At 27.8% G+C, this 144,179-nt stretch overlaps 7 protein-coding genes and 2 long non-coding RNA genes across 9 annotated transcripts; 4 read left to right on the top strand and 5 right to left on the bottom strand.

Annotated features, from left to right (window-relative positions):
• Nucleotides 1–7,740: 7,740 nt before the first annotated feature.
• Nucleotides 7,741–12,583, top strand: LOC124810360 (uncharacterized). Its single transcript, XM_065787765.1, has 2 exons — nt 7,741–7,817; nt 11,359–12,583. Exon 2 carries the CDS (start codon nt 11,402–11,404, stop codon nt 12,446–12,448), a length of 1,047 nt encoding a protein of 348 aa, XP_065643837.1. The 5' UTR covers nt 7,741–7,817; nt 11,359–11,401; the 3' UTR covers nt 12,449–12,583.
• A 10,680-nt stretch (nt 12,584–23,263) lies between these two features.
• On the top strand, nt 23,264–24,410 carry LOC136074286 (uncharacterized). The gene is made up of 2 exons (XM_065786590.1): nt 23,264–23,709; nt 23,885–24,410. The coding sequence occupies exons 1-2, from the start codon at nt 23,264–23,266 to the stop codon at nt 24,408–24,410; spliced, it is 972 nt and encodes a 323-aa protein (XP_065642662.1).
• A 10,988-nt stretch (nt 24,411–35,398) lies between these two features.
• LOC100215183 (uncharacterized) lies at nt 35,399–41,868 on the bottom strand. Its single transcript, XM_065787764.1, has 3 exons — nt 41,451–41,868; nt 40,270–40,539; nt 35,399–35,764 (listed from the first exon to the last, which is right to left on the bottom strand). The coding sequence occupies exons 1-3, from the start codon at nt 41,584–41,586 to the stop codon at nt 35,496–35,498; spliced, it is 675 nt and encodes a 224-aa protein (XP_065643836.1). The 5' UTR covers nt 41,587–41,868; the 3' UTR covers nt 35,399–35,495.
• Nucleotides 41,869–48,848: 6,980 nt separating this feature from the next.
• Nucleotides 48,849–53,353, bottom strand: LOC136075238 (uncharacterized). The gene is made up of 2 exons (XR_010635761.1): nt 53,285–53,353; nt 48,849–49,143 (listed from the first exon to the last, which is right to left on the bottom strand). It is a non-coding gene; the product is annotated as an uncharacterized LOC136075238 (long non-coding RNA).
• A 19,206-nt stretch (nt 53,354–72,559) lies between these two features.
• LOC136075237 (uncharacterized) lies at nt 72,560–75,141 on the bottom strand. The gene is made up of 2 exons (XR_010635760.1): nt 75,101–75,141; nt 72,560–74,933 (listed from the first exon to the last, which is right to left on the bottom strand). It is a non-coding gene; the product is annotated as an uncharacterized LOC136075237 (long non-coding RNA).
• Nucleotides 75,142–76,757: 1,616 nt separating this feature from the next.
• On the bottom strand, nt 76,758–96,648 carry LOC100211596 (uncharacterized). Its single transcript, XM_065787763.1, has 3 exons — nt 96,219–96,648; nt 82,020–82,289; nt 76,758–77,126 (listed from the first exon to the last, which is right to left on the bottom strand). Exons 1-3 carry the CDS (start codon nt 96,376–96,378, stop codon nt 76,819–76,821), a joined length of 738 nt encoding a protein of 245 aa, XP_065643835.1. The 5' UTR covers nt 96,379–96,648; the 3' UTR covers nt 76,758–76,818.
• Nucleotides 96,649–109,451: 12,803 nt separating this feature from the next.
• On the top strand, nt 109,452–136,408 carry LOC100208071 (dnaJ homolog subfamily C member 3). The gene is made up of 16 exons (XM_065787761.1): nt 109,452–109,663; nt 113,279–113,389; nt 113,560–113,684; nt 122,888–122,962; nt 123,359–123,397; nt 123,546–123,650; nt 123,858–123,946; nt 125,106–125,198; nt 125,323–125,383; nt 125,508–125,566; nt 125,896–126,001; nt 127,879–127,999; nt 129,307–129,356; nt 131,260–131,342; nt 135,824–135,969; nt 136,080–136,408. Exons 1-16 carry the CDS (start codon nt 109,579–109,581, stop codon nt 136,211–136,213), a joined length of 1,482 nt encoding a protein of 493 aa, XP_065643833.1. The 5' UTR covers nt 109,452–109,578; the 3' UTR covers nt 136,214–136,408.
• LOC136075236 (uncharacterized) lies at nt 119,795–120,618 on the top strand. The gene is made up of 2 exons (XM_065787762.1): nt 119,795–120,063; nt 120,327–120,618. The coding sequence occupies exons 1-2, from the start codon at nt 119,860–119,862 to the stop codon at nt 120,480–120,482; spliced, it is 360 nt and encodes a 119-aa protein (XP_065643834.1). The 5' UTR covers nt 119,795–119,859; the 3' UTR covers nt 120,483–120,618.
• Nucleotides 136,409–140,317: 3,909 nt separating the features above from the next.
• LOC136075235 (tetracenomycin polyketide synthesis 8-O-methyl transferase TcmO-like) lies at nt 140,318–141,703 on the bottom strand. Its single transcript, XM_065787760.1, has one exon. It carries the CDS (start codon nt 141,541–141,543, stop codon nt 140,503–140,505), a length of 1,041 nt encoding a protein of 346 aa, XP_065643832.1. The 5' UTR covers nt 141,544–141,703; the 3' UTR covers nt 140,318–140,502.
• Nucleotides 141,704–144,179: the final 2,476 nt, after the last annotated feature.

Raw genomic sequence — 144,179 nt, 5'->3', positions numbered from 1 at the left:
CGCTTTCGAAAAGATTCTCTTTCAGCTGCATTTAAGCTCATTTTAAATAATTGTGTTTCAAATCATAAAGTTTATATTTTATAGAACGTTTATGTCTACGCATAAAACCACAAAAACTAACTATTATGCTCAAATAATGAAATTAGGATTTGTCCGATAACTTCCGCATCACCCGTTAAAACGGGTATAATTAAGACTAAACTGATCATTTTTCTATATTCCTTATTACTGATAGCGTAACTCCTAATAATACTACCCTCAAATCAACAGTATTCATGAGACAAATCAATGAAAGTTCCAGAAGCCAATTTAAAAATTTATTACATAAATCCGTCGATTGAAATCTTATTTTACAATCTCAGATGTAGTAAATGCTTATGATTTATTTCTGAATTAATTTTGTAAAATGTATAATAACATGTAATGTATGATAATGTATGATAATGTATGATAAGATATATCCTTTAAGAGTTTTAGTCATTTTTATCTCCATGGAAGACCAAAGGACTAATAAAATCATCAAGGAGAAAAACAAAAGTTCTGTGAAAAATATTTAAAACTTAAAACTTACAAAAATTAAATTAAATACAAAAACTAAAAAATTTATTTGAAAAGTTTCTTTGTTAATTTCAAACTACATTGTTTGAAATTAACAAAGAAAACACTCAGAATTAACTGGGAAGGAAAAAATTGCAAAAAACAACTTACCTCAAAAAGTTTCTATTGAGAAACTGAACAGTTTTTTCGTTGATGTTAGTCCAAGCTTAGCAGTGAAAATTCCATTTAGTCAAAAAGAATTTGATTCATATCTTATAACAGCTGATATAATTATAGACGAACCAATTTTGAAAAAAAGTTATTGCATAGTGCAATTTTGTAAAAAAGGAATCAGGTCACAATCCTGACAAATTAAAAATTGCAAATATAATACCTATTTACAAATCTGGCGACGAGACTAATATTTCAAACTACAGACCTATTTCAGTCTTGCCCTACATCTCTAAACTAATTAAACGCATTATGAATAACAGACTTTATAAATATTCAACCGAAATAAAATTTTATACTATAATCAATATGGTTTACAAAAAGATCATTCCACTGACTCGTAATACTGAAACTGGTTAAACATATACCAAATGGATTTAATAGTGTTTTAAATGCTTCTAGTGATTTAATGAATGTACTAGATCTTTAACACTATCTTATTTGCAGATGACACTATATTATTTTATTATCAAAAAGATATTATTGTTCTTTTTAAGATTTTTAACGAAGAATTAAATAAGATTAACGAGTGGTTTAAAAGTAACCGACTTTCATTAAACGTTGATAAAACAAAGTTCATCCTATTCCATAAACCGAGTAAAAGCGATAACTTTCTCTTAAGAGATCTCTTAAATTACCCGAGCTTTTAATTAATTACATAATAATTAAAAGGGAGTTAACTATAAAATTTCTAGGACTGCTTTTAGATGAAAAATTGTCATGGAAACCATATTAAATATATAGAAAATAAGATTTAAAAAAGCATTTCCATGTTATATCAGAAAAAACCGTTTCATAATAGTCAATTTGAAAAAACTTAAATTTTTTGTCCATACATAGCTATATTTCTTACTGTAACGTTCTCTGGGGTAGCACTAATCACACTAAATCAATCACACTAAACTCAAAAAAATTTATAGCAAAAAAAAACATGCTTGCAGGATAATATTTGGGGCAAATAAGAATGCACATTGCGAACCTGTCTTAGGTCAGCTTGGAGCTTTAAATATTTTTGAAATTATTATTTATCAAGTAATGTTATTAATGTTTAAATCAAAGTGCTGTTTATCTCCAGTAACATTTCACTCTAACTTTAACAAAATCTCTCATAAATATACTACCAAATTTTCAGTGAACAACTTTGTCATTCCTTTAAACCATCTTAAATGAGGCTCGTACCAAATTCAATATTGGGGACCTTTTGTTTGGAAAAATTTTCTTCACATTTTTAATAAAAAACAAGACTTTGTTTTTGCACTTTGAAAAGTTTTAAGGTTGATTTAAAACGGCATTTACTAAACATGGACTTCGATATACAAGATTTCAAATATCTTTTTTAAAAACAATATCAAAGTTTTAAATCACAAATCATCTAATTTTTTTTGTCATCTAATTTAGGTTTTCTTTTTTACTAACTGTTGTCTTTTTTTGTTTAAAAACTTTGTTAATAATTATTAATCAGCCCTAATTACTTATTTATATTGGATTATTTTTAATAAGATTTAACGCAATTTTTAGTGATTAATAACTTTCACGACTCTGTTTTATTTTATTTTTAATGTATTACTTTCATCTCACTTTTGTATTATTTTATTTTTTATTTTTAAATTATTCCGATGGAAGATCGTTAGCAAAAATTTATTTTTTTGCTGAAGTGTTGTAGGTTCTTATACTGTTTTATTTTATCACTTATTCCTAATGTAATTACGTTTGAAAGCAATATTGTAACGAGGCTTGGCGATTAGACAAGTCTGTCTTTATATTGTTTTGGCCAGGGTTTTCTATTATTGTAATTTCTTTTTTCCAATTTTTAACAAACGGAAAATAAAAAAATAAAAAAATTAAAACTCAAGAAATTCCCTAGGTGCCTTTGGCGGTAATAAAAACGCTTGAATTTTAAATAGAAAAAATGCTTGATTTTCGAGCGTGTTTAATTAACCGAACAAATTTGACAAATTTCAAACAGCTAAATAACAATTTTTTTCAAAAACTATTTTCGGCTATTTAAAATGCACTAAGGTATAAGGTAATAAGGTAAAAGTTATTTAAATCATAATATATACTTTTTTGTTTATTCATGATTTGAATTTTCTTTAAAAACACTCGTGTCACCAGTTAAACAAAATTTAGATACAGCCTTTTTAGTGTAAAAGTTACCTTGATACTTTCTCTTTCTTTTTCTGTTTTTTTTTTTATAATTAGTCATTTTTAATATTAAACTATAAAAATAATTATCTTGACATTTAGGAAAAACTTGGAAGTTTATTACCAAGAACGATTATTAACATGCTTGTAAATCTAACTAAAAGAGTAAATCACATTAAAAGGTTGTTTCAGTTTATGACTTATAAAAGTGTGTTTAAGTTTATGACTTATCTCTTCGTAGAAACAAAGAGCATCACAGAATAAGTCATTTACAAGACTTTTTTTTTTTTCTTTTCTTAAACATTTTAGTAAATCGTTGTACAATAAAATCGTTAACATTTAGAGAAGAAAATCATACTATAAGAACTTAGTAAAAGATGATATGGTTATACAGGTATATAGTGTTATAAAAAGAACGTGGAGACTCGCAGAAGACAGTCAGGTCTTGTCATCGAGAACCGCTCTTAATTTACAATCTCAATAAATCATAATCAAATATAGCTGTAAATCTCTATAATAACTTGACAGCATAAATACATCAAATAATACATGAAACTATTTAACGTTGTTTAACAAGACAAAAATATTTCTTAAAGTTTTTTTAAATGAAAGGTAACTCTATTCCAAAGAACAACCAAAATATTTTAAAACTATTTTATTTCAAAGACAAAAACTGCTTTAGAGACCAGCAGTAATCACCTATTATAATACTGTTATATTGTCCTTGGTAACTTTTATAATTTTAATATTTTGATGAAAATGCTCACAGTGCTTCTTGTTTACAAATTTAAAATCTTCTGGAAAAAAGTAAAGGTGACTGTGAATAAGGTGAATGTGAATAACTTTAATATTCATGTAGTAGCGAAGTTTTCAATAACTGAAAAGCAGCTTTTTAATCTTATCTTCATATTTTTCAGATTTAGACACAATCCAAAGGAACTATATGGGTCAAACTAATCAGGTTTCAAGCAGAAAAAAAAGGTTTTTTGATTTCCTCGAAATTCAAGCAGAAAAAAAGCCTTTTTTACAATCACAAAATTCCAGGACTGTCTTAGTAAATAGTTTCAATACTTTCTTAATATCAATTCCGAGATTTCTTATAAGATCGAACGCAATAAGATGCGTATTGAGGAAATATATAAAAATAACAGATTTCTTATAAGATCGATTATAATAAGATTGAAGCGTATTGAGGAAATAAATAAAAATAACAATTTATACGTATTAATAAAAGAATTTTTATTTACTATAAAATTGCAGAAAATAATTGTATTTTCAGTTGTACTATAAAAATGTTATCAAAAAATATCTGAATCACGAGTACCATACTTTTCTTCTTTAAAGATTATGTCCTTAAACTAGTATTGAAAAGCAAAAAAGCAATTTTAGATTCCATAGCAACGGCCTTAGCAACCGTGTTTATTTTTTTATGTTTTAGCTCTAATTTAAAGCCTAGTTCCATAAATATAAGTTCAAAAATGACTTATTCTGTGATGCTCTTTGTTTCTACGAAGAGATAAGTTATGTAGTTTTTGTTCTTCGGAATAGAGTTACCTTTCATTTAAAAAAACTTTAAGAAATATTTTTGTCTCGTTAAACAACGTTAAATAGTTTCATGTATTATTTGATGTATTTATGCTGTCAAGTTATTATAGAGATTTACAGCTATATTTGATTATGATTTATTGAGATTGTAAATTAAGAGCGGTTCTCGATGACAAGACCTGACTGTCTTCTGCGAGTCTCCACGTTCTTTTTATAACATTAAATACCTGTATAACCATATCATCTTTTACTAAGTTCTTATAGTATGATTTTCTTCTCTAAATGTTAACGATTTTATTGTACAACGATTTACTAAAATGTTTAAGAAAAGAAAAAAAAAAAAGTCTTGTAAATGACTTATTCTGTGATGCTCTTTGTTTCTACGAAGAGATAAGTCATAAACTTAAACACACTTTTATAAGTCATAAACTGAAACAACCTTTTAATGTGATTTACTCTTTTAGTTAGATTTACAAGCATGTTAATAATCGTTCTTGGTAATAAACTTTCAAGTTTTTCCTAAATGTCAAGATAATTATTTTTATAGTTTAATAATAATAATGACTAATTATAAAAAAAAAAACAGAAAAAGAAAGAGAAAGTATCAAGGTAACTTTTACACTAAAAAGGCTGTATCTAAATTTTGTTTAACTGGTGACACGAGTGTTTTAAAGAAAATTCAAATCATGAATAAATAAAAAAATATATATTATGATTTAAATAACTTTTACCTTATTACCTTATACCTTAGTGCATTTTAAACAGCCGAAAATAGTTTTTGAAAAAAATTGTTATTTAGCTGTTCAAAATTCTTTTGTCAAATTTGTACAAGCTGAAAATATCACATAATATGTTGCTGCGTAAAAGATTTTCTTTGACTTTAAAAGTTAAATGTACTCATTGTGATAACATTGATAATTCTTATACATCTCCTGAAGTAAACAATAAAAAGTGTGGAAATAAACGTCATGAAGTCATCATTCGCAGTCTAATGGAATAGGATGTGGCAGAGAGTCAATGATAGGCTTTGCATTATGATAGACTTTGCATTATTATGAACATGCCACCCCCTATGACCTATAAAAATATTAACAGAGATAATGACGAGTTACATATCGCATATCAGAAAGCTGCAAGTTGTACTTTGATAAAATTCTGCTATGAAAGTAAGACAAAGTCTTGTAAAACCATATGACGATACATCAAATCTTGATGATTGTTCTGTTTCTGTTGATAGTACCTGGCAGAAAAGGGTATATTTTTCCCTTAATGGCGTTGTTGCTATGGTAGCGCACAAAAACAAAAAAGTTATTAAAACTTTGTGATGTCTTTACATAATGTTATGACAAAGAGCATTGATTGTGGTCAACCGTATTGCAATGGCCAGTTTTGATGTTTTTAATGATTAATTTTTTTAGTTTACAACTTTTTTTATTTTATAAAAATTGTTTTCCTCAGTTTTCTACTTTTTGAATATTTCTAAATATTAGAACACGAATATCTCAAAAACTATTAACTCTTTTTATTTGAAGTTTTCACAGTTTATTTATTGATATTGTAGAAAAGGCTGGTAGTAGAATAAATAAAAAATATTTTTTATTTTAGTCACAATCTGCTATTTTACAAACCCTGTGGACCATTTCTTTTGTCCGTTGCAGCCCTATATCTGCTATTTTAGTTTGGCCTAATATTTTTTTAAATTTTACTAAGGGCCTAAATATGCTTAGAAAATTTGAATCTTAAAGCTCAAATACTACTCAAGTTATTTATGTTTTTGTTAGTGCTTGTTTTTTGCCTTTTAATTTTAAGAAAAATATCAAATTTTTAAAAATAAAAAGTGTAAGGTAGTACTTTCTTAAATCATATCATATTGGTTAGCATATACACAATTTTAAAAATTTAAAACACTATTTTCTTTAATAAATGTAATACAATATCTTCTTTAAAAATTTATACACTATCTTCTTTAAAAATTTAAAACACTATCTTCTTTAAAAAATGTAATACAATATTTTTTTTTTTATTTATACACTATCTTCTTTGAAAATTTAATTCTCTATCTTCTTTAAAATTTCAATACACTATCTTTTTTAAAAATTTAATACACTATTTTTTTTTAAATTCAATTCACTATCTTCTTTAAAAATTTTATTCACTATCTTCTTTAAAAAATTTGATATCCTAAAAAAATTGAAAAGTTCTTTCTTTTTTAATTTTTCTTATGTATGTGTATGTGTGTATGTGTTTATGTGTATATGTTTATTTGAATACGTAGTTTTGTATGAGTTTTTATTCTTCACGTTGTATTTTTTCAGAAAAAATATTTTATTGTAAATTTACTAAAGCCATGAGGGCTTTAAATGTAATTTGAGGGCTTTAAATGTAAGGGGTCGTCCGTAAAGTGCGAACGCTTTTTTTCGCCCACCCCTTCCTACCCTCCCCCGCATTTTGTCATACGCTTTTTTGAGTACCCTCCACCTCCCTAAAAGTATTTACGCTTTTAACCTACCAACCCAACATTTTGTAATATTTTTTTAATTTAGTGTTTTCATATTATTATATTGACCTACTGCCCGCCCCCCCCCATCTCATATACGCCGTTTGCAGACAACCTCTTCCTCTCCGAGCGTACATACTTTATGGATAATCCCAAAAGGGGCTCCATAAAAAGATTGTGGTGACACCAGTCATCCGTATCATCTTTGAGCCCCAGTCTGTTTCATATACATTATTTGTGTAAAGTAAAAGTTTCATTGTAATTTTTTTATTTTATTTTCATATTAACAGGGTATACATATATATAAATTGTATATATATATAATATATATAATATATATATATATATATATATATATATATATATATATATATATATATATATATATATATATATATATATATATATATATATATATATATAAATAAGTGCATATATATATATATATATATATATATATAAACTCCACACTTTGTTTCATTATATGATTTGATTTATATTTTTATTATAATAACTTGTTATATAATACGAACTTATTCGAACTATATTTTAAACACTTCATATATACTCCTAAAATAACTTTTGTAAAAAAATATTTATTAAATGGACAAGTATCATATTTTTTAAAAAAACAATTTTTTGAAGTTTACAATACATTAGGATAATAATATATAATATTTAGTTAAATATAATACTAAAATATTGAACAAATTTAGTTATTTCCTGTTGAGTCATTTTTTTGAATATAATGTTTAAATATTGATACAAAAAATGACTTTCATAATCGCAAAAGTAATAATTTAGAAGAGATTCTATAATTTATTTTTAAAAAGTTTTTGTTCAAACAATGAAGGAAGCTCAGGTATTTTTTATTTTTATGCCGTATTTGCCATTTCCTTTTTTTTTTTTTTTTTTGATTACTGCATTTGCCACAAAAAAAAAAAAAGTAAAAACATAACTTTAAATTTGTTATACTAGTCTTTCTAAACTTAAAGATTCTTAAGTAAGGTTCTTTCTGCTAATTCTGCACACCAGTAAAGTGGCAGTAGAAGATAAAAAAGTTTAGTAAACTGAAGAACAATCGTAAAGTAAACTGAAGATGGTAAAAAATTCTCTCCGTTCGACCTTGAGCCAAGATTGCGTTACTGACCTCTTAGTTGTTTTGATTGAAGAACACTTGGTTGAAAAGGTGAGCTACGTTGATGATATCGATAATTAGGCTGCCAGGAAAGCTCAAAAAATTTATTTTTAAACCCGAATTAACCTTTCTCGAAGATTTTGTTGATCGACTTTTTGTTTATTGGTTTTAAAACTAATATTTTAATTTGAATGTCAGTTTTGATTAGTTTATACAGAGAATTGGTCGTTACAAAAAAATAAAATGTGCTGTATCAAAAATTGATAATTGATGGATTCGAAAAACCTAAAGTGTTTTAACCTCTTGGTTTGAAATAATGGCGCCGTACTATATTTTTGACCCAGGCGACTTTGGCGCTCTCAAAGACCCTGCTAGTTTGCACTTACTCCCAGTTAGCAATTATGTAAGTTTTTGCAACTGTATAGCACTTATACCAGTTTGCTCTTATGAAGTTCAAAAAACACTTATTCAGCCTCCCGGGTTAAAAATACCCGTTTTCAAAAAACCTTTTTGTATATCGTTATTAAGAACATCTGATGTAATAATATTATTAATAAGAGTAGCTGTATTAATTGCTTCTTTTGTCGGATGATTTATTAAAAGAACCGCTCCTAATTCAAAGATTAAGTCGTTTTTGTTTGGGCTTTGCTCAGCAGTAGTGTAAAGTCAAAGAAAACCGTGGTCAGGCAAGGTAAACCTAGGATCCTATGACCTATTGCCAATGAGGTCATGAGCCGAACTGTGGCGACGCAACAGATATTAAACTGATAAAAATAGATACTTCATCAATACTTCATTTGATGGCTCCGCAAATTTAATACATTTCCTTTGATTCTTTTGCAAAGTCTTCATTAATAAAAATACCCGCTTCTTGTAGATTTTGACAGTTGAAAAAAATTTATTTTAACGTTATAAAATAATAATTTTATTTGTAATGTTCCTCTTTTTTCGAGCCTGATCTACGTGCACGTTCAATAATTATTTTGATTTTAATTTTTAGTTTCTTTGAAAATGTTTATTTCACTATCCTTTCAATCGTTTCAAATTTTACCATGCAACTAGTTTTCACCTTTGATTCTCAGATTAAAAATCGATTTTTGAGGTCAACCAACTTCTAATTTATACTTTAGATGGTATATATCGGTGACAATTTCAAAGCGTTTTTGTTTATTGTGATTTTTATTTCATTTTCTGTTCGTTTGTTTATTTCTGACACATTTTTCTTCATCATCTCTACTTTGAGTTTTAAACTTGGATTTAAACTTTTCTGTTTAAAAAGCCTTCTTAATCTTTAACAATATTGTATATTTTATTCTATTGGTGGTTAAAACAAATTTCAGTTATAATTTTGATATTTACGCTTGTAATCTTTGCAAAAATTATTTCCAGCTCTTCTTGAAGTCTTTATTTTAAGATAATGTGTTTCTATTGACATTTTTAAAAATATTTTTTTGTTATTTTTATTTACTACATCCGTAGTAATTTTTATTTTTATTTTATATGAAATTTAAAAATATTTTCAATGTTTATAGAGCTGTACGTGTACTACAATCCCCCATCCTTCCTCCTACGCCTAATTCTACAATAACGAGACTTGAGAAGGAACGAGGGTCCCTCCTCAATTTCATAATTTGGGGCTATCTAGGAGGTTTTTTTGCAAATTTAAAGAGCATTTTTTTTGTAATACCTAATAGAATTTTTTTTTGATATTTGGACTTAATAGACAGTTTTATTTTTGGGGGAGGGAGGGGGAGGTTGACTTTACACTAGCCACGGCACTGTGTAAACATGGGTGTATATATATATATATATATATATATATATATATATATATATATATATATATATATATATATATATATATATATATATATATATATATATATATATATATATATATATATAAATTATGTTAGTGTATTCTACAAACAGAGTGCTCAATGTTCTTATAGAACAGAGCAATAATAAATATAATATAATCACTTATCTAATTTTTTCTTTCTTCTGCACAGTGTTTCTACATCAGTAGGTTCATCATGAAGTATGTCTAAACATTAAAAAATTTAACCCTCCGTACAGCAAAATGTTTCAACAATCATTGGAAAAGCGTTTTTAAAATTAGTTAACAAACATATTAAACAAAATTTTTAACAGTTATAAAAGGCCATAATTTTGCATTGATTAATAAAAATGAATTTTTCAACGGAAAAAATACTGAAAATTGTAACTGCAAGCAAAAACTTGATTGCCCTATAAATGGCAAATGCTTATCAAAAAATATTATTTAAAAATGCATCGTTTCCTCGCAAAACAACCCTGATAAACAATATATTAGCTTAACCAAGGGCAAATGGAAAAAACGCTATGCCAACAACAAACAATCTTTTAAACATAAAAAATATTCAAAAAAGACTATGCTGTCTAAATATATTTGGCAACTAAAAAAAAAAAGTATTAATTTTAAATTAAACTGGTCTATCCTAAAAACTGCGCCTGCCTATAATAACATTTCCAAAAATTGTATACTATGTTTACAAGAAAAATTTGAAATTATTACTCATTTGGACCAAGAAAATTTAGTAAATAAAAAATCAGAATTAATTTCTAAATGCAGACATGAATATAAGTTTCTTTTAAAAAACTATAAAAATAAATGACCAGTCCAAATTTATCCAAACTCTAAAGAATTCTTTTCATGAATTTTTAATTATCTAATGTAGTTAATGCAACTTCCTGGTTGCAAAATACTACAGCTATTACATGATTAATTATAACAATTCCCAAACTTTCCTGGAACCTACTGATAGAGAAACACTGTGTAGAAGAAAGAAAAAATTAAATAAGTGTTTATACTAATTTATATATATATATATATATATATATATATATATATATATATATATATATATATATATATATATATATTTATTTATTTATTTATTTATTTACACAATGACTAAATTATATTATAATTAACAATGTAATATAATTAAGTCAGATATGCAACTCAGCATATATAACCAAATTATTCGGTAAAAAGTGAATCATAAACGGAAAAAATTAAAGGGGTAAGGGATGGTGCAGTGAAAAGTATTTAAATTGATTAAGGGTTTAGTTGGAGTAGCCTATTTCATATGTATATTCTTAAAATAACCAATTAAGCTATTACATCATAATCAATTATAGAAATAAGGTTTGCTAAAAGATTCACATTTTATCTAATACTAAATTGATAAAATGTTTTAAAACAAACTTATACATTTAGAAACATACAGAAAAAAAAAGATGAATGAGAAGAAGATAAGACAATGACTAAAGTTAGAAAAAAGTCTTTTAGCGAGCATAAAAAAATAAAAAGCGATAGAAAAAAAGCTTTAGGCGGAACTCTTTTTTGGGATATTCCACAACAAGAAGAAAGAAAAATTATTACACAATGGTCACAAAAGAGAAAACTCAAACTCTTAAGTAACCGCAGTTTTTATTATAAAGGAGTGCTGCAGTACACTTTCACTTTAGAAACACTAATTAGTTTTGCTAAAAATTTCAACTTTATGGTAATTATCCAGATTATTATTGCTATAGTTTCGGTGTATTTATCAAACCTTTTTGATTTATCTGTTGACGTCGATGTTAACTTGTTTGTAACTCCAATTGTGTTTCCATTGGCATTTTCAATCAATGCTGATTTTCAAAGAAGAGAAAAAGTTTTAGATGATATTGCAAACTTTAAATCTGCAGGTATGTCTTGGTTTATTAGCTTGCGAGATTGGAGAGTCGATTCAAACTTAGACATGAAATGGTTTCATCATGTTCATCAAAAATTGCAAAGTATGCTCTTTAACATGAGAGAATATCTTTTAACTAAAAAACTTTGTCGGCGCAGCGTTATATTAGAAGCAATTTATGAAGACTTTAGCGATGCCAACCAGTTAGTTGAATGCGTTAGAAAAAGCAAACTTCAGTTAAATTCTCCTCTTGTGGCTAGAGTTTACTTGGCATTGTTGTCAATATTTACTTCGTTCGAGCGTTTACGAATTATTCGCGAATACCGTTCACCGCGTTCAATTCGTTCGTTTAACAAAGTTCTCATTTTTTTTCTTCCAATGATTTTATCTCCTTACTTTCATCATGTAGGTGTTATGAATAAAAGCAAATGGGCGCCATATGTGTTTTCAGTATTATTAACCTTTTTTTTCTCTGCTTTACAAGGAGTACACGATATATTAGATGATCCTTTTAATGGATTAAGTGAGGATGATATCAAACTATCTTCTGTAGATGAATGGTTGCTTCATTCACTTGAAGTAGTTAAACATAGATCTTTTTCAATTAGGCAAAACACTCCAAGAAGTTAAAAATATTTGAAGTCATATTTTTAAAACTTTTAACAGCTTTATGTTTGTTATATTTAACCTTAAAATAAATATTTTAAAAAGGATACACCAGTAAATGTAGTAGTAGTAGTAGTAGTAGTAGTAGTAGTAGTAGTAGTAGTAGTAGTAGTAGTAGTAGTAGTAGTAGTAGTAGTAGTAGTAGTAGTAGTAGTAGTAGTAGTAGTAGTAGTAGTAGTAGTAGTAGTAGTAGTAGTAGTAGTAGTAGTAGTAGTAGTAGTAGTAGTAGTAGTAGTAGTAGTAGTAGTAGTAGTACTAATACTACTACTACTTCAGCATTGAGAAATAGCAACTTCATGGTTCATCTAACCAATCTGCAATTTAACACATGACTAACTGTATATGTTTCAAAGCAGAAAAGTTCACACAACACTTAATACAGGACATAATATTAACATAAAACATACTTTTCTAAAATACATCAAAGTGTATGTAAACATTATCAAAAGCTTAAAACCTCATTAAAATAAACTAGACTACCAGGCTCCAATCATTTCAAATTTTTGAAAAGCATCCTTATTTAACATAAAGATAAACATATAAAAATTTGGACTATGCCCCATGTCTAGAAATCCGCTATCTCAAACACCAAAATAGATGCATCCGCTCCTGTTTTGCTCACTGAGACTGGTTTTTTAACGCTGATATTAGTCATCACTTCCAAATACACGTTAAAATATGTCTTTAAAGCAAAATCTGAAGAACATCTAGCATAGAAGCTCTAACGACCTAATGTTATACGTCTAAAAAACTATTCACAAACTATTCAAAATTTATACAGAAGTTTTTCTAAAATATTTATTGTAATAATAATTAAACAAATAATTATATTTTAGAGATATGGAGTCAGATTTTCAAAAGTATGGCCATTCAAATAAAGTCTTTGATGTTTTCTTAAATATATTTTCATGATATTTACGACAAAGCATGTTTATAAGAATTAACCATAACTAAAATAAAAACATGACTCAATTCACGTATGGATAAAAAACATATAAAATCTTCAAAAAATAAACAAAATTTTAAAGAATTTATAAAAAACCAGACTTGCAGATAATGAAAAAAGATAAAAAATAATAATTTTGCAAAAATCTGAAGAAACCTAAAAAAGGGAACAAGTTTGACGGTGAATAAATCGTGATCCCTTATTAAAAATATAATTAACGTTATGATTAAAGATATAACTAACGATACAATTAACGATACCATTAACGATATAATTAAAGATACAATTAACACAATGGCTAATGTCTACCTCGATGAATAAACATTAAAAATTTTGAAATTTATTTTCCTATACAAATTTCCAAAGTGTTGAATGTTTTAAAAAAACTGGTCCAAATCTTGCTAAAAAAGATCATGACCACGTCAAGTTCATTTCGAATATATCTTAAGTTTTGAATCATGCTATACTGCACGATAGCAACATTACCATACACAGAATAAAACATTTTTTTTTGTTGTTTTTTTTTAAAAAAAAACAACAAAAAAATCACAAAAAAAGATTTTTATCTTACAAAGATTGTTGAAGTAGGTCACATGAATAAATAAATAATAAATAATTATTAAATAATAATATTAAATTAAATAAATAATAATACATCAATAAAACAATCACCTAGTTTTGATGACGTTTCTTGTAATTTAGTTATTTTAAACAAAAATGACATTTGTCGATCTCTGTCTCATAATAAAACTTACAATAAAATAAGGATACTATCTTTAAAGCACTAAACGTTGCAAAGGTATACCCAATTTTTGAATGAACGATCAATAAGATATTGTTAACTACAGTTCTTTATCAGTACTTTCTGTATTCTCGAAAATTCATGAACGCGTAATTTATAAAACCTAAATTATATAACCTATAACCAATTTACAACACGAAACTGTTTTTTACACAAAACAATTTAGTCCTTAAGAAAACAATTGAACTAAGCATGCAATTACTAAAATTGTTAACTTAATTAACTAATTGTTTTGATAATAATAACTTCACTCTTGATTTTTTTATTAATTTATCAAAAGCGGTTTATGATCACCTCAATCTTTTAGAAAAAACAAAACGCTACTGAGTAATACTTGAAACTTACGTTTGGATAAAATGTTACCTCGCTGAAAGAAAACAATATGTTATTATTAACAATTTTGATGAACTAAATATTATGTGAGGACTTCTGCAAAGGTCATTACTTTTTCACTTTTTTTAAAAGTTTCGTTAATGTTGAACTAACATAATACTCGATCTACAGGTAGATTTAGAAAAATTTTTTTTAAATCAAAATTTAATTTTTAAAAAGATTCTTTATTTCCTTTCAAGGTTCGATGGTGATCAGTGGAACCATTTCATAAGCCTCAGTTTTAAACTTGGAGAAGCCAATACAGCTCAAATATTCAAATCCAACATAATTACAGTTATTGTTAAGGTTACTGATAACAAGATTCTTACTCAGATTTACCCGGTGGGAAATGAGCTTGCGACTAGCCAGCAAATAGCTGGCTATAGATTGTCGCTACCTTTGGATAAAAGACGCATTTAAGACGTAAGAAATACGTAGTAATATGTTTTTCTTAAGTTTTAGATGTTTTAAACACGTCTTTAGTAATTTAGCTACCATTTTCTAACTAGGTTATTTGCCTCGTAATTAATATTTTATTCTGAAGTCTATATTTTCACAGTTTTTTTTACGTATTTTGTTAATAATCTTTATGTTGGAAATTAATTGTGCATTAATTAATTAATCAAATTACATAAATATAAATAAAGATAAAAAATCTTTCCTTTCCAAAAAGAAATTGCGGTCTGAATCTTTTCATAAACAATTTTTTCTTCAAAATTTAAACTTATTTTTAATTAAACTTTGCATAAATGCTACAACCCATTCAACTATGTCATGTTTTACTTGACAAAAAATTGTTTGACAACTGTATGAATCTGCAACCCTTTATGTATAAATAGCGAAATTTATATCGTAAATTGTTTTAAATAAATTCTATATTTGTGCTAAAATGTTTTTCCTCGTATTTCTTTCAGTTTGTTTGTCAACTTCTTTGTTGTGCATACCCGATTGGTATAAGTTTACTTAATTTTATCGCAACCGTGACTGAAAATACTACGCTAGTAAGTTGAACAATAACAAAACTCTAGTAAATTGAGCAACATGTTCGTTGTTCGTTTATACTAAAAATAGTTTAAGTATTAAACTCATACACTTTGTAAATAACAAGCTTTGTTATTATTGTAATATTATGTATAAGGAAGATAGAATTGCAAAAGTGTACCACTTTTTTTATTCGTGAAAATATGGTGTTTACTGACAAACAAGGAAATCAGGTGCCATATGTTTTAAGTGTCGTTGTTTTTAACAACAACTTCGTGATATCATATAATTGATTTATAAACAATAAATAATTTTAAACTACAATAAAAAAAACGTTTAACAAAACAGTTTAAAGCGAAACGTACAATTAAAAATTATTTATTGTTTTATTGTACAGCCAGTTTAATAATAATCTTTTAATTTTTTAAACAAGTTTTCTTTTAAAAATTAACCTGTGTCAATTCTAATCCGCGTACACCCCTCATCTTTATCCTTTGTGGGGATCAGCCGGTGACACATGCACGCAATAAGCCTTTTAAAGTTTATTTTCGGTAAGTGCAAACCGTTGAACTCGGCATCGTCAAAGATTACGCATTTATTTTTTTTAATTTTTTTTCGTAGAATTATTTTTTGTAATTAATGTTCTATCAAATTCTTTTTATTATAATATTATTTTAATAAACAATAAAGTTCTTCATTATATTTTGTTTTTGTTTGTTTTTCTTAAAAAAGAACTAAAACTTCTTTTAATTTTTAAATTTGTTAATAAAACCTTATTATATATTTACCTATAAATTAAAATAAGAATAAAAAAAATATTTAAACTTAACCGACAAGAAATACTTCGGCTCAATAAGATTTCTTTTACATAAAGAAGACATCGTTGGTTAATTTTTTAATAGCAACATTAGTTTTTTACGGATGAAGAAATATTTTGTATTAATTATTCTTTACATTTTTTCATTAACATATCTTGTTTATTGAAACTTATATATTTGCAAATAGGTTGTGTTTAGTTTAACTTTTTAACTTTACCTGCGTGTATGAACTTTGTGTTGTTATGATAGTAGTATAAAAAGCGGGTTCTGGCTCATTTTTTTCAACCATATCCCTATCCATATTCTCATATCATATTTCAACTATCTCAACTATAATATATTAATATATTATGGTTACATCAATTTCATAGCTGAAATCTAACTTAAGCGTAAATGAAATCTACTTTGCATTAGGTCTTTTAGACCCATAAGAAGTAGTTCTTCGAACTTAGCTACGCATAATAGTAAATTACTCCTTTAAATAAAGAAAGCATTTCTATTACATCAGACTTATCAATTCTTTATTATCAACCCATGAGTTGAACGAATCAGGATACCCATACCACTTTACTAATGATTTGTTTTTAAGTTTGCGAATAACTTTTTCAATCCTAAATATGCTTTGATCCGTTTTTTGCATTTCTTGTTCATAAAAAGTACCTTGTATTTCTTCACTATTACAGTCAGTTAATTTATAACTTGGTGGATCTGTGAACTGAACTTATGACACTGTAAAAACTTCTTCAGTCCATCTCGGCGTGTATCCTTTTTCAAACGTTACTTTCTTTTTAGTTATCCTAACTCTATCACCAATTGAAAATTTTGGTCTTACAGACTTTGATCGTACATTTCTATTTAGATTGAACCAAACAATATTTTTATTATTTTTATCGCTAGCTTCAACTGGTGTCATTTTAATTGAAGTATGCTTTGTGTTGTTGTATTTATTTACTATTTCATCTAAGACGTCAATATATTTTCCAGTAGAATTAGCTGAAAAGTACTTAAACATTTTATCTTTCATTGTTCTATTCCATCGTTCAACTACACAACTTTTTTCTTCATTTTCAGTTGAGTATAAATCAACAGCTAAATTTCTTTTTGCTGTGTCATTGAAGTATTTATAAGCAAGATCGTGATGGTAAGCTGCATTATCAACTCTATTTATAGGTTTACTCCATTCTTTATATGCGTCAGTAGAAGTTAATCGTTCATCTAAATTAGTACCAGGACCTGCAAAGTTCATTCCAGGTAAATGCATTTCACCAGGGAACTTTGCCCATGGTAATTTTGTTTTTTTAGTTATTAAATTAATTGAACTAACTAAATCACCTCCGTGCAAAGCTGACACAAATTGAGTTTTTAACCTTCCACAAATTTCCATAATCAAGCGCAATTTCCAAGTTGCATATTTCTATTGTTTTTACTCACAACATTTTGCAAGTTTAGTGTATTTGTTTTTTTTTCTACATTTAACGCAGTACATTTTATATATAAAAAAATTTTTTTTTATATAAAAAATCTTGATATATAAAAAATGGATAATATAAATTTGTCATAGAATGCGAATAGCAATAAGAGAAATAATAATTAGTTGTTTCCTAAGAGTATAAGAGGAATTATTGTTGGAAAGTCGGGTTGTGGAAAAACTACTTTATTATTGAATTTACTTTTGAGACCTGGTTGGTTAGACTATAATAATTTACAAGTTTTTGTAAAATCTTTTTTTCAACCAGAATACAAAATATTAAAGCAATCTTTTGAACAAAAATTACCAAAAGAAGTTATTCTTGAACTATTTAGGTTTAAAGACGATATAAAAAAATCAAATGAAAATCCAGATTTTGTAATTAAAGAAGTTTCAAAAAATTTGAAAGATAAAGCAGATATGGAGTGTAAGTTTTTTGAAATAGATGAAGATGTACCAAATCCTGAGGATCTTGATATTAACAAGAATAATTTGATGATATTTGATGATTTGCAATTAACAAAACAAAATAAGTGTGAAAAATGTTATACAAGAGGAAGACATAGTAATGTAGATTGTTTCTATCTTGCACAAAATTATTTTATGTTACCTTGACAAACTATTAGAGAAAATGCCAATTTTGTTTGCTTATTTCCTCAAGATTCAAAGAATTTAGGTCATATCTATAGAGATCATGTTTGTAGTGATATGAACGAAGATGAGTTTAAAAGATTTTGTAAGCATGCTTGGTCAGAACCTCATGAATTTGTTGTTATAGATTTATCTTCTAAAATAGATAATGGAAAATATAGAAGTAGATTAGATAATTTTTATTTTCCATCTAAAGTTTAAAATAATTTTTTCGTATATAAAAAATGTATATAATATTGAATGATAAAAGTAGTCATATAAAAGAGAAGTTTGCTCCTATTATACAACTAAGTGAAGATAAAGATTATTAAATGGCATTAGTTGGTCTTGATACATTTAACAGTTTTCCAAATGTTGATTCTTCAAATAACAATTTTAGATATAGTTCAGATAACGGAGCAACTTGGATAGATATAAACATTCTAGAAGGTAGTGATGAGATTGATGATATAAATAAGTATATTGTGGAAAAATTATTGAAAATAGTAAAACTATTAATGGAATTGAAACTAGTATTATATTTTCAGCAGATAATAATACATTGAAAACAACTTTAAATATTGAAGCTGGTTATAAAGTTGATCTTACACCTATAAATTCAATTAGATCTATTCTTGGTTTTAACAGTCAAGTATATTCAACTGGATCTCATGAATCAGATAATATAGTAAACATTTTAAGTATTAATAGTATAAGTGTAACAAATGATATAATACCATCATCCTATGTAAATAAAACAACAGAAAACGTTATATATTCATTTTCAATTTTTCAAGAAAATTTTTCAAGAGCCATTAAACTTAATTTACTTACCAATAACACTAAAAACAATTTCAAAGATGGAGACTAAATTGGATGATCAAGATGGAAATCTGATAAATTTACGAGGAGAAAAATTAGCTATTAGATTTCATATAAGAGAAAAAAAAAATCTATTTTTTTTATAATGCATATAAAAACAAAATGAGTAAATATACTAATATTAAAGTAAATCTTTCACAAAACCAAATAGAAAAAATTAAAAATGCAATTGAATGTGGTATTGAAGCTAGTATTAAGTTATCACATTCAGATTTAAATGGTGAGCATGTATTAGCTGTAACAACAACACAATTTAATAGAATTAGAAAAGCATGTGAAAAAGGTACTGGTGTATCGATTATTTTAAGTAAAACTTAACTGTTGCACAATTCTAAAATAGAGGGTGGATTTATTAGTGCACTTTTACTCTTTCTTGGTACTTAAGCATCAAGAGTTATACCACCACTTGCAACAGGACTGCTTTCAGGAGTAGGTTTAGCAGCTGGATCAACTATGATTAATAAAATTGCTGGAAATGGTATTGTGTACATGAAAAAGAATGGACAAGGAGTTAAATTAACATGTGCAGGAACTGGTTTATATTTGAGACCATGGAGTAAAGGAAGTTCTGTAGGTGATGGATTGTACTTACGTGCTGGAAATGGTTATACATCAACAGGATCAGGTTTATTATTAGGACCAAATTCTCCATTTGCCAATATTCCATTTTTAAATATGATTCTTTGATTTTCAAATTATATATAATAAAATTTATATATAATAAAATGTCAAATAGCATGCCAGTGCATAAATTTATAAACAAATATAAACAACCGGAACCATTTCCTATAGTTTTTAAACCACATAAAAATTTACAGCATCCTGCAATATTAATAAATGGAAGATATGATGTATTTGCACAACACGACATTACAATAAAATCTCTATCACATCAATATATTCTTTTAAAGTTTGGTGTAGTAGTTAATAAAGGTGTTGCTTTAGTTTCATTAAAACATGAACTTAGATTAAAAATGTTAAGTTTACAAGATTGTATAATAGCAGAGTCTGTTGATGACATTGTAGTAATTATTAATAATAATTCGGTTGATGATGTAATAATTAAAAAAGGAGATTTTTTTTGTTCTGTTAATCCATTGTGTTAATTTTTTGATTTTTTTATTAAAAATGGAATACAATAATAAAATATACAATAACATTTATTCAGCTATACCTACTGAGAATAACAATATTTACCCTGTTCTTCCTAATTCACCTGAAGAAAAATCGTATCGGTTACAAAAAATTGGCGAGATTCAAAAAGAAATAGAGCGTGAGAAAGAAAAGAGAATAACGCTAAGTAAAAAATATCATAGAGCTGTAAAAATAATTTCTGCAATTGATAATGCATTACTAGCAAGCACTATGGCACTTTGAACTATTGGAATTGGTTTTTTATCAACAATCATTGCAGCACCAGTAGTTATTGCATGTGAAGGTGCAGCATTAGGAGCAGGTGTGTTATCAATAATAGGAGGACAAATTAATAAAAAAATGAATTTAAAAGCAGAAAAGCATGAAAAGATTAAAGTGCTTGCTGATTCAAAACTAAATACAATAAGCAATTTTATTTCTAAAGCTTTAGTAGATGGGCATATAGATGATAAGGAATTTGAGTTAATACTTGGTGAACTTGAAAATTTTCAGACAATGATGGAGCAAATTAGAATAAAAGTTAAAAATGAAATTGATGAACAAACAAAGTTGTCACCAATCGACCAAGGGAGAGAAGAAGCTATTAAAGTAATTCATAGTAGGTTCAATAAAAAAATAGTCACTTAATATTTTATTGACAAATAATAAGACATGCAACATTTATATCCGTTCTTTTTAGAATGTAGTAAACGTGAAAGAGATTTGAATAAAAAAAAATATTTGGAACTTCTTGGATTTGGAAAAGGAGGTTTTATTGTTGATTCAGGAAGTCACTCTATATTTATCACTGATTGTGGAAACTTTCAGATACCATCAACTTATGGTGATGATGAGAGAAATAAACTTTATAAACTTATCTGGAATGAAGATAGTGATTTTTATTGTGTAGAAAGAGACATTAAAGAATCACTTAAACAATGGAATAATGTTAAAAACAGGATAAATTAAGAATTATAGATAAATATGTACTTCAATTAGAGTGTGATTTCAAAGAAAAAAAACTAATAAAAAGTATTTTATCAATGGCACTTATATTAAGATTATTAGAAACAAATGATATCATTTATAAAGACTTTGAGATTAAAAATAATTGTGGAACGTTTAATATTGATTATTTAAATAGTTTGCTAAAACGTAAAACGTAACGTAAAACGTAAATCCTAAAACACAACATAAACTTTTATGTTGTGTTTTTAATCTTTTTTATATAAAAACAAAATGTTATTTTTAAAAATTACAGACACTGAAAAGAGATATCAAATTGTAAAAGAATTATCAGAGAGTAAAAAAAGAATACAGCAGAATGATCTTAGTGAAAAGATTGGAGATTCTAATTTGCCGATAGACTTGTCAAAATTGTACAAGCCATTAATTGATAGTCAAATAAAGGAGGATATATCTAAGTTGCAAGATCAAACTAATCAATTTGCTCTTACGTTTTCAAATGCATATCCTGAAATACTTACTTATGGATCTAAAGAAATAATGCCTTCTGATGAATTTTTAAAGTTGGGAAAAATTGCAACAGACTATCTTAGGATGTATACTTATAGTAAAAAGTCTACAGACACTACATTTGGAATACATTCTAAAGAGGGTAAATTTTTTATAGGAAAAGTTCCAATATTAATTAATAATGATGATATAGATATAAATGGAATAAAATACATAGGTACTCCTGGTCTTTGGGAATTACTAACAAAGTCTAATCCTAACAAAGAAATATATAATATAGATGATCTTCACAATTATCGAGATGTAATAATACAAACAGATGCAATTACTTCTGAAAACCCATACAAACCAAAGTCTTCTCGTAGTGTAAAATACAGAGAAACAATATCACCTATTTGGAAGGACATAAAAGAAAATAGGAAGCGTGAATCAAGAGGAAAAGGAATTGGAGGTAGAGTACAAACTATAATTTTTCCTAGTGACCCTGATGCATTAGTTGATCGGCTTTATTTGTGTATAGCTGCATGGAAAGCAGGTAACACTGGAGCAAGAAATGAAGGTGTGATGAAATATTAAGACAAGGTGAAATAAATAGTTCACAGTATAAAGTAATACAAAATCTTTTATAATTATATAAAAAAATATATAGTACATAAAAAAATGCTAACTGTTAATAATAGGAGATATATAAAGAAACATGTTGTTGGAGAAAGTGGTATATTCGAAACTATAAGAGATTTATTTAAACGAATAAAAGCGTCAAATGTAACAAGAGTGTCATCAGCTATGTTGAAGAAGATGGCTGCTACGGAAAAAATGCAATAACTGCTGCTAAATCAGCAGGAAAAGAACTTTCAAAGTCAGCGATAGAAGCTGCTAAAAATGCTACAGTTGAAAAAGGAAAACAATTAATTGATAAAGCGTCATCAAAAATAGCGTCACAACCTGTTAATAATAAAATTGATGAATTAATTTCAAGTTTTGGAGTATCTAAAAGACCTACTTTGCATGGAAAAAATAATGAAGAAGAGGTAATAACAAATATAAATAAAGTGATGATTGGGTCTGCAATAAGATCAGTAAAAAAAGCTCCATGCAAAGGTCGCCCATGCAAAGTATCAAATAAAAATGCTGTAAGAATAGAAGATCTAGTTAAAATGGGTCGCGGCCTTCGACTTGCTTAAATTTAGCTTTCGTAAATTTTTTTATATCGTTTTTAAGAATTGTCAATCAAAAAAAAATTTTTTTATATTGTATATAAAAAAATAAAATGACAACTTCTGAAGTATTTAATTTTACAGAACCGATGGAGATAGATAATGGAATTGAAAGATATGAAGAACATATATATGAACCTACTAATGGCACAAATCTAAATAGTCCTGGAGAAATAAAAATCAACATTAATGAACAAGATTTGTTAACACTTCCATCTAAAGCGTATCTCTTATTTGAAGGGCAATTTGTTAAAGCTGATGGAACAGCTTATGCTAATGCAGATGCAGTTGCTCTTACAAATAATGGCATTATGCATTTATTTAATCGAATAACATACCAATTATCAAACAAAGAGATAGAAGCTGTTAATAATATAGGTCAAGCAACTACAATGTTAGGAATGCTTAATTATGCAAATGACTTTCAATTAGCACAAGGATTAAATCGATTGTGGTATAAAGATAGTACATCAACAGCAGTACTTGCTGATAACACAGGGTTTGCAACAAGACAAGCATACCTAATTCAGAAACCAACTAAAAAAAGGGACATTTTCATTTTGCATAGCTTTAAGACACATTTTTGGATTCTGTGATGATTACGACAAAGTTATTTATGGTCTTAAACATACAATAACTCTTGTAAGACAAAGTGATGACAATGCAATTTTTAGGCTTGCTGGTGTAGCTGCAGAAAAAGTTATTCTTAATAAAATACAACTTCTTATGCCAAATTTGATACCATCAGGTGAAGAAAAAAAAAGACTTATTGATGAAATTAAAAATAAAGTGACCATTCCAGTAAGTTTTAGAAAGGGTCAATGTAATACTACAACTGTTCAACAAGCTACTTCATTTAATTGGGAATTGCCCTCACAGACATCTCCTGAAAATCCGAGATACGTTATTGTCGGATTTCAAACAAATAGAGCTAACGGTGACCAAACTGTCAATGCTTCAATATTTGATCATTGTGACTTGAAAAATATGTTCATTATGCTTAATAATAATCTCAGATATCCTGCTGAAGATGATAATTTGTCATTGCCAAATCAGCAAATTTCAAGAATTTATAGAGAAGTATCTATGTTTAAAGAAAGATATTATGGAATGAACGAATTGATCGCAAAAAGCAATATAAGTCCTTCTGACTATAGAGATTTATACCCAATCTTTGTTTTTGATATTAGTAAACAATAGGGTGGTGCGATTTTGAAAATTTTTGAACTTTGATTTGCCTGAGCAGCAAATCAATATCTTTTGGTGAAAAAAGAACCTTACTCTTTTTTTTTTTAGTTTAGATGAGTTCTTGAGGTTCCTCTTTGGATTCTAAATTTTTGATGGGTCCTAATATTGTTTAAATTTTTTTTTTCTAAACTATATCAACTTGATACTTAAAAGAAGCAAAATAATATGCTGATTTTGAAAATAATATTTGTTTTTATTAAAAAATTAAAATTAAAAAAGTAGAGTTGTTTTTTTCATTAAAAACCCCCGTCCTCAACAAAACGGGGGTTTTAAGGTATATTTTTGCAAGTATTTTTTACTAAAAAAATTTTTCAATAAAATTATTATTTATGAAACAAGCATTTTTTTCTGCTTTTTTTGAGTCCAAGGTTGATATGGTTTAGAAAAAAAAAAATTCACAAATATTAGGACCTGTCAAGAAATTAAATTCCAAAGAGAACCCTCAAGATCTCATCAAAATCAAAAAATATTTTTTTACTTTTATCTTATAATTAATAGACATTGATTCGTGTCTCAGTAATATTGGTTTTTAAACTCTTTTTTTTTTTTGCTATGAAAATCGCTCCACCCTAGTAAACAATCAGAAACATTAAAATCATCAACTATACAAGTACAAATTAGAGCAACATTTAATACAGCTGTACCAGCAAATACTCAAGCATATGCTCTTGTATTATCTGATAATATAACGGAACTTAAAGCAGATGGTAATAGAATTAATTTTGAAAAGTAAATTCTTTTGAAAATTACTTATTATTAAAGAAAAGTTTAAAAAGTTTATTAGAAGAAAATAACATTTCAAAAACATCTGACAATACCGCTACATTGATAATGATTGCAATGGAAAATGGGTTAGTAGATAAAGAATCTATTATGGCTGAAGCGAAAGAAGTAACTGAGAAAAGATCAGTTGGAAGACCTAGAATACATCCAGTAAAAGATGTTGATGAGAAAAGATCAGTTGGAAGACCTAGAATACATCCAGTAAAAGAAGAGAAAAAAGAAATAGATCCAAAATATGAAAGATTAAAAATAATTAAGAAAAAACCAGTCACTATTAAATTAACAAACATCGATACAGAAGAAGAAACAGTATATAAATTCTTATATAGTGCAATGCGTAGAACTGGTCATGGATATAGATATCTTGAAATGCGTGATGGTAAGATTGATAATGGTTATAAGATTGAAATATCAAATTCTGAAAAATTAAAAAAAAATTAAAATATATTAAAAAAAAATCTTTATGTATAAAAATGGGATCTGATAATTTATTTGAAAATCTAAATGCGATTGAATTGTTAAGAAATAATTTAGATAAAGTAAATTGGCATATGTTATCTAAAAATCCAAATGCAATATATTTATTAAAAAATAATTTAGATAGTATATTGTAAGTATATTGGGAATGGTTATCTGAAAATCCAAATGAGATTGAATTAATAAAAGCTAATTTAGATAAAGTAAATTGGAGAAATTTATCTCGAAATCCAAATGCGATTGAGATATTAAAAAATAATCTAAATAAAGTAGATTGGGAAATGTTATCTGCAAATCCAAATGCAATTGAGATATTAAAAAAGAATTTAAATAAAGTAGATTGGTCTTATTTATCTAAAAACCCAAATGCCATTGAAATATTAAAAAATAATTTAGATAAAGTATGTTGGATATTTTTATCTTTAAATCCAAATGCAATTGAGATATTAAAAGATAATTTAGATAAAGTAGATTGGGAAATTTTATCTTTAAATCCAAATGCAATTGAACTATTTAGAGATAATTTAGATAAGGTAAATTGGGATAACTTATCTGAAAATCCAAATGCAACAGAACTATTAAAAGATAATTTAGATAAAGTCAATTGGAGTTTATTATCTGCAAATCCAAATTCTATAGAACTATTAAAAAATAATTTAGATAAAGTAGATTGGAGTTATTTATCAAAGAATCCAAATGCAATTGAATTTTTAAAAAATAATTTAGATAAAGTAGATTGGAAAAATTTATCTAAAAATCCAAACTCAATTGAACTATGAAAAGATAATTTAGATAAAGTAGATTGGAATTGGTTATCTTCAATTCCAAATATCTTCACATATGATTATTTTAAAATTTAATAAAATTAATAAAATCTTGCCATATAGAAATATAGAAGCATTTAAATTTCATATTAAACTTTACACATGAAATATTGACAGGAAAAAAATATTTTGAAAAATGATATAAAGAAAATGAAAATTAAAAAAAATTATCTTGCTATAAAAAAATGGAAAATAAAAAAGTATTATTAAAAGATTTTAAAAAAATCGCTAAAGAGCGAGGAATTAAAGGTTATTCTAGGATGAGTAAAGATGTTCTCAAAAGAGCGTTATCGAACACACAGATGCAATCAGTCGAACAGATGGATACGAAGTATTTACTTGATGAGCCTGTTCCAGATATATCATCAACAATTTTAGCTCCGCACCTTTTCAGCCTATTACACAAATTAGAAAAGAAATAAATAAAAAGATCAATTCTCTTGCAGATTGGATTTTATCATATGTTCCCGATAAAATTAAAAAAACAGCTAATGAAAAGATTGATGAATTAAAATCTACAGTTTCAAATTTGTATCAAAAATATGGAATTAGAAATCCGATAGAATTTATATTATAGAAATCATCTGCTAAAAATGTGACAAAACAATTTACAGCTAATGGGATAAAAGGTTACGATGCTTTATCCTTCATAAATGCTGCTAAAAATAACGCTATTAAAGTACTAAACGAAAATAGAAATTCAATGGTATATATAGTTATCTATTGTGAAATGGAGCGTACTGATATTAAAACAGGAGAAACTATAATCACATCTGCTCAATTTAGAACGAGTAATCAAGTTGTATTAGAAACAACAGATTTACACAACTTTTATGAAACATCAAAGCAGAAAATTTTAGAATCATTATCATTATATCAACAGGCAGGATCAGGTTGGAGATTTGTTTCTGCTGAAAATATGGATATAAATATTATTGAGTATAATCCTATTAAAGCTAAATCATACATTCCACTGGATAAACATTTAGAAACTAAAAAAGCAATAATTAATATAAAGAATGAAGATAATCTATGTTTTAAGTGGTGCATTGCAAGAGCATTAAATCCAACAGATAATCATCCTGAAAGAGTAGATAAAGATCTTAAAGATCAAGCTGAAAAAATAAACTGGGAAAAAATAGATTTTCCAGTATCTTTAAATCAAATTACACAATTTGAGAAGAACAATACAGGTATCAGTGTCAATGTATATGGTTATGAAAATTCAGAAGTTCATATTTTGCACGTATCAAAGAATAATAATCGCAAACATTTAATAGATTTACTATTAATCTCAAATGGCGAAACCAATCATTACTGTTTAATAAAAAAAATTTAAGCAGATTACTTTCATCACAAACATCAAATAAACGTTGCAAAAAACACTATTGTAGAAATTGTTTGTAAGGATTTAATTCTGAAGAATCTTTATCTAATCATAAATCGTATTGTGAAACACTTGATTCAGTACGTATTGAACTTCCACCACCAAATTCAACAATGCAATTTACTAATCACAATAAATCAATGAGAGTTCCATTTGTAGTATATGCCGACTTTGAAAGTTTTATAAAACAAATTGACACTTGTGAACCCAATCCGAATGAATCTTATACTAAACAATATCAAAAACATATTCCAAGTTCATTCTGTTATTATATTAAATGTTTTGATAAAAGTTTTTATCAAAGCAGTCCAGTCACATTTACTGCAAGTAGTGAAACAGATGATGTTGCACAGATTTTTGTTGATAGTTTACAAGAAGATATTAAGAAAATTTGTGATATGATTAAATTTCCAAAAAAAATGATATTTACTTTTGAAAACAAGCATGATTTAATGCAGCAACTGAATGTCACATTTGCGGAAAAGATTTGGATAATGATAAAGTACGTGACCACTGCCATATTACGGGAAAATATAGAGGTGCTGCTCATCAAAGTTGTAATTTAAATTATAAAATTCCAAAATTCTTTCCAGTACTATTTCACAATTTATCTGGTTATGATTCTCACTTATTTATAAAAAAATTATCAGGAGGGAAATTGAGTTGCATACCAAACAATGAAGAAAAGTATATTAGCTTTTCTAGAGAAATTAAAGTCGATGAGTATATTAAAGAAGGTAAGAAATTTGAAGTTAAACGTGAGCTTCGTTTCTTAGATAGTTATAGATTTATGCCTTCTAGTTTAGATGCTTTATCAAAGAATTTAGCAAGAGACCAGTGTAAAAATTTTGGAAAATTATATTCAAAGAAAAAATTAGATTTATTACAAAAAAAAGGCGTATATCCCTATGATTGGGTAGACTCTGTTGATAAATTTAATGAAACCCAATTACCACCAAAAGAATTATTCTTTTCAAAATTGAACGATGAAGATATAAGTGATGAAGATTACTCACATGCACAAACTGTATGGAATGAGTTTCATTGCAAAACATTTAGAGATTATCATGGCTTGTACAACATTTCAGATGCGCTTTTACTAGCTGACGTCTTTGAAAATTTTAGAGATGTTTGTATGAATTGTTATAAATTAGATCCTGCTTGGTATTATACATCACCAGGATTAGCTTGGGATGCAGCATTGAAGAAAACAAAAGTAAAATTAGAACTGTTGAGCGATTACGATATGATCCTAATGATAAAGAAAGGAATAAGAGGTGGAATCAGTATTATATCCAATAGGTTAGGAGCTTCTAATAATAAGTACATGGGTGATGAGTATGACAAAAGCAAAGAATCAACATTCATACAATATCTAGATGAGGCTGTTGTTCTAGATGAGGAGTTTAAAGATGAGGCTGGAGGAGCACAAATTGAAGAATTTGTAGGACTCAGATCAAAGTTGTATTCTTACAAAGCACACGGAAAAGATAACAAAAAATGTAAAGGAGTAAAGAAAAATGTTGTTAAAAAGTATATAACACATGAAGATTACAAAGATTGTTTATTAAATAAAAGAGATCATATTAGGAAAATGAATGTAATAAGATCATATTCACATGAAATTTACACAGAAGAGATCAATAAAATAGCATTAAGCGCAGAAGACGATAAAAGAACTATTTTAGAAGATGGAATACACACATTAGCATATGGACACTACAAACTAAAAGAAAATAAGACAATAGGACAATAAGACAATAGGACAATTAGGCAAAGAGGTCAAGGAGCTCAAGGGGTAGGTGGTAGGGGATACCAAAAATTATTTTTTGAGAAAAAAATAATTTATAAATAAAAATGGAAAATATTTATAAACTTGTCAATGTTGAAGGAATAATTCTACCTAATGAACCACTAACAAATTTTCAATTGATCAAAGCAGCAAAAGTATTAAAAATAAAAAATTTTAAAGGTGTATTTGTAAGAGATCAGTTACCAAAAAATGCACAAAGAAAAGAATGTTGAATATTAAATACAGGAGATTCAAGTACGCAAGGATTTCACTGGATTTGCTGGTACAAAGATAGAGATAAAAAACTAAGTTTTGACTCTTATGGGCTGCCACCTCCTGTTGAAATTGTTAATTATTTAAAAAGTCCTGTTTATTATAACAGTGAAAGAGTTCAGTTTGGAAATGCTTCATTCTGTGGACATTTGTGTCTCTATGTTTTAAAAAAACTAGATGAAGGATATGATTTTCAGAATATTATTAATAATCTATGGTAATTTTTTTTCTTTATATATAAAATGCCTGTTGATAAATTCGGACGTACAACAATTTATTCAACTACAAGTCGAGTAGTTTCAAATGGATTAACAGCATCTCAAGCTGATAGTATGTTTATTAGAAGAGATGGGCAAAATAATGCAACTAATGATATTGACATGAATACAAAAAAATTAATAAATGTAGCAGAACCTACAAATCCAAATGATGCTGCTACAAAGTACTATGTTGACACAATAATACCTAACCCTAGTAGTTTAGAAATAATACCAAATTCAAGTTTAACATGCATGGGAATAAAATCCCAGACTCATGAACCAAATACAGATGGAACAGCAGTTTTTATTCAAAATAGTGGTCCTTGTATTCTCAGAAAACTATGGTTTGAATTTAAAGGAACAAATCCTAATGGAAATGTATCAAGTAAATTCAGATCTCAAACTATACTCATCCACATTTAGATATTTGAACACAACTTATGGTAATGAATATATATTATTGAACACAGCAAGTAATAGAAATGGTGTTTATTTAAAATATATTAAAATGCATGTTATCGGTAAATCTGGAAATTGGTGGGAATCAAGAGTACGCATGTATGACGGAACCGATTCTCCTAAAAACAATGACTCAGTTATTCAACCTTGGACACCGTTTAACTATAGTAATTTAATATTTCCTGGATATGAAAATAATAGCAGATGTATATACTGCTCATCTGGTTTAGTAGATTTTTATCTTTATTTGCAGAATAGCTCTCCTATTACCTCATTTGCTAATAGATCATCTGGACATCAAAATATCAAATTAAAATCAATATCAATCAAAACCAAAAATTGATTCTACAACTACTATCTCTTTTTACAGAAATTTTGGTAAAAATGACTCCATGCCTAGCGTTACTAATAGTAGAAGATTACTAGTGACAATAAACTCTGGTGATGAACAAGTTGGGAAATCTGGAAGTTTTTCTGAGTTAAAAGGAGTAATTTACTATTATGCGTAGATTTCACTTGTGAAATCAATGAGCTTAGATTTCATTTATGCGTAGAACCTCAATGAGATTTCATTTATGAAATTGATGTAAACATAATATATTAATATATTATAGTTGAGATAGTTGAAATATGATATGAGAATATGGATAGGGATATGGTTGAAAAAAATGAGCCAGAACCCGCTTTTTATACTACTGAGAGCATTTAACAAGAATGGCGTCGAACATCGGACCTCTGGGTTCTGAGCCAGAATTCTAACCACTGCGCCACAACTGCTGTAACTGGTATCTTTAAAATTGTGAATAGAGATTCCTGTCAGTTCTTGTAAAATCTTCCACCAAGCAGGACTGCAGCTAAAGAATGCGTAAAGAGTTTTGATGTTACAGGAAAAAGTCTTGATCTCAGGGTAAGATTAAACTGTATGTAGTCATGCATTTTTTTCCATACTTTCAACACAAAGAAAACGTTCTTTTACCTCCCAGCTTTTTTGTTGAAATTGAAGTGCACAAAGCAAAGAATAAAAGTGATTTGTTCTGTGTGTGACACATCCGGCGTTCCATTGGTAATAACCTAAAAGTATCCTGCTTCTCTAACTTCCTTTAAAAGCGCACATTGCAGTGGATGCACACTTGTGTATAAACTCATTCTTGGATTCCCATGAGAGGTTATGGACCTGCATCTCAATTCCTTCTTTTTGGCGACAAGCTATGTTTTCTAGTTTTTTTCTTACTGCTTTGTTATGACTTAAAATCGTTTCCAAAGCTTTAAGAAAATTGGAGTTCACTTATTCTCCTAAAGTGGAAGCTTGACCTGTAGCAATAATAATACAAGAAGCGGTAAAAAAATGCATCGTTGATACAATGCATTTTTTTACCGTTTGGAATCATCCATAAACTATGCAACGCTAAATTTATTCAAAAAACAGAAGTTGGAGATCTTTTGCTCTTTTAAGATGCATTAAACTTTAGGGAAAATTTTTGATCTTTTTTGTTTTGTTTCTTAGTAAAATTTAGCGTTGCGTAAATTATGAATAATTCCTTTTCATTGCCAAATAAAAAATGTAGTTAACTTCTAAAAGCTATGTTTTGTGGTTAAAAAAACAATGCTGCAGCTAGAATCCAGCCACCATGACTCCTTAGGCCCTTAGGCTTGTTTGTTTGTCAAACCAATCTTACTATCATTGTTAACAGTTGTGAACAAAGTCTTCCAGACTTTGGTTGGCAAGGCTGTTTTGATGTGTTTGATTCGATCACTAAGTTTTCTCCAGCCGTCTTTGATTCCACCATTTCAGCGGAAAAAAACATCGATCTCCGGCTAGTCCATGACTTTTTCACCCAAGTAGCTAATTGATATAGTATTCAAGACATAGCATATGTATTTTTACAAATTATACATTATATGCTCTGGCTCAATATGTCGTCACTTTCTCTTACATAAATTGTGCTTGCACTTTAATATTTATTCTTTAAACTGGTATAAGATTAAAATCAATATATTTTAATTTTATATGGTAGATTAGGGTAACATGAGGACCTTAAGCGAAAATTGGAGTATTTTTAAAAATAATTATTTTGGATCCAAAATTTTTGCGAATAAACAATTTTTAGGGATCACTACTCACGATCCACATAGATATTTTGGCACTCAAAATTTTTTCTTAAAAACGCAGAGGTTTTAAAAAAGTAGCAAAAGTGCTCATTTTACCACAACCACTTGGTAATATGAGCACTTTAAATTAGTTCAAAAAATAACATTAATTATGTAAAAATATACCAATTCGACAATTAGAACTAATTTTTGGAATATAATGATTCGTTATTAATAAAACTTATCATCAAAAGATCAAACTTTGAACCACTTTTTGTGGAAGCAATACTGCTATGTTTTCCTCAATAAATAAATAAAAAAAAAAACTAGTCCGTTATTTTTTTTATTTTATTAACTCAAACCTTTGAACGATAACAATTCAAATTTTTTGAATTTAAATCACATAAAAGTATTTAGTATTGTTGAAATATAAATTATTTTACTATGTTTTGTTTTTATTCAAAAAGAAATTAAAACCATTGCTATTTTAGGACTTTAAACTAGGTAATTTCGATGAAAAACACCGGGTATTTTGAGCATGCTCATATTACACAAAAATGGCATCTTTTAATAAAGTCAAAACTAAATATTTCTATGCATTGTTTTTCAAACAAAAATCGATTGGATTTTAAGATAACATATTTTTCTTTATGAAAAAATTAATTTCATTATTTTCGCACCAAAATTTCGTGCCACAGATTTATTTATGCGTGATGATATTATTTTAACAACGCAAAAAATTTAACAGTGTTTTAATTAGATGATAGCCGCTAATTACTGCATATAAATTTACGTTAATTGTACTGATTTCTGTCATCACCACATAGTCGATAAAAAGAAAAAAAACAAAAACTTTAACTTAACTGCTTACATCTAAATAAACTTGAAATATGATCATATTACTCTAATCTACCCTATATATAAAGATAAACACAATATTTATGAGTCTGATGGCAAGTTAAAGGTATAGTCATACGTTTTTGCAGTAGTATGTTTTCAACATTTTTTTTATAAGTAAATAATCAATATTATCAAAAAATGCACAATTAAAAAATTACTTTATAACATGTAATTTTAAAATTGTGTCAAAACATCAAAAAAAAAATTTTTAACACAATTAAGAGACACTGTTGCCAAATGAAAACAAATAAGTTATTAATTTAATTTATTTATTAAACGGATAATTAATTAACTTAACGAATAATTAATTAATTAAACGAGTAATTAATTAATTAAACGAATAATTAATTTTTTTTATTTTTTTTTATTTACACTTTGCCGATAAAAAAAAAATTTACAGTCGTAACTTATAAAAAAATAATTACATGACCGGGGTTAGAAGAAGACAAATTTAGTCTTATCATTAAGCCCCAAATTAATTAAACGAATTTTAATTAATTAAACGAATAGCGCGTTTTTGAAGATAGCAAAGACGTTATAATTTACTTTTTCCTGTGCTTCCATAGGTAGTTGTTGCATAATCTATATAACTGTGAAAGAATGAGTAAAGTTGTGTTAAACTTTTTTTTATTTAAATATATTCTGGTCTTGTATAAGATTTCAATTCTTTTGGAAACTTTGGCGCAAATTTAGTTAATACGGTTTTTTTTCCGTTAAGAAAAACTCCTAAAAGTTTTGTCAGCCATTTTTTATTAATTTCAACTTGATCAATAAAAATTCGTGATAGATTTGCGGATAAGGAACGTTTTTTAGAGAGTTAAAGAAAAAGAGTCCATTTCGCTTTTTTTTATACTTTAGGATTAATTTGTTACACTTTTATTAACCAATATGATACTTTTTGCATTCATAGTCGAAAAGAGCTGTTCAATATCACAATGAGAGAGAAATTGGTGTCATCTACAAACATGATACTTTAAAGATTTGAAGCTTTATACAAATCATTTACATAGATTTAGAACAAAGTGGCTGTGTGTAAATTTAGAACAAAGTGGAACACCACATAATAAGGGAAAGTTGCCAAAATTGGAACAGCGCCTTTATTGAAACACTAGCATTTATTTGGAAAATAAAATGTCTCTTGGCTATATATTGCATTTTTCTAGTAAAACATCTTATTTTTTACATTTTGAGAGATTTTAAAAGTGATTTTTCAAAACATGCAGGGGCACCATCAGTTTTCAATTAAGTATTTTTGCTCCTAAATGAACATTATTATAGTTTTTGAACAATTTGTTTGCTAAACTTCATTTTCCGCAGACAATTTTTTTTAATCACTGTTTTTAATCAGGTGATCGATAACTATAGCTTAGTAAAATGTTTCTTGTACAAATTGAGTTACGTAATCGGAGCAAAATACTAGGCGTTATTTTTAGTCCCCAAACTAGTTAGACTTATCAACTACTTTACTTAAAATATTGCATAATACCCAGCCGTGGCTTGCCTCGGAAACAAAGAATCCCTGGTTCGGACCCCATCTATGGGCAAGTTTTGCGACGTCGCTAATTCTAAAAATTAACAGACGTTGCTATTGTTTAAAAAAATAAGAATACTTCATTATTCTTTAAATATTGAGAACGTTTCGGCCATACTAAGGATATAAAAAGCACTAAGGATATAAAATTAGATAACTGTTTAAATCGTTAAAAAAAACTCTTTTTCTATTTGAAATTTGTGAACAAAAACAAGAATAATGTAACTCAAAGCAAAATGTGACTAAAATTAGAAATTGTTAAATCAATTTTTTTTCTTTTTTCCATTCTCAACATCTTTTGGAGTTACTTCATAGCCCCAATGCAACAACGCTTGTCTGATTACTGGTGAGATAGTATAATCGTTATACTTTGTATTTGCACGATTTATTTTATTCACAAGGTTAGTTTTAAATCTTCCTAGAAAATTTTTCCAACGACCAATTTGCCGAATATCATCCTCTGTTCGACGACCAAGATAAAATCTACAATACCATTGAAACCATCCAAAAGGATCTTGATGTTTTATCCAACCTAGCATAAATAAAAACAAATATTATTATGCTCATATCTTTTATTTCAACTTTGAGCGTCCTCTATAGACATCTTTACAGTAAAGTCCGAAAGAAGACAAATGGGTCTAAAAACAATACGTACGAAACAATGAAAAAATACTGTTTCAATAAAAATCCGATACGAAACAAAATAAGACTTTATTTTTGTTTGTAGTACAAAACGTTAGTTATCGTTTTGTACGGTGTCAAATCGAATTTCCGAGAGGATAAACAGTTTTTTTGTTATATTTTCTCATAAATGATAAACAATTTTTTTGTAATATTTTAACATATTATTAAGTTAACTTTTTTTAATAAAATTTCTTTTAGTTATGTAAACTTATATTATATTACAATTACAAAAAAAAAAAAAAAAAAAAAAAAAAAAAAATCGATAGTTATTACACAAAATTTTATTAAAATAATGGAAATGATAGCCTTAAAGGTAATTGGACAAACTAAATACGTTCTTTAATAAACAATTTTGTCTCAACAAATAACACACTTTTAGCATTTTTTATTGATTTCTGTTACATAATGTATATGTTACATTCTGTTACATCATGTATGTATCTGCAAATAATGCTAATACGTAATTGGAAAATTACATAATTGGAAAACCTTTTGCCCCAACGACAGGATTTGAATCTACATAGTAATAAAGCAATGTCATCATTTGCATCTGCGGAGTATTGAACTAACGACAAATTGCATCTACGAAGTATTGAACCAACCAAATTAATTGAATCAACCAAATTAATTAATCATCAATTAGCAATTCAACCTAGTTTTTCTCTCAATGTGGTAAAAAAATCCCATGATTAGCTTGGATGTGTGCTTTTTATCGTGTTGGAATATCCAATAAAGAATGTCAACTTTTGCATTGGACTTACTGTCCACCCAGACAGCTAGAGTTTTTTAGACTAATAAAGAACTATTTAAACTTTTTTACCAACATATGGAGACATTTATAAATACTTTATTTTGTGCAATCCGAATTTAAAACAAATCTGACGTTGATGTTAATGAAACTCAAATTTTTAGAGTTTTTCGAGTAAAAAGTGTAAAATACCCAGCAAGCACAAACACGTCTTTTAGACGTCTTTTCAGAATCTAAAATGTTAACACTTTTTAGACGTCTGAATTCAGATAACTATAAAACATCTAATAGTCAACATCTTTGAAATAAATAATATAAGCTCATGTTTGTCGTCACTCAAATATTCGCCGTCTCAAAGATGACTACTATTAGATGTCTTACAGTTATTTGAAATTAGACATCTAAAATGTGTTAAAATTTTTGATGTTAAAAAGACGTCTAAAAGAGGTGTTTATGCCGTCTGGGTATAGTTAAAAAATCAAATTGGTGTTTTGGAATTTAGATTTTGGCCTGCTTTAATTTACTATGTTACTTAATGTGTTTATATAAAAATAAGATTTTTTTTAGATTTTAACTTTTAGATATAACATATTAAGTGAAGCTGCAGAAGCTCTTTGTAACGGACTTTTAAAAAGTCTTGCCATAAATTATTAAAACTGACAAAACTGATGTTTTGTATAAAAATAAAATGGATAGAGCTAAAAAAGGGTTTAAAAACTTTCTTTTATCCCTACTTGTAGATGATTAGCTAATGAACTAGAGCAGTTAGGCTGATATTAAAATGTTAAGACAATCCTCCAGCTTCCCCAGTTGATAAAATCTATGGTAGCATTAGAGTTAATTAAATTTAGCATTAAGTAAATGCGGTAGTGGTGTAGTGGCAAAGTGCTCCCTTCATAAGCGAGAGGTTCTGAGTTCAATCCCCACCACGTCCTAGGTAGTACCGCGCTCAACTGGTTTCACCACGCAGCGGCCTTGTTCGTCAAGGTTTGTGTTTCAGAGTTATAGAGTTGAGAGAGGGTTATAACCACTATTAAGTAGCCTCCTCATCAATAGTGGCTGTAGTAAAAAAAAAAAAAAGAGTTAACAAAATTCTAAACATAGAAAATTTGAATATCGATTGTGTTACATGGAAAGAGCTAGTTTTTGATTATCAACTAATCTACGAGCCTTCTGCTACTAAGAGCATATTTTGTCAGGAACTTTGTAATAGGATTGAATGCAAACCAAATCCAAGTGAGTTTGGCTGGAACTTTCCATTACATAGTCTGTTGACCATAATGTAAAGCTTGTTTCTGAAGTTTCAAAAAAAGCTCATTCTTTAGAGAATAGGCATGGCTCAGCATTAAGAAAACAAAAATTTATAAAGAGAAAGTTTGATTCTAAAAAAGGTTATGATGCAAGTAAAATAAATTTACTGTTTATATCTTAAAATAAATTTACTGAAAAAAACTAAAATAAATTTACTGTTTATAACTTTCTCAACATCCCTTATTTTATAATGCATAGTATTATAAAATATTGTAATACTACTAATAATAAAAGTACAAACAAGTTATATTAAGTTTTAAGTCTTTTATTTTACTCAAAACAAAGGTAAATTAATGTTAAAATTTATTATTTTATTTGGTTAAATTTGACACTATTGCTGAATCATATTTAGGAGGATATCTGAATCATATCTAATCATTTGCAAAAATTTTAAATTAAGTAGAAGAAAAAAGGACAATGGTTTTAATTTTCTGACACAATTTCCTAACTGAGGGCACAGTAAGACTTGCTGTGCCAGGGTTAGGGTTAGAGTAACCCTTTTTTTTTAAATTTCACTTGCTGAGCAAGTGAAATTTTTAAAAAAGTGAAAAATTGACCTCTTTGATATCTAACTTCCAGGGCCAATGACTAAGGGGGATAGGGGGCGGAAAAAAAAGTATGTTAAATATATTATTAAACTTATGGTTTTTTTACAAAACTGATGGTGATGATATATAATATACAATATGGGAAAGGTTTAGATTCCAATCCTAATGGATTAACCATGTGACATAAATAATGAAATCGCTAATCACTTGATAAAAAATGACCTAATTTAAATAGTCAAGACAAGATATAGTTAACTTGGATAATCAAGACTAGGTGTGGTAATTGACTCATTGAAGTATTAATTCAATTTTTGATAAGATAATTTAAAAAGAGGATTTAATAAAAGGATTCAGTTTTTGATAAAAGGAATAATAATGCTGAGGGTTGTAAAAAGAGAAGTTTAAATGTGAGTCATGAAGGTATCTACTCTTATGATTATGAAAACATATTTATTTTTTAAAGAAATACTAGAATGAGCCAGTAGAAAACTGGTTTGTAGAGTGGATTTTAAAAAATGGGGGTAAAGAATTTTAAAAAAGCACTGAAACAAACCAATAAGGCGGTTATTATAAAAATCCTAGAATGACCCAATAGAAATTAATCAACCACGGGTAATTTTTAGTTGAACAATAGAGTACTGGAATGAATAAATATGAATCTTTAAGGGGATTATAGTAAAGATAAATAGTAATAAGGATTTGAGGTGGAGGATTAATCTGTAAATTGACCTAGCACAGAGTTCATCATTCACACCACAGAATAAAATATAACACAGAATAAAAAACTTTTATTCAAAAATTTGAACCGATTAATAATTAGCAGCAGTATAAGGTTTTTTTTATTGTTTTTGTTAACTATTGAAAAAATGTAATTTATTAGACCTTATTGTGACCTTTTTTACTTTTGACTCTTAAAACGATGTAATAAAGAAAGCAATTTTTTTATTACCATTTTACTCAACTTCAAACAATGTATGAAGTTGAGAAATAAACCTTATTCAAAACAAAAAAATCAAAACAAACTATACAGCATACAGTCTTTTGCAAAAAAGTTGTGTTTTTTATCAAACGTTTCTGTTTTAAAAACAATTGAGCTAAAAAAAATAGTTGTTCAACTTATTAACAAAATGTTTACAAAAACATAAAATGTATAATTTTACAAAAGAGGGTGAACTCTTCGCACTATGTGGATCAGAGCAAAATGTTTTGCTAATTAATCAAATAAAAATAAGTAACAATAATTAATAATAATCTTAAAAAATAATTATCAGAAAGATGTTGTTAAATGGAACAAAGTAATATTTAAAATATAAATGTCTTTAGTTAAAACTTTGCTATTTTATTATATGTTAAAGAAATGTTTTTAACCTGAATAGCATAAAAGAATAATTGTTTAAATTAACCTATTAACTTCTTTACATCTCTTTGTCAGTATATACATACCAATAATTTTATTGTTCCAATAATCTTAAGAGGCTAAAATTTTTAAACTAGTAAATAGATGTAGAAAAGCTATTTACATTTATTAAAAAAAAGTTTAAAAAGTAAAAAATAACAAAAAAAAAAAAAAAAACTATTGTTACATTTCTATTTTGAACTTCACTTCAAACAAGTGCTTTTACAACTTATCACTAACAAAATTCTGCAGAACCACAAAATAATGTTAGTTGCTTCAATAATAATAAATTAAAGTATGCAATAAAAATTAAGGTAATTAAAGTAATATATATATCATGAAAAACATACCATATGACTCCCATTCCTCCAGAGATAAACCACATTTAACTTTATATTTGTTTACTGATTTGTCATATGTTGGATTTGCAACATGTAAACTAGGTTTTAAACTATCAAACCAATCTTCTGGAAACTCTTTCCATGCATCAGGGTGCCATTCATTAGTGACACCAGATTTTATTTTTCTGAAATATCCACCACCAAAAGCACCTGCTTGCAAAACCTCTTTTGGAGAACGATTTGGCAAGAAATCAGGATGATCAGGAAATATCAATTCCTCTGAAAAAGATAATAACTAAGCTATTAAGAGGCATTTTAATCCACAAATGATATATAGTGAGAGGTTTTGTTTGGGAGTTGCAGAAGGAGGGGGGGGGGGGAAGGGGTATGCAATATCTCTATATAAAGGATATTTATAACAAAATTCTATTTCTTCTCTTTTTTAATCTTTTTTTGAAAAAGCGTTTAAAGTAAAATCTGAAGTTCTTTACTTAAAAAAAAATTTTGGTTAAAGGTAAGATTTTTTAGCCATGTTATAAGCAACTTATCTAGGAGAAAAAAAACTCTGATATACAATCTTTTATTTAATACTGGATTAGCAAACATCTCTATTTACAATTTACAGCAAGCACACAAAAAGCACCTAGCAAAGACTCACTATTGGACAGACATAAGCAATTACAAAAATTAATATCCATTTGCATTTTCAGTTTGTCATCCCTAGGAAGACTGCTTCACATGATTTTATTATACTATCTGCTGATATGCCAGTGGTAGGAACTAAGTGATGAAGTCAATCCTAACTATTGTACCAATCTATATCATTACAGACAAGTTTTAATGATATATTTACAGATGATTTTGATTGCAAAACATTTATATGACCTTATGGGATCTCAAACAAAAACAAATACAATTTTTTGTCTTATACGGGTTTTCTTTTTAAAAAAATAGTTAAACTTTGGAACAATATTAATCTGAATCTGAATAAATAAACTTTTAATTGTCTTGGCTATTCAAATTATAGAAAAAAAAGAGAGATTTTAACAAAAGAAAACAATTAAAAGTAATCTTAAACAATTTAATGCATTTTTAAAATGCATTTAATTTAATTTTAAGTAAAAGTTTTCCTAACAACATTAGGTTGATAAATAAAATAAATAAATAAGTAGGTGGTTTCGAGTACTTACCATTCTGATTTCGTTGTATGTTTTCTATTTTTTCCTTCTTAGAGTTTTTTTGTGTTTTTGAATCGTTACATTTATTATCAATTTCTTCAAAATCTTGCTTTTCTGATTTTCTTTTCGCAGATCTTGATTTACTCATCGCAATATAAATAAAACTTCTGATATTAGTTTTTTTTGATATATACAAAAGTTGGCTGAAATTAGCCACTCTGCATGCTTTTTAGTTAACAGGTATTATTTTTCTGTCATATCCTTACTCCTAATAATTAGCTACTATTTAAACATAAAAAGGCTTTAAAATTAAAAACCTAAGAATCATTCAACCAAAAAATAAGTAAACAGAATGGGTTTTAGTGAATCCGCGAAAATCACACTGCTACAAATATCTCGCGGGGATGTCGGGAAGCTTCTCGAAGTGAAATAACTTTTGCCTTTTACGGGTATTTATATATAAACTAATATTGTAAAGATTTAAAATGAATACATCAAAACCATTTCTGAAATTAATCACAATCTAGACGTGTTAAATGAAAGATTATTGTAAAAACCCGGTTCGCCTTTCAATGCTTTTTTATTAAAAATAAGATCTACTAACTTCAAGTAATAATTTTCGATTTCTTCCGTCAAAAGTGTTTACACCTATTAAATTTTGTAAAGGTATTGTTAATGTAACTGTGTATACTTAAATATTTTAGTGTTGCTATAGACGTTGCTAAAAGGCGGAGAATAAATAAATGTAAATAAATCGCAAACCTTAGAGACTCCTAAAATAATGAAAATGACTGCAAACTATTTTTGATTATTCCTAACTGTATTTCTGATATGGTCCCCAAAAAAACTAACCACTTTTCATTTGCACACTACGGTTAAATTATATATATACAGTATCGGACAAAACGAGTGCAACAAAATAATGCTGATTTAGTTTCTTTATATAAAAGTGCTGCATTTTTTCAATTTAGAGAAATAACTATGTAACTGTTTAGAGACAAAGTTCTTCAAGTTTCATTCATCACAAAGCTCATTATTTGTACACGAAAATTAATAAAGTATTAAAAAAAGTTGATTTTCGTCTGGACAAAACAAGTGCAACTCGACAAAATGTTGACCAAGCTGTATTTCGCTATCAATACTTCGTGGCGAATCCTTTGTTGTCGATCACAGCCTTGCATCTTCGAGGCATAGATTCGATCAGGTGATCAATGAAACTTTGTGGAATCGCTGCCCAGGCCTTTTGGATTTGTTCAAACAGTTGATCCTTATTACGAACACCTTCACGATTAATTTTGCGGTTGACGATCTCCCACAGGTTCTCGATAGGGTTGACATCTGGAGATTGAGGCGGCCAATCCATCACCGATAGGTGGTTGTCTTGAAACCACTGCTTGACTACTTTTGGTGTGTGTTTCGGATCGTTGTCTTGCTGAAAAACCCATTTTATTGGTATATTCCATTCAGCATGAGGTAACATAACATCTTTCAGGATATTTTTATGCATGAAACTGTCCATTATTCGATCGTTTCGATGTATTGGACCTAGACCGTTAGCAGAAAAACACCCCCAGATCATTACATTGCCTTCACCATGCTTCACGGTCTTACGGCAGTAACGTAAATCGAGGCGTTTTCCGGCCGGTCGACGTACACGGCAAATGCCATCGCTCCCAATGAGGTTGAACTTCGATTCATCACTGAACAGGACAGTTCGCCATTTCTGCACATTCCAGTCAATATGAGATGTAGCAAACAGGAGTCATTTCTTCTGGTTTTTTAGTGAAATCAGCGGTTTCTTTGCAGGGCGTCGAGAAAACAATCCGGCTTCAACAGCACGTCGTCTGATTGTTCGGTCCAATACAGGCAGCTCTAATTGCTTTTGTATCTCGACTGATGATATCCAGGTATCCTTCTTGACGGATCTGACGATCATAGAATCCTCTCTAGAAGTGGTAGAACGCGGTCTTCCACCTTTGTTATCTGCTGCCAACTTCCCCGTAGAACGATATTTGGAACATAGTCTTGATACGGTCCATTTTTTCACGCGATATTTATCACAAATACTTTTTTGTGACATTCCACTTACGTAATCGCCAATAATTTTCTTTCTTAGTTCCAATCCAAGACTGTTGGGAGCCATTTTTGCACTTGAAGTCATAAAAATAATAAAAATAAATAATCACGCTTCTCAAGGCTTACCGAGTTACATTTACATTGTGATGATACAACAATGCTCTGTGGAACACAACGTCTTGGTTGGATGTGGACTCTATTGATGTAATAAAACACTTGTTGTATTTCACTTCTTCTATTGATGTTCTTCGATAAAACACTTAGATAAAACTCACTTCGATAAACTGTCTTGATAATACTGACTGATTGACTTCCATATACTGACTGAATTACATGTCGATTTACATGTCTCTTATATAGTAAAATAAACCTGTGGAACCTGTTCTGGAAAATTCTAGATGCTTCTTTTCGATGCTTCTGGAAGCTTCTGGATGCGTCTGGACGCCTCTGAATGTTTCTGGATATTTCTGGATGCTTCTTCGGGAAACTTCTGGAAGTTTCTGCATGCTTCTGGAAACTTCTGGATACTTCCTTTAATTATTAAAAAACTTCGGTGACGTTGACACGGACCAGACTTAAGAAAATGAAACAAACCAAAAAAGTTGCACGTGTTTTGTCCGCTGCAAAATGGCACTTGTCAACGAAATTCTGCCTGTGTGCTGTCACTTGTCAGCTGATTGCTCATGTCATGGCATGCTATGACTCCAGACTCCTGAACTGTTTGCTGTGGTAGTATAGTTCGTTTCGTTTTTAAGACATGTAAAATTAGGAACACTTTTTAGCATTGTTCGATGTTGGTTGCAAATGTTTTGTCCAATACTGTATATATATATATATATATATATATATATATATATATATATATATATATATATATATATATATATATATATATATATATATATATATACATACATATATATATATATATATACATACATATATATACACACATGTGTGTGTGTGTGTGTGTGTGTGTGTGTGTGTGTGTGTGTGTGTGTGTGTGTGTGTGTGTGTGTATGTATATATATATATATATATATATATATATATATATATACATACATATATATATATATATATATATATATATATATATATATATATATAAATATATATATATATATATATGTATAGAGACACACACACACACACACACACACACACACACACACACACACACACACACACACACACACACACACACACACACACATATATATATTTATACCTTGCGATATCAAACCTTGTAAAACTTATAATAATAATTTTACCATATCAATCTATTTAAGTATTCTATTTAATCAAAAATCTTCTTCATTTCGGTTTATGTAAAAGGGGCTGTTTAAATAATACATGACACTTTTTAGGCACTTGTAGTTACCCCCTATCCTATGTAATATTTTTAAGAGCCCCACCCCCACCCTTTTGTGACGTGACAAATACAAAATTTTAGAATTTTCATAAGTGTTTATTTAATGTAACAGTTCATGTTTAAAGAAAAAAATTAGAATTTAGATATTTCTGTTTAAGACCTTAATTTGTTCCCAAATTGGACTTTGACCTTCAAGTATTGGAGTTCCATGTTCTTCAATAATTATTGAAGGCCAGTTGAGGTCAGAGGTATCAACATCGTCCTGATCATGCCACCCAATTCTTTCTTTTTCTGAATTAAAAAAGACGCACACGAATTCAAATAGACCTTGAGCAACTAGGCGATGCACAGTGGGCCAGTAGGTGGACAAAATGGGAAAAATTTTAGTTGTCTAATCTTGAAAATCTATTTAATTTTAGTATCTACATATATTAGGAGAAATCTATTGATAATTTATTTATATTAAATCCCTTAGTTACCAGGACTCTAAGCATTTGAATATTGAGATAAAATAAAAAAATAAAAAAATTATAAATAAGTAATTAACGGTGACATCAACGTTGTGTTATATTTCAATTACATCTACGTTTTTGAAACAAAAAATTAGTGCATGTTATTCTAGAGTATTTAGAGATAAGAAAAACCAATGTGTGAAATAAATTTGTCATAGCATGTTATCTCAGTTATACTTTGAAAATCACAGATTAAAAAAAAAAATTTCTTAAGAAACTTATTTTTTGCCGCACAATAACTAATAATTACCACAATTTGCCATGTGTTGTTTTATATTTATTTGAGCTATATGATGCTTCAATCGAGTTTTAATTGATTGCTCGTCCCCTTAAATCCCCGTTCAGATTTTATGTATGTTTTAACTTGGTTGCTATGGTACTAAATTTTGCATAGCAACAACTCATTTTTACATTAACGTTGTTTTAACAGTATTTTACTTGCGCTAAATACACAATATTGGGGGTATGTATTAAAATGAGATTCAGAATTCTTATGAGGTTAACTTTTTTTGGTTACTATGGATACCTTACTTTGCATAACATAGCAACAACATATTTTCGGTAGTTGTTAGTAATTTAATTACTAACACTGACAGTAATTTAATTACTTTTAATTTTAATTACTAACACTTGTAGTAACTTAATTACTAACAAGTATTAGTAGTCCAGGCGGCATATATATTATAACATTTTACTTTTAAATACAAAATACTTGTTACAATAATTATTTAGATATGGTTTTGTTAAACTTAGACATTCATAATTTTCTCCAAAAAAACAATCTTAGTATTTCAAAACAAAATATTACTGAAGATATATTAAAATTTATTCAGCCAAAATTTGCTGATTTTAAAGACGTTGATTTTAGACATGCTGTTCAACGATTTGTTTACTTGTATAAAAAAAAGTGGAAATCTGCAAACTATACTGTGAAAAATTTTGAAAAGAAGCTTGTGAACTGGCTTAATGAATATTTAATTGTCAGAAAAAAAAAAAATGAACCAACTGCAAGTAGACGTGGTCGAAAACCAGTTGCATTTGATAATAGTTCTAATAAAACTAAAAAACGGCGTGTATCTTGTTTATTTGAATCTCATTCATCCAATGAATTATTTTTTGCTGCTAATAAAAAATTTAGAGACGAATCTGTTGTTATTGCTGCCAAGAATGTTTTAAATATATCAAATACAGATAAAGCAACTAAATATTCAGCAGACGAAGCACTGGCTTTAATAATTGATGCAAGTCTGACAAAAGCTTCCTATCAATTGATTAGAAGCGGAGCCTTGGAGAAAGAATATAACATCTACCCCGCTTACAATGATGTCAGAGATGCAAAATTGAAATGTTATCCTGCAAACATAACAGTGGAGGACTATTCAGCTTCAGTTCCTTTAAAAGATTTAATGACTCATACTTTGCAAAGAATCTGTGCAGTTCAGGAACCTGTGCTAAGGCACTTGGTATTGAACGACAAAGCAATAAAAGCGTGAAGAATCATTATTTATTACTTGTCTTGTCCCATTGGATTTGACTGGATTTAACAACAGCAACGAAAAGGTGCCTATTTAGAGAAATCAAAAGTCGTCCTCCACAGTCTATTGTAGACCCATAAGATTTGCATACAAAATGGAATCCAAGGAATCTGTGATTGAAGAAGATCAGTACATTAAAAGTGAGATAGAAAGCTTGGGTATGATTTTATTAGAGGTTTGCGGATCTTCTATTGAAGTGAATTGTATTATTGAACTTACAATGATTGATGGGAAGGTTCAAACAATATTATCTGAAAAAAATAACTCATACCAATGCTGTTCAGTGTGTGATGTCTCTCCAAAAAATATGAATAGTCTTGATATCCTTAATATAGATTATACTAACAGAGAGTTCAAATATGGTCTTTCCAGTCTTCATGCATGGATTCGATTTTTTGAGATGTTATTGCACATTGCATATAAAAAAGAAACAAGCAAGTGGCAAGCAAGATCTAAAGAACACAAAGAAAAGGCATCTGTAGCTAAACAAAAGATTCAGACTGATTTTATGAACAAAATGGGACTTGTTGTTGATTTCCCTAAAAGTGGTGGTTCTGGAACAAGTAATGATGGCAATACCTCAAGACGTGCTTTTGCAGCATATGAACAAACAGCTGAAATTCTGGGTATTGACCAAAACCTTATATTCAGATTTTACATTATCTTGGTAACGCTCTCTTCAGGATATGAAATAGACTGCTTAAAGTTCAAGGATTATTGTTTTGACACTTTTAGACTATATGTGTCCCTTTATCCATGGTATTACATGGCTCAATCAGTTCACAAAGTATTGATACATGGACATGACATAATTAAAAGCCTTACATTACCCATCGGACTTATGTCAGAGGAAGCTCAAGAGGCTAGAAATAAAGACTTTAAATCTTATCGCGAAAATTTTAGCCGAAAAACATCCAGAAAAGCAACAAATACTGATCTTATCAATAGACTCCTAGTTTCCAGTGATCCTGTTATTTCATCAAATCAACATCACACCAAACAAATCATAAAGCATTTCCTTCAGATGTTTTACAATTACTTAAACAATCTTCAAACGATATTGTTGTTTTATAATTTTTTGATGTAATTTAAAATTGATAACGTTTTTTTGCACTATTTTTTGCTTTTATTATTCCTAAAACATTATTTACCTAAATACTCAATTTTTATTCAATATAGGTGGGTCAAAAATCCGATAAGATATTCAAATATCAATTTACCACTTTGTAACTAAGGAAAGTATCCGGTAACTAAGCAATATAAGTATCCATAACAACTAAATTTAAAAAATTATCACTTTTGTAAGAAGTGTGATCTCATATTGGTACTCATGCCAAATTTAGTGAATATAGCACTTATAAAATATTTGCAGATAACAAAAGTAGGTTGTTGCTAAGCAAAATAAAGGTATCCATAGCAACGAAATAAAAAAATATTACCTTCATAAAAAGCGCAGACATCATATTAGTACTCATACTAATTTTAGTGAATATAGCTCTAATATTAAATTAGTTATGAATTTTGTCCAGTAAAAGTGCATTCTGGCCCACTGTGCGATGAGGTTTAACTTTCCAATACTACCCCCTCCCCTTAAGACTGTCATAATGATAATTAGGAACATATTATTTGAACAGCCCAAAACACTAAACAATATGTAAAAAAAGGACAAAAAAGCATTTTAGTAAAATGTTATCGTATTTGTCATTGTTTTATATTTTGACTAAAAAATATTTCAAGAATGCTTAGGGCAAACCAAGACATAATAAATATATAGGTAAATAATATAGGCACAACAACTTATAGATAAAAAACTCAGAAAACAGTATAAAGAAACTTTTTTTTTTAAATTTGTTTTACCCATAAATTTGTGAACAAAAAGAAGAATATAACTCAAAGTGAAAAATGACTAAAATTAGAAGTTGTTGAATCAGATTTTATAACTTTTATGACTTTTATAACATTTTAAACATCTTTTAGAGTTACTTCATAGCCCCAATGCAACAACGCTTGTCTGATTACTGGTGAGATAGTATAATCGTTATACTTTGTATTTGCGCGATTTATTTTATTTACAAGGTTAGTTTTAAATCTTCCTAGAAAATTTTTCCAACGACCAATTTGCTGTATATCATCCTCTGTTCGTCGACCAAGATAAAATCTACAACACCATTGAAATCATCCAAAAGGATCTTGATGTTTTATCCAAGCTAGCATAAATAAAAACAACTATTACTATGCACATATCAAATATTTAATATATACAAATACTTTATAATACTTAATACACAAATACGCACGCACACACGTGAGTGTGTGCGTGCGTATGTATAGTTTAAGGCGGCCTGAAAATCAACTTTTGAAAAAAAATTAGGCTAAGAATTTAGTAATTCAGTCAATACAAATTTCATTTGTATTGACTGAATTACAACAAATTAAGTACAAAAAAACCTTATTTTGTAATATACTTGAGGTATTCAGCCAATTTTATGAGACAGTGATGTTAAAATATACTTTGACGCAGTTATACCAACTTTTGCTTGAAATTGTCTTTATTATTATTGTTATTAATAATTAATAATTATAAAAATTAGAGTAATAATTATAATAATTATTTATATATTATTATTACTTCAAAAAATAACTAGAGAAAAATAAAAAAATGCAAAAATATGTGCATCAAAGGACTAGACCGAGCTATCAAGCCCAAGTAAAATAAGGAAAATATATATATTAGGGTGTTTCTTATTTCATCAATTTTTTAAATTGAACTCGCGAATCGATTTATAAATTTTTTTAAATACCTGGCCTTAAAATCTATTATAAAATTTTTTATTCTTTTGAATAGTTATGTTAAAAAAGTTAAGATACGCCTCCGAGTTATAAAATACGCCACCGAGTTATAAAATAGGTTTTTTGTAGAAAATTTTGGATTTTTCACCAATTTCAGAAGATTCTGTAGAATAATTTCTTAATTTTTTCAACATGCTACTTGTATGTAATTAATATTTAATCCATCATATATTATTTTAAAGAATAAAAAATTTTATAGGATAAATCTTAAGGTTACCGCCAGACGTTTAAAACACCCAACATTTTTGCCCAAAATCGAACTGACGGGGACCCTAAAAATTATATATATATATATATATTTTTTGCTCCAACTTATTTTCATATAAATGGTCAATTTATAAATCGATTTACGAGTTTAATTTCAAACATTGATAAAATATGAAACACCCTAATATTGATCAGATATTCAGAACAAAACAAAAACACTATAATAAAGCATGTAGTAAAAAATGATAATTTAGACACCGCGCATGTAATAGAAATGTATAAAAACAAAACAAATACACAACCATAAATCTACAGTAAATACAAAAGTTAAATAAATATAAAATGATAGGAGGTATAAGATAAAGAAAAAAAATTATTGCTTTTGTGTAATCATAATATATGTAGTGGTGGTAATAAACTTCTCCTCAGAATCGCGTTTAATATTACCGATGTAGCGTTTTTAATTTACTACCGTTTAAATCTTACTGTTATCGTTATTATTTTACTGACTTTTTTAATATACAGTTTTGGCATTTATTTTTTTGGCGTTTTCAAGATGTACAAAAATATTAACTTTCATATTATCAGGAAATATTTGAATGACAAAAAGTTCCCTGAAGATGTAAACGAGAGAGGAAAAAAGGCAAACTTTAAAAGGCAATGTAAAAACTTAGACAACAATTATAGACAACAAATTGATGTATTGCAAAAAAATATTGGCATGGTGAGAAAAACTTTTTAACTAATTAAAAATTTCAAAAAAATTTTTTAACATTTAAAACATTTTTTTCATTGTTATTTTTATTTAAATGTCTACAAACAAACTTTTGTTTCTCGTAGGTGATTGTGGTAATTGATCGAGAAAAGCAACTAAACATAGTTAAAGAAGCTCATGAAGGTCTAGGAACTTCAGAGAAAGCTGCTGCATCAGCCAGTCACCTTGGCATTAATGCTGTTAGAAAGCTTCAAGATTTTTTTTGGCATTCAATAGTGGGGGAGCATCACAAAGCATATAAATCAATGTGAGCGATGTCAGAAAACCTCCAACAGAAATCCTAAAGCCTCTCCTGCTTTAAAACCTGTTAAAGTGGAACAACAAGTAATGAAGCTGGATGTGGATTTAATTCAATTACCTGAATCAAATGGATTCAAATTTGTGATTGTTCTTATTGATTATTTTTTAAAATGGACTGAAGCTGAACCTCTAAGGCTCTAAGCAATAAAACAGCAGTATCAGTAGCATCCTTTCTCTATAAGGTTATATGAAAACATGGTTGTTTTAAAATACAAATCAATGACCAAGGTCGGGAGATAGTAAACTCTGTATCCATTGCATTACATTACATGACAGGTAATCAGCAGCATGTTACCTCGGCTTACCATCCATAAGCTAATGGCCGTAGAGAGACAGAACCAAACAATTAAGAAAGCAATCATTAAGGTCTTAAATGAAAACATTCAAAATTGGGTGTTAGTTTTAGATGGAAACCTTTTTGCTCTACGTGTTAAAGTGCATGATTCAATGGGGTACTCACCACTTTTCCTTATGTATAACCGACAGCCCTGCTTTCCAATCGATGTAAAATACATAGATAGACTCAATGATGATGAATATAACCCTGTATATGATAAAGAGGTTTTAAAAAAAGCTTCAGAAATGAAAAGAGGGAACAAAGAAAAAGCCATGAACAACATTGTTTGTTCACAAAAGAAGCAAAAAATTGACTATGACAGAAAGCATGCAACAGCATCAAAGTATTGTGTTGGTCAGAAAGTACTTTTAAGAAATCTTAAGAGATGATAGGAAAGGTGCAAAAATAACTTTCTGATGGCTGGGTCCATATGAGATTCTTGATATTTTATCAAATTCTACATGCTTGTTAAGTAACAGTAAAGGGAATAACACATTGCAAAAAAAATACTCTCTACATCATTTTAAACCATTTATTGAAAAGGAAAGTAATTCAAGAATGTCTGAATTATCTTCAGAATCTGGTGATAAAGATGAATTTCAACCCCACCTCAACCTAATAAAACATCCCTCCAAAGATATTCGCCAGAAAATTGCTGAAAAACTTGCTCTCAAAATACTTGTTATGCCAGATCTTATTAATGGAAAAGGAAATGATGTAACTTTGAAAATGTATGCATGCAAAGCTGATGGAAATTGTTTTTTTTCGAGCAATTTAGTTTTTCTTGTCAGGTTCTGAATGTCAACATGTATGTGTTTGCGATCTGGTTGAGAAACACATGACAACAGAACCTTGCTCCAGTCTCTTATCAGGATTTTTAGGTGATTATGTGAAAAGTTATCTCACCAAAAGTGGTATGGCTGCAGATGGTATATGGGCTACAGATGTAGAGATTCTTGGTACTGCAAATCTTATTAGAATTGATATAGCGGTGTGGTCATTCACAGGACAAAAACTAACATGGCTAAAATATCCAGCTTCCACTAAACTTGACCAACTAACATCTCATACTATTCTTTTAGAAAATAAAAACAATCATTTTAATTTTGTTTTGTCACTAAAAACTTTAAAGTGAGAAAAATTTGTACTGAAATAAAATGTTGTTGGTTCCACTTGTTTTTCATATTATTTTAGAAGTATTCACAGTCCTTTTGGAAGCATATTTAAATCTCTGAATCCATTAATCAGATATATGCGTCAATAGTTTATGGCCTTCAGTTATTGGTAAACTTATTTGATATATGTTCCTAAATGTAAAATCTTCAAATGCTAAGAATAAGGGAAAATGCATAATTTTACATAAAAAAGTTAATCAAAATCTAGACTGGAAAGTAAACTATCATTTAATGTATGCATTAAATAATAAAAGTTTCATAGGACGATAAATTGAAGTACCCTTAATTATGTAAAACATGTATATTTTTACCCGCTATATGATAAGAATTCAATACCAAATAATATAACAAAATTAAAAATAAAATAATATATATATATATATATATATATATATTTATATATATATATATATATATTTATATATATATTTATTTATTTATATATATATATATATATATATATATATATATATATATATATATATATATATATGTATATATATATATATATATATATATATATATATATATATATATATATATATATATATATATATGTAAAAACTAAGATAAGTATATAAAATAAAATATAAATAAAATTTTTTAACAAAAAAGACAAAAAACGATAGACTAAAATGTAAATGATAATATAAAATAATAAAAATTATTCTAATAGAAAATCACAAAATACTCAACTACACTACCAATGTAATAAATGCTGTTAAAATTGGTTGATAAACCCTCTGAAATGGGAGCAAATGGCATTATTAGTTTTTTTTTTTTTTTTTTTTTATTACAAAATAATAAATATTTACAATTTTTTAATAACATTAACTAAGTTTTTATGGTTTTACAATATATGGTATTACAATCTTGCGTAAATATATACATTTTTTGTTTTTTAAATTTTATTACATAATTTTTGTATTTTTAATTTTTTAATTTTTTGTGTTTTTTGATTTTATATTTTTTTGTGTTTTTTAGTTTTATATTTTTTTGTTTTTAATTTTTTTTTGCCGTTGTGCGGAAAGAAATCAAGAGTTTAGATTAAGTTAAAAAAAGAAGAAATTTCAAAATAGGTTAAGGAAAGGTTCATAAGGTAAAAAGAATGATTTATATGCAAAAAATTAAAAAAACGGAATTACAGGACTTTTACATAAACATTACGTTACGAACATTATAGATAAAGAAATTTATGTATTAGAATAATATATCATAAAACAAAGGCTGGCAGTGATTTGCTTGTTTTTTATAATAATAAGTTTGTTGTATAACATAAAAAAATTGCAAGAGGGAAGGAAATCTTTACTAAACATACAACGAGTATTTACATTATTAGTACTTCGCTATCTTCCAAAACAAATCGAGCATGTTCATAGATCTATAGGACATTATGGCGTGAAGAAAACATTGTACTTCGTTCGTAAAAACGACCCGTCAGTGAGCAAGGAAGAAAAACAAGTGGTTGAGAAATGTATAGCCTGTCAATCAATTGATCCAAGTCCAATAAAATGGCTGAAAGGGGAAATAGAAGTAAAGAGAACGTGGCAACAACTTGGCATGGACATAACGCATTATGAGGGGCAGCACCATCTTACTTTAATCGACAGTGGATCTACACGGTATGCAATATGGAGATATCTTAAAGATCAAACCAGCACATGTGTTATTCAAGAATTAAACGCAATAGTTCTCGAACGAGGAGGTCCAAATGAAATACTGACGGACAATGATACTGCATTTTGAAGCACATTATTTTCGCATTTTGTAAATAAAAGGAACGTTAAACTTCGATTCAGGTGCGCTTATGCATCTTCTGGAAATGGAATTGCAGAACGATATCACCGAACTGTCGGCGAAGAGAGTTCCGTGCAGCATACTGGAGGCAGTTTATTGGTATAACGTTGGCCCAAAAGATGGTTGTAAGTCTTTCACTGCACCTGCAAATAAGTTATATCAGTACGAAATTAAAGTAATAGGAATTGATAACAACAAGAACGCACATGATTCCTATAAGAAGATAACCAATCAATTCAAACTTGGCGATAAAGTATGGGTTAAACTCCCAGATAATCGATGCGACTCTCAATATAAGATCAGAATAGTTACAGGAATAATCTTGGAGCAAACGGTAGAAGTGGATAAAATGTGTCGAGATGTAAGAAACCTAAGATAAGTATGAGTTGACAACGATTGGAATGAAGATCTTGGACAAGTAAAAGGTGACAATGATTTAAATGAGAATCCAAAAGATGATGAAAAATTATATGTTGTGCTGCCTTGAGAAAAAACAAACAAGACACTAGTGTTACGAAAAAACACACAGGAAAGAGGGTTCCTGAGCGTTTTAGTCCTTGAGACAAGATGGTCGTTATGACCAAGGGAAGTGTAAAGTGTAATTATATTTAATGATTGTTTTAAAGCTAACGATTGATTTGCGTTACTTGTAAATAATTGCATATGTATATAGACGTATTTGTATATAATATAAAGACATAATTGTAAATATCAAGAAAATTAGTTTGTATATAAATTATATAGAGTTGTATTAAGATACATGAGGCGTTTTAGGCTCAACTTAAAAAATTCCTTTTTGATGTGATACAACATTCTCTAACTTTGATAACATTATTTATAAAAATTAAAGTGAAAAGAAAAACGTTTTTATTTAAAACTTCCTAATTAAAGTCTTAAAATTTGAATATTTCTTTCGGACAAAATTAAAAGATTTTAATATTTTCCCTTGTTAATCTAATATATGAGGATAATCACCTCTCCAAAGGGTTTCCTTGGGAACCGCAGAAAGCATTAAACCTATAATATGAATTTATTTAAAACAAATTCAATTTAATAAATATAAAGAATTTATTATTAAATCAAGAAATATTAAAACAGTTATTTTAATTAAGTTACAGCTAACTTTATTTTTCAATAAACTTATTTTTTGAACTGATAACAGTCATTGAATGAGAATAAAGTAAAAACTTTTAAAAATACTGTGCTTAAAAACAAAACAATTATTTGTTATGACAAAATTTTCATGTCCATTTAAGTATAACTCACTTTTAAAATTGATAGCTATTTAAAACTTTAGCGTTAAATATATCTTGTTTGTAATATAATTTGGTATAAAAAAATCATATTAACTTTATTTTTCTTTTAAAAAAAAAAAAATTCTTTTAAAAAAAAAACAACCTTTTTTAATATTGCCTTTCTACACTGTTGTTAAGTATTGTTTACTGTTAATTGAATGAAAACAACTGTATATTCAAATTGATTTAATTATAAGTATACAATAAAGATCAAGGTAAATAAAGTAATATCATAAAAAACATAACACGTGACTCCCATTTTTCAAGAGATAAATCACATTTAATTTATATTTATTTACTGATTTGTCATATGTTGGATTTGCAATATGTAATTTAAGCTCTAAACCGTCAAACCAATCTTTCGGAAACTCTTTCCATGCACCAGTGTGCAATTTATTAGTAACACCAGATTTTATTTTTCTGAAGTAGCTACCACCAAAGGAACCTGCTTGTAAAACCTCTTTCGGAGAACGATTTGGCTTGAAATCAGGATGATCAGGAAATATCAATTCCTCTGAAAAAGATAATAACTAAGCTATTTAGAAGGATTTTAAGTTACAGATGCAGGGTCTATTCTAGGAAAAAAATTTGGACGGTGGTACGTCCCCATCCAGGCAAAATTTAGCAGAAAATAAGTGTTTTATGCACACAAAAAAAACAGTATTTGCCGTAAAAAACAAAAAAAGGACTCAAATTTTAATTTGGCAGTGCCCAAATACGGTCGACGCTGCCAAAAACGGTCTAGAATAGCCCCTGAGATGATACTTAGAGTTTAACTTTTTTAAATTATTTAAATCTTAAATTTTAAATTTTAAAAGTTTTTAGAACCAGCCTACTTTCAATAAACATTCAAGTCTATCAATTTGCGCAATTGTGGTTTTTTAAAAAACTATAAATTTAATTAGTTTCCTTAATTAAATTTAATGGTTTTGACATAAAGCGTATTTAATTTTATCTTCATTAAACACAAAGAGTAGTTAGGAGCCATTTTTTACCACAAACGGTAAGTTTAGATACCAAACTATTTTCAAGTTCTTCAACTTGCTTTTCTATAAACTCAACCTCTTGTATAGTTTCAATACTTTTTCTTTTTAATCTATTCCTTTCATAACATAACTCAGGTCTTTTTTTCTCAGCAAGTTATACTATACACTCTGTAACCTCATTTTTCATCATTAAAATAGCTTTTTTTTGCAATCTTGACATTTTAATTTGATTTTTCAATGTTTGCTGTAATATGCATCACTTTTTGTTCTCGCTCTGTTTTCAATTTCTCTTTTTTAGCGTTATCCAACTCAATTATATATTTTTGATGGGCTGATCAAAAAGCATTGACCAATGGTGCTGTGATTTAGACTGTGTGCGGTTTTAAATCATTGGCAATTAGATGGTTTTTTACAATTCTCCGGGAGATAATACTTGATGGTGTCATGTTTGTTTTAACAGAAGAGTTGTTTATGCTAAAACCATGCTCAACAGCAGCCCAGCCATGACTAAGTGTTAAAATTAATTTAATGTTAAAATTAATTTTATAAATTAATTTAAAGTGTTAAAATTAATCCATTAAGACATTAGGGTCAAAGATACTGGATGGTTTTATCACTGAAAAATGGAGATTTGTCACAAAAGCTTTTAACCATTGAAACAACAAATTTCTTGACCACCTTAAAGAACTCTTTGCTTAGAGACAATGTTATCAAATTATTTTTTTTCAGATGATTTTTCCAAAATCCTGCATAAAGCTTTTCACCAGGTAACAGATTATTAGTCAAAGTAAGATCCAGATCTTTCAACATTTTCTTCTGCATTTTTCAAGGACATCTGATTTTGCAATAACTTCAAGCAGAGCTGTTAACAAGGTCAAAAGTAGCAAGACCAAGGCCACACATTACAAGGCCAAGACCAAGGCCAAAAGTTACAAGGCCAAGGACAAGGCCAAGAGTTTTAAGGTCAATGCCAAGATTAAGAGTTTCAAGGCCAAAGCCTACGCAAACATTTTCAAGACTAAAAACTTCAATTTTTGCCTTACATCAAGGCCAATTATTAACAAAACTGTGACAAGTGCTATGACAATAAAACCATATTTAATATAAATCGACCAAGGTTATGCGCAGAATTCAACATAATCAATAAGAAAATTTGTATTTTTTTTTAAGGCCAAGACCAACAGTATCAAGACCAAGACCAAACTTAAGGCCTCAATTTTCGACCTTAAGGCAAAGGAATAACAACTCTTACTTCAAGCATATCGTATAAAAATGGAACCTTTGGTCAGTCTGTATTTGTTCAGAAAAGGTTCAACTATATTTGCAATATAGGCAAAGAAATGTAACTTGGGAATCATTAAGTGATCTTAAAGTGCCTTTTTTAATATCTTATAGCTTTTACATTTTGGTTGTTTGGATGATGGTAAAGCATTCCATAGAGATAATGAAATTTTCAAACTTTTTCACAATAAGCCAATATAACCATTAGCCAACAAGCCTTGGTGTGTTGCATGGCCTAAGAAACTTGATTCAAAATAACAGACATTTACATAATTTCTATTAACATCCCAGAATCTAATATAAATATCCATATCAGAAGTTTGAATGACCTCGTTTAAACTCTCATCAAAAGAATAGACATAGATGTCTGACAGTTCAAAATTTCTATAAAAATTGATTTAAAATAAGAAGCTTAACTATGATTTAACTTGTATAAAGTTTTGCTTCGACCCATCTGGAATTGTGAAGCTATGATACTGTCCGGAAACATAGCTGTATAAACATGGCTTTGGTCATCATCTAAACATAATGAAAAACCACTATCCACATTAAGCTGCCAAATAATTTAAGTTTTAATAACATCTAGTTTTTCGACACACAAGTCTAATGTCTTGTTTTTCTGTTGTTGAGTCATTAGAGTCAAAAAAGACAAATAGTAAAGAAATTTTCTCTTTTAGTTTTTAAAAGTATTCTTTTACTTTTCTGAATTCTATATTGTGCTTTGCTCCTTGCACGTGATCTGTCAAGGCAGAGCGCCCACTTGAGGAGAGTTCTATTAACATTTGGCAAACCATACATCTTGCTTAAGTATCATTTTTAAGATCTTTCTTTAAAATTTATTTAAATCTAATCTTTAAAGTTATCATCACTCAACCAGTTATTCTCTTCTTGATCTTCTTTGATACTTCACTTTTTTAACTAATTCCATATTTACACTAACTAAAATAACAATATTCATCAATATTCATATATTTTAATTAGAAATATAAAACTTTAAAAGCAATAAATATTGTTATTAAGATTTAAAATGTACTTCAAAAATTAATAGCTACACACATATTAGGCTGTTGCTTCCCTTTCTCTTTTCTATAAATGCAATAATGACACCTCTCTAAAGAGCTAACATCTCTTGTGGCGACAACAAAAATTCATTCTTGTGTTACTCATCATTTAATTTATTCTCATCCTTTTACTTTGACTGTTCCCAAGTGCTCCAAAAATTATTTTTTGCAAAGAAGATGATATTCAAGGAAAAAAACTAAAGGGTTAAGAGTTTTTGGAACAGCATTTATGAACGGTCACAAAAAAAGGATGAGACTTAATTGAATGACGATTAACACGAGAATGAATTTTAGCAGATGGCACAAGAGACGCTAGCTCTTTAGAGCAGTGCCCATTATAGTATTTGTAAAAAAGGGAAAGAGAAGCAACATTACGACAATGTGATAATGGTTGGAGGTTGGCTGCAAGAGCAGGTTCAACTATGTGTACAATGCGTTTTTGCACTTTGTCTAAAAGAGAAAGAGCATCATTAGAAGATCCGCCTCAGATATGGCAACAGTATTCCATACAAGGCCGGATTTGAGACTTATAGAGATAGAGAATAGAATCCGAAGTAAGAAAGTGATGAGCTTGATAAAGAGATGCAAATTTAGCAGATGCTAATTTTGCAATGGATTTGATATACGGTTTCCAAGAAAGATCGGAAGAGTTAATCCTAGAAGATGAAGAGTGGATGATTCATCGAGTACATTACCATTCATAAATATAGGAAGATCTAAATTATTGCCGTAACAATTGGTTGAAAAAAATTGAGTTTTATCTGAATTGAAGTTCACCAGCCACTGTGAACCCCATGTTGTAGCAGTAGTGAGATCCTTTTCAAGCTCAAATGCCCCCTCCATACACTCAGAGAGTGTTGGTTAATTATTATGACAAGAATAAATGGTAGTATCATCAGCGAACAATCCCACCTTAAATATGAGAATATCTGGAAGACCGTTAATTTAAATTAAAAAGAGTAAAGGGCCAAGAATTGAACATTGAGGAACCCCTTAAGTTACAGGATATGAAGAAGTGTGCAGTCCATCGAGGACAACTTTTATACTTCGATTGGAAAGGAAGGATTCAATAATCTAAAAGATGTTACCAGATACACTGTAAGAAGAAAGCTTATGGAAAAGACGAGCATGCCATACTTTATCAAAAGCTTTAAAAATGTCAATAGTGATACCCTTAACCTCTCCACTTTTACTAAAACCTATCGGCTATTACTGTTAGCAAATCAGCTGTAGAAAGAGAAGATCGAAGTTCATATTGATGATCAGAAAGTAAGTTATTAGATTCAAGATGAGAAATTAATTTACTCATGGCAATACAAAAAAAAAATTGGGGTATTTGTTTATCTTGATATATTCCAAAGTTCGCATGCTTTTTTTGACCGAAATTCGGTTCCGGTTACGGGGATAAATCTTGCCGGTAGTGTTTTACCGGCCTGAATTCCGGTTTAAACTGATACCAAAAATATTATATAGCTTTATTTCGCATTATATCATTAAAAAAAAAAGAATTTTAAAACATATTTTTTAAATTAAATGATAACTGAGATTAATGAAAATAAGATTGGTTTTAAAAACTAAAGAATTTTCTTGTTTAAATTAATATTCATATCTTCTTATCTTATTTTATCTCATATTTTTCATCGATACTATTTGAAAGATAATGCTAATGTTATGTGTATAACTTAATAGATATATATTAAATATTGTAATTATTACAAAAAATTCCTTCAATTAATTCTTTTTAAGTTTAGTGCAACAGTTTTTAGTTGTATTCATGCAAGAATTTTCCTGTTCGAGAACATTGTCCAATTGCACAACTACTTCAATTGGATAAAAATTTCAGCACAATAATTCCCTTAGGGGAAGTGCAGTATTAAAATCAATTATATTTTTCCAAAGAGAAAATTGCTAATGATTGTTTAGATTATAACTAATTTTAAAAAGCCTTATATTTTTTTACTGGCTTTTGGTTCGGGTTTCGGTTGCTGCTCCGGTTTGAGTTTATTTTCGGTTCCCGTTATGAATAATTAAAATATATTTCCCATTCGGTTCCAGTTTCGGCAAAATGTCATTTTTGGTTGGTTTTTACTTTTTTGATATATATACAAAAGTTTGCTGATATTAGACACTAGGCATTCTTTTTTGTTAATACGTATCAAATTGTTGTCATATCCTAACTCTTCTAACTAAAGATATCTATCTACTATTTAAATATAAGATGTTTTTTTTAAAACTAAGAAGCATTCAACCAAAGACCAAGTGAACTGTAATAGAATATCATATGCGCTATACTAAACCCTCACCAGAAACTGTTGGCATTTTCTAAACCACAACACCTCGTATAATTGTAATCTAAGTTTTAAAGAATTATCTAAATTTTGAAAAATATAGAGCGGCGATGTATTGTAAAACGATGAATCAGTTAAACGTGTTCAATGCATCGAACTCCGTTAATCAAACAAAAATGTACATTAAGTATTAAAGATATGGTATATAAAAAATAATATATAAATGGTATAAAATTACGTTCCTTACAATGCCTTTACTTTTCACCTAAGAAAAAGTAAATAAATTGTCTGAACGTATTGATAATCGTAAAATCAAATAGATTGTCTAATATATTATTATTCGTAAGTCGTTAAATGATATAGATCGTTTAATAATTGTTAATTATAAATTCATAACTTAAATGCCTTAATAAGACATATTAACACAGCACTTATTGATAAGGAGTAATTGGCTTTTTCAATTATTCTCAAGTCAAAGGATTTACTAATTGTCAATGCATTAAAAATTCCAGATATTGCTATTAAAAAACTAAACAAAAGTTGCTCAACCAGATGAAACAGTGAGCTCTATCAATTGCAATCAATAAGCTACTGCTTGTCATCAAAATTGTGGCAGAAAAAGTTGTTTCACAACGTAGAAAGTTCAGAGAACGAGGTCTCAATACGTCCATGCCATTCCAAATCTCTTTGATCTAGAAGATAATTTGTATATCATATGATCCACCCAACACCATAATGAAAGAGGTTGGTGATCATTACTTATTGAAAATGAATGACAGGTTTCCCGAATGTTTTAGAAATATGCAAACATGTTAGATCCACGTTACAAAGGATCAACATTGCATTGCATTGGGCAAAGGTACAACATGACCAATATGTGGAAGGCCAAACTTTGGAACACCCTCTCATCCAACTCATCACAACCCCTATTTGATGACATGTAACGAAGTATATATTCTCATGGATATATACTTTTTTACTTGAAGAACCAATCATTTAAGTATCCCAAACTTACTCACTGGAATTACCTAAATTCTCGCCAGGAGAATATAGGCGATTCCAGTAGCTCTGAACGAGTGTTATAGGCTTCATCTAGGTCTGAAGGAGTGCTTTGCACAGCTGGAAATATCTGTTGTGACAGAAGAACAAATCTTTCATCATTTAAAGTTGAAAAACTTGTTTATGGAATAGAAAATTTAACACAGATAAAGAAAATGCATGTTAAAACGTGAACAATATGCAACTTTTTGTTCTGTAACTTTTCTTTTCCAATATTATAGCACATAACTTAGCAAATAACAATAACCAAATATAGTTTTAGTTTTGATTATAGCTGTTTTATAAATTTTATTTTTATTATTTCGCTGCATTATTTAACAACCCAGTTTTTCGATGCATTGTTTAACGACCCAGTCTTTCGATGCATTGTTTAATAAGGATGGTTATTCAATACATTGTTTAACGATGAGTGTTTCAATGTATCGAACACGATGCTTTAAACACGATGCATCAACGTATTTAACAATGTTAAGCGATACTTGGCCGCTTCCTAAAAAAGTTAAATGGGCAGATTGTGAATTTTTAATGTGCAAGATAAGTAACTGTTTTTTTTCGTTTTTTTTTTGGTTTAAATTTGTTAATCATTGTACAGCATTAAATAACTAAAAATAAAAATAGTAATATAAACTTACAATGGTAGAAAATACAACAAATATAAACATGGTATCTGAAAAAAGATCGCAAAGATCTTGACGTCAGAACCTTAAATAAGCATTTAACAAAGAAAAGATAAAAAAAAAAAACCTTTTAAAAAAAAACTTTTTAAAGATAAGATAAAAAAATAGACTTTTGCAAAATTGCAAGATAAACAACCTGTGTTTGAAGAAAGATTAAGAGGATCTTCTCATAAGAATTTTATACGAGGGTCACTATTTATATATCGGGAATTGGCAACACTGATGTCATGTGAGTCCATCTGACGGTTCCATCGTTAAGTTTGACATTTTCGACTATATACGTACTCAGAACATTTTTTCATATGAACGCTATTTGTTTATTTTAAACTTAGTTGAAAGTTTCGTCTCGGCAAAAAATGGAACTGAATTGTAAACATTTTTGTGTGATAATTTTTTACGACTTTTGACCTGGATTATCACAACAAGAGTGCGTCAATCAACTTAATTTGACTTTTGGCAATGAAGCAACATCAAAAACCACTGTGTATTGCTGGTATAGTGAATTTAGTCGTGGTCGTAGTTCGCTGTCCCACAAGTTTCGTGAAGGTTGTCCAAAATCGACTGTGGTGCCAGAAAACATCGATGCTGTGCACGAAACGATTATGCAAGATCGTCATGTAACCTATTGTGAGATTGAGGCATCCCAAAGGATTAGTTCCACCAGCATATATGTGATTTTACATGAACACTTAGCTGTGCGAAAGTTATGTTCGCGTTGGATCCCACGTAATTTGAAAGTCGCTCAAAAAAAGGCTCGTGTCGATTGGTGCAAAGAAACGCTTAAGCAATACAATCGCGGTGCTTCGAAAGACGTTTATAAAATTGTGACAGATGACGAATCATGTATATATTCGTATGAGCCCGAAAGTAAGCAGCAGTCGACTGTATGGATGTTCCAAGATGAACCGAATCCAACAAAAGTTGTTCATGCACGAAGTACCCAATAGGCACAGCGACGTGACAAAAACGTGAACTTCACGTTATTTTGGCACGTGACATTTAGGTGACTTTTTGGTCCCCATGAAATGACCAATTCACGTGATTTATGGACGTGTTTTTCACGCTACTTTTGGCACGTGATATTTAGGTAACTTTTTGGTCCCCATGAACTGTCTAAAAGACGTGCTTTTTACGTTAATTTTGGCACGTAATATTTAAGTCATAATTATGCTTTATAAAAACGAAGTGTTTGGATTCGTGTAAAGATAAAAAACTCATCGTCGAGGAAATATGTAATACGTATTAAATTACATGGTTTTATTAGTCAGTACATTAGTTCTTGACATAAACATTTTGAATTTGTAATAAAAGCTGCACTTTTGTTAAAATATCCTCCTTATATCCAATAAGTAATAAGTACAAAGTCATAGATCTGCAACTTACGAAGAGCACGCTTTCGATCGCACTTCAAACATAATCTAACGAATCAGTCGATATTTTCTCCTATAAGAGTACGCATCAAACTTTATCTAATGAATTAGATTTAGCTGAAAAGAAACGAATAAAATCTTAAATAATAATATGATTATTTAATAATTATCTTAAATCACAAACTTTTAAAACAAATCTTACTTGGTAAGTTACCAACCATTTTGGCAACAAAATGAAATAATTTTAAGAAAACAATACTACATACAATGTAGAAAAATAAGAAAAGTCATTTGCCTTTTCATTTTATACTCTTATTGCTAAAAAATAAATAAGGATTTAATAAAAAAAGACATAACAAAAAAGTCGAAAGATAAATAAAAAAAAGAAGTACAAAATAAAAAATACAAGTCTAAATAAATATTGTTTATCTATATATATCATATCTAAATCTGTCTATAGATAAATATGCGCGTGATTAGAAAAAGACCTGTACTCACCTTATGTGATAACATCTGATTAAATAATTTGTTTTCTTTGTTTTACATCTTCTTAGATGCTCACTAGATGCAAAGGTGACAGTCCACGAAGTTGCCTTAAATGAGTAATCTACAAAGTTTTGAACATTAAATATTATTTTGGAATGCACACAGAAAAATTATAACAATTTTTAAAAATGTAATAGTTACCACATAACCACACAACATTATAGTGGGGATTTTATATCATGATTTTTCTACCCATGGTGAGATCATCACCTTGAGGCTCCTTTTGCTGTGGAAACATTCACCACGGCTAAGGAGCCTCATCTACCCCTAATTATATAAAATATATTAAGTATAAAACGAAAAGTATGTATAATAAAGTATTGTCAAATTAGGTCACCAATAAATACCGAGTGCTAAAAATTCAACTCAGAATCAAGTTGCATTCTCCAACAAGATATGAAGTAAATTAAATTCTTGCTACAGGGTGCGATCACAAAAGAAGATGAAGAGAGGGAAAAGTGAATTTTCTCAAACTTTAAAAGTTAAAAGGTTATTGTGTCTTACTACAGAATGACATTCCTAGGCAATAACATAACAATACCATTGGATCTTCCTTGTCAATAATATTTTATACAGAACTTATCATTTGTCATGTAGCTTAATATATTTAATATTAAATAAGTTATAATAACTTATTTATTATTAATTAATTAGATCAACAAATTTGACAGTCTAAAATATTATATAATAGGGTAGAAAAAAAAGTATACCTTGTATTAGGGTTTGATCTTTTGCATGTTGCAATATGAGAATTATACGATTTTGAACTAAGCTTTGTAATATATTTATTAAACCTAAATTGATAAAACTTAGATATAAATAGATAAAACTTAGATAAAATATTATATATATGACATTTTGTTTTTGTCAAAAATGCATTGCGATGTTATAAGATATATATCTTATACCTTGATGCCAAGTTGTTTCTCAATTTTTTAAAAACTTTTCTTAATTTTTGTATGAATAATGACTAAAACAACATAAAAACAAATAGATGACAATAATATATACTTTAACTTGCATGTATGGAAAACTTTTCGGATATTTGGAAAAAGATAAATTTCAGAAAAATATCCGGTATTCCGGGAATATCCCAAAAAAAATAATCCCTGAAACTAAATTATAAAAAAATAGTAAATAAAATAAAGAATATCTTTCCAAGTTTCTAATCATAGGTTTTTATTGAGAATAAAAAAAGTTCCAAAATACATAATATTTTGGCAACGTAACTTTCATGCTTCAATCAAGTAAAATTGTAACCTGGACGAGGTCACCTAAAATATACATGATTGAAACATGAAGAAGGAAACTGGGTAAGAGCATGCATCAAACTTTATCTAATGAATAAGTTGATATTTTCTCCAATAATAGCTAGCAACACCAAATTTAGCTAAAAAGAAACAAATAAAAACCTAAATAATAATATGATTATCAAATAATTATCTTAAATCACATACTTTTAACACAAGTCTCACACGGTAAGTCGCCAACTGTTTTGGCAACATAATTTTCTGGTGTTGCTATTTCTTTGATCTAAATCATGAAACAATTTTTAAAAAAGCAATGCTATATTTGAGAGAAACTTGCTTTACATATTGGAAGGTTGTCAACATTGAAATATAAGTATAATGCAGTTTCAAATACAATAGCATCATAATCATCTTTTCGCGGGGAAAACATTTAACAAATCCGCGTTAATAACCTGTTTTATATTGTACATAATAACAATAGTAATAAAAGTCATATAATATATACAATAATAATTTCATAAATACAATTCAAATATATATATTAATCATATAATATTTAAATAATATAAAAAAATGAAATAAATAAGTATTAACCTTTTTTAACAAGTAAAGCACAAGATCAAGATGTCATATATTACAAAAAGATAAAGTATATAATAATAATATATACATATATCAATAATAAATAACATAACACATTTGTTTATTGATATTATCTTGGATAAATTCTTTAACCTTGTTGATAAAAACCAAATAATAGAAGAAAATCTATTTTTGGTTTTTATCTAATCGATTCTTGAGCAATAATGTATGCAGAAGTTCTACAGACATTATTATTGCTCAAGAATCAAGAATAAGTTCTGCTAGAACTTATAATTTGTCCTTGTAGCTTACTTAACTTGATATTAAATTCGTTATAACATAACTTACTTTGTACTAAATTAAGTAAGCAAAATGGACAAACCTTGTATTTGAGTTTAATCTTATTTGTGTTGCAAGTAGGGTCACTTGGTACTAATTTATTTAACTTAGTTTGATGCAATTTGGATATTAGATATTACAACTTAAAATATATTGGACTATTTAGTTCTGTTTTAAATGCATTGCGTTATAAGATATTATATAGACCAATTTTTTTTTTAGTTATGATTAAACTACAATAAAAATTAATTATATCATCATAACAGTAAAATAATTATAGGTAATATAATGAATACAAAACTATACTATAAAAAAACAAAATAATATAATAAAAAATATTATTTCATTTTTCTTATCACAGGTTTTTATTAAGAATAAAAAAAGTTGCGTTTGACACGATATTTTGGCACGTAACTTTCACGTAACTTTCACGTAAAATAGTAACCTGGACGAAGTCACCTAAAATACACGTGATTAAAACGTGAATAAAACGTTGCGTGCCTACTGGGTACTTTAAAGAAAATGGCGGCCTGTTTCTTCGGAAAAACTGGTCATATTGCAACAGTGCCTCTAGAGGATCGTAGAACAGTATATTCTGAGTGGTACACAACCATCTGTTTGCCAGAAATCTTCGGTAAAATAAGGAAAACAAACAAGAGACGTCGGATTGTTCTTCATTATGACAATGCAATCTCTCACATCGGCTCAAACAAGAGACTATTTGAGCACTCAAAACATCGAACTGATGGGTCATCCGCTGTATAGCCCTGATTTGGTACTCAATGATTTCTTTTTTTTCTCATCCGTGAAGAATAAACTGCGTGGTCAACAATTTTCATTGCCCGAAGAAGCTATTAAAGCGTTCAAAAATCATTTTTTGGAGATACCTTATTCGGAATGGAACAAATGCTTTGAAAATTGGTTTAAGCGCATGAAAAAATGTATCAATCATCGTGGCGAGTACTTCGAAAAGCAATAAAAATACATTCGCAGTTTAACTAATTGTTTTTGGTCCCGAAATATAAATAGTGACCCTCGTACTAGAGTAAATCAACATATAAATTAAAAAGTAAAAATTACAAGAACAATAAATAAAATGAGTAGGAATAAACTTCTATAACGTAAACATGTATATAAACAATAAAAGTAGACCAAAATACATTTTCAACTTTTACTACTAATAATAACTCAATATATTAACTAATGAAAGAATGAGGCTTTTCAGATTTTTTTTTTAAAATGGCAAAAAGTAATAGGTACATCAAAACTAAAATTCGGCAAAACAATTTTATTCCAAAGGTATGGCGCTCGATAGGTAATACAAAATTGATTAAAAGTTGTTTGATAAAAAGGTTCATTTAAAAAGTTATTATTTCTCAAAATATAATTACTGATTGGTTTAAAAGAGAAAAGATCTTTGAAGACAGCTAGAGATAAGTTATTTATCCACACATATACAAAACATAAAATATTAAATACATTTAAATCGTACATATTCAGAACTCTCATTTCAATAAAATAATGCTTTAAATGAGAGAATCGATTTGCAAAATCGATTATCAAGATTGCGCGTTTCTGACGGAGATAAAGACGTTGCAACTTGTTTCTGTTACAACTTACTTTTTTCTGTACTTCCCCAAGCAAAATAAACATAGTTTAAATAACTATGTATCAATGAGTAATAAATTTGGATTAAGACTTCGTTATTGAGATATATTCGTGATTTATATATGATCCCCATGTTTTTGGAAATTTTTGTACTTATATAATCAATATGGTGATTCCAAGTAATGTTTTCATCAAGATAAACACCTAAAAATTTTGTAAAAAAATCTCTTTTTATTTCATTTTGATCGATAAAGATTTGAGGTAATTTTGATGGGAGAAATCGCTTTTTTGTAATTGAATGAAAGAAAATCCATTTTGTTTTATTAGTATTCAAGGTTAATTTATTAAACTTGAAACAATTAGATACATGTATGAATTCTTCGTTCAGTGTTTTAAAAAGTTCAGCGATATCATAGTTTGAAAGGAACAAGTTTGTACCATCTGCATACATAATGCTCGTTAGTTTTGAAGCTTTATTTAAGTCACTTATATAAATTAAAAAAAGGAGAGGTCCAAGAATTGAACCGTGTGGGACTTCACAGGTTATATTAAGAAAAGTGGTTTGATAACCATTGTTAAATGGTGCAAATTGTTTTCAGTTAGATAGATGACTTTTTAACCATTAAGAATTTTTTTTATTATTCCGTAGTATTTGAGTATATAAATCAAAATATGGTGATCAACCGTATCAAAAGCTTTTGATAGGTCAATTAAAATTGAGCTATCAAAAACTTTATCTTGAGCTATAGTTTTTGGTTCATATAAACTTTTGTTATCGACTCTAACGATTTGTGGCAGGAAACCAGAGATTGATTTTTTTTTTTGTCAATACCGTAAAATTTTGATTATAATACGCACTTTTTTTTCACATTTTATTCCGAAAAAATGTGGGTGCGTATTATACTCGAGATCAAAAAAATAGTAGTTTTTAAACACTGAACAAACGTATAGCACAGCTGCTCACATCTTTACTCCGTAATTCATCCGCATGTTTAACCCTTTTGTGACGAGTTAATGCTTCAAACCGTTTGTTAAATGCATTTATAGATCCCTCAAAAATCAATTTTAAAAAATGACAAAAACAGATAAAAAGTATACTGTCATAAATGAGATCCTTGATATTTTCTTCAATGATAGTGGTGAAGATTTTTTTTGTTTGATCACCACAATAAATGTCTAATTTATTTAATATCAAAAACGATATGGTTATGTATTTCTTCTTTATTTGTTAAAGGTTACATAGAGAAACTATATATTTTTATTAATTTAAGCATGATATATTTTGATCACTTTATTAAGATAATAAAAAATTTTTTTTAGTTTTTTAATTTTCTAAAAGCCAATTCTATGACAAAAAAAACAAGGTCTTTTTTGTAAAATTCTAACTAGCAATTTTTATTTTATACTCTTTTAATTGATCATGATCCAAGATTGCTATTTTACGCGCAGTCATGATCGTGATCCAAGATTGTTATTTTACGCGCAGTTTTTTTTTCACATTTTATTCCGAAAAAATGTGGGTGCGTATTATACTCGAGTGCGTATTATAACCAAGATTTTACGGTAATTTTTTTCATTATTTGCCACGTGGGCTTTGTGTACAACAAAGCCCACGTGGTACATTACAAGTAAGGATTTTTACTATAAATAAAAAAAAAAAAGAATGCGGAGACTCGTAGAAGACCTTAAGGTCTTGTCGTCGAGAACCGAAAAAAAACTCTGTTTAACAATATTAGAAGAAAAACATAATTTAAATAAAAAATAGAAATTTTCAAATAAATCTCCTATTAAAAGTATAAAAGTATATTATCAATAGACAAAATGATTTTCTTAAGTTTCCTTTTATAAGAGGTATACTCCATTCATGAGAAAAGTCAAAATGTTTCAAAACTATTTTATTCCAAAGAAAGGCTCCTCGGAAAGAAACACAAGATTTACCAAAATTTGTATGCGAAAATTGTAGTCGAATAGAATTATCATTTCGTAGATTGTACTTGTTTTTTTCTTTTATTGAGTATAGGTTATGAAAGGAAGATGGGGAATCGTTAGTTTTACATTTATACATAAAACATAAAATATTATAAACGTTTAACTGATATATATTTAAAATATTCATTTCAAGTAAGAGAGGCCTGGCATGAGTAAAACGGTCTTTAAAGTTTATAAGACGTGCAATGTGTTTCTGTTGACGATGAAGAGGTTCTAGTATACTTTTGTTCGCACTACCCCAAGCAATGTTAGCGTAGTTAATATGGCAGTGAATAAAGGAATAATATAATATAGTTTGATAATGTGCTAATCATAGGCTTGAACTATAAAGGCAATACTATTAAAGAGATTTCAAGTATTAATAGACTCAAATTATTTCTTGATAAGCTTTACGACGTGTATTATGTTTCCCCCCAAAATAGCAGAGATTTACATTGATGCGCGGAATTACTTAATACTAAGCTGTTGAAAATTGGTCGAGTTTTAAATACACGATTGGTGTTCATTGTTGGTGATCATCTAATTTCTATTAAATTTTTAAGGTATGGGAAAATTATGAATCGCTGGTGAATCATTTTGAAGAAGCCATAGTTGATCTTTCATGAGACAAAAATAAAAAATTTACTTATGACGGTTTAATAAAGAAAATTACATCTACAGATTTTTAAATGGATCTTGGATTAATGTGTGATGCTCTCCAAGAACTACAAGAATCAAAACTGGGTTAGGACCTCCAAGAGCGTAACATTGATCTGTACTAAGCAAATCAAAAAATTAAAGCACTTTTACTAGTATTCGAAGAAAGAAGAAAAAAATATTGGTTCTTATTACAAATTTACTTCAGTTTCTGAACAGAATCTCCGCTTACATAGATTTTTTCTTTATAATAAAACTTCCAAAAAATGATTCGGCTATTAATCCGAATACCTTTGATATAAAACTAAAATAGTCAGTTGAAAAAAGGTTGCTTTCCAACAAAGATGTTGGTTAAGTTCAATGGACTCGCACCTTATATCAAAAACATCGGCCAGAAAATATAAACACTCAGGTGACATTTGGAGAAGCTGAGATAATAAATCTGTCAATAAGTTAATTTTTGGTTACTTAGGGGAAGACATTCAGCTGAAGACACTAAGAGCATGGAATGGATACAAGATAATTTGTTCAACGGGGGGCCTTACGTATATTGCTGACTAGAATAAAAATAAAAATACGAAAGGTCCCGATTCGGCGACTAATGCTATAAACACTCATTGAATAGGGGGGGGTGGGGGAGTTATACTCCCCACATCCCTCTTTTATGCCGGTCTGTGCTATAGTTTACACTTTTCATGTATTTTCAAGTTACTTTTAGTTTAGTCATTTAAATTAGTCTTCTTAAATAGCTTTTGCAGAATAATAATAATACATAAACGAATTGATGTTTTAGAAAAAAAAAAATTATTTAAATCCAGTTTTAATAGGAACCTAAGTTTGTATAATACTATTGTAAAAATTCTATGAATAAATTCGCAACAATACACGGCATCGATTTTAAAGATAAAATCTGTGACCTTTATTTCCTCGCGTGCTTCAAGGTGGTAGCCCTTTTAAAAAAATGATGAAAAAAAGATTTTTTTGAAAAAAAAATTTATTATTAAAACAGCATCATAGTATACCACTACTTTCATTCCTAAAAAAATTAAATCACCTACCATACCTTTTATGTCAGTTTTGATAACTTTTTAGACCATCTATATTTGGAAATTTACATAACAACGCCCTTAGTTACCGTTCAAAATGATTATGGTCTAATATAATCTCTTCATGTAGTTCTTTTACCTCTTTTTTTTTTCCAGGTAAAACATCTACTTTGCTCTACTCAAATATAGTTCTAAAAAGTATATTTTAAAACTACAAACAGCATGTGGAAGTTACATTGAAATTCATTATATAGTAGTCATACTTTTATAGCTTCATATATATGTTTACAATTTTATTTGGTGCATCCTTTATGTATTTATTAGTATATGCAGGTGTGTCTTTATACAAAGATAATATTTTTTAGATTTTAAATAATAATAGAATGCCAAACAAACAAGATTTCATAGTTAAAAAAAAAAGAATAGTGCCATTGCAAATAAAAAAAATATTGGGGATTCATCTGTTCTTGGTACTTGTTCAAGTCAAAGGAAATTAAATATGAATAATGAAATGTCTCCATCTATAGTAAAAAATCCTCTTGATAATGACTATTTTATGTTGGTACATTTTGCAATGCTTCAAAATATATTTTGTGAATTAATGTGTCCGAATTTTGGTATTAACATCATATTATATGACGAAAACTTAAAACGGCGAAGGTATTCACACTTTATTAGTGTCAAATGTTCCAATTGTGACTGTATTAAAGCCTCATATACTTCTCCTGAAACAAAACCAAAGGAAATTAAAAAGATTCAGAGTTGCAGAGCCTTTGACATAAGTGTACGAGCTGTTGTTGCATTTCGTGAAATTGGATGTGGTTTTAGTGCTATGGATACCTTTTCTTCGGTAATGAACTTAAAATGTTTAACTTAAGGTCTATTCATCCAACTTAATAAAGTTGTTAAAGATTGTTACAAAAAAGTAGCTGAGTTTAGTATGAAAACTGCTGCTGGAGAGGTTGTTCATATTGACACTATTAGTGATATACCATGCACTCGTATTTCTGTTGATGGGACGTGGCAGAAACGCGGCCATTCTCCACTACACGGATTAGTAACAGTCATTTCAGGTGAAAAGTGTCTAGATGTTGAAATAAAGTCAAGATATTGCTTTGGTTGCAAAATGTGGGAAAACAAACATGGTACCTCTGATTACAAAAATTTGGAAACTTAACTACATCTGCAAAATTAATCATACAAAATCCTCAGGTGCAATGGAATCAGCTGGTGCTGTTGATATATTTCCCCATTCATTACTAAATTATGGCCTGATTATTAAAGAATACTTGGGAGATGGAGACACCAGTTCGTTTAATAATATTCTAAAATCTAATCCATATAAAGATCATAATGTAACCCCAATCAAGTTCGAGTATATTGGTCACGTACAGAAGCGCCTTGGGACTCGTTTGTGCAATCTTGTGAAATCATATAAAAACACTAAATCACCTTTATCTGGTAAGGGAAAACTTACCAACAAGTGCATTGACTCTATACAAAATTATTATAGTCTGGCCATTCGTAATAATATTGGAAATTTGTATGCTATGAAGAAGGCAATATTATCGATTCTTTTTCATTTCACTGACCTACCAGATCCTTTTGATTGTCATAAATTTTGCCCACTAATTGCTGGAAGTTGGTGCAAGTATTGGTCAAAAGAAAATAAGTCATATAGGTCACTAAATTCAATTCCTATGTGGATAAAAAATCTCATCGTTCCAACTTTTAAGGCTTTAATGGAAGATGAGCTATTGGAAAAATGTATGCATGACAAAACACAAAATGCAAACGAGGCTTTGAATGCAATCATATGGTCTCGTGTACCAAAATCTATAATTGTTGGAAGAGAAACCATAGAAATGGGTACCTATTCAGCTGTCATACATTTTAATAATGGCAGGAACGGAATCCTTAACATATTAGAATATTTCGAATTGACAGGAATAGTTTCGCACCAAATTGCAAAGAAACTAGATATATTACGTGAAAAATGCATGACCAAAAAAGCTACTGACAATGTAAAAAAGCAAAGAAAATTCATCAGAGCAAAGCGGTTACTGTGACATTTTAAAAGCAAAAGAACCCATAGACTCTTATGCAACAGGAAATTATTAGGATTTGTTTAGTGTATTTGCTTTCAAATTTTTAGGATATGTTTACAACATATATGCACTCCATTTAACCGTCAGAATTTTTATGAATCACTCTAAATATTGATTTATAGACCTAAACGTTTCAAATCATACCACAAAACTATTGAAAATCGATAGGTTCATCCAAAAAAGTTAATAACTTTTTTAATATTCTGATTTAGGAAAAATCTGACGGTTAAATGGAGTATCTAGGTGAACTGCAGAATGTTCTAAAATTTATTTGAAAACAGATAAAGACAAACTGATTTAGAGCATTTTGAAATTTGATCAATTTCGCTGATTTTATGCCACTTTTTCCCCCATTATGGATCAACCAAATGTAATTTTTTTGCTGTTACTAACGTTTTCAGCGATTTCATTGCTATTGAAAACTTCGTTCCTGTTCTAGAAGTGAAAAGAATGTTTTATTTTTTCATTCAATGTATATATAATAAAATAAATAAATTTATATATGACTTTTAATTGTATATATATTTATTTGTTTTATTATTAATAAATTTTTTTTTCGTAAATAAAAATGATTTTTTTAATTAAACAAAAATCTTCAATACCATTGAAACCACCCAAGAGGATCTTGACACTTTATCCAACCTAGATAAAATACGAATATTTTTTAACAACTAATACACATATATTCGTGAGTGTGTGCGTGTATGTTTTCATGTATTAGGGTGTCCACAAATCAGCTTTTTAAAAAAAAGTAGGCTGAGAAGCTAATACCTTTCTGTAGGGACCCTATGTTTAAGAAATATTAATTTTAGGTTTCTGGGAGGATTATAAGTGGTAGATATAAATTTTGACTTAGCTGTATTGAACCTAACAATTTCTCATTGAAAAAAGAGCTAAGATATTATACGGTAGTAGATATGGTAAAGTCGTTAAGCACTGCTTAACGACTTTTACTATTTATTATTATTTTTGTACAAAAAAAAAACTACCTATCTTTCAAAAGAAAGTGATTTTTATTTATTATTTACATTAAAACTCAGTTTAAAGCAATAAAATTGTCAACTTTTGTATACAATTCGCGACGTTATAATTATCTTGTTTTATCTCCACATTTTTGAATTTTGAGATAAAACGATTTAAAAAAGAAAGACTTTAGGAGACGATATATAAAACTTTTTTTATAACTTAAGTTTTCACTACAACTTTTTTTCTTATAACTTAGGTTTCAATACAGTAGAAAAAAATTATTTTAAGGTACACAACACTATCAATAACTCAACTTTTTCAAAAAGTGGAGGTAGAACAAGATAATTCTAACGTCACGAATTGTCTATAGTAACGCACATAGCAACCACAACTGGTTGCCAATTTCTACCTTTTATCTCTTATAAAAATCTAAATAATTGATGTTATTTATTCACCTATTTAGCTGCCATTATAAAACGAAATAAAAATATGAAACAACCCTGCTTCACGCACTTTATCAATTAATATTTCCAATTTGTAAAATTTTTTTTTTATTTCACAGATTATTTATTGTTCATATTTTATCTTCAAATAATTCAAGTTCAAAATATTAATTTTTTTTTTTTAACCAATAAGTCAAGAGAACTCATAACAGTTGAAACTTTTATACAATTTTTTTTGCAAAATTTCAAATTGCCAGGACAATATTAATCATATTATAAGTTTAGAATGAACGGTTTGAATTTTCACTGTAAAGATTAAAATCCTTTTGAATAAATTCTTATTGATTTTACTTTTTTAAAAGAAACATCCTGCTCAAATTAAATCAAATTTGGGCAACCAGTTGCCTTGATTGATACAAATTGATTGGAACAAAATGGTATTTTTATCAAAAACAAATTTATTTCCAATAACTGTGCAATCCATCAGGTCATATTATGTTTAAAAGAATAGCAGGGTTGTCGGTTTGTTTTCATCAAATCATAATTGTTTTCATAATTAAGCCATTTTTGATTAATAAATGTTTCAATTGAGGCAACTCTCTTACATATATACAATTTTTTTCCCGTAAAATTTCAATTTGCTGGAGCAACACAAACACACACACAAACACACACACACACACACACACACCTTGCCATACCACCTTAAAACTTATATTAATGATTCTATCATATTATTTTGTTTAAGTATTCTATATTATTAAAAATTTACTTCATTTCGGTTAATGTACAAGGCCAAACCAAGACAATAAATATAACATATAAATAGAAAGCTACAAAAATTACCATCTTTTCTTTTTTTAATTTATTTCTTTAGCCATAAATTTGTGAACAAAAACAAGAATAATAACTCAAAGCAAAATATGACTGAAATTAGAAGTTTTTAACTCAGATTTTTTTACAACTTTTCCATTCTCAACATCTGTTGGAGTCACTTCATACCCCCAATGCAGCAACGCTTGCCTGATTACTGGTGAGATAGTATAATCGTTATATTTTGCATTTGCGCGATTTATTTTATTTACAAGGTTAGCTTTAAATCTTGCTAAAAACTTTTTCCAACGACTAATTTGCCGTGTATCATCTACTGTTCGTCGACCAAGATAAAATCTACAATACCATTGAAACCATCCAAAAGGATCTTGACGCTTTATCCAACCTAGAATTAATACGAATATTTTATAAGGACTAATACATATATATATACGTGAGTGTATGTTTGCATGTATTAGGATGTCCACAAATCAGCTTTTTTCGAAAAAAAAGCTAATCCCATTCTGTAGGGCCTCTATGTCTGAAAAATATTAATTTATGCTTCTGGGATGATTAGAAGTGGTAGATGTAAATTTTGACTTTCGACGTATTTATCTGTGTTAAACCTAACAACTTCTCATTGAAAGCAGAGCTAAGATAGTATACTCTACTTTATCTATCCATAATGGATATTCAGGGTGGCCAGCCACTTTGTACAATAAAGTTCCCTAACTTTTCTGTGACATATTTAGAGATGTAATCAAGACAGTAAAGACCAAGACCAAGACTAAGACCAAGACATTTGGGTATAAGTCCAGGACCAAGACTGAATGCTTCAAGACCAAAACCAAAACATCAAAAAATCAACCCAAGACCAAGACTTTGACAGTTTCTACAAGACCGGGATCAAGACTTAGGTTCTAAAAAGTCCAACACAATAAAACTCATGCTCACACATGTAAGGGGTAAAAAAATAAAGATTTTTAAAAAATTCTCCTAATATAAAAAGTTTCAGTTAGAACCTTGTCAAACCAACGCGACGAACTCTCATCGAGAACGGGAGGTTACGGCGATCTACGGTTTGTTATTAACATTTATTCCATTCATTGAGTTGATATTTTTCGTAAGAATCAAGAAAGTAAAAGACAGTAGAGGTCCAAGACCAAGATAAGACCAAGACTTTAGGCTTCAAGAACAATACCAAGACCAAGACAGTTAAATATAAATCTCGAGGCGTCTCGAGACCAAGACTTTGGTCTCGAAACATACGTCTCTGCTTATATTATAATTTCCCATTTTCGGTGACTATATATCCTGATTTAGTTATATTTTAAAGAGTGAATTTTTACATTTTTCAACTCTTGCATGTAAACGCTTCTCAGTTTAATAGCAAAGATATTATGAAGAAAAAAAATTAAAAAGAACTTATTTTATATTGTTTAATATCTCTTATTTTTTCTATAAATATCTCTTATTTTTGCTATATTTTTATACTATATAAGATACATAGACTTTTTTACATAATTACTATGTAGTGAAATTAAATTTTATAGCAAAAAAAATTATTATGTAACCCTTTTTTTCCTGTTTATTATTAGAAGTTTATAAAAGAAGTTTTAAAGTATTGAACCCAAAGCCAAGATTTTCAAGTGAAATATTTTTTAGTGTTAACTAAAAATTATTAAAGTAAAGAGATCATTTATAGAATATATTTACTAAAAATTATGGAAATAAAGAGACCATATATAGAATATATTTACTGAAAACTGAAAACGAACCATATTAGTCCAAACAGCTAGTTTATAATACTTCGTAAAAACATAAGTTAAAATCATTATTATATAAGAAACAATTTAAGAATTTCCTATTACATAGAATAGTTTTAAAGTTCTATTTATGTTTTAACGATGAGAGAACATTAAATATGAACTTATTGTAAACAAATTCAATTAAATAATTAAAAAAATTCAATATTAAATCAAGAATTATCAAAACAGTTAACCATTACTTAATTAAGCTAACATTGTAATACTATAAAATAAGAACTGTGTATAAGCAATAAGAAGTAACTGCTAACTTTATCTTTCTATATACTTATTTTTTTAAACTGATAATAGTCATTGAATAAAGTAAAAACTTTTTAAAATACTGTGTTTAACCCTTTACTTCGCAGTGTTGTTGCACAACAACAGCAAATATTTATTCTAAATTTAGTAACTCAAGACATCATTTAATTTACAGACCTATAAAAATTAAAATCACAGATAAGTCCTTAAATTTAAATCGTTTTCCTGCTGGATAGGACTATGTTTTACATGTAATTCATAACTCAAGTTAAAAAATGTGTAAAAGTGAAGCCGTTCATATAATTTTAAAATTCTATATCTGTATTTTCATATATGATTTTGTCTAGAAAGTGTTTTTAAAATAAAATAATATAAATTAGTTATTATTATTTGATAATTTCTTTTAAATTTAAATAACTTCTTTTAAATTTACATGGGTAAAAATGATTAGAGTTACTATGTTGCGCAATGTTGTTAGACAACAACATTGCGCAGATAAGGTTTTGAGAAACTTTTATTGCTTAAACACTAAATACCGCAAGAACCAATGCTAAAACGCAATTGTTGCACATTGTGAGGCAATGCGCAAGCAATTGCCTCACAATGTTGATTTTAGTTTCAAAGGTGAAGAATTCAAAAAGATTACACATTTGGTATGGACACAAAGACAATACTTTAATGAATTTTTTGATGCAGCTTTATTCAAAATCATTGTTGACCAGACAAACTTATATTCTGTACAAATGACAGGAAAATCTGTTATTACTAATTGTGATGAAATTGAGCAGTTTATTGGTATACTAAATACTACGGGAGTGCTAAAATATCTACAATATAGGATGTATTGGTCTCAATACACAAAATTATATTGGTTTATATATTATTATATAGGCTTAAAACTATATTTGAAGTATTAAAAGTATTTTTATGCAAATGATAATACACACATGCCAAAAAAATGCACAGCAGAGTATGATCATTTGTACAAAGTTAGACCAATCGTGCAATCTGTTCTTGATAAGTGCAGGTTAGTTAAACAAGAAGAATTTCAATCTTTAGACAAATCAATTATTCCCACAAATCGAATCAATTCCCACAAAATCGAACCAATTATTCCCACAAAATCAAGGTGTCCAATCAGACAGTATCTTCTGAATAACCCGCACAAATGGGGCATAAAATTCTGAGCGCAATGTGGAGTCAGTGGCATGCTTTACTATGCTTTTATTTACTTTATTTTACTATCTATCTTGGCAAGTAAGAAAATATCGATATTTCTAAAGAATATGGTAAAGTTGAAGCAGCAGTGCTGAAGCTTGTTACACATTTGCCAAAAATATAAGGCATAAAATTGTTTAACACTCTAAAGGATTTTGGAATATGGGTTGTAGGAACCATTCGTAATATCCGCTTGCATGGTGCTGAAAAAGTAATGTCTAAAAAAAAAAAACTAGAAAAAATGGGATGTGACTCATTAGATAACCAGGTTGATTTTAATTCCAACATAACAGTTGGATACGTTGGATAGATAATGAAGTAGTACAGCTAGCATCTACATTTATTAAGAGAATCAATTAATCGCTGGTCCAACAAAGATAAAGTTATTGTAAAAGTGTCTTGCCCAGAAATGGTATATCAATATACTAAACATATGGGTGGTGTTAACTTTGTGACATGTTAATGGCATTTTATAGAATTAAATTAGGCACAAAAAATTGGTATAGACATATAATTTATTATTGTATAAATGTAGCTATAGTGAATGGTTGGATTTTGTATAAAAGACATTGTAAACAAAATGGATATATCAGGAAAAATATCACTCAGCTATTAGGATTCCAAAGACGCATTGCAGATTCTCTATTTCTCTATTACAAGAACAAAGTTTCTCGAAGCAGACCAACAAGTAATACACCTGCTGAGAAAAGAAAACTCTCCCCAGTAAACGCTCAAGCTAAAGAAATCTGTTTAGACAATATCGGTCAACTGCCAATGTTTGCATCTTTGCTGCTGAAAAGCAGCAAAGATGCAAACATTGCAAGTCTGGATATAGTCGTATTTTTTGCAAAAATTTTTTTTTTGCTAAGTCCACTTGTGTTTGGTTACCTCTTGCAATTGTTTTTATAATTTCCACAACTAGAGTTTTAAACATTTAAATGGAAACTTATACTTTTTTAATATTTATATTGATATCTATTTGTTTTTAAGGTGATTTTATTCCGAAAATTAGTTAAAAAAATTTGTGTAGTTTGTATACCCATTTCTTGCAATGTTGTTGAGAACAACATGTCCATATCTTTTAAAAAAGTCATGAAAGTAATATTTTTTTGGACATGAAATAGAATACTATAGAGGTAAAAATTAAAACATAAAATTCTTTATTATATATTTGGTGTGATTTGGTGAAGTAAAGGGTTAAAAACATAACAACTATTTGCTTAGTTAAGTGGACAGAAGTATAATTTGTTGTCGGTCTCAAACATATAACTAATAACTCTTTATTACAGTAAAAGATTTATTATAATAAAATATTTATTACAACAAATATAAAAAATCATAACCAGGGGCATACCAAAAAGATCTAAAAGGAGATGAGGGAAGGGAAGGGGAAGGAGTATCTGTTTTTTGCCAAGTAAGTCCCAGAAAAATTTTTTTTCTGACTAAAATCTTAAAATAAAAAAGATCCTTGTTTGCTAACATTTGCTGACTGCCAGAGGCAATTCTATGAATAACATGAGGGAGGAAGGGGTGAATCTTTAAAAAGTACTAAAAAGTTCCACAAAAAAAAAGTCTTTAAAACTAAAATTTACCGAACTGAATTGTGTTAAATACTGACTAGCCAACTAAATACATCAAAAACCAACTAAATGCATCAAAAACCAACTATAACTTGAAAACCACCTTCTTTGAGGTTGGGTGTGTGTGTGTTTGTGTGAAGGCGATTTTATGGAAAGGGGTGCCCCCACCCCCACTGTAAAACTGCCTCTGCTGCCATTTACAAATTCAATTTTGCCCACTCCAATGTTTAAATTTGCCAAATAATTAATTTACTAGGGGGTGGGAGGTGGGGGATAGACACCTCCTACGCCCCCCTTCAGGACAGCCCAGATCATAACACACTACTTAATCTTTCTTACTAACTTATGAATTATAATGCATTCCACATAAATGGGCTCTTACAAATCAAATGTCATAAGATTAAGGTAAATAAATTAATATTATGAAAAACATACCATATGACTCCCATCCTTCTAGAGATAAACCACATTTAACTTTATATTTGTTTACTAATTTGTCATATGTTGGATTTGCAACATGTAAACTAAGCTTTAAGCCGTCAAACCAATCTTCCGGAAACTCTTTCCATGCATCAGTGTGCCATTCATTAGTGACACCAGATTTTATTTTTCTGAAGTATCCACCACCAAAGGCACCTGCTTGTAAAACCTCTTTTGGAGATCGATTCGGTAGGAAGTCTGGATGATCAGGAAATATTAATTCCCCTAAAAAAATTTATAATTAAGTAATTCAGAAGTATTTTAAGTGACTGATGATGTACATTTTTGAATTTACGGTTTATCACTCCTTGGAAAACAGCGTTTTCTCTATCATTACTATGCTATCTGTTGATGCGGCAGTAGTAGGAACTATAGGTACAAATGTTTGGAGTGAATTCACTTCAAACAGTTGCACCAGTCAATATAGTTACTACTATTATTGTTTTTTTTATTTTATAAACTTAATTTAATTAAAAAAATCATATTATAATTGAAGTAAGTATATAAAATAGCTATTGATACATTTAGTAAATTTATTATTAACATGTTGCAGAGAAATGAAAATCCTCTTGTGGAAAACATACCTGTTTAAAGTGTTAGATATGGGCAGGCTGTCTCAATAAGTTGATTTTTACTGCTTAAGCAAAATTATTTGATATGTGTCAAACTAGATGGGTTGAGAAACTTAAGGTTATTTTTCATTTAATGAAAGAAATCACATACAATGAGGGCAAGAATTATAGTACTGACAAATGTTCAAAAGCCTAATGTTTTTAAATCTTATGACAAATTTTTCTTTTATTGTAAGTTATGTTTTAATAAAACAAATAATTGACTGTTTCAATGCCAGCCCTGTTGGTTTACACTGGAGTACTTGTATGATGTATCACAACAGTGTAATAAAATTGAATGTTTAAAAACACAAATTTTAGATCTTTATTATAAATTTTAAAATAATGATATCTATTGTAGCAATTTGTACTTAATCGATCTAGCTAAAACTCTTGATGTTTCGCATTTAAATTATATTATTTTAGCATTATCTCACTTCTTGTAGATCATTTAATTATTGAATTAAAAGATAGACTTAATGAATTTCCTGCTGTTATAAAAAAATTTCCTGTTGTAAAAAAAAAAGTCTGTCAAAGTTAGACTTTTTAGAGTTTTACCATTTTGGTATGGCAATCTGCGGTTTCACTGTTCAGGGTGTTAGCCTGAGTATAATGCAGAATATATATATACACACTATATATACATATATATATATATATATATATATATATTAGGGTTATGATTTTTTTAACTTTTGGCACAGTTTTAATTGGCCATAGTTTTAAAACCTGAGAAATTGATAGTTAATATTAAAATTTCATAGTAATATTGAATATAGTTAAAAAATGTCCACCACCCACCCACAATTAAGTTATGCTATAAAAATATTGTTGTTTTTATGACTATTATGCAAGTATTTGATTTTTAAATTCACTATAAAACACACCTAAGTAAAAACTATTTTATGTGCTTGTGTAATATGTTGGTCTGAACTGAAATATTACACAAATATAGAAAATAGTTAATACTAATGCATTTTATGTTTTACTCATTTCTTTTGTCAATGTCTTTTTTAATTAATTTTATATTTATACAGTAAATTTTTAAAGAAAAATATTTTTATTAAAATAATATTAAAACATAGAACATTACTAACATATATTATCCATGCATTTTAGATTTTTCTAATATTTCAAATAAATATAGCAAAACTGTTGTTGACAAATACTCAAGAGTATGGACAAAAAATTTTGTTTCGTTTGAAAAACGTATAACATCAAGAATTGGTTTACCCTTTATTGAAAAACCATTGGATTCATTTAATAGAATGCTAAAAAAAACTTTTATTATTGGACGTTACAACAACCTGGCATCAATTGAAAAAAGCAGAAAAGAAAGAGTAAAGTTAATTGCTGTCGAAATAAGTAAATTATGGAACAAACTCAACTTTCCAAGTATTTCTAAAAAATCAGTTGGAAGAAAAATTGAAAAGGTTATAGAAAAACATGACAAGTATCTTAAAAAGCGTGGCAAAAAAGAAAAGTGCTCTGTTTTTGGAGATCTTTTTGATATCACCAATATTAAGGGCATATGGTTTAGTCTGGAAGATAAAAAATTTTATAACATACAATTATAAAGTTCAGGAGTTGAAAGTTGGTCACAGTATTAACACACAAGTGTCATTACATCCTTCAAAAGTCAGAGTTTGTAATGCAAAAGATACAACTTCTACAAGCAAAGCAAATAATTGTCCAGTTAACAGTTCAACTCTATCAGAAGAAAGTGGTTCAGATTTAGATTCACAAGACAATTATGAACCAGTGGAATTAAAAAATCAAGAAAGAGAGTATATAATAGAACAAAGTTAGCATCTAATCTTGTGATAACTGAATCTTTAAGTACAAATAAATCAGCTTGAATCTGTATAAAGTTATTTGAAAAAGATATTGAAATAGAAACTCCAAGTCAGACAGGAATATGGAGATCAACTATGAGGCAAGGGGAAAGCATGAAGAAAATTGTTGCTAAAATGGTACAAGAAGAACAATTCTGCCTACATTTTGATGGAAAGAAAATAAACAAGACTGAATACCAAGTTGTGAGACTTCAAAATGAGAAAAGGAAAATTAACAATTAAGGAATTGTTAAATGTGAAAGTGGAAAATCCAATGATATTTTTTAAGCTTTTAAAAAATTGCTAAATGATTTTGATGCATGGAAATGTATTTCAATGATTATGTGACACAACAGCAGTAAACACAGGAAGATTAAATGGTAGTTTTAAAAATACAAAATGAAATAGAAACCAGAGGCTTTACTAAACCACAATATTTAGGATATCAGCATCATATACTGGATCTCCTTTTGAACACGTTTTGGATCATTTTGTAAATTGTAAATCAACAAGTCCTGGTTTTGATTATAAATTTGTGAAGGACTTAACCAAAAATTATGAAAATCTTTAAAAAATTATACATATGAAGCTGAGCCTAATCATTACATAAACTTGGGATGGCGAGATGACTTCAAATTCCTTTATGAGTTATGTGAAGCTTTTAGTTACTTCAAGAATCATAAAAAATTACCAAAAATGAAGTGGCACAAGCTTCCTCCATTGCACAGTGCTAGATGGAACTCTAGAGCATCATATATTCTTCTTGCCTATTTTCTTATACCAACATGGAGGTGTGAACTTGAAAGTGCAGCAACTTTCATTGCAAATCAATGGAAAAAACTTTGGTTCAGCAAACAATTATTTGATGATAAATCATATGACTACATGCTTGATGCATTGACTGAAATTAAGTGTACAGCTGCTTTAAAGTGCTTTATGAAACACTGGAGCAAAGAAGATAGCGAAGTTCATATTCCAAGAACAAACATCATTGCTGAACGAGGCATTAAATTGATGGAAGATCTCCTTCAAAATTCAAAAAAATGGGAATATGCAAAGGTGAAATTTATTGGAAAGAATGACCTGTGAAGCGTTAAAACAAACTTGCTGAAAATAATTACTTTTATTGATCCACTTCAATGATATGTAGTTTATAAATACTAAATATAATTCACAATTAGTTTTATTTATTTTTGTGGCTGTTCATAAATGGGTTGGAAATAAGCTTTATGTGTCCTCAAGTAATCTATGAAAAATCACATTATTATCAAGGAAGGGGGGAGGGGGAGGGGGGAATTGTTGCAACTAGACTACCATTAAACCAGTTTTTTATCAATTACTCAACATTTCTCAGATTATAGAAGTATGACCACAACAGATTCAAAAAATGTCATAACCCTAATATATATATATATATATATATATATATATATATATATATATATATATATATATATATATATATATATATAAATAAATAAATATATATATATAAATATATATATAAATAAATATATATGTATATATAAATATATACATATATAAATTTATATATATATAAATATATATATATATATATATATATATATATATATATATATATATATATATATATATATATATATATATTATAAGCATTAAAACATATACACTATCATACTATTTATTTCTTTTTTTAAGTAATAGAGCCATTATCAAACTAATAAATTTATTTTAGAACGGTTTTATTAGCTTGATAATGGCTCTTAATATATGAGCTGAAATATTACTTAAAAAAGAAATAAATAGTATGATACCGGATATGATGTTTTAATGCTTATAATGCTTATAATATTATTACACATACTATAAAAGATGTCACTTAAATTATACACACACACACACACACACACACACACACACACACACACACACACACACACACACACACACACATATAAACATTAAATTAAAAAACTAACTTATACTTAGAAGTCATAAAACAAAGAAAATATATTTTATTAATTCTAAAATTGACACAAAAAAAAGTTTTTTAGTTATAAACTTTATCGATATGTTTTTTCTTTGCTTTTTTAACAGTTCCTAAAACTGAATCTAACTCTTTTGATATTTTTTCTGTTTTGTCACATTTTCTTTTTAGACCAGTTTTTTAAGCATTGTTAAATCATTACTTTTGTCAGCATCTTCAACAGATTGAATAAAATCTTTGTTTAATGTACAACATGCTGTTACAAGTAAACTCTTTTTTTTCTTCTCTGGTTTGATTGGTTGTTTCTTCTAATAAGATTGCTTTTTGGTGGTTTGATTGGTTGTTTCTTCTAATAAGATTGCTTTTTGGTGGTTTGATTGGTTGTTTCTTCTAATAAGATTGCTTTTTGGTGGTTTGATTGGTTGTTTCTTCTAATAAGATTGCTTTTTGGTGGTTTGATTAGTTGTTTCTTCTAATAAGATTGCTTTTTGGTGGTTTGATTGGTTGTTTCTTCTAATAAGATTGCTTTTTGGTGGTTTGATTGGTTGTTTCTTCTAATAAGATTGCTTTTTGGTGGTTTGATTGGTTGTTTCTTCTAATAAGATTGCTTTTTGGTGGTTTGATTGGTTGTTTCTTCTAATAAGATTGCTTTTTGGTGGTTTGATTGGTTGTTTCCTCTAATAAGATTGCTTTTTGGTGGTTTGATTTGCTCTCTTTCCTTAAATTTTTCTGCTCTATTAGGCTGATTTGGTACTGTTGTCTGCCTGACTTAACTCATATCATTAATGCATTTGTGATATTAATATTCAGCTTAAGTATTTTGAGAATTCATATAATCTTTTATAATGTGATGGGAGACTATCGATTTAGACTGAATATTTTTACTTTGAATTGTTTTGTTTATGCTGAAACCCCTTTCTACATAAGCTTGACCATGACTCACAGTTAAAATCATTTTGAGAATATAAAAAAGTTTCCTATGTTTGGCTATATCCAGTTGATGAAAATAGAAGGAATTTAATTGGTTTTTTTTATTAAAGCTTAGAAATTTTTCTATATTGTGTTGCAGATATAATCTCCACACAAACAAAATAATGTAATAACCTCTTTAACCCCCCAACCTTGTGTATTAAACACCTTATTGCTTATGAGTTTCTACATTAAAACTCATAAGCAATAAGAGGAAGAGGGTTGGGGGAGGAGAGGGATCTTCCTTTAAATTTTCTTTTTATCTAAATTATGAGATTTAAATCAATTTTGCAGCTTGGATTTACGTTTGATAAATATATCTAAAATATTTGTTATCAATTCTCTAAGATGATTGTACTCGTATGGAATCATTGGTTGATCAGTCTGATATGGTCTAGTAGGTTTTGAACAAGTTGGCAACACAACTGAAAAATTGTAATTTTAAAACTGTCAGGAAGTTATTACACAGTTTTAAAATTATAATTTTAAAACATTTTATGCTTTTTGAACATTATAACAACTTTTTGAGGAAGACTGTTGATAAAGACTTAGATAAAGTTTCCCAAAATCTAACTAATTTTACAATGTTGTCCCATATTTCAATTGAACGATCTGCAATAATTTGGTCTCAATCCATCTAGTTGAACAGAAACTTAATGGATAATGATTTGACCCAGTGACAGTATTATGCCGAACCATATAAATTTAACAACAAATGTACAATTTTATAAAAAATTACTGATAATATATATTATGAATTTTATCATAACTTAAATTATTGTTAATAACTTAATAAAAAAATTATTTTAGAAAAATGGAAAAATTTTGCCTGAGTTCTCCCTGAATATTAAAAAACAATAAAAAGTCCCTGAGTTTTCTAGTTTTTCCTTGAGAAAGAAATGAATTAAGTTAATTAAGAACAATGTTTTTTTTTCAATGTGAAAAAAAGCGTTGTCATTAACAAACAAAATCATTTATTCAAAAGTTAAAAAAAAACTTTATTTATTAATTGACATCAGTCACTCTTTATTTAAGATTTTTCAATGTTTAATTTATTGTTTTTTTTTATTGAATCTTGTTATTCAAAAATTCTTTATTTACATTTTTACTGTTTACCTTAAGTTAGGAAAGTTACAAAATTCTTTGCATATTAATAAATAATAAATTTTCTTATTCAAGAAATTAAAAATACTTTTGGAAAGTTAAATTTGCAATTAGAGTACACTGAAAATAACAACAACAAAAATCAAAAATGAAATGTGCAATCAAATGTATCATTTATGTTATACTTGCGTAAAACATAAAAAATGATAATTTAATTTACTTAAATTTTAATAACATTAAAAATTAATATATACCGTAAAATCGCCTAAGTTCAGTCACCATGTAACTTTGGTCATTTAAGAAAAATTATAAAAAAGTATGCAAACTCAAATTTTATAAATTTTTTTCTCTCAAATTTGAAAAAATGCATACTATTAAAATTTAAAATAAGCAAATTATTGAAATAAATGATTATATTTATTATATCTTAGTATTATTAAGATTCACCAAATTAATTAAATTTACAAAAAAAAAAATTATTAATTTTTGAAAATTAACAATTTTTTCTACATAAGCTTGACCATGACTCACAGTTAAAATCATTTTGAGAAAAAAAAGTTTCCTATGTTTGGCTATATCCAGTTGATGAAAATAGAAGGAATTTAATTGGTTTTTTTTATTAACGCTAAGAAATTTTTCTATATTGTTTCTATATTGTAAAATCATTTTGAGAAAAAAAAGTTTCCTATGTTTGGCTATATCCAGTTGATGAAAATAGAAGGAATTTAATTGGTTTTTTTTATTAAAGCTAAGAAATTTTTCTATATTCACCAAATTAATTATATTTACAAAAAAAAAATTATTAATTTTTGAAAATTAACAATTTTTTCAAAAAAATGAGTGAAATTTTGAAACTCTAACTTCGGTCATTCACAGATAAAAAACGAAGGAGACAATCAGCAGTAATATTGTGAAATGTTGATAAGTGTTGCGAATTTACCAGTAACTTTACCTGTAAACTTACCAGTAAATTTTAACATTTTTATAATGGATACACATCATGGTTTTTTATTTGAATAAAAAATTTGTTCATAATTTTAAAATTAACTGACGGTTCTTTGAGTTCTAAAAAATATCAAGCTTGTGACATTTTTTTTTAGATGAAATTACTGCTCAAAGACAATTATGGATGCGTTGTGAATCCTGTGAAAATTGGTTGTGTGGATCTTGCTGTTCTATGGTCAACGATACGTGCAAGAATTGCCAATAAACATACAAAGCTCATTTAAAGCAATTTAGTGTTTTTTGTTAATTGATAAAATCTTTTAAAATTAATTGTAAAATATTTTTTCAATTTTTACTACCCAGTGGCGTAGCAAATGTGATAAAGGCCAAAGTAATAAAATAGTTGACTAAATAAAATAAAAATAAAAAATACTACTACTTATATTTAAAAAGGCCTTTTTTTTATGTACTCCTTTTTGTTTTCTTTGGTGCCCCAAACAAGTTTTTTTTTTGAGCCCGGGGCAACGCCTTCCTTAGTTACTGGTATTACCTGAATTTATACCATAATTTTACAATAACACAACATTTAAAAATTAGTTTTTATTATTTTTGACGTTAAGTTTGTGATACGTTATTAGTATTTACGTAGTAATTCTCATCTACTCCTGCATTTTCCAAGTAGCAGCGTGATCATGATGATAATACTATTTATTAAAATTATTGTTTATAGATTATTTATGAGATATTAAAAACAACAACACAACTAGCTATTTAATTTTCGCAAATCATTTTTACAATAGCATTAATAATAAAAATAATAACAATATTTTAATGATAGTTATGAGCATAATATTATTTACAATAATGATTCATAAAGATGGTGTCACTCATTAAAAAGTCTGATTAAAGGAGTGACACCAATTTTTTAATATATTATAAGTAATACTAAGCACAAAAAAATTCATTAAAACACATAGTACATTAACACATGCAGTGTCTTATTTTAGCATACAGCAGATATTTGAACTAGAGTAGCAGTACATGAATCCTGTGGATGTTATGAAGACTTTTTTTTTAAACACAAGCATCACATTCAATTACAATTTATGCTAAGGGAGCGTGTTATATACACATTTATCCAATATTTTATTTAATTCTCTAATTTTTATAATGCAAAGAACTTATGCTAAAATTATACCCATAACTGGATTTATATTTGATCCAAAACTGGAGTTTGGGATCAAATATAGGTGCCAAAAGCGGCATACAGGTGTCAAAATTGGCTTGGATACGTCACTGACATTAAAAATAAACATGTAGAAACCATAATTTGCAGGTCATAATAATAAAAAAGGAAAAAATAAACAAAAAAAAGTACTGATAAGGAGATATTCATGTCTACAAGTTAAAATAAAATATTTTTAAGTTTTTTACTTTTTTTGAAATCATTTAAAATGCATACAAGGTTCCTGTTCCATTCACAGATGCACTGATAGACAACAGAATGCTTACCATGCTTTTGAGTTTATAAGATGGTACATTATATATACTTCCATTATATACATTTCTAGTAGAGTATGAATGCATTTGTCTACTTTCATTAAAAAGTTTGTAATGGAAGATATTAAATTTTTTTAAAAAGAAAACAAAAAGAAGATTAGTAAACTTTACTGGAAAGGTTGGAATGTCAAGTTTTTTGAAAGACTTCTATATATCTGATTTAAATCACGAGAAGTTTATTATCCTAATGGATTAATGCTGAGACGATAGTAACTTGTTAATGTAATAGTTTCCAACTTGACCCTAAACTTGACAACAATCACTAAGATGACATTAGAATAATGCATATTAAATGCATATTCTCAAGGTTAACTTTATTGACATAATGACAAATTGTTAAAAGCATACAATTAACTCAAGTTTCTTGCATAGCTCATCAATGTGAAAGTTTCATGAATGATTTTAGTCAATCATTACGCCAAGATATTTCTTGATGGGTGATGGTGAATGATTTCAGTCAATCAACACGCCAAGATATTTCTTGATGGATATAGCTGTTATTAATTACTTTTGAATTTAATTTCAACATTTTAGCAGAAGTAGTTTTTTCTTGGAGATTAAACGAAAATCATATCAGTTTTTTTGAAGTTAAGACATATAAGGTTAGCATTTAACCCTTAACAAGAAATTCTTCTATTTCTTTTTAAAAACTAATAATAATCAAAATTTCCAACAACTATACAACAACTATTTAGCAACTATGGAGCTCATAAATTTAACAACATTGTTATTCTTTAACTGTTATTATGGGCTTATTAACTTTCGAAACTAAGCGCTGAAAATTTGTCAACCATGGCATTGTCACTGTCTATTTTATCATTGTTATCAATGACTATATAAATTTTTAATTTGAATAGTGATTTTAATTTAGGGTTACTAGTTTTCTGGTTTTTATGTAGGAAATTGTGAAAATTGATTTTAATAAATTTAGCACTATGTTCTTAGATTATTACAAACAAAAATCAAAAAAACCTTATATTTTACTAAATCTTTTAAATTTTAGTTTTTAACAATATTTTTTTAAATTAATTAAATATGCCTGAATTAATTAAAAGTTTAAGGAATTAGAAAAGTCTTAATTAAAACCCAAAATTAATTAAAAGTGCCTGACTGAATCTTGTTTTTCTGCCTGCTGGAAAATGGCATCTGTGGTTTCAATTTTAAAAACTCTGGAGAACATTCCGACCCCTCTAACTATGGCCCAATCAGTCTTCTACCTGTTATTAACAAGGTTTTTGAGTCTTTGATCAACAAATTTTTTAACATTCCATCTTGATTCAAATAACTTACTGTCAAATAATCAATAAATTTTTTGATCCTCTCACTCTACGACTGACTTGCTGTTGTGACTGATAGATTTTATTGTGCATTAAAAAGGGGCAGAGAACCAAGGGCGATTACTTATGACATCTAAAGCTTTCAACAAAAATTAGCATGCTGGTCTTCTCCTTAAGCTTGCCTCATATAGTGTATTTGGAAAAGTTTTTGAGGTAATTGAGCTTGCCTCTCAAAATAGCTTGAGCCTCTCTCTTATTGCCATAAAGTTGAATCTCTTTCTGATTACTACAAATACTATCATGGTCGCAGCTATCATTGCAAGTTCCATCAGCCAAAACTTACTCTCCCATGACTCGTCATTCAGCAAAATCTCATCCTTTTACTGTACCTGTCCATGCATGCTCTAAAATTTTATTTGCCTAGTTTCTTTCCAAGGCACTTCAACCCTTTGGAATTTTCTCTCATCTTCATGTTTTCCTGACTCATACAACCTACAACTTTTCAAGTCTTCTGTCAACTGTTTCTTTTACACTTTAACACTTTTTATACTTTAAAGTTTTTAGATAACAAATTATTAAACCACCAATCAATGAAGAGGCACTCCCTTGTGATAGCAAGCTATAAGATAGTCTATGTATGTACTGAAGCCACTGGCAGCAGGCTATTTTAGTGTGATGTTATAGTGCTCTAAACTCGCATTTATAGTTATATATATATCAGGCTTGGACGGGAATGGAGTGCGATCGCACATTCTAACTGACCACACTTATAATTTTTTATATTTATGTTTCAACAATTTAAATTCTATTAAAAAAATTGTTATGTTATGAATAACTTTTAACCGTTGATCTTTTTTAAAGTTTTTATTTTACTTTAAATAAAATAAAAAATTTATTATAGCAATTGTTTAAATTAAACGCATTTAGTGTAAATTAACAAATGTTAGATAAAAAATTTTTTGTGTAGGCTTATGTAGGCTAAAAATTTTCTTGTGTGTATTTTTTATGATAAATTTAAACGTTTGAAACTATTTTTCCATGTGTTTCTAAAAATCTTTTGAAAGATAAACTAATAAAGAATAAATTAAATCTTCCGTTGCAATGGAATGATTTAATTGCTTTTTTTGTTTGTTTCTATTTTTACAACAAATTATTAAAAACTTTTTTTTTAACTTGAATTATTAATCAGAGCATGAAATGATTAAAAATTACTATTTTAAATAGACTACAGTATTTTTTTAAATAAATATTTATACAATTTAAAAATAATTTATATAAGACTTTTTAATAATTTAAATAAAATTTGTTTATTCATTAAACAACCATTAGAAATAATTTGTGAATGCGTTTTGCGTAACTTTATTTAAAATTGTTTAAAAAGATAAATTTTAAAGTAATTTATTTTAAGCACGATCAAAAACGTAACAAATTGCAACTTCCCCTTCAAGTTTAATGCTTGAATTAGTTTCACACTCATGGAACTACTTCAACGATGTAGATTTTTATACTTCCAAACTTCTTGTATATTGTCAGATCACTTTTTATTGATTTAGTATTGTAAGTAAAATTTAGTGACTTAGTTTTGCTTCGTTGTTTTGATATATGTATTTTAAAATGTTAAGCTGTAAACTTAATTAACGGTTAATGGTTTTTATATTTCTTGATATTTTTTATTCAAATTAATTATTTAATTTTTTTAGATAGCTATGTATCTATATTATAGCTATGTTCTATCAACTTTCCATTTAATAAATGTTGATATCATTACTTTGTTTCCTTTTCAAATGTCCTTGATTGCAAACATTCTAAACAACAGAATCGTTTTAAATTTGAGTTAAAATAAATAATAGTTAATAAAAAACCTATACTATGAACAAAAACTAATTTTAAAAATTACTCTATTATTAATATTTATTTTTATTATAAACAATGTGTGGAATATTACAAACAATAAATCAAATAAATCTTATTTGATACTTTCACAAGATTAAAAATACTCTGCAGTTTCAATTTGCTTATAATGCTTTTCTAATGTTCTATTCTTATTTTATTTGGACATTTTTGTATTCACATTGTGTTTCCATGTGCACATTCTATTATTGAAATTGCTCATTCATTACGTTAGTGCAAAAGAGAACGACGTAGTGCTTTTTATATTTTATATCAGTGCTTTGATAATAGAATATCTTTAATAAAAAATCTTTTTAAAATATTTAATGAAAATAAGAAAATAATCCTAAACTATTGGACAAGCGTTATTTTATACACTCGTTATAAGCTGAACGAGTGTTGTTTATCGCGCCTAAAACGTTTGAAAATACCATTTTCGGGCGCATTTTACGAGCGGAGCGTGATTGCGCTTGCTTCGTCACAAGCCCTGATTGAATATGGTGGGCGATAAGTATTTTTACAGACTTTTTTTAATATTCAGATAAAAAAGCTCATGGATAAATTAAAATTGATGTTTTAGTAATAGTTTTTAAGTTTTAGTAATAGTTTTACACAGTAATGTTTTGTATCATATCATGAATACATTAGAAAAAGAATCGTCAACAACAGTTTTTCTGATATTTATTAAAGCATCTAAAAGTTTGGAATATTTGATTAAAAAAATATTGCATTTGACCAAATTTGTTTAACTATATTTTAAGTTTTAATTTTTTTTAGAAAATTGCTTTTTATTGAAATGATTTTATAAAAATGATTTTGTGTAGCGCTTCTTACTTTTTTTCTTAGTGAAACATTTTTTTATTTTATATTTGAAAAATTTAAAAACCACACTTATATAACTTTAGGTGAGAATGTAATTATAGGAAAAGATTTAAAACTTGAATGAATGAGTTGGATACTTTTAAAATTGTTTTTGTTCAAATATATAATTTTTAATTCAAATTTAATTGAAAAATTTTTTATTACTGTTTATTAAAAAAGATTCAATTTAATTTTTAAATTAGTGTTAGTGACTTTCATCAATCTTATCAATCAAATAGAGCAGGGAAGATCATTATTTGTTATTACAGTGACTGTTTGTTAATGGTTAAAAAATGTATAACATACAATGTATAACAGGGAAGATGATTATTTGTTATATACAGTGATTATTTGTTAATGGTTAAAAAATGTATAACAAAATAACTCAAAATTTCTAAACTGGTCTCAATAAACTTGAAAAAAAAACTTCTTTAAACATTAAAAAAATTTTTAACTAATATTTATTTTAATATGTGTTTTAAGGAGAACCAAATAACCCAATTTATGCAATTATTCAAGCACAAACTTTCTTATCTGCAGCTCTAACTTAATTGATAAAGCATGGCACTATTCAAAAAATGCTTTACAGATTATTTGTAGTGCTAATTGTCATGCTCATTTAGCCCTTCTAATAACGGAATGAAAAATGGACTCATTTAAAAATCGAAGAGAAAAGCATGTGAAAGTAAAATGGAATTTGTTAATTCCATTTTAGAAATTATTAATTCAATTTCATTATCGAAATTGTCATCTAGCTTTTGATGACTTATTAGGAGATCTTCAGGTTGAGAAATCTCATTAAAAAAATTGAATCTCTAATTAAATTTGGTCAGACATGTATTATTGTAGTTGGCCAACAGCAACTGGAAATTAAGAAAGTGCTCAGTTAACCTTAACTGAGAGACTCGAAGAGCAGAAGAAGGATGAGATATTTTATAATTTTTGTATATAAAACTCTTCTTTAAGGGCAATGTATCCAGCTTATCAAGTTTAAATAATATATATCAAGTTTGAATAAGATATAATAATATAATAATATTAATTAAAATGCAATAAATTTAACTCCATGTAAAAGATTTCTTAACAAGCATTAAGTTGCTAAATAAATAAGTAGGTTTCAAGTAAGTACTTACCATTCTGATTTCGTTGTATGTTTTCTATATTTTCTTCCTTTAAGTTTACATTTATTTTTGAATTGTTACATACTTTTATTTTTGAATCGTTACATTTTTTAATTGTTTTGTCAAAACCTTGCTTTTCTGATTTTCTTTTTCTAGATCTCGATTTACTCATTGCAATGAAAATAAATTGGGGTGTTTTTTTTTCTTGATATATACAAAAGTTTGCTGATATTAGCCACTCGGCTTTTTTGTTAACACATATTATTTTGTTGTCATATTCTCGCTCTTCTAACTAAAGAAATTTTGCTACTATTTAAACATAAGAGGTTTTTTTTTTTCAACCTTTGAAGCATTCAACCAGAGACCATGTGAACTGTAAATAGAAGTATAACGCTGTACTGAATCCGTTAGAATTCACGCTCCACACCGCAGCGGAAAAAATTTATTTGAAAAAAAATCTCCGCCAGAAACGGTTTGCATTTTTAAAATTATGATGCCTTATCATCTAAATTTTAAAAATATTTTGTCGACGAATTTCTATATAAAAGTGAGTTAAACGGACAGGTTTATTAATGTGATTTATAATAAGCAAGATATAGCACATTATAATGCGGTGCTCTTTGATAAGACCGTAAGGACTCCTTGGAGGCAGAGACGCAGAGAGCTTTTATGACGTCCTGGGTATAGGAGCAATTACGCACCCCTATAAACATGCATAATTTTAAATTAAAAACATGTGCAATTATATAAGTTAATGGTTGCTTTCTTATTTCTAGGAATGTTACTTTACATTTATATTTTGAAGGAAAACTGCACATAAGTTCATTGGAATTTTGCTATCATAAGTTGCTTTGCAAAATGTTCTGTTTCATCGCCAAGGCAAGTCATTTGCTCATCATGGATCAATATTTTGGTTGAAGCTAAAGCTACAGCTTTAAAGCAGTAGTAATTTTCCGTGGTCGTTTTGCACTTAGTTTTTTAGCGGCAATCTGAGCTGAACTTCTGGTGTCCGAAAGCTTTTAAAGTAAGATCGAGATTTCAAAAACAAAAACAAAAAAACTTAGATTTTTATTTATTTATTACATCAATCAAACTTATACATAAAAAGTTAATTATTGATAAAGGAAAGCAACACCAGACTTTCATATTTTATTAGTCTGCCGTATGCCGATAATTGAGGTTGCTTGCATCACGGTTTTTAAAAAACAGGCCATTTTTTTCAATTATATGCCGAGTTTGATAAGTAAGCTTAAAAAAAGAAAGTATGTAGTAATATAATAAATTGAACAATATTGAACAAAATTCCGCGTTATTGGACAAGAGCAACTTCTAGTATGAGAAGGGATGACCAGGCTTGCAAACAAAAATCTAAATGTGGTTTAATGTACAGCTGGTACAGTTTTTTCCATAGATCAAAAGTTCCAACACTAAAATGTCTTCTTGAGAGAACCAAGCATTTGCTTGCCTACCTGACCATCAATGTCAGCCAAGGTATTATTAATTAGTTTTTATGACAACGAACTTGCATTAGGTTGCACTTTTGAAAGTTGAAGTTCAAAAAACATTTGTGCGACCGATTTGCAGCGCTGTTGATGTCCGACTGCAGTTTTTCACAATCAGAAGAAAATTGGTTGACATCAATAACTCATATAATTTTGCCATTATCGGCGTATAACTTGGTATAATTTTAAATGCAGTGTGGTAAGTCATTGATAAAAAACACATTTAGAAGTGATGCAAGAACTGATCCATGAGGGTCGCCACTTATCACTCTAATCCACTTAAATGTCTATTAGCAAGCCAACCTGTAATTCAATTTACTAGCTGATCTTAAATACTGTAGGCATAGATTTTATTAAGAAGTCATTGTGTGGCAAAGTGTTGAATGCTTTGACAAAGTCGGTAAAAAAGTATTTAACTGGGTGTCTACGGTAAACTGCTTCCATTAAAATGTTACGGGACTAAATCAGGTTTGTAAGGCAGCTTTTGTGATGTACAAATACATGTTGAGCCTTTAATATTATATTGTGCACAGTGATTTATAATCCTATCTATAATAATTGTCTTCGTCACCTTGCACGGTAAAGATATGAGACACAAGCTTGTAATTATAAGCCTTGGCTTTGTTTCCTTTTTTAGGGTAGACGGGACATTTAACTTGCGTTGAGACTTTAACACTCCTTAGGAAGTCGTTAAACCTTAGCAAACAAAGTTAATTTAGTTTTTTTTTATTTTGCTTTTAAAAGCTGGATTAAATTTACTTTTAGAATAATAATAAAAGTGTTTATTAGATATATTTATTTTTTTCTGAAATATCCTGACAAAATTTATCTTGATAAGATGTTTAGTTTGGATCAAACCTAGAGTCTTCTTCAATGCCGTCGATATAAAAACAACTTAAATTTCTTTTTTGGTCCCATTAACCAAAAAGAAAAGTTGTTTTAAACTATAATTCTTTGATAATATAAATATAGCAAAGTTAATTGCTATGCACATCACCTAGTAAATTTATTTTTTATCTCATCAATAAAAACAATTTTTTTACGTTTTTGGAACTAAAATCTCATTATGATTTTTTTTTGTCTTCGGTCCTCTGATGTCCCAGCTATCATTGTGGCCGGGGCACGTAAGCCCCTTTTGCCCTCGCTCCTCGCGGCCCTGCTTGAAATACTTTTGTAATCACACACAAAAAAACTTGTAGAGATTGCGCAAACTTTAAAATTTCCAATACTGATACTGGTTGATTGAAGCCTGGGAACTATATTACCCTGAATAATCGGGTCGCATGTCTCAATTGTGGAAAGAAAAAGTATATATATGTATTTTTAGTCTCTTATACTAGATCGAAATAGACATTTTCATAAATATCTCCGACGGAGATCGAAGATTTTTCAAAGCGAGGCAGTGCAAGTCAAAATCAAAACAAACTCAGCGTTTAGTTTTTGTAAGATTCAGAGTGAAATGATGTAGTATTTTCTTCATATGCGTTATAAAATTAAACCGTAGTTCAGTATACTTTTGTTTCTAATACCTATTACCTCCTTGTACCTAGGGCCACCTCACTTTATTTAAAAACTATAAAGTTCTAAATTATGCTTCTCTGTCAGGTGATAAGTTATAAAAATTTTGGTTCTCAAAGAAATAATTTTTAATAGATTTGCTAAGGCAAGTTTTTTTGTTTGTTTGTTTTTGAGTTACTATTTTGCACGTAGATTTACTGGTCAATTTTGTTTGTTTGTTTTTGAATTACTATTTTGCACGTAGATTTACTGGTCAATTTTGCTCAGAACTATTAGTCAATTTTTTTTACTTTATTAAGTGTTGCAATTAAGTAACACTAGGCAAAATTATTGAAAAAAAACTAAGATTAAATAAATTTTAATTAAATTTATGGGCCTAAATTTTAAAGAGCGACCCTAGATACAATTGCTAGCGGCCCTATATACAAATAAAAAAAAGCTTATTGTATCTAGGGCTATTACTTTTTAAACCCTTTTACAGGACGGACTTTTATAATTTAAGTCATTTTACCTTTATTAATACAAAGTAAATAGTTTAGATATGTCACCATTTTGAATTTGAGCATTAAAAAAATCCGGCTCTAGGTATTAGGTACACGAACCCATATCTCTTGTACTATGTACACAAACTTCCCCTACTATTTTCAAAATATAATAGTTACAACCTTTTTTTAAAAAATTCCAATTAAAATACATTACAAAATTTAAAACTTATTTTATTAAGGAATATTTTTTTCACCCACCTATGGTTTCACCCACCTATGGGAATTAGGCGCCCTCTATAAATATGCATGTTTTAAATTAAAAGCGTTTAGAACTATACTAGTTAATTACTGTGTTTTTATTTCTAATAACGTTTCTTTACATCCATATTTTCATGAACCGCATCTAGATAAAATAACACTTATGCAACACATTTAACATTAGCTGATTAAGATTAATAAACAGATTCATTGAAAATATTATTGAAAACAATCTTTTCTTGCTTTTTTATTAGCATAAACTATTCTTACTATTATTATGTCGGCAGAGTTCTATCCAGAGTTGTATACAGAGTTGTATTTATTTTTTAACTTGTTTCTTCGATAGACATTCCTATTCTAAAGTGACCCTAAAATTATTTTTTTAACACATTCGCAGCCAACAACGAGTATACTCGTAGTAACGAATATACTTGTAGGTGGCAGGGAACGTGTTAAACCAATTTTACTTTACTTAAAGGTCGTTCACTTTCTGCAACAGGGGTTTGCATCAGAGGCAATCTTACGAGGGTGTGTGGAGAGGGTTCCACTCCCCCCCCTCCCCCCAAAGAAGACGATTTTCAAGTTATAGTCGGTTTTTTACAAATTTAGTCGGCTAGGTATTTGACACAATTCAATCGGGTAAATTTTAGTTTTGAAAACTTTTTTTTTTTAAGGCACCAGTCGATACTTTTTAAAGATTCACCCCCTCCCCCATTTTATTCGTAGAATCACCTCAGGTTGGCATAGCATTAAAAAATTCAAATCAGAATGAATATAGATTAGAAAACAGGCTATAGCCCTTTTGAGTATATTTAGTCGTAAAAGCCTAAAATATTTTCACAAGTAAGAAATGTAAACCCCTCCAAACTATTAAGATGCAAAAAATCTTCCATAAAGTTGTTTTCTATTTCACAAGCTTTAATTTTTACCAGTTCTTGATCTTTTAACTAGATAGGAATCTTAAATAAACAGTTTTCACAACCCTAGTTTTAAATTGAATTTGTTGAATGAAATGACAAAGCGCATTGATAAATATATTCACTTCAAGCTTATGTTCGGGGAACTTTTGGAAAAAAATTGCATTTCGAGAAGCTTTTATGACATGATCTTCTATCTAGCGGGACTGCTGATAAAAAATCATCCTAGATTTTTATTTATTTATTACAATAAACAATAAAACTTATTCATAAAAAGTTTAATACTGATGATGGAAAACAACATCAGACTTTAACCATGTTGACGATTGACATTGCTGCAGCCGAAGTAACGTCATAAGCATACTTTTAGAAGAGCATATTCATAAGCATACTTTTAAAAGAGTTGTTACATGTTCATCGTTTACATCCGGTGCTAGTGTATTTCCACGGTTTGAAGCTCGATTTATAAAAAAGTGCTGACGTTTTGTATAACCTTTGATTAGTTGAAGTTTTAGACAAACCATTTTATCTTAAACTATAAGAGTTTGATGAGAAAGATTGTAGCTGCATTGGGTCCTATAAGTGTATTTAAGCGAAGTATTTTTAATTTTGATTTTAACTAAAATATTTAATCAACGGTATTGCGCGTTATTAGACACGTTTAAGTAGAGCAATTTTTGAGAAGGGATGGCCAGGTTTGCACACAAAACTCTATATGCGGTGCTTAATGTACAGTCGGTACAGATTTTTTAAAAAAACGGAGAGCTCCGACACCAAAATGGTTTCTTGAGATAACCAAGCACTTGATTGCCTACCCAAGCTTTTGCTTCTACTTGTACTTTAATTTTGAGGTTGTTAGATATTAGTTCTCCAAGGTCTTGCTCAATGCATGCTAAAACAAAATTTCGTCCGTTATGATTGATGTCAGCAATGGCATTATTAATTAGCTTTTGCGACAATTAACCCAGCAAACACACAAACGTCTATTAAACGTAAAAACAACGTTTCAACAAAACTTTCAGATTTGGTCAATTATCCGTTTAGAATGAAATCCAAATTAACGTTTAGAACAAACGTCCATAAAACGTCTTTATTTTAACGTATTTTAGACGTTTATTATAGGATTATTATACGTATATAAAGCATTTAGATTTAGTCTAAGTAAACGTATATTAAACTATTAGATTTTGTCAAATTGTTTCTATAATTTAGTTAACATAATTTCAATTTATTTAAGTTTTAAAACTTACATAAATCAAAATTGCGTTATAACTTTTTAACTTTATTTAAGTAATAAAAGCTAAATAGGTCTTGAAATTTGTAAATAAGATATAGTTATAAAAGTAATGAAATTTACAAAAAAGACATAGTTATAAAAGATCTGGTCTTTTTTTATATTTTTTACAACAATTTCAACATGTTTATAAACTTTTATACTATACAACTTATACTATACTTTATGCATTATACTTACTTATGCTTCGATAATTAAAATAAAAAAAAAATGATCAAGCTTTTTGCAGTGGAAACTTTATAGTAACAATTTAGTAATAAATATAATACTTGTTTATTATATTTAAATAAAGTAATAAATAATAATTTATTATACAAATATTTAAATTTATTATGTTTAAATAATAAATTTTATGAAAGTCCTGCTGCAAGAACTTTTTTCGTAAGTTTTATAAACAGTTTAAACTCATTTTGTAAATGCTAGTATAATTGCGTAACAGCAGGTATTCATCTTTGTTATAATCAAGAGATTTAATAACTAAATATTTATTTTTTTATTTAAGATGCATTTTGGCTTAATTTAGTTATATTTGCTAAAGAAAATTGGTGGAACAGAACTGGTAACAACCACTGCATATGTTACGTCACGACGTTACCAATTTGTTAATGTCAAAAATAAACATGGATAGTAAGGGAAATTTCGGAAAACTTCCATTCAGAAAATCCTCTTTATGTAAAATTGTTCTGTGTAATTTCAATTTTGATTTATGAATGAACAGGTGCATGATAAACAAGCGGTAGACGGTATACGAGGAAGATTTTTGATAATGCATAAACCAGAGAAAATAGTGATCCAAAATAGATGTTCATGAGTTTGTTAATTTTAATAGTAATCTTTAATATAAACTTTTATTTTCTGCTAATGAGATTAAATTTAAAAAATATTCGATAGAAATTGTTACCATAAAGTTTCCACTGCAAAAAGCTTGATCATTTAATTTTTTTTTAATTATCGAAGCATAAGCAAGTATAATGCATGAATATTTTTTCTCTAAATCCCCACTATATGAAATCGTTTTATATAAGTTTATAACTTTATATATAGTTTTATAATATAAAAGTATAGTATTAGTAGTATAGTATAAAAGTTTATAAACATATTGAAGTAGTTATAAAAAATATAAAAATAAGACCAGATCTTTTATAACTATATCTTTTTTATAAATTTCATTACTTTTATAACTATATCTTATTTACAAATTTCAAGATCTATTTAGCTCTTGAAATTTGTAATAAGATATAGTTATAATAACTTACCTATCAAGTTAAAAAGTTATGACGCAATTTTAATTTATGTAAGTTTTAAAACTTAAATAAATTAAAATTATGTTAATTAAATTATAGAAACTATTAGACAAAATCTAATAGTTTAATATACGTTTACTTAGACTAAATCTAAATGCTTTATTATACGTTAATTAGACTAGATTTAAACGTAAATTAGACATAATCTAAACGCTTTATATACGTGTAATAATCCTATAATAAACATCTAAAATACGTTAAAATAAAGACGTTTTATGGACGTTTGTTCTAAGCGTTAATTTGGATTTCATTCTAAATGGATAATCAACCAAATCCGAACCTTTTGCCGAAACGTTGTTTTGACGTTTAATAGACGTTTGTGTGTTTACTGGGATATGTTTACTTAGGGTAAATCAAATGTTTACGTTTAATTAAGGTCGATTAAAGGTTTACTATATTGAATAATATAAGTCGATATTCTAAACGTTATATCGACGCTTACTAAACGTATATATAAAAAAGTTTGAAATATACATTTCAAATTAAACGTCGATTTTTAGTTAATTATAGGTCGCTAAACGTTTTATCCATTTTTTGACCAAATCCCTGATAATCTATGATAATGTTATCTTATCATTATTTATTTGCGCATTATTATAGCTTCTCAAGATTCCGTGAACCATTCTGATGATTTTGTTAGACAGGCGGTAAATATACAGTAAAAAATTGTATATTTTAGTGAAGAGTGTATATTATAGATTATAAACAACTTTGAAAAATCCATTACAAAAGTTTTTGTATATTGCAAATTCGAATGTCCTTTTAAATAAAACGTATTGTATTTTTAGTGCATTTGGGACTGAGATTGTTATTTTTAGGATTTTTGTAGAAGGGTATAAATCAAAGGTATAAATAAAAAAAAACATTTGCGAATGCTAAAGTTTGTAATAAAAAGATAACTAAATAAACTAAAAGATCACATAACACAAACAGGTACAATGAAAACGAAACTAAAACAGAATTTATTGACAGTGATTGTGTAATAGCTAAAAAATAGAAATGAAATTATAAAACAAACTCTATAAATAAAGATGTTGACTTAATTTGTTTAAAATATAAAGGTCGAGAAAATAAATCTATAAGATAATGTAAAAAACAACAACACATGTTACAGAAATTTAAAGTTAAATATGTAGGAGGGAGTGCGCTTCCTCTTTCATATCATACTTTCATATATATTTCATATATATTTCCTATCGTTTATATCATTTCAAATATATTTCCTATCATTCATATTATTTCATATATATTTCCTATCATTCATACTATTTCATATATATTTCCTCATATTTGAGGGAAGATAAGTTAATTGACGCATATTACAAGACATATTCTTTCTTCCATACAAATCAGGAAATTTGTAATTATCAACTAATAATGTGGCTTCATTAATAACACTTTCAGATAATACTTTATCATTAAACATGAAAGCAGCATGAAATAAAAGAATAAAATGATAAAAAACTGCGGAAGCAAAACATCACATAAAATAACAACTATAAAAAAAAATAAAAATAAAAAAAATAAACACCTTTTCTTTATACAACTTAATGATCATAGAGTTTGTTTTATATTGCTTGACACACTAGTTGCAGATAAAATATTATTTATAACGGTACAGTGTCTTCAAATAGAAAAATAAATCCAGAATAAAAACTATTAAACCAAAAAGAAAACATAACTTTAATAACACCAAGTCCAATACAGTACAGATTATCAACTTGAAAATGTATATATATATATATATATATATATATATATATATATATATATATATATATATATATATATATATATATATATATGTATATATATATATATATATATATATATATATATATATATATATATATATATATATATATATATATATATATATATATATATATATATACAGTGTCAGTGGGTCGGAGGTCCCCTCCAAAAAACCTGGCATTAGGGCCCCAAAAACTTAAAATTTTTCCACTCGATATTCCTAAAAAAAAAGTCCCTTTAATTTGCAAAAGGACCCATAAATTTTAAAATGGGCTCCCTAAAACTGCTGCCCTCCCAATTGGGAGTGTATGGGATCCTAGCCACAATTCTGTATAAATAATAAATAATGAATAATAAAAAAATAATGAATTTAAAAAGTAGATAAATTCTGAAATATGTAATATAATTTGAAATATTTTTAATAACGAGTATAAATTAAGTCAAAGTTTTTTCTTTTATTCCACGAATAAAATATTTACAAAAAATTACACGGTACAACGAGATAAATTATAACAAAGTTTAATATTTTTAGCACTAGAGACCTTTCAAAAAAAATCATCAGTAGCGTTACAATTGTATTCATAATAAGAAAATATAGTTTTTTAAAACAAGAAATGCTAATTATTTATTGAAGCTGATAGTTACTATGGTAATCTATTAGTCATAATTGTACTCCATTGTGTCATAATTGTACTCCATAGTTGTACTCCATTGTGTCATAATTGTACTCCATAGTTGTACTCCATTGTGTCATAAACAACTCTTAAAATTATTTCTTTTAATATTTAACATCAATTTTAAAAAGATTTATGTAAATATAATACAAGGAGATTACATAGCCTCAATACAAAGCCTTTATTTATTGACCCTTAAGAATGACAATTAAAACAATATATTATTTGGTCTTCTGAAATGTGATTTTAACCATTTACTTTTTATTTACTTTTTTATTGATGCTTGTAGTGTGTATCAAGGTACCTCATGGGTGGGGTACCTTGAAACAAATTTCTAATTTTACTTAAACCGGTTGTATTATGATAATTTATAGAATTTATTTTGTGTGTATAAATATATTCTACAAATTAAACCAATCGCCTGAAAAAAAGGCGTATTAAAAAAATTGTTACGAAGAAAAAACTAAAAGTGTGTTATGGTGCCCACTCTCCCCTATTGTTTTTTACGTAATATATGCCAGTTTTTATTTTATAAGCATAATCTGAAGCGAAATATATATATATTTATATATATATATATATATATATATATATATATATATATATATATATATATATATATATATAATATATATATATATATATATATATATATATATATATATATATATATATATATATATATATATATATATATGTATATATATATATATATATATATATATATATATATATATATATATATATATATATATATATATATATATATATATATATATATATATTGTTTTCTAGCATGAATTTTTCGTTAAAGTTTCAGCAAAGTCGTAAAATTTGCGGAAAGCCCAGCTCAGTGAATTTCCAGTAATCTTCTACATTCTCGGCAAACTTTCACTTGAAGTTTGCTGGGTTTTTTTGTAAGGAGAATATCATTAGTGAATTAATTATACCACTAAAATTCTTAGAATGGCTAAATTTTAAATTCTTAGAACAAATAATAATAAAACTGTGAGATTAAGGTAGCAGATGGAAAAACCATTGAGATTAAGGTAGCAGATGGAAAAAATCCCTTTAAATAAGAAAAACGCAGAAAAGCACAAATGTTTTATGCAATTACATTCAGAATCCAAAAAAAAATTAAACGGAAGATAACAAGTTTAAAAAAGAACCGTGTAAATAAAAATATCAATAGCATTCGTATGGTTTGCAAAATAAGCAATAACAAACTATAGTGCCTGACATACTGTCTTTTGATGATTTATCTTCAAGTGTATATGCATAAGGTTATTTCATTTTTATAATTATAATAAATGAAGTAATTGTTTAATTTTAATTAATTAATAAAAATGAATGTTTTAAGATGGTTCTTTGATTTCGATATTATCGAACTAGGCTATGATATTAATGATAAAAAGAAATTTTGTTCAGTATGATATTGTCAATTTTTATCCCTCCATTTATAAGGAAATTATTAACGATTCTTTAGCTCATGCTAAATATTTTACTCAAATTTCAAATAGTTCAAATTATTTACCATTCTAGACAACTTTTACTTTTAATGAAAAATAATATGGTTTAAAAATCAGGAGATTTCAGTTTTGACCCGAGCCTTTTTTCTTGTAAAAGAGTAAGGATTAAGTACTAACAATTTACATAGAGATTAAGGTCTTGGCTGTAATTGTTAACTAATTTTTGTACACTGAATAGAAAATGTTTTTGTTAAATATTATTTACATAAGCAATATCAAAATATATCAACAGGAAGAGGTTTTTTGCTATATTAGACTCACAGAAAAAAACATATTGGATTCACAAAAAATATTCTAGAAAATTCTAGACTTCAATTTATAGAAATCAATTTCTACATCAATTGTACACAGCTATTTTACAACACTTATTCAACTGCTGAAGGTCAAGTTTAAGTTAAAATACGTACGTACCTTGTCAGTAATATTAAAAAAAAACAGTTAAAGAACTTTTTAGATTTATTCAATTTTTCAAATAAATAAAATTTCTAACGAAAAATGTTTGTAAACCAGCCAATCAATATAAAGATATTTCATTCAAAAGACTTAATATTAGCATGAGTTTAATACACCCAAATTAAGTTTTTAATATGGATCTCATTATTACTAATAAAGTAAAAAGAAGCCATTAAAAAGTTTGGGCCTAGATTTATGTATATGTGTGTGTGTATGTGTGCATATTCATAAGCAACCTGATTGCCAAAAATGACCTGCGTTGCACAAAGTTTTTATACGAAGGACAGAAGAAAAAAGAACTTTTAAAAACACATATCAATTAGGATCTATGTTTTACATGATAATAATTATTAAAACGACTAATGAAATAAAAATGAATTATTAAAAAGAAAATATAACCGTAGAATATAGATTACTAGACCATCTATTTCGATTTAAAAAAAAAAAAGATTTAAAAATTCTATTTATAAAATAAAACGGTAAAAACACGAGGCATAATATTTATACATATAACTTTGACTATTATTCACATCTCAAAAAACTCAATAATATGATTACTACATGCTCCAACCACCATAAATAAGCCAACTAAAGAAAATTTCCTTTCTATTTCAAATTAATACATTTTAAATAATTCAAATAGTGTTCAGTATTAAATCTCAGTGTTCAGTGTTAAAGCTCTCAGTGATAAGACTTTATTATCTTCTTCGAGTTTTCGCGTTTTTAGTTCTTGATTTATTTTGTTTGCAATTCAATGTCTTTTTTTATACTATTTCGAAATAATATAAAAAAGAATAAAACTACAAATTAAACTTCAAATGAACGCAGAAACTTGACAATAAGGTCTTGTCACCGAGAACCACTGAAAAATTTGGTTTATTACTGATCTTTAATTATTTGAATTATTTATAAATGTATATATATATATATATATATATAAATATATATATATATATATATATATATATATATATATATATATATATATATATATATATATATATATATATATATATATATATATATATATATGTATATATATATGTATACATGTATGTATATATATATATATATATATATATATATATATATATATATATATATATATATATATATATATATATATATATGTATATATATATATATATATATATATAGACATACACACACAGTGGCGTCACTTGGGGGAGAGAAGTGTGGACCGCAATGGGTGACACCATCACGACACAGAGGTGACACCAAAATGAAAAAAATGTTATTACGACAACTTTTTTTTTCTAAAAGACTATTTTTTTTTTTTTTTAAATTTCTTTATTATATAAAGTTTGTAATAAAGAACAAAAAAAAAATAAAAAGTATATATATATATCAATATGAATAAATAAGTATGTATTCAAATTGTAAACCACTGAATAATATTGAGTGAATTAATTCTCACAAATGATTTGTCCAATCAGCATAAACCACGAAAAATTGCATTTTTTCGTAAAAACTTTTTTGCTGAGTTAGCAGTTTTTAAACTTTTTAATTGGTCTACTTATTTACCAAAACAAAGTTACACTTTTTGCCATGTTTTGAACACCACAAGCATCTTTAAATGCATTACATGCCGTTGGATAAAAATTATATGTATATTATTTTAGGAAAACTTTATTGAATAAGTTGTTGAGAAATATTTTAGTAATGTGGACTGAGAAATCAAGTTTTTATAGAATTTTTTCATGTCTCTCTGTTCTTTTTATGACTTTTGATACGAATGGTTTTAAAGGTAATACTCTACTAAAAAACTTCTATCGGTTTTACTTATTCATACATTATTTTAGGAAATGATATTTTACTTCATTTATAAATTCCTCTTACTATTCCTTGTAAAATATAGAGTGCTCTATATTTTAACTAAAAATTATATTGAATACCAAGATACCTATGAATACTAAACTGGTTAGCAATAAATTTTGTAATAATATTAGATGTAGCTTTTATAAGTTAAAAAGATAATGGTTTTATTTATTATTAAATTTATTATGTTAAATTTTAATTTAACCATTTGTATAACTATTATATCTAAAATAACATACAATTATTCATATATTAATCTATAAATAAAATACCAATATAACTATCTATATATCTATCCATATAACTACCTTATATAGTTAGATATATATTATATATACCTTATAACTACTTTATATTTGTGATCATATAAATATTTTATAAGCTTATCTTTTAATTTTTATAATTTACCATGTATTTACATTCAAAATATATAGTATTACAATTATATTTGTTTATTATTTAAACATTATTTATTATCTATTCATTTATATTTATTTATTCTTTTATTCATTTTATTTTAACTTTAACCCCATTATATTGTGTCCAGATTTTTTGTGCTTGTTAGTGATTTTAAATCTATCTTCTTAATTTTTCATATAATTTATCTGCAGTAATTTATATTTGCCTTTGGTTTCTTATGCAAATCCACTTTGCTTTAATCTTTTGCTTTAATCTTTTGCTTTATCCACTCTCTAGTTAAACTTATTCAATTTATACATATTCGCTCAAGTTGTTTAAACAGCCTCTGTGTTTATTTATGATAAAACTCTACACATTATAACATTCTGTCTATCATGTAATGGAAATTGAAACAACCTAAAGTTTCATTTTGAAAATGTAACAGATAACAACATGGATTCATGTTAAGTACAATCAAATAGGTTCGCTCACTTATAATCTCTTTGCTCAAAACTCTCGGAGTTGTGTTGTTTCAACTATATATCTAAAAACATTTTATATACTGATATTGAGTTCTTGTTAACATTATTATGCAAGAATTCACTGACAACATCCTCAGATTTTCTTGAATCTTCAATTTACTCAAGAAATATTTTTAGCACTTCAGCATTGTATTGCTTCCATAATACACAACCTGTTCAATCTTATCAGCGTTTATGATATTATGCTTATAGTGATTAAGTCCCACAAATGCCTGTTTTTATTATTAAATTAAATTATTAGGCCCCAAGTAACAAGCTTTTTAATTGGCTATAAATATCGCTGTCCATCCATCAATTAAGATAAGTTCACTTCAACATAGTAAACTCCACAGCTTGAGTAGCTAAGTGAAGAGCAGAAAATGATCTTTTTATAAGTGATTTTAATCTAGATCTACTGTGTTATAATGAATTTTTTTCTAATTACTTTGATATTTATGCTCTTACTCTTTTAACCAATCAATTAACCTACCTACTTATATGACAGTTAAATCTTAAACACTCGCTAATAACATCTCAATGAACATTTTACTTTTTTGATCATCTCTTAGACAACTATATATCAGATCACAATTTTGATTAACTTCCACTCTACTTTACTCCACTCTAGATATATATTCTCAATATTTTTATTTATCAGATATTTTGAATTTATTTCATAACATCTAATAATCTTTTGTGCCTAGATACATGCACTATCACCTCTACTAAATAGACAATCTTTTTTAAACAAATTATGACCTACAATATTATTAGTTGTCATTACTGACCAGTTTTGCACACAAATATAACAGCTAGTTGATTTGGTTATTTAATATTTAACAAGGTATATGGACAAAATGTTTTGAATGATTTTTTATCTTGCATTGGCGTGAATAAAAATCTCTATTTATCCTAACTACTTGACTATTTTTAATTATATGATAGCTTTTAACTTTACCCCAATTGTCCTTCAGATTTAGTGGTTTATTTAATTCTCTACATTTATCCTAGAGTTAATTATCCAAATATCTTTGAGCCTCAGTTATCCAAATATCTTTGAGCTTCAGTCAAGTCATGATTCACATATATATCATTAGATTTGCGATATAGTTTAAAGATCATTTCTTGATTCCTTTTTTTCTAAACTCAACTATTACTGGTGCAATATCCTTTTTGTATTTTAATCTAAATACACAAATCATATCATGTTTATTTTTACTTAAGTAAATATGAATATATATGAATATATATTTCTATATAACTATCTATCAATAATTGATCCAATCAACTCTAAACTTTACTTTATATTAGCGTCCATTTAAGCCTTGTAAACCAAAAATAATTAGATGTTTTTCTCTCTTTTTAATTTCTTTATTTTTATTTGAAACTGTATTAAAAATATGAATTTAAAATTGAATTTTTTGATTTTTCTACTCACTGCAATATTCCAAGCTTCATTTGAAAAATGCCATTTACAAATTTTTTGTTTAAGTCTTCATTCTTTTTAGTTAAATCAGCTACTTTTGTTTCTAATGTTTGTGTCGTTTCATTCAAATCTGCTACAGCATTATCGATTTTTGATTCATACTCATTTTCAGTTATCTCTTCAGTATATCTAAAGTGTCTTTTAACTCTTTTGCATTAATTATAATTCTTTAGACCAGATTTGTTTATTATCAAGATTATTATAATTCTTTTAGCTTTTCTTTGGATAAAAAATTTATCTTTATATTTAAATTAAAATATAAACCATTATTTGTTTATTATTTGATTTGATGTTTTTTTTTTTGGTTTTTTTACAAAGCATTTTGAAAAAAACTTGTAAAAAAAAACTTTTTTGATATATATTTTTTAAAGTATCATTAAATAGAGCCAATTAGAAACTTTAACAAATAGTGAAATAATTAAAGCAGCAAAATTAACAATTCCCAGAGGGTTTTATATTTGGATTATTATTTAGCCACAATTCATAATTGCATCAATTCTCAAAAAAAAAAAACAGTTTTTAGATAAAAAAAAATCCAATATTTTAAAATCACTTATTTAATTATAATTTTTGCCAATTTTTCTTTTAATTATTTAGTTAGAATTTTGAATTAAAAGTTTATAAATGTTAAGTTATTTTATAGTGACATAATTTAGCCATTTGTATGCTACATAAGTTATTGTTAAAATAGAATAGGCAACAAAAGCACATTTTGTACAAACACAAAGCTAAAATTGTGATAGTACATAGTGAGGAGGTATATGATTTCTTATTAGGCTAAACTATGTTTTTAAACATAGAAAAAAATTTAACTGCTAGTCAAACTATGTTTATGCTTTTTCACTTTTTCTATAAAAAAGGGTCTAGAAACCAGATATGGAACTAGTATTCTATATAAGACTAAATATAAGGTTTATAGAGGTAATGAATTCAAGCAGAAGTAAGAAAAAGGCATATTAAAGAGAGATCTTAATAGATGATTTTGCAATAAATTAAATTTCATTTTCAGTTTTAAAAATATGTATATTAGAAGATTAAGTAAGTATTTAAAAAGGAAGTATTTTCTGCCTATTCTATTCTTCAAAATTATGAATTTTTTAGTCAAAATTGAATATTATATTAAATTTGATTTTATTAGGTGTTGATGGTGATACATCAGCAAGTGTTGATCACCATCTTGAAATGGGGAAAAAAATGTTAGCAGCTGGTCAATTAACAGAAGCTTTATCTCATTATCACTCAGCTATTGGTAGAAAATTTTTATTTGTACTTGGTTTTTAGTTTGAGATAAGTTTTAATATAGATTTTTTTGAAAAAATGTTCTTTTATGTTATGTCATTAAAATGAGAATAAAGAGTAATGAGTCTTATGTATGTACATATATTTTTTTAAATGTTAAAAAAGTATACATTTTTTTAGAGGGTGATCCAAAAAATTATATGACATACTTTAAGCGTGCTGCAGTTCTTTTGGCTTTGGGAAGATCAAAATCAGCTCTTCCTGATTTGGACAAAACACTTGAATTGAGAGCAGATTTTTTGAGTGTATATTTTATTTTATGATTTTTTAAAAATTTAAATATGCATTCCTATTTATCTGACTAGTTAAGTTTTTATATAAAGAAACTTTAGTGTTCGGTGTATATATATATATATATATATATATATATATATATAGATATATATATATATATATATATATATATATATACACACACACACATATCTATACATATCTATACTCTATTTTTAGAATAATTATAATAATTATTCATATATATATATATATATGTATATATATATATATATATATATATATATATATATATATATATATATATATATATATATATCTGTACTGGTGGTATCGGCACACACCATTCTCAATTAAGTCTTTGCATTGCTGCGCTCTTTGTCATACAACAAATACTTTCATTGGTTGAGATATTTGGTGACGCTCATCCGAGCCTACTGATAAACATCCCATCCCTTCTGTGACCCATGGCTTTTTTTTTATTTGGTTGCATTATTGCAGTCTATATATGGTTTGATGGAGTGTCACCTGGGATTTTTCACTTATAAAATATTGTTATCATTATAGTAACATTATTTAATCATATTTAAAATTAGTTTCACTTGCTAAGACAGTAAAATTGTAAAATCAACTTTCACATAAAATATGCAAGTAAGTAAAATTAAATTGCGTTTCAAATTTTATGTAGAAGAGCTCTTTAATTTGCCAGATAATAATTTAAACTAAATTTTAAATTTGTTTAAAAAAGTTACAGTTACAAATTTAGTATACTAGACTACTAACTGAGCTGTTTCAATATAATAAAACATAAGAGCGCTTCCCCGTTAATAAAAATTGTCTGGATATTACTCTTTGCCTAATATTATAATATTCAATAAATAAAAATACCAAATATATTATGTCTGGAAACAGTTTCTTATGTGATTCGGTTTGTGCAGTGTGTTGGGTTGAAAAAAGTGCTATATCTAAGTCGCTATCAGAAGTCACCTCCCGAATACAAGATACGATCAAACTCTACATATATAATGGTTACGATAAAAGTATTATGACTTTCCTAATGATGACATTGGTAATTGTAAACAAAATTTATACCTTTTTAAGAGTGGCTTCTAGAGGATCATCGGGAGTTCAAGTTGTTAAGGTATTTTATATACTAATATTTGATGTTTAAGTTAAATTGTTTTATACTAATACTGCAATAAAGTATAAATAGCAAAGGACCACCCATATAGAACATCCACAAAAAAATTTAAGCCTTTTAAAATAACATTGAAATAATATACATTTAAACATAAAGTCTTTATGTTTAAATGTATAATATTTCAATGTTATGTAAAAAATTTTTTACTTTTTTGTGGATGTGTTATATATATACATATATAATAATACATATATAATAATGTTCAAATGTATAATATTTCAATGTTAGGTAAAACAATTTAAACTTTTTTACATAACATTGAAATATTATACATTTAAGCATTATTATAGATTATAACGATTGTTCTTTGTTCCTGCTCATTGGTGGCAGTAAATACAACAAATGGTTACATACAATATATATTTAAATATATAACATAACTAAAACAAGTTGTTACAAACAAATCTTTTTGCATAATTATTTGTTAAGTTGTAGTTAAAAATTTGTTAATTTTTAGGCTGAAATGCTTTAGATTGGTTGAGCCAGCAAAAGGCGATCTTCAGTTCCATGTTTGGGTATCAGTGTTCCAACATTTACTGAACCGAAAGTGTCTGAAATTGTATGCAGCATTTGTTTTTTTGTTACTGGATGAGGTAATTCTCATCAGTGAGAAATCAGTGTACACAAGCTGCTGTAGATATTTTTGATTGGCCACTGTTTACAATTAGGAGAATATGTAGAACAAATATCCAGTGCTATAATTAAAAAAATGAATGAGTGCGAAGGTATACGAAGGTAAATGAATGAGTTGCGAAGGTATAGAAAAAGGGACAGTTTTCAAACTAAAAACAAGAGAAACACCTATCTATTACCTATTAGATTTGGAGCTCCCAATTTAAAAAATAACAGATGTAGTAAACAACTTTTTCTTCAAACAGTCATGGAATTGCAAGTATACCTTGAGCTTTCTGACAATACAACAAAAAAACATTGTTCTACAATTAGATCTGGATTAAATGGAAGAGACTCTGTTGAAAGAAATTTAGTTCAAAAACTAGATAATCTTCAAGTATAACTTGATGAATTTTATAGTGTAGAGGAAGTTGAATTTGTTTCTCACCAGAATGAATCTATCATAAGAGATTTAGTTTATATTAAAAATCCCTCTGATTTAATCCTGCATATTATTAAAGAAAGAAGTATAAATCCATGTGTAGGTTTTGTAAGAGTTTCTTTAGATGATGAAGGAGGCTTCCTAAAAATTGTTGTTAATGTTTTTGAGGAAAAAAAAGAATCTAAAAATAAATTTCAAAATAGCGAATTCCAAAAAAGTCTTATTTTAGCCTTTGTTGAAGATATTCCTGAAAAATATGAAAACCTTAGATTAGTGCTTGAGAGACTTAATCTTGAAGATTTAAACCATTGTATTGCTTTTATTCTTAAATGTGCTAATGTATTATTTAGTCTTTCATCACAATCAGGTAAAAAGCTTGCTTGTGGTGTATTGGTGAATGTACACTTGATATTAGAACTCTTAGAACTATTGGTGATCTTGATTCCTGTTATGAAGCGTATATTAAAAATAGATCCATGCAATCTTCCATGAAGGAATTTGGTAATATTGTGAACAAACGCCTAGTATATCTGAACATGGATAAAAATACTTTGCTTGAAAATTTAGTTTCTCTGTCTGAGCTACATCTTCTTATTGGAGCAGTGGCTAAGATAGCAGGGTTTCTTTTAACTGAGTGGGATGGTTTTGAGTTAAAAAAACACTATATAATTAAAAGAGGATATCATGGAGTTGGATGGAATGGTAATTATGCAAATAAAATTTTAAAATTACTTCGTTCACTTCAACTTGAAGTGCAACTTAAAGTACTTGAAGTGCAACTTAAAGTACTTGAAGTGCAACTTAAAGTATCTACTTCCTGTAGTTCAAAGTAAGCATCTGCGTATCATTATCGAAATATCGAAACTAACCGATATTTTTTACGATAATGGGTTTCGATATAAATTGCTATGATCCGATATGTTTCGATATGATTCCAATAAAATATCGTTTGGGTTTCGATATGCACGATATCAGTATCGCTTTTAGCGATAAAAATCGCATAATTTATCACTAAAAAATATATAACGATATTTTTTGAGTTTCAATATGATTCGATATGTTCTGATAAAATATCGTTTGGTTTCGATATATACAATATTTTGTATTAGATATAACTAAATGTTAAGTTGTTTTATATTAGATATTTTACAATATTTTGTATTAGATATAACTAAATGTTAAGTTAAGTTATTTTGCAATATACTTTCTCAATTTATTGATTAAAATATTGATAAAAATTAATAATCGCCTAATTTTGAAAGCCATTTTTTAGATTAAATTGTTAAAAAGGGCTCAGGCGGTTAGGAGAACAATCCAACTGTTTAGTTTTTTAAATAAAAACATACCGTGGTGTGACCTAACAAAGTCCTATGCTTTAAGAAAGTCCTAATTTAAGAAATGACAAATTTCGTATACATAAAAGAAACATTTGCGGAAAATAATTTTGTTGTTTTAACTTGATATAGGGGTCATGATGATTTCCTAATTATATTGATGTTTTAATCGTTTGTGGGTAAATTAATTTTTAATTACAACAATTGTAGTAATTTTTAATTGAAATCACATGACAGTTGAATCAAGCTACTATTCTCAAATCATTCTTTAAGCGATCATCAAATATTAAAATATTTTCACATGCTCTATTTTTTATCAAATCATGTTACATACTGATCGTTTAAATGCCTTATATCCCATAAATCAGTACAAAAACAGATCTATTTTATTTTTTCAAATATTTATTTATTCAAACAAATTTGAATGATAAATAAATGTCATAGTTATGAAGTTTTTGAAGATTATTACTATCAAAAAAAAATAAAAAATATATGTATATATATATATATATATATATATATATATATATATATATATATATATATATATGTATATATATATATATATATATATGTATATATGTATATATATGTATATATATGTTAATAATTTTAATAGTTGTTTGCAACAACTATCAAAATTTGTTTACTTTGGCAATTTTATGTTGATCAGGGAAAACTCCTTGGCTAACGCAATAAGAAAAGATTTTAAATAGAATATTGCATGAATTTATATAAACATTTCCGTTGATATCGTCAAATCCTATTTTTTTTTTTGCTTTATTTGGTTTAATCGTTTTGAAAACAGCTACAAATTCCTTATAGGATATTTCAATGCCATTAAGATTTGTTGTTTTTTAAGGTTAAAATTTGAAAGAATTACCAGTAAATGGAATAGTTTTAGCTAAGTTAGGCCCTGCTAAAATAAAATGCTTATTTAATTCAACTGCAATATCGCTTGAAGCATATAAAATTTTATCATTAACTTTAATACCGTAAGGCAAAGCGCCTGATTTAGTTTTAGCTTTACCAGTGATTTCTCTTGAAACTTACCAAGTGTTAACATAAATTTTTTTTTATAAGGAAAGATGGTAAAATTTTAGTTTGAATTAGTATTAAAATTGTAATTGAACAAATTCGGCCAAGGACCGAAATTTGGAATCACTTTGATGAAGAGGTCAGTACTACACCTGATGAAGAGTGACTTGTTACTGCAAAATGCAAGTATTATTTTGCAATTTGCAAATTGATAGACAAAAAACACATCTGGCATGAGATCACATTTGACAAGGAAGCATCCTGTTCAGTTTGCAGCCCTGGAGAAAAAGTGCCATGTTCCTTTTGATGAGTTAGAACAGGTACAATAAAGTTTAGAAACGTTTTCACTTTTTTAATTTAAATATTAACTTTTATTTTTCATATGTGTTAGTTGTTATTACTATTAAAATACCAAGGTTTAACAAGATTTGGCGATAAATATCAATAACTTTCAATAAATGCTGATGAATGTTTCAATATTAGGTATTTAACAGGTTTCATATTAATTTTTAAACCTACAATGAAGACAAGGCTTATGAGCAGGTCTGAGATAATAAGACACCTTTAGTGTTGGGCAGTAAAGTTAAACAAGGAAGACTTTCCTGACCATCAGCAGAAAAGGTCAAAAATCTAAAGCATTGGGTTAAATACAAGCCACAAGACCGTGAACAGCTTAGAGGAGACATTGAAATTGTCAAGTTTTTGGCCAGTTAAAATTTGCCATTTTCTTTGGTTGAACATGAAGCTTTTAAAGATTTTGTTCACACTGGAACCCAAAAATGAATGTGAAGGCTGCAACAACATACTCCCAGTTCAAGTATGCAAACTTTTAATTGTTTTAAATAAATTTTATTTTGGGGTGGGGAGTCAATTCAATGGGAGTTCCAAAAGAACTTAATTTTTTTTAAAGCTACTTTTTTAAGACCAATCCACACCAATTTTTTTTTGGTTTTCTTAGTAGGTAACCAAATTGATATGTAACGAGAAATACCAATAATAACTAATTTTTTTTTTAATTTTAGGTTGCTGTTGTTGTACAAAAATGTGAAAATCTGTGTGGATGACATTTTGAAGGAGGAATTGCCAAAGACCGCTGGATTTGCAATCTCAACTGACCTCTGGCAAAGCAGAAACAATGATGCATACCAAGCCAGTACATTGCACTATGTGAGTGAAGACTTCCAGTTAAAGAAGTTTGTGATTGGAGTTTTTTTGTTTTCCGGACAACATACAGCTGAAGCCTTTGCTCTTCGTCTGAATAAGTATGTTTTAGTATTTTATTTTTATTAGGTTAAAATTTCTGTAAATTAAATTAACCGTTTGAATTATTTAGATAACTTTTTGTTACAAAAATGCAAAACCCGCCATTTAGTTTAAAATTAATGGCACAAATTAATACTTTTATTTATATCTAAAATAACAACAAAAGTATTAGTTTGTATTTTAAAATATCAAAAAGCAAACAACTAATTTTACTTTGCTTTTCAGGAATGTCTCAGAGTTGGCCGGAAATAATAGGAGTTTCGTCCGTTGTGTGTGTCCATGATTCAGCCGCTAATATGAAAGCGGCAATTAACAAGTGCAATTTTGGAGATGCATCTCTTTTGTGTGCTGATCATCTTTTGAATTTGGCAGTTGAAGCAACTGTCAAAGAAACAAAAGGTTTTGACAGTTTGGATCTTCACGAAGCAATCCAAAGAGCAACTGAATTAAGTTCAAGATGCCACAAGTCATCTTTTTCTGAGCAAAGAATTAAAAAGGAGGTAACTTGTTTTTAGTTTAACATCCTTTTTAGCTTTTATAGCAACTTAGTTTATAGTTTAATACAATACTAGCGCAATTTAAACTTCTCAGTACACTTTGTGTGACAAAATTTTTCTAATGATAGCTATCATTAATAACTGATAAAATGTTAACACTTAAAAAGTAAAATCATATAACATATTTAATATCAGTTTTTATTAATAGTAAATAGTACTAATCACCTTTTATGTTATGTTTCTTATAATTCTATTTTAATTTTTAGCTAAAGCTGTTGCTTGATGACAGTGATGTTGTTGGCAAGGATAAGTTAAAATTTGTGAAAATCATCACTCCCGTGAATACACGCTGGAATTCAACTTTTATGATGTTGGAAAGCATTGTAAAAATGCGTCGTATCCTCAGCGATCGTATCCATTAGAGACATTCCTGGAAAAGATGACACCAAACTAGCTTCAGTCATTCCTTTAGAAAATGAGTTCAATCTTTATGATGAAATTTTGCCTATTCTGAGGAGAGTTGCTGAGATTTCAAAATGTTTCTCTGCTGACAAAGAAGTAAGCATTCACCTTGTTATCTCAAACATTTACACACTGAGGCACAAATGTCTGGATTTCATCAAGGCTGGTGGGGCATCACCAACAGCACCAATGTTTCACCATAAATTGGTGGAAAACTTGAATGTTCGTTTTCCGGACACTAGTTGTCAAAACCTTTTTTACTCTGTTGCCAACTTGCTTAACCCCTTGTACAAGGGAAGAGCTCTGAAAAACTGGGTGGATTTGATGAAGCCTATGAGGCACTGATTACTCAATCCAATGCTTATCAGGAATGGATTGCTGCAACAAGATTATTTAATGAACAGTTACATGCTGAAATCCACGGTCATGTTTCAGAAGATGATCCTTTCTATAATGTTGGAATGGAAGAAGCTCCTGCATTTATGACTTCCTATTCTGGTCTGGCTCCACCTGCAAAGTTGGACATTGTCACTGAATGGGAAATATTTCAAAAACTCCCAGGGGTTGTTGGTGTGGACGTGCTGGAATTTTGGAGAGCAAATATGTACAAATTTCCTCTCTTTGCTCAAGCTGGTAAAAAATGGCTATGTGTACCTGCTTCCTCAGCATCTTCAGAAAGAGCCTTTAGTGCCGGTGGTGGAATCGTCTCATATAAAAGAACAAAATTGCAGCCTGAACAAGTTGAAAAATTGTTGTACATTCAGCAAAACTACCCTAAGATCCAGATCAAACGATGGTTTCTAACCAGTCAGGATGAAAAAGAAAAATTGTTTGAAGAGGCTTCTACCAATGACTCTGAGAATTCAGCTGCTTCAAGTCAGGAACCTTCTACTTCAACTCTTACATCAGCAGTTGTAATGGATGACTAACTTAAATTGGTTCATTGCCTAAGTGGCGTCATTAGTCTATTTCACTGCTTAGAGTTTATAAAATTTGCCATATAGTGATTTAGTGATTTCAATAAACCTTGTCTTTGGGATTAAATTTTAATATTTTTCTTATATTAAGTCACAAGCACAAACCTTAACATGTTAAACATGTCAAGCCAACAGTTTATCAAGTAAAACATTGTTATTTTTTGTTTTTAGTTGTTTTTTGCTTCAGCTTAAGTCTTAAATAAATTAAAAAATTAAAATTACAAATAAAGTTTTGTTTATTTCTTTTTTTACATTAAATAGTGCACTTGTCAGTAATTTTATTAAAGTTATTTAGGTTTTTAAAAAAATTATTTTTTTAGTCGGAAAAAGTATTGAACCGATAAGTATTGTGATCATATGAGTTATGATATATATTTATGGTAGTTGAACGATAAATATCATAATGAATCGATAAATATTGAAACTTTATTGTGCAAATTTTTTGGTTACAATATTATTGTAATATAAAAAAACTTACGATACGCACACTCCGATATCTTATCGTATTGTATTGTAATAAGAAAAATTTCGAGATGCAGACCCTTAGTTCAAAGCTTAAGAACTTTTAAATCTGTAAAAGAAGCTTGTTTTGAAAAAAATCTTGATTCTGACTTAAAACAAAAAATATCATTGTTTAGAGATGCTTTTCTATGCCTACAAGAAACAGCTTCTTTGCTTGGAAAGACATAACCCGTTACATGGAAAATCCACATTTTATGTTGCCATGTTTTTCCTTTTGTAAAGCATGCAGGATGCGGCTTGTCAAAGTATGCAGAACAGTGGTGAAGTAATTCATGCAAAGTTTAAGCCTACATGGCAACAATATAAACACATTATGACAAACTTTTTTTCAAGGGGACAAATAAAACCCAAAATTTTTGACAACCTAGACCCACCTTTGTTAAATGTGTTTTCGAGAAAAAAAAAGAGTTAATAATTAATAGTTTTCAAATTTCTTTAAAAAATACTTTGATATCCAGGAGCTGTGGCTATGTAAAATTAACAACCTCCTCATTTTTTAATTGGGGGAGAGGGTTCAAATTTTCGTTTTTTTTTTACTCTTAGCAAGTGAAACTAATTTTAAATATGATTACACCATGTTAGTTTAATGAAAACAATGTTTTATCATTAAAAAAATCCAAGGTGACACTTCATCAAACCTAATATGCTCTCTGGTCCACAGTGACTATCAACAAGCTTCATTTTCAATTAAAAGTTTTCCCTTAAATGTTTCTTTTATATTAAAGTCTATTTTTGAAACGAATTTTGCAAAATCAAGACAACGGATTTAAAGGATAAGTTTGAACTTAAAGATTTTGGTTTGATTTTTATTTAATTTCCAGATTAAAAGTATGAATATACATATATTTTTATTTATAAATCTTAAGGCTCGCTTACAAAGAGCAAGCATTCTTTTGAAACATGGCAAGTTTGAAGAAGCTAAGGCTGACTATCTTCATGTGGTAAGTAAATTTTTTACTAAAAGAGACTGAAAAACTTCAGTTTAAAAACATCTCGTATAAATGAAGGTTTCTTAAGAATTGTTAATTTAATTTTTTCTGATTATCACTTTTATTATTTGTTCTTATGAGCATATATAATCAGTAAGATTTAATAAGTTTGGTATGGTGAAAAAAAACAAATAACATTGGCAGAAGTTCCTGTTTTTACTTTCTCACTATTAAATTAAAGTATCATGTAGAGTAAATTCGATGAAAATAAGTTCACTACTACCAATAAGTTAATTGTAGAAAAATTTTGTATATTATAGCTGCAGCACAATTTTTTTTCATCAATGTTCATTTACATGCTATATAAATATCTTTAAAAATTAGAATTTTTTAAAATGTTTTTTTTAGAGTAGACAAGATTCTTCAAATGCAGAGGCTACTCAGGGTGTAAGTTTTAAATTTCACTACTCAAATTTTTTCTACTCAGGGTGTAAGTCTCAAATTTTATTATGTTATTATATAAATGTTTTAGTAAATGGTAGTTTAATTAATTTTTTTTACTGAAAATTTTTAAAATATTATATTAATTTGGCAGCTATCCATTATTGGCCCAGTTCATGATAAAGTAAAATCGGCAGAGGAAATGTTTAAACATCAACATTGGTATGTGGTTATAAGTCATCTTGAAAATCCTATTGAGGTATTTTATATTTAACTATTGCAAATAAATGATTAAATATAAAAAAAAGAAAATACTTTTTTTTTTAGAAAATTGTTGACTAAGTATATTCATAAAAATTAAAGTAGTTACATTTTATAGTATATAATTATTAAAAAATTTTTTTTTCATTTGCTTTGCTTTCATTTAATTAATATTTACAAGGAAAAATTTTTTTTTCTGAGTTAGGTATGCCCTTGGGATGTTCATCTACGAGAAATGCGAGCGAAAAGTTATGAACAAATAGGAGATTATTTAAAAGCTATTCAAGATTATCGGTATGTTTCTTTTTTATTTATAATTTCTTTTTTTATATTTTATATTTATACTTTATGATTTTATATTTTCTTTTTTCTCCTTTTTTATTATTGTTTTTAATAAGTTTAAATAACATTTTTGACAACTTTTAGCAAATTTTTACATAATTTTATTTAGATAAAGTAAAAAAATTTTAAACCAAATAAGTTTCATAATGTTGTTACATGGAAGCAAAAGTTATTAATTTTTTGCTCTATAAATGTTTTATTATTCTGTTTTTACATTTCTTGCAAACAAAACTTTTAACTAAGTTTAATGTTTTGGCCATGCATTAATCAGAATATGAAATTATTTATATATTATATATTTTTATGATGCTATATAAATTATATGTTGTAACAATAAATATTATAGATTTATTTAAAAAAAGAATATATTTAAAAAAAACAATGTTTAATTAAAAACACAGCAATTTTTTGCAAATATGTTCGTAGTACGAGTATTGTTTCACTGACACATGAACATTTAAAATAAAAATATTTTAAATAGTTTTAACTATTATATTAACATATATTTATATTCTATTATATATATATTTAAACATTAGCAATCTTTTATGTTGTCAATTGTTGTCTTGCTCTATAAACTTCATCTTTTCACTTCCAGTAACTTGCTGCAAGCAACCAACTCTAATAGTGGTTGCTTGCAACCTTGTCGAAAGTGATGTTAAAAAAAAAACATAAAAATATTATATACATTTATTAAATTTATACTTAATTTATAGAGATTATACAAATATAAATTTAGTCTACTAAATATATAAAATCACCTTCAGCATTTTTTTTCTTTATGTTTAACATCCATGTTTTCAAAACTTGGGTAGTTTAGATAAGTTTCCATGATGCTATTTTCTTATTTAAATGTCATTATGGAAGAGTTATAGGTATAATGAAACTTGGTTTGGAGTTATAGCATTATAGAAGAGTTATAGATATTATAGAACTTGGTTTGCAGTTTGGCAACTTGGTTTGCAGATTGGTTTGATTAGACATTTGTTTAAAAAATACTATTATGTTTACTTTAAAGTTTTGATTTGAAGAAGTTAATGAAAGTCGTGATTTAATAATTTAACCATAAGACTTTCAAAATTTTTAACAAAACAAATTATTTTTTATTCAGAATCACAACAAAATTAAAAAGTGATGATACAGAAGGTCATCTGAAAGTTGCAGAACTTTATTACATTATCGGAGAAGGCGAAGATTCTTTAAAGTAATTTTTTAATACTGAATAAATATTGTTTGTATCATTAATAAATTTTGCAATATTATGATGTTTGTTATAGTATTTTGAATTAATTTTTAGTTTATAAATTTACATAAGTTTTGTTTTTCAGAGAAAGCAGAGAATGTCTTAAGCTTGACCAAGACCACAAAAAATGTCACCAGCATTATAAGGTTACTATAATTATATTTAAAGAAAATGATTACCACTGTTAGCTATATTGAAATCTAAGTTTTTTTGTTTGTAAACAAATGTTGTCAATAGGTTAGTAATGATAAATCAAATTTTTATTTTCAGAAAGTTAAAAAACTAGTCAAGTTCTTTCAAGACGCCCAAAAATATATGGATGAAGGAAAGTAAGATTTTTTTTTAAGGTTTTTTTCACAAACTTACTATTGTTATATTATTATTCAAAACAAAAAGCCAAAACTAAAAATTGGTTGCTCAGCATTTTTTAGCCTTTAAAATACATAATCTGTTCAAGTTTGTAAGTAAACTATTGGTAGAGCCATTAGAAAATTTGATACAGTTCATCATTTGTTTATATTATTGCTATATAAAATTTATTAATAAAACAAATTTTATATATTTTATAATTTTATATTATCTTGTGTTCATATAAGAAATACTGGTTACGTCTTAATAGCCCTATTGTGTTTCAAATTGATAAAAAATTGTTTTTTAGTTATGACGACGCATTGTTAAAGTTAAATGCAGCCCTTAAAATGGAGAGCTCAAATAATAAGTTTATTGTTAGTGCCAAAGAAAAAATGTGCCATTCATATGTTAAGGTTGAAATATTTTAAATTTTGCTTTAATTTTTAAAATTTAAACAATCCTATAAATCATAAAAATTTGTTGGAATTTAAAATTATGTTGAAAAGATTTTTTAAAGTTTTCTTTGGTTTTATATAATTAATTTTTTTTTTTAACTATTATTCGAAAAAAATTCCTTTGAAAAAAGTTCACATTTTCATATACTTTTAACATTTATATACAACAGTTTATATTTTTATAGTATTATATATTAATATGCTTTAAACAATGGTAAACAGTTATATATATAAATATATATGTACTAAAAATAGGCATTCTGTTTAAGTATTTTTGTTTTATAGTAATATCTTTATTCTTGCTCAAGGTTCTATCCTTGGCCCTATACTCTTTTTAATTTACATTAACGATCTTACAGATATTCTCACATCTAAGATGATACTACTAGATAATACTATTGTTGTGATAAGAAGTCAACACTCTCTGATTGCTTGAAGAGGGCATTTGAGCTTGAAAAGGATCTCACTTCTGCTACAGCATGAGGCTCACAGTGGCTTGTGAACTTCAATGCAGATAAAACTCAATTTTTTTCAGCCAATCGCTATTGCAATAATTTACATCTTCCTATATTTATGAATGGTAATGAACTCGATTAGTCATCCACTCTTCATTTTCTAGGATTAACTCTTACCTGCGATCTTTCTTGGAAACCATATATCAAATCTGTTGCAAAATTAGCATCTGCTTAGGTTGCATCTCTTTATCGAGCTCGACACTATAATTACCATTATAACATTGTCTTAATGTTGTTTCTCTTTCTCTTTTCTACAATTACTATAATGGGCACTACTCTAAAGAGCTAGTGTCTATTGTGCCATCTGCCAAAGTTCATTCTCGTGTTACTCGTCATTCAATTAAGTTTCATCCTTTTTCTGTGACTGTTCCTAAGTTCTCCAAAAACTCTTTTTTTTTTCCTCGAATATCAGTTCTTTGGAATTCGCTTCCTTCATCTTGCTTTCCTGATTCATATAATTTGCAATTCTTTAAGTCGTCTGTCAATCGTTATCTTGCTCTACAACCTTCATCTTTTCTCTTCCAGTAACTTCTAACTTTAGTTAGTGGTTGCTTGCAGCCTTGTTGGAAGTGAAGATGTTTAAAAATGTATATATATTTAAATATTTATATATTTAAATATATTTATGATTATGTATTATAATTATCTAAATTCAATAAAGATTGAAATGATCTTTTCATTGACTACATACGACTTGTTGAGACATTTATAATTACTATTATTGTTATATCGGAAATTCCCTGTACATTAATTGAAATCTCACATTGTATCTCACATTAATTGAAATCTCACATTAATTAAAATCTCACATTGTATCTCACATTAATTAAAATCTTACATTGTATCTCACAATGTTAACTGAAATCTCAGGTTAATTGAAACTCATGTTAATTGAAATCTCACATTGTATCTCATGTTAATTAAAATCTCACATTGTATGTCAGGTTAATTGGAATCTCACATTGACCAATTATTACAGAAGAGCATAAAAACCACTTCAAGTGTTACAGATGAGCATAGAAATCATTTCAAGCATTTTACTCAACAATCAGCAACTGTATTTATGAACAAAATTGATGAGATATTTTAGTTTTAGATTTAGTTAATCTTTATTGGTAAAAATTTATAGTCTTAATACAAAAGTATTAGGCTAATAAAAATGAAAAAGTTTATAAAATGTTCTTTCAAATTGTTATTTGTTAAGTTATATTTTTTTTTAATGAAATTTAAGTAAATGACCATGACTTATAAAACAATTTTTAAGAATAGTTTTAAAAGTTTAAACCACACATTAATTTTAAATTTGTTTGTTTGAATTAGATTAAAAACGCAAAGGAAGCTTTTCGAGTTTGCACTGAAACATTAGAAATTGAGCCACATAATACTAATGCAATGTGTGACAGAGCAGAGGCTTATTTATTAGAGGACAAACTTGATGAGGGTAATTAATTTAATATATATATATAGTTTTTTTTGGTTTTTGTTTTGTTTTGCTTTTATTTGAATTCACCTTCCCAAATCTGAGAAAGTCAAAAAGTCAATTGAGGAGGCTTTAGTTGTGGTTACAACTCTCTCTCAACTCTATAACTCCGAAACACAAACCTTGACAAATAAGGCCACTGCGCAAAGAAACAAGTTGAGCGTGATTTTACCGGGGATGTGGTGGGGACGAACTCAGAACTTCTTGATTATGAGGCGAGCGCACTACCGCATATGAAAAGTTATAAGTATTAATAGCTAAAAATAAGTTTAAACAATAAATATCTAAATATTTATGTACTAATAGCTTTATATTTAAATTATTTGTATAATTAAAATAATCAGTTGTATAAATTATGTCAAATTGTTTATATTAGAATTTCGGGCTTTTGCCTTAATTAATTTTCCATTTGCTGTCTTGGTATAAAACTGAAGTCAACTGCTTCAGCTTTATACCTACACAATAGGTGCATAAGTGTTAAGATTTTCACACAAGTAAGTTAGTAACTAATAGTTTATTTATATTTGCCCAGGACTTTATATTAGGTCCTAGGACCTTATATTATTTTGCCCAGAACCTTATATTAGGATTATATTTAAAACAGTTTGAATTTTTTATGAGTCTGTTTAAATTAAATAAATGAAGCAGTGTTGGAGTGGCATCATTATTTGTGCCAGTTGCATTTCTTGTGATTATAATGTAACAACAAACATGACATCAGAAGGTCAGTTCAATAACTATTCTCTAAAGCTTTAGATTCTAAAATTCTTTCGAAATATTTCCTAGTTTCACCTGTATTTACTCTATCCAAATTGTATTCTATTTCCCAAAATTGAGGGAGCCACTAAAGTTAAGGTTGTTACTGTCAATTCTTTTTTTAATTGTTGACCCAAATCTAAAGCTCTGAAATACAAACTTGGATAATGTCACTATGCAGAAAAACAAGTCGAACATGATATTTTCAGGAATGTGAAATGTGGATCAGGAATGTGGTGGGATCATATTTAGTTCTTGCTTACAAAGTGAATGCTCTCCCATTAAACCACTAGCATAAAAAATTTTAAGATGGATATATATTTAATAACATTTTTAAAAATGTTAAATGTCTAAACCATTTCGATAATGAATTAGTAAAAACATTTTTGCTTTTATACACAACATAAGCAGCTTTTTTTGTTTTAGCAACTTTTAAGTAACTTTTTTTTTTTTACCATTTTTATATTATTTTTACAATTTATAGTATATGAAATTTTTTTGATATTTTTTAGCCTTAAAAGATTTTCAAAGTGCAAAAGAAATTAACAATGATCTAAATAGAGTAAGCATTTATATTATATGAATATGAAGTTGATTATATAAATACACTAATAATAGTCATGATAATAAATTATCTCAATTCAAGGAGTTAACTGATAAAAATGATGGCGTTATTTTCATCTTATTTTATTTTATTTATAATGTTGGTATATTTATTGTCTAAATAACTTATTTATAATTTATATTAATTATTTATAGTTTGTTTAGTTATTAAATTGTTTTATATAAAGCATAACCACAAATAAATTGACTCAACTTTGAGTTCTTTAAATTAACAAAAAATGATACTAAAAAGTAAATTTTTAAAATAAAAGCAAAGCTTAGTTTTTTCACAAAAAAAATGAACAAATGTTTTCCTGAAAGATTATTATTAATGTGTATTGATGTCAAATAAATAAGTAAACCATAAAAGAATTTTAAACCATAAAAGAATTTTAAACCATAAAGAATTTTGCGCATTTACTTAAAAACTACTAGATCATTATCTAGATTAATTTCTAAATTAGCTAAAGTCAGTAAACTGTTTCTTGAGTTCTTAAATGCTACAAGGAATCAATCCATCAATCGCAGGTCAGGATCTGGAAGAAAGAAGGGGTTTGAGAATAAAAATTGGCATTGAAAATTTGTTGTTCATACATTTATATCTGACTATCAAAGAGCAAATAAGTACAGTGCTTTTTTTCTTTTGTGCAAAAAGTCAAGAATTTTTGCAGTATTCACACTTATCCCAAGATAAAATATCCAAACCGCACCAAAAAGCAGCAAAAATGTATCAAAACGCAAGCAAGAAAACTGTACAACAACATTCTGACAAAGTTCGATGGCTTCTTAATTCTTGATGATGAATCTTATGTCAAATTATATTTAGCAAATACCTAGTTGCAGATTTTATGCTGGCATTGAGCCTGGAACTGTCAGGAATATATACAAATATACAAAGCTGGATAAGTTTGGCAGAAAATGCATGATTTAGCAAGCAATTTGTAGCTATGGAAAAAATTGCAAGTCATTTGTAACCTCAAAGTCAATGAATGCAAAACTCTACAAGGAGGAGTGTCTGAAAGCGTCTTCTACCTTTTATAAAATCTGATAATGTTCTGTACGGTTTGGAATTTTTTTGAGGCTACACTTTATATGTATATGTATATATATATATATATATATATATATATATATATATATATATATATATATATATATATATATATATATATATATATATATATATATATATATATATATATATATATATATATATATATATATATATATATATATATTCATATAACCTTTCTCTTCTAGGCAAGGTGCAAAAGTGTAAATGATCTAGATCTGCTCTAGCTGCCAAGCTTGAGCATCTGTCTGATTGTTGTAAGGCTGTATCTCTCTGTCTGATTGTTGTAAGGCTGTATCTCTCTGTCTGATTGTTGTAAGGCTGTATCTCTCTGTCTGATTGTTGTAAGGCTGTATCTCTCTGACTGATTGTTGTAAGGCTGTATCTCTCTGTTCGATTGTTGTAAAGCTGTATCTCTCTGTCCGATTGTTGTAAGGGTGTATCTCTTTGTTCGATTGTTGTAAGGCTATATCTCTTTCCCTTTTCTTCTTTTCTACAAATACTACCGTGGTAGGATTTGACCCAACTCAATCTTGTCTAAATTTTTTAAGGTTCCATAAAATTTTTCAATTTTTAAAAAACTTATACAAAATTAGAAAAATAACTTTGGAAAAACATCAGAAGTCTACTTTATATTGCTTTGTTTTGAACTTCATTGTTCCATGCTAATGTGTTAATGTTAACCATTGTGAACAAATGGTCTTTTCTCTGTGCAATCATCATTATTATGTTGTATTTTTTTTAAGTTTTGTATTGTTTTATCTAGCAATAATTTTTTTTTTTTGTTAAGGCGAAAGAAGGAATAGATAGAGTAAACAAGCTGATTAAACAGTCTAAGAAAAGAGATTACTACAAAATACTAGGTGTTAGCAGGTATTTCTATTTCTAAAATTGTTAATCTTATCTTTTATAATTATTTTTTATTGATATTATTTTAATGAATGTAAATGCAATTTTTATTTATTATTATTGTGATTAATAACAGATTTATTATGCAAATTAACTATTATATAAATCTTTATTAAGTATATATATATATATATATATATATATATATATATATATATATATATATATATATATATATATATATATATATATATATATATATATATATATATGTGTATATATATATATATATGTATGTATATATATATATATATATATATATATATATATATATATATATATATATATATATATATATATATATATATATATATATATATACACATAGTAATACTATGTATGTATATTAGGGTGTATTAAAAAACCTTTTTTTGAATTTAAAATTGTAATAGAGTACAAAAATTTCAAAATTTGTATAAATAGTAGTTTTGCCAAATTTTTATTTTTATTTTGATGTCTTTAGTAGGCCACAGGAGGTTGTTTTTTTATAAAAACATATTTTCTGCTCTTTTTTACGAAATAAAGATAATAAACTCTTTGCATATACTAGATTTGTAATTTTAAAATTAAAGAGTTTAAATATTACACTATCACTCACTAAGAAATGTTTACAATTAAAAAAAAATATTTTCATGCCTTTAGTTGCTCCTAGAGGTCTGGGTTTTAAAGAAAAAACAAATGTTTCTGTGTAGCATAAATATCATAATCTAATTTTTATTTGAAATAAGTTAATTTTAGTTATGCTATTGACTCTTTTGCTATATCTCACATAATAATGGAATAAAAATAATAAAATTTAGGAATTCTGTACCAACCGGAATTGTAGCTGAAATTTTCTCTTAGCTCATTCCGGTGGTGGCTGGAAATATAATATTTCAGGCTGGAATCCCTGAATTTATTTTTTACCTTTATTTTTTAAGACATGACACAGTTAATGACTAATTAAATCAAAAAATCATTAATTAAATTTGTTAAAAGTGTTAATTAAATCAAAAAATCATTGTCCTACAGGACAATGAAAAATTATAGATAAACCTAGGTAAAAAATACAAATTTCTAATCGAACACAATGTCATTTTATTTGCAATAATCAATTATGTGAGGATTTCTGGAAGTTTAGGAATATTGTGGTGCAAAAAAGAGTTCCTCTCTGTTTTGGGCAACAAACTAGTTCATTTTTCATCAAAAATGTTACCTGCCTCTAACATTTTAAATGTTACTTAAATTTTGAATAGTTAAAATATAGGATATTACAGTAAAATATTTCTATTTTAACCTAAATGGAAAAATAAAAAATAAATAATTTTAAATAATTATAAATATTATGCAAGTTGAAACTTTCAATACATAAAATTGTAAAAATAGCATTATATTTAAATGAAACAAGAATTAAGTTAATGATATAGGTTGTATATATACTATAGGTTATAAGTATATACTATATAGCCATGATGCTGAGGTGCAGGCTTTCACTTATATCTAAAGTCTTTACCATAAGATTAAGGTGAAAACCTGCACCTTTTTTACCTTGAGATTAAAGTGCAGTCTTTTACTTAAATCTAAAGGTAAAAAATAACATCAATATAATTATCATTCTGGCTAATTTATTGACAATTCCAAAATTTTTAACAATATTATTTACCGCAACTGCTTTTTTTTTTTGCCTATGATCACATTATTTATTTTTTAAATATTTTAATAAATAAATGAGAAACCACAGCTTATAATTTATTAGCTCTGATTTAGATTTTCTTTTTATTAATAAAATTAATTGAAATTAATAAGGAGTAATTTGACTTGTCCTTTCTTCCATTTATCAGCAGACTTATGTGAAAAAGTCTTGCCAACATGCAAACATCATGCTAAGTTATCACTCTTCAATGCAGAAAATGAGAGTGAAAATTGAGGAAAAACTTCTTTGAGAAGTTTTTTTTTTTTTTAACTTTTTCTTTGAAAGAAATATCTGAAAATTTGGTGCACAAAATACAAGAATTGTAGAGAAAAGCAATGATTCCTACTGTATCTCATAAACGCATTGTGAAAATGTCTCTTGATTACAATCAACAGCATAAAAATATTATGAAGTCTGTTAACAAAACAAAACATACAGGCAAACTGAAGTTCAAAATAAAAAACATTCCAAAAGCATTCCGAAAATACTTTACTTTATGTTGCAGCATGCAAGTGCCTTAATTTTTCTAAATTCATCTGTGAAAAAGTTAAAAATAGTCCCAGAGAGAAAACATAATTTTCTCAGCAATCAGAGGTTTATGTAGATTATGCATATGGAAGGTCTCGATATTAAAACTACTTTGAGCTACAACTCAAAAAAGCAAAAAAAAGTAGAATAGTCCCTTACTGTTCTTCTTTAACACTCTCTTTTATTATTACATTCATTGAAGCAATATCATTAAGCAACTTTTAGAATTCAAGTTTTCATTCTCCATCTCCACATACTGACTCTGATGATACTATATACTTAGGAATACTAATAGGCTTAGACTCAGGCTTATACTCAGACTTAGGCTCAGATGCTGATTATCTAGATATAGCTGAAGACTGCAAACAAAAAAGGAATAGAAAAGATAAAAATGAACAAAATTCATTGTTGCTATCTTTAGCACAGGCCTGTTGCAGAGTAAGTGTTTGAAACATATGTGATGCATTTACAGCATGTTTAGAGATGGAAGATATAAACAGAATTTTAAAAGAAGACCATAGATTCATAGAGAATGAAAGAAAAATAGAACTCAAATGCAATATTTACACCACACAATTATACAAATGTTAGAAGGTTTGTATTTTGATGGAAGAAAAGATACAACATTAGTTATTGATACTAACAAAGAGAAAAAAATACAAAAAACTACCAAAGAAGAACATGTAGTCTTAGTACATAAACCAGGATCAAAATATCTGGTGCATATAGTGACTGCATCAGGACACGGATACAGCACAAGTATAAGCGCATTCAAAACAACATTGATATATCCAAATTAGTTGCCATTGGTTGTGACGAAACTGTTGTCAATATCGGATTTCTGTTTGGTGCTATTTCTTTATTCAAATTAAAACTAAAAAGACCTGTCTACTGGGTTATCTGTCAAATACATGCTTATAAACTACCTCTACAGCATCTAATTCAAAAACTCAATGGACATTCATCATGACCTAATGATTTGTCTGGGCCAATCAGAAAAGAAATAAAATTTTGTGATCAACCTTGTTAATAGTTAATTACCTTCTTGTCAGTGTCACATCGCCAAAAAAAATCTCTTAGTTTTGACCAAAAAATATATTCTTGGTATTTTAGCAGCAGTATCTACAGGTTATTGTCCATCCAGTTTTACTAATTAAAATCCTGCAAAACAATCATGCCAGGTGGGTCATCGGAATATTAGCGTACTATGTTGGATGTAGCAAACCCTTACACAGGCTGAAAGAAATAGTTGAGTTCGTTGTTGAAGTTTACTGCTGAATATGGTTTAATATAAGATTTAACCCATCATGCACCATATGCTAGACATTTGTGGTATTTTTATTTTTATAAACATTAATTTGTCTAGATATACTAGTAGTGACATAACAACTATCATTAATCCAACATGCCTCTTGCTATGATATCGGATACTCGCTCACATGTAAGGATATTGGCGTTACAATTAATAATGAAAGGAAGGTCTAAGAAAACAAACAAAGTTCGAAGGTTCTCCATCAAAATGTTTATCTTCCAGATGTGCAACATTTTCCATGCCATAATCAAAGAGTATAGAGATAAATCAAACTTTTAAACGAGACTTCGGATCTGTTCTCTACTTCTGATCTCTACTAGCCTGTTAGGCTAGTGAGATTTTTATTTAACACAAAAAGACCGTTTCAGACGAAGACAAATGAATCAGGTAATTGAACTTATAGCTAAAGTTTAAACATAGAGTAACTTTTTCACTCAATTAAAACATTGGTTGTATATTATGGAGTGCGGAACTTAATTGGCAAGAACTCATGAAACAGTATTTTTTCGAAAAAAAAACAGCCATCAAGCGAAAACTAAAGACATTAAAATTTTTTCGAAAAAAATAGTAAATGTTTCTAGTAAATGTTTCTGAGATTTATTGTTAATATGTAAACTCTATTCAAATCTAATATATGCATAGAATTTGTTATTTTTATTTTATAACAAATGGCAGAAAACGTGTTTTTACATAAACCAACCCCCGGCGCCAACTTCATCAAAAATTTTGAAAAAGATTTGACACAATTACTATTTATGCAACTTTTCTGCTTTATTACAATCGGAAATTCAAAATAAATATTATTTTTCGATACACCCTAATTTATATTACTATTATGCATTATAAAATATTATTAAATGGACTTTTTTATACCCTAAAGATATTTAAGTATTTATTATTTTGAGTATATATTGTGTTTTCTTCCAAATACAGATCCGCAAGTAAAGCAGAAATTCTTAGAAAATTCCGTAAATTAGCATCTAAGTGGCATCCAGATAAATATGACGGCCCTGACAAAGAAAAAGCATCAAAAAAATTTATTGACTTAGCTCATGCTAAAGAAGTGTTATCTGATCCAGGTTTTATTTTAACTAATATATTAGTTTGTTTTATTTTGATTTTAATACGAGTTTTACTTGATAAATGTGCAAGTACAGAAATAAAAAAATGCTAATTTTTGTTTGTTTAGAGAAACGTGCAAAGTATGACCAAGGTGAAGATCCTTTAGATCCTGAAGCTCAACAAGGTGGTGGACATAATCCTTTTAGCGGATTTCATAACGGATTTGGTGAAGGCTTTAATTTCAAATTTCACTTTAACTAAATGGTACGTTCTCATGGTCTGTTGGAGAAAAGCTATTTCAATTTCGTACGCAGAGTACTTTCTACTAATAGTAGAAAGTAGAAAACTTATACTGCTAAAAAAAACATTCGAGGTCATACATACTTCAATATATTTACCAATGTTTAAAATCATATATATAGATAGAAAAATAAATTGTTTGCTATTACATTTTTATTTTATGTTTTCTTTGTACTACATAATCTAATATCCAATACGTGATCATGTTAGATAATGGATCCGACATGATCACGAATCAACAACATTCGAAGTAAATAACGATAGTATAAATTGATAATATCAAAATATTTTACGTTTTTGGTATGTTGTATAGATTAGTTAAGCGTTTTAACTATTTTACAAACCTCTTGGGGTAACTTGCAACATTAGTTAATTATAGTTTTTACACCCCTTGCTCCTCCTTGAGAACAATTAACAAATTTTCTGCGATCCTAATAAAATAATTAAAATCAGCAACTCTCTCTCTCCCATCCCTCTTACCCTTTCTTACGCATACACATCCACCTCTTATTCTAAATCATTTATAAATTAAATTTAACAAAGAATTTAACTCTTAGCTAAATAAATTCACGGTAAGGAAGGAGGCGTGAACTTCCTTGTTAAATGCATTTCTGAGGTGCTCTGTGACAAGACCGTTAGGTCTTCTTGGGGCACCTATACAAAAAAAAAAATTACAAAACCAATTATTGAATATTGTAATCAAGCAAGAGTATGCAAAATTTGAAGAAAATCTATCATCAGGAAGTGACTCAAAAATTGATTGCAAGATTTGATGCTCACAAACAAACAGACAGACAAACAGACAAACAAACAAACAGACAAACAAACAAACAGACAAACAAACAGACAAACAAACAAACAAACAAACAGACAAACAAACAAACAGACAAACAAACAGACAAACAAACAAACAGACAAACAAACAGACAAACAAACACAGACAAACAAACAAACAGACAAACAAACAAACAGAGACGATGAGTTAATAAAAGCATTGGTAAAAAGTAATTAATAGAAAACGTTTAGTTGAAAAAAAAAATCATTCAGTGATTTTATAGAAATACACAAAAGCTGCAAATAGTAAACGTAATTGAAATTATAACCTTATTATCATTCATCAAAATTATAGACAATTTTAAAACAGATTATAACTCATCGATTATTACAAATCGATTACACTGTTCATTTTTGAATATTCTAAGTTGACGTCATTTTTAGTTTAACTTTCTGTTGGTAGCTTTATAGCGATTTTTTCTCGCATTATTGTTTTATTTTATTTTTTACGTCCTAAAAATTTTATTTTAATATTGTATCTAATATATTTTTAATAAAAATTGAACATATAACATTGCGATTCTATTACGACATGTCGTTATCTAGATATCGCAGCATCGTAACTATCGATATTACTACAATATATCGTTAGCTATAAGTCGTTTATACTACAATATATTGTTAGCTATAAGCTTGAACATAAAGCCAGTTAGCTTAACATAAAGCCAGTTAGTAACATTAAGCCAGCTACATTAGCTGCCTAATCGGCAGCTAATGTAGCTTTCAAATAGATACAGGTTTGTTGTTATGTTCAAGATAGCTACAATAATATTATAATATTTAAATTGCCAGCTAAAATGTTGTTGTATATACACACCACAGCTTTTTAGCTAGCGATATCGACTACCTATATGCTAGGATATGTAAATATAAATATATTCTGTTTTAAAATGGCTGACTAAAAACCCAGGATATGTATACATATTGCTATAGCAATAGGTGGCTAATAGGTATTGAGTTGTCGTTAAGTAGTAGCTAGCAACAAAGCTACGATATTTAATTATAAATATATTATATATGTAGTATATACTGTAGTTTTGTAGCAATCTACATGACTGATTTAGATAAATACTAAAACAATAGATAAAAGAAAAGATAAAACCGCAAGCAGAAAATTGGTACAAATAGAAATTTGATGTTATCGCAAAGTCGTCAATGACTACTGTAAGTAAACAACATAATTCTGTAAATAATAAGTATAAACATCATCGCCACGTTGACTACTTTTATATCAATACCTTAATTGGGTAACCTAATTAATAGTATGAATTGCACATTCTAACATTCAAAAGAATTTGAAAACATAGCATAGAGATCCGCACTTATGCCAATTCGCACTTATGTCAATCTTTTAAAATTTATTCAACGCACTTATGCCAATTCTCACTTATGCTAGTTCGCACTTATGCCAGTTTTTGCAACTGCTACGCACTTATGCCAGTTCGCACTTATGCCATTATTTTCAATTTCTTTAGGAATTTGCAAATAATGACATAAGTCCGAATAGGTATAAGTGAGAGTTTTTTTTAAATCTGAAGATTTAAAAAACTCTCTTTGTTCGACCATTGGCCAGGATTGCGTTACTGATCTTTTGATTATTTCGATTAAAGAAATTCTGGCTAAAAAGGCGGGTTTACTGAAAAAAGTGTATATTTCTTGTACTACTGCAAAAAAAAATTTACTGCATTAAAGCAAGATTGGATTGCAGACTGTCAAACAAGGTTTTGTAAATGTCCAGCGCATCGGAACGTAGGTGGCATACTTATTCTAAAATATACTGCATGCCATTATATCTTTCAGATATGTTAGTCACATTATCAAACTCTACACTTGTTAAAATTAAGTTTAAATGCTGCTAACAGCTCTTGTGATTTTGAACCAATTACTGAAAACTCAATTTGTCAGCTTCATCTGATAAAGTTGAAGACTTTAAAGATGCACTTATTTCAAAATCTGATGTATCAGGTTAACGTATCATTAACGTTGCTGTTTTAGTTCCTGTTTTTAGTTCTTTTCAATGTCAACTGTACCTTTTCGAATGTAACTGTTTCACACTCTCATCAGGTGAAAGGTATACTAAAGGACGTGGTTTATCTTCCTTGTTATATTTTTTATGAAAAGAAATTGCGACTACCTGTATTATCTTTATCTCATCTTTATCTCCTCTTTATGAGTTCTACACTTCTAACAAAGACCATAATAGAAAAAGATTTGATATTAATAAGGAAATAATTTGTTGCATACAATTATTGGCCATAGATATATTGCATGCAACTATTGGTCATGACAGGCTTAAAAGTGTTTTGAACAATTTTAAATTTACCAAAGCTATTAGCTAATAACTGGCCAATAAAAAAAGCCTATGACTAAAAACAATTTTGGAAAACTGTTAAAAGTAATTAGAACAACTGTTACCAAAGCTACCAAACCAAAGCCATTGGCTAATAATTGGCCAATAACAATAAAAATAATGAACAAAAAAAGTTCTGGAAAACAAATAAAAGTAATTAAAACAACTGTTAAAACTACAGCAGAAAAAAGCATGGCAAATGCTGCTAATAAATTGCCAAAAACATGTTTGCCACTGACTGATATTTGTGTATCATGCGAGGGTGCATGACACAAATGAGAATATTCATTCCTGAATTAGAGTCTTTTCTGTTATCACTACTGTTGGTGGCAAAGTTTCAGACGTTGAAGTCATGTCCAGATATTGTATATGTTGCATATATTAAAAAAAAGTAGAAAATTTTTTTTTACATATTTTATGAACAAAACTTTTATTTAAAGTTTTTACTTTAATTGTGTTTTTTTTAGAATTTGTGCACACCTGCCAATATATTTGGAGAACCAAATATTTATATTTTTCGATGAAATTTTCAAAAAGTGTTTACGATGTTATACTCTTATAAAAAACGAATGAAATGGTTGTACTTTTTAATAAAAATCTATAAAAAACGAATGAAATGGGTTGTTTTTTTTAAATAAAAAAAGGGTTTTTTCAATAAAAAGATGAAAAACTTGACCCCGATCTCTGGTCGTACTTAATGGTTTTGATATTATTATATTATTTGATAACTTATGAAAAATCTGTTCCACAATATACCACAGCCCTTGTTTTATGACAACATTATGATTTAGTTTTGAATTATAAAAATATGACCACTTTTTAATATTTTGGCCAACGTAAAGTCATTTTGGCGGTATTAAGTGATTAACATGGCAACAGTATAGATTTTCAAAAAAATATTTGCTATAAGTATGTTACCAATAATTAATTTTTGTAAAAATACTAAGATTTAAAATCAGAGGGGGTACACCTTTAATTGTTTCATTGTAAAAAATTTGAAATATTTATTAAATATAAAATGTTAAAATAAATGTACCAATATTATCTAAGCTAATACTAACGTATATTATTTGAAAGCGATTGCAGCACTTGTTGGTCCTGAAAGAGGTATAATTGATGTTGATTTAAATCCAATTTTTTCAGACCATATATTAAAATCAGCAAATGTGTAGTCAAACCCAGTTCCAGTTTGAACTAACATATTCAAACTCATTAACAAACCTCCAGCATTCATTTTTCTTTCGTCATCAATTACATTTTCAATAGCAATAAAAACTCCACCATCCGGCAAAGCGTCGTAAGCTTTTTTAAACAACATTAACTTGGTTTTCTCGTCCCAGTCATGTAGAACATTTCCCATTGTTACGATATCGGCTTTTGGAAATTCGTCCTTAAAAAAATCCCCGCAGCATGTTTTTACACGATCTTGCAATTGATGGCTTTCAATAACTTCGTTAGCAATCAGAGCAACTGGAGGTAAATCCCAAGAAATACAGCTCATATGAGAGTGATTTTTTGCAACCATCAAAGATAATAATCCTGCCGAGCCGCCTATGTCAACTAATGTTTTGTATTTTGAAAAATCAAAACTTTGTGCTAAGAGAATGAAGTTCTCCATCTGTAAACCACTCATGTAATGCATAAACTCTTTTAACTTTACAGTATCCGAGTACAAAGTTTCAAAAAAATTTTCCCCGTTCTTTGCTTCACTTTGCGGACGTCCTGTTAACAATGCTTCTTCAAAGTTACTCCAAATGTCATAAGATCTGTTGTTTTGCATTTCCAGCATTCCACCAATATAAGTGAGTTTCTTTTTGTCTAAAAAAAAGTCTGTGCTTATGTTGTTTGAATAAATTGCAGTATCAAGTAAACCTTCTCTCTCTAAAAAACCAAATGTTGTTAGTGTGTCTAAAAAATCAAATAAATTTCGGTCGGTGCAGTTTAACTTTAAACTTGATTTTATTTCATGGGCTGACATTAACTTTTTTTCTGCAATTTTTGTGAAAAGTTCAAACTTTACTGCACCCAAAAGTACTTTCGATGCCCAAAAGCCAGTGCCAACTTGCATGATACTTGTTGATGATGGTTTTTGACTTTGTTGTTCCATTTTTGTTTACAAAAATACTTAAAGGTTTTTGTTGCATAAGTTTATAATTTTTGTTGTATAAGTAAATCGTTTGGTACGTTTGGTACGGGTATAGTTTTAAACAACAAGATTATATCAAACATTTTAAATGTATCAACATTCAACAAGCAAGATAAATAGAGCATTGTTGTGCATTTGTTAACATTAGATAAGAATAAAGAATTAGAAATACAATAGCATCATTTGGCATTAGAAATATTGTATTTAATTGTTTTTTATTTTCATTAGGTCAAACCATGTTCTATTAAATTTTGTTCTCTTTTATATCAATAATGCAAGAATTTTAATCGCATAAAAAATAATTAATGTGACTCTTTATGACAAAATAAATTTTATACATTTTTTTATGTAACGGCTTCAAAATTGTTTAACAATATTGTTAATAATAAATATTTTAATAATAAATATTGTTTAACAATTTTCTACTCTTTATTTATTTTTAATTATAAAACTTTTAACAATGATTCATTTGGCGTTTTTTAAAAAGGCGGTTTGCTCAAAATCCATTTTTGAGAAAATTAAAAAAACTCTTGATATCTTAACTTATCTACTTACTTATACTTTTATAATTTTTGTAATAAATAATATAAATAATAAATAAATTTCTAAAATACACATGCAAAAATAATATTTTAGTGCTCTTTGATAATTTGTATAATTTTAAAACTTGTTAAAACTTGTTAAAAATTAATGTTTGAAATTTCAAAATAATCGGCCTTTTAAATTTTAGGAAGGAAAATAAATTAAAACTCATAGAACTACAACTTTAAAACTTTAAAACAATGTTTTAACATGTAAGAAATTAATATAATACATATATATAAGGTAATGAATCAAATTGATATCAGTAAGCATAAATTTCAGGTTTTTTATTTTGAGTCTTTCTCAAACACTATCCAGGGAGATCTATACATTTAATAGTTGGCCAGGTACAGCTTGTTATAAAACTCATTAAATTTATCAAGGTCTTCCATCTTCACACTTTTCCATCACCTTTTTAAGTGTAATCTTAGCATTTTGGTAAGCCAAACCATTCACATGTGGTACAGCACCAGGGTCATTCCACGCCAAGTGGTGCAGAGGTCCCCGCACTACCATATTCAATTTTAATAAAATTTTGACAGTATGTTGTTAAACATGTTTCATGAACATTGCCAAAATTTCAGATCAAAATAATTATTATTTTGGATTTTGTGGTACTTTTTGTAAAGCTTACCCAAACTTCAATATCTGTAAGTAGCTAAAAATTGAATTTTTGGGGTCCTACATTTTTGCAATGAAAGGGTAATATATCTTAAAAACGTGGTTTCTTAAAACACCGAAGGTGCAGATCACAAATAATTTATTACAAGTTTTATATTATGCCAACATTTTAGTCAATGGTTCGCCAATTTCTCTGCTAAGTTATTCTGAAAGCAATATAGCGAAAAAAGTGAAAAACCATAAAATAACGTGTGTTTGAACCCCTAAAACTTGATGTGGGCAAAATTTTTTTTGTTTTTTTAATTGTATTATTGGAAAGACCTTATTTCAAAATTTTAGAAACAATAAAAACTGTCTTGGAGAGATCTTTCTTATGAACGAAAAAAACTTGGTCAATATATAAATTTTTTGAATTTTACAATTTCGTTCTAAACAAAGATTTATCATGCTGCATCAAAATCAAAGCTTATTGTGCCAAAAACCAAAATATTTTAATGTTCAAAAAATATTTTTTAACATTTGATTGAGTTATTTCTAGGGATTTTTTGGGTCTGGCTACCCGGACACGGCGAGTCTGTGGCTGAATACCCGGTCTAAGACTCGGCGAGTCTCGTGATTTGAATGCCTGGACTTGTTTCGGACGCATCAGTGTGTTTTTTGAATCCCTGACCTCTCTAGTCATTAGTATATGATGCATAATAGCATGCTTAGATAATGCTGTAGTTATATTATTGCTAGGGCAACCCACGGTAAAAAAAAGTTCATAAAATTAACGGTTGGATCAAAACTGTCAATTACAAAATAGTTGGGTAAATCTAATCCAGAAATAGGCAAAATATAAATTATAATATTTTCTAATGTATTTTAAAACAATTTTGTATCATTTAAGAAACTCTTCAAGGTATTGGAAGTGCGCACTTTAAGAAAATATTAATTATGGAACATGAGCTGACAATACGCTAAAGCCTATTAAATTAAATGTTGAAGCTTTTAGTAGAAACGCTGCTAATCTTGCAACAGCCCGATTAGCAATTGATTTTATGTTAAGAAAATTAAAAGAATCTTATGGTACTTTAAGTAGAGAGCTATTAATGACAATAAAAACTAGAATATATAGCCATTAAATTCAAGATTTAGAAGAGCTATTTTAATCTCTTGAAAATGGTACTACGCCAAGGAAAAGAAAAAAACTTACAACAGATTTATTGAAGAGATTATCTTATTATCTATAAAATACTGCGGATAAATGCATGTTATTGGCAATTTAAAATACTAGAGAAGTTGAGGCAACTGACTATGGGCACCAACCAAAAAGGGGCGCTTGTTTTTTTGTTATATATGTATTTTTTTAAATTTTATTACGAAATTTTAAGCGACGATTATTATATGCCTAA

Source organism: Hydra vulgaris, chromosome 01, assembly GCF_038396675.1.
Source record: "Hydra vulgaris chromosome 01, alternate assembly HydraT2T_AEP".
Classification (NCBI taxonomy): domain Eukaryota; kingdom Metazoa; phylum Cnidaria; class Hydrozoa; order Anthoathecata; family Hydridae; genus Hydra; species Hydra vulgaris.
The sequence above is the reverse complement of the archived record's forward strand: the minus strand, read 5'-3'. Positions and strand labels throughout refer to the sequence as shown.

Excerpts from the sequence above, each read along its gene's own strand:
- LOC136075236 (XM_065787762.1), top strand. The coding sequence starts at position 119,860 with ATGAAAGCGGCAATTAACAAGTGCAATTTTGGAGATGCATCTCTTTTG. Across the intron at positions 120,064-120,326 it reads AGCAAAGAATTAAAAAGGAG|CTAAAGCTGTTGCTTGATGA; the intron begins GTAACTTGTTTT and ends TTTAATTTTTAG.
- LOC136075235 (XM_065787760.1), bottom strand. The coding sequence starts at position 141,543 with ATGGAACAACAAAGTCAAAAACCATCATCAACAAGTATCATGCAAGTT.
- LOC136074286 (XM_065786590.1), top strand. The coding sequence starts at position 23,264 with ATGACAACTTCTGAAGTATTTAATTTTACAGAACCGATGGAGATAGAT. Across the intron at positions 23,710-23,884 it reads GTACTTGCTGATAACACAGG|GCTTGCTGGTGTAGCTGCAG; the intron begins GTTTGCAACAAG and ends TGCAATTTTTAG.
- LOC100208071 (XM_065787761.1), top strand. The coding sequence starts at position 109,579 with ATGTGGACTGAGAAATCAAGTTTTTATAGAATTTTTTCATGTCTCTCT. Across the intron at positions 123,947-125,105 it reads AAAGCTATTCAAGATTATCG|AATCACAACAAAATTAAAAA; the intron begins GTATGTTTCTTT and ends TTTTTTATTCAG. Across the intron at positions 125,199-125,322 it reads GAAGGCGAAGATTCTTTAAA|AGAAAGCAGAGAATGTCTTA; the intron begins GTAATTTTTTAA and ends TTTGTTTTTCAG.
- LOC124810360 (XM_065787765.1), top strand. The coding sequence starts at position 11,402 with ATGACTAAAGTTAGAAAAAAGTCTTTTAGCGAGCATAAAAAAATAAAA.
- LOC100215183 (XM_065787764.1), bottom strand. The coding sequence starts at position 41,586 with ATGAGTAAATCAAGATCTGCGAAAAGAAAATCAGAAAAGCAAGATTTT. Across the intron at positions 40,540-41,450 it reads CATACAACGAAATCAGAATG|AGGAATTGATATTTCCTGAT; the intron begins GTAAGTACTCGA and ends TATCTTTTTCAG. Across the intron at positions 35,765-40,269 it reads GGAGGAATGGGAGTCATATG|GTTGGATAAAACATCAAGAT; the intron begins GTATGTTTTTCA and ends TATTTATGCTAG.
- LOC100211596 (XM_065787763.1), bottom strand. The coding sequence starts at position 96,378 with ATGAGTAAATCGAGATCTAGAAAAAGAAAATCAGAAAAGCAAGGTTTT. Across the intron at positions 82,290-96,218 it reads CATACAACGAAATCAGAATG|GGGAATTAATATTTCCTGAT; the intron begins GTAAGTACTTAC and ends AAATTTTTTTAG. Across the intron at positions 77,127-82,019 it reads AGAAGGATGGGAGTCATATG|GTTGGATAAAGCGTCAAGAT; the intron begins GTATGTTTTTCA and ends TATTAATTCTAG.